At 39.5% G+C, this 139,087-nt stretch overlaps 15 protein-coding genes across 22 annotated transcripts in view; 9 read left to right on the top strand and 6 right to left on the bottom strand.

Annotated features, from left to right (window-relative positions):
* The window catches only part of sfi1 (SFI1 centrin binding protein), an 11,198-nt gene extending 5,244 nt beyond the window's left edge, over positions 1 to 5,954 (top strand). For both annotated transcript variants that reach the window (XM_069143905.1, XM_069143913.1), the window contains exons 16-30: positions 443 to 538; positions 649 to 725; positions 849 to 951; positions 1,047 to 1,143; positions 1,509 to 1,669; positions 1,770 to 1,844; positions 2,002 to 2,076; positions 2,173 to 2,349; positions 2,432 to 2,631; positions 2,717 to 2,800; positions 2,946 to 3,210; positions 3,310 to 3,406; positions 3,538 to 3,682; positions 3,822 to 3,921; positions 4,675 to 5,954. In XM_069143905.1, the coding sequence (XP_069000006.1) occupies positions 443 to 538; positions 649 to 725; positions 849 to 951; positions 1,047 to 1,143; positions 1,509 to 1,669; positions 1,770 to 1,844; positions 2,002 to 2,076; positions 2,173 to 2,349; positions 2,432 to 2,631; positions 2,717 to 2,800; positions 2,946 to 3,210; positions 3,310 to 3,406; positions 3,538 to 3,682; positions 3,822 to 3,921; positions 4,675 to 4,821 (1,899 nt within the window). In that variant the 3' untranslated portion in view covers positions 4,822 to 5,954. The remainder of the gene's footprint in view (positions 1 to 442; positions 539 to 648; positions 726 to 848; positions 952 to 1,046; positions 1,144 to 1,508; positions 1,670 to 1,769; positions 1,845 to 2,001; positions 2,077 to 2,172; positions 2,350 to 2,431; positions 2,632 to 2,716; positions 2,801 to 2,945; positions 3,211 to 3,309; positions 3,407 to 3,537; positions 3,683 to 3,821; positions 3,922 to 4,674) is intronic.
* Positions 5,955 to 6,126: 172 nt separating this feature from the next.
* Positions 6,127 to 14,161, top strand: sxph (saxiphilin; the record flags this gene model as incomplete). Its single annotated transcript, XM_069145544.1, has 16 exons — positions 6,127 to 6,312; positions 7,251 to 7,350; positions 8,404 to 8,580; positions 8,685 to 8,847; positions 8,974 to 9,038; positions 9,580 to 9,737; positions 9,847 to 10,033; positions 10,121 to 10,269; positions 10,351 to 10,441; positions 11,544 to 11,594; positions 11,691 to 11,873; positions 12,103 to 12,250; positions 12,780 to 12,862; positions 13,008 to 13,192; positions 13,791 to 13,977; positions 14,073 to 14,161. Coding segments are annotated over 16 exons (2,157 nt in total), but the record flags the coding sequence as incomplete, so codon positions are not given.
* Positions 14,132 to 18,183, top strand: sirt4 (sirtuin 4). 2 transcript variants are annotated; one of them, XM_069143931.1, is made up of 4 exons: positions 14,132 to 14,798; positions 15,092 to 15,576; positions 16,426 to 16,720; positions 16,831 to 18,183. In XM_069143931.1, exons 2-4 carry the CDS (start codon positions 15,092 to 15,094, stop codon positions 16,981 to 16,983), a joined length of 933 nt encoding a protein of 310 aa, XP_069000032.1. In that variant the 5' UTR covers positions 14,132 to 14,798; the 3' UTR covers positions 16,984 to 18,183. The 2 variants fall into 2 exon arrangements, with proteins under 2 accessions (XP_069000032.1, XP_069000024.1); XM_069143923.1 differs by lacking the exon at positions 14,132 to 14,798 and having other exon boundaries at positions 14,950 to 15,576.
* Positions 18,184 to 18,258: 75 nt separating this feature from the next.
* On the bottom strand, positions 18,259 to 19,149 carry cunh1orf74 (chromosome unknown C1orf74 homolog). Its single transcript, XM_069143944.1, has one exon. The coding sequence runs from the start codon at positions 19,128 to 19,130 to the stop codon at positions 18,348 to 18,350; it is 783 nt and encodes a 260-aa protein (XP_069000045.1). The 5' UTR covers positions 19,131 to 19,149; the 3' UTR covers positions 18,259 to 18,347.
* Positions 19,150 to 19,252: 103 nt separating this feature from the next.
* On the bottom strand, positions 19,253 to 21,052 carry tomm6 (translocase of outer mitochondrial membrane 6 homolog (yeast)). Its single transcript, XM_069143975.1, has 3 exons — positions 20,874 to 21,052; positions 19,633 to 19,765; positions 19,253 to 19,416 (listed from the first exon to the last, which is right to left on the bottom strand). Exons 1-2 carry the CDS (start codon positions 20,969 to 20,971, stop codon positions 19,669 to 19,671), a joined length of 195 nt encoding a protein of 64 aa, XP_069000076.1. The 5' UTR covers positions 20,972 to 21,052; the 3' UTR covers positions 19,253 to 19,416; positions 19,633 to 19,668.
* A 17-nt stretch (positions 21,053 to 21,069) lies between these two features.
* Positions 21,070 to 22,764, top strand: uqcc2 (ubiquinol-cytochrome c reductase complex assembly factor 2). The gene is made up of 4 exons (XM_069143962.1): positions 21,070 to 21,262; positions 21,687 to 21,761; positions 22,407 to 22,473; positions 22,584 to 22,764. Exons 1-4 carry the CDS (start codon positions 21,125 to 21,127, stop codon positions 22,691 to 22,693), a joined length of 390 nt encoding a protein of 129 aa, XP_069000063.1. The 5' UTR covers positions 21,070 to 21,124; the 3' UTR covers positions 22,694 to 22,764.
* Positions 22,581 to 25,931, bottom strand: tspo (translocator protein). The gene is made up of 4 exons (XM_069143952.1): positions 25,679 to 25,931; positions 24,388 to 24,563; positions 24,156 to 24,294; positions 22,581 to 24,036 (listed from the first exon to the last, which is right to left on the bottom strand). Exons 2-4 carry the CDS (start codon positions 24,558 to 24,560, stop codon positions 23,863 to 23,865), a joined length of 486 nt encoding a protein of 161 aa, XP_069000053.1. The 5' UTR covers positions 24,561 to 24,563; positions 25,679 to 25,931; the 3' UTR covers positions 22,581 to 23,862.
* Positions 25,932 to 32,298: 6,367 nt separating this feature from the next.
* frs3 (fibroblast growth factor receptor substrate 3) lies at positions 32,299 to 45,284 on the top strand. Of its 2 annotated transcripts, XM_069143895.1 has the most exons (8): positions 32,299 to 32,719; positions 33,721 to 33,775; positions 33,917 to 34,042; positions 34,165 to 34,253; positions 34,462 to 34,648; positions 35,259 to 35,420; positions 36,994 to 37,115; positions 37,198 to 45,284. In XM_069143895.1, exons 4-8 carry the CDS (start codon positions 34,188 to 34,190, stop codon positions 38,491 to 38,493), a joined length of 1,833 nt encoding a protein of 610 aa, XP_068999996.1. In that variant the 5' UTR covers positions 32,299 to 32,719; positions 33,721 to 33,775; positions 33,917 to 34,042; positions 34,165 to 34,187; the 3' UTR covers positions 38,494 to 45,284. The 2 variants fall into 2 exon arrangements, with proteins under 2 accessions (XP_068999996.1, XP_068999989.1); XM_069143888.1 differs by having other exon boundaries at positions 32,299 to 33,775.
* A 3,706-nt stretch (positions 45,285 to 48,990) lies between these two features.
* On the top strand, positions 48,991 to 74,618 carry LOC138194856 (sodium- and chloride-dependent GABA transporter 2-like). Its single transcript, XM_069143878.1, has 15 exons — positions 48,991 to 49,174; positions 49,524 to 49,708; positions 50,051 to 50,185; positions 57,009 to 57,149; positions 57,660 to 57,747; positions 59,283 to 59,415; positions 60,058 to 60,192; positions 60,379 to 60,482; positions 61,024 to 61,148; positions 62,891 to 63,003; positions 63,106 to 63,243; positions 63,512 to 63,614; positions 67,487 to 67,587; positions 70,478 to 70,648; positions 73,113 to 74,618. The coding sequence occupies exons 1-15, from the start codon at positions 49,167 to 49,169 to the stop codon at positions 73,260 to 73,262; spliced, it is 1,830 nt and encodes a 609-aa protein (XP_068999979.1). The 5' UTR covers positions 48,991 to 49,166; the 3' UTR covers positions 73,263 to 74,618.
* A 2,403-nt stretch (positions 74,619 to 77,021) lies between these two features.
* slc6a11a (solute carrier family 6 member 11a) lies at positions 77,022 to 92,277 on the top strand. The gene is made up of 14 exons (XM_069143868.1): positions 77,022 to 77,207; positions 83,837 to 83,971; positions 84,075 to 84,215; positions 84,500 to 84,587; positions 86,231 to 86,363; positions 87,742 to 87,876; positions 87,958 to 88,061; positions 88,527 to 88,651; positions 88,961 to 89,073; positions 89,177 to 89,314; positions 89,513 to 89,615; positions 91,035 to 91,135; positions 91,236 to 91,406; positions 91,557 to 92,277. Exons 1-14 carry the CDS (start codon positions 77,033 to 77,035, stop codon positions 91,686 to 91,688), a joined length of 1,794 nt encoding a protein of 597 aa, XP_068999969.1. The 5' UTR covers positions 77,022 to 77,032; the 3' UTR covers positions 91,689 to 92,277.
* A 1,192-nt stretch (positions 92,278 to 93,469) lies between these two features.
* On the bottom strand, positions 93,470 to 95,361 carry ppil1 (peptidylprolyl isomerase (cyclophilin)-like 1). Its single transcript, XM_069151855.1, has 4 exons — positions 95,166 to 95,361; positions 94,743 to 94,897; positions 94,202 to 94,270; positions 93,470 to 93,760 (listed from the first exon to the last, which is right to left on the bottom strand). Exons 1-4 carry the CDS (start codon positions 95,219 to 95,221, stop codon positions 93,540 to 93,542), a joined length of 501 nt encoding a protein of 166 aa, XP_069007956.1. The 5' UTR covers positions 95,222 to 95,361; the 3' UTR covers positions 93,470 to 93,539.
* A 2,116-nt stretch (positions 95,362 to 97,477) lies between these two features.
* eno1b (enolase 1b, (alpha)) lies at positions 97,478 to 107,301 on the top strand. Of its 2 annotated transcripts, none has more exons than XM_069143847.1 (12): positions 97,478 to 97,929; positions 101,048 to 101,142; positions 101,297 to 101,392; positions 102,016 to 102,074; positions 102,194 to 102,263; positions 102,590 to 102,723; positions 102,832 to 103,054; positions 104,268 to 104,465; positions 105,680 to 105,881; positions 106,241 to 106,349; positions 106,578 to 106,636; positions 106,917 to 107,301. In XM_069143847.1, the coding sequence occupies exons 1-12, from the start codon at positions 97,631 to 97,633 to the stop codon at positions 106,981 to 106,983; spliced, it is 1,611 nt and encodes a 536-aa protein (XP_068999948.1). In that variant the 5' UTR covers positions 97,478 to 97,630; the 3' UTR covers positions 106,984 to 107,301. The 2 variants fall into 2 exon arrangements, with proteins under 2 accessions (XP_068999948.1, XP_068999956.1); XM_069143855.1 differs by lacking the exon at positions 97,478 to 97,929 and adding an exon at positions 99,051 to 99,159.
* A 1,511-nt stretch (positions 107,302 to 108,812) lies between these two features.
* rereb (arginine-glutamic acid dipeptide (RE) repeats b) lies at positions 108,813 to 120,476 on the top strand. Its single transcript, XM_069143824.1, is given in 19 exon segments — positions 108,813 to 109,034; positions 110,027 to 110,075; positions 110,904 to 111,028; positions 112,282 to 112,381; positions 112,493 to 112,591; positions 113,008 to 113,088; positions 113,206 to 113,359; positions 113,494 to 113,580; positions 113,690 to 113,883; positions 114,147 to 114,308; positions 114,703 to 114,813; positions 115,047 to 115,373; positions 115,375 to 115,800; positions 115,802 to 116,175; positions 117,191 to 117,395; positions 117,487 to 118,189; positions 118,270 to 118,410; positions 118,498 to 118,672; positions 119,447 to 120,476. Coding segments are annotated over 19 exon segments (3,573 nt in total). The 5' UTR covers positions 108,813 to 109,008; the 3' UTR covers positions 119,481 to 120,476.
* A 419-nt stretch (positions 120,477 to 120,895) lies between these two features.
* perm1b (PPARGC1 and ESRR induced regulator, muscle 1b) lies at positions 120,896 to 127,823 on the bottom strand. Its single transcript, XM_069143836.1, has 4 exons — positions 127,695 to 127,823; positions 123,938 to 126,924; positions 123,736 to 123,852; positions 120,896 to 123,313 (listed from the first exon to the last, which is right to left on the bottom strand). Exons 2-4 carry the CDS (start codon positions 126,909 to 126,911, stop codon positions 123,222 to 123,224), a joined length of 3,183 nt encoding a protein of 1,060 aa, XP_068999937.1. The 5' UTR covers positions 126,912 to 126,924; positions 127,695 to 127,823; the 3' UTR covers positions 120,896 to 123,221.
* A 1,380-nt stretch (positions 127,824 to 129,203) lies between these two features.
* cunh1orf159 (chromosome unknown C1orf159 homolog) lies at positions 129,204 to 136,265 on the bottom strand. Of its 4 annotated transcripts, none has more exons than XM_069143809.1 (9): positions 136,192 to 136,265; positions 134,542 to 134,622; positions 134,363 to 134,447; positions 133,284 to 133,379; positions 133,131 to 133,187; positions 131,865 to 131,999; positions 131,627 to 131,652; positions 131,453 to 131,477; positions 129,204 to 131,119 (listed from the first exon to the last, which is right to left on the bottom strand). In XM_069143809.1, exons 2-9 carry the CDS (start codon positions 134,611 to 134,613, stop codon positions 131,022 to 131,024), a joined length of 594 nt encoding a protein of 197 aa, XP_068999910.1. In that variant the 5' UTR covers positions 134,614 to 134,622; positions 136,192 to 136,265; the 3' UTR covers positions 129,204 to 131,021. The 4 variants fall into 4 exon arrangements, with proteins under 4 accessions (XP_068999910.1, XP_068999894.1, XP_068999902.1 ...); XM_069143793.1 differs by having other exon boundaries at positions 135,882 to 136,248; XM_069143801.1 differs by having other exon boundaries at positions 136,055 to 136,248.
* Between the last annotated feature and the right edge of the window lie 2,822 nt (positions 136,266 to 139,087).

The raw sequence follows: 139,087 nt of genomic DNA, 5'->3' as shown, positions 1-139,087 counted from the left end.
ACACGATGTGGGTCCTCCTTCACAAAGACCAACATGTTCCTACAGTAGCCCAGAAGAGACAAACCAAAAACGGTCTCTGGAGAGGGCCTGACATGTTTTTAACAAGTTTCATGGCCACCGTAGATGAGAAGGGGAGGGTGAGGAGAGGAATGTTCAGTTGGTTGCAATCTGCAACCTCACTGCTAGATGCCAGTAAATCGTACACACTGCTCCTTTAATTAATAGTGTATTACAATCCTACATGTCTCATTTAATAGTTCATCATGGGAAGGTAACACAGTATACACGTATTTTTTTAGATTGGTATTTTTAAGACAATTGCAGAAGCACATGCTGACGACACAAATCATATGTACAGTTCACTGTTTAAAGTCTGTGTGTGCAAGTGTGTGTGTGTGTGTGTGTGTGTGTGTGTGTTAGTCACTCCAGTGTGTGTGATCAGTTTGTGCAGAGCCAGAGGGTGAAGAAAAGCAGGCTGCAGCAGATTCAGCATTACCATGAAGTTAAACTTCTCAAACACTCCTTAATGACCTGGAAGGTACATATGTACATGCAAAATGATCACATGATTTCATGCATTGAGGGGGGGGGGGGGGGGGTGTAAAATGACTGTTAAAGTCGTTACACTGCGGCCTGCTGTATTCACAGAAACACCACCTCCAGATGTCTCAGATCTATGAGCATGCAGAGGAACTTCACAGGCAGAAAACACTGTGTTTTCTCAGGTAATAAACACAATCGTACATGCAGTATATTCTCCCTCAAAAGCTAAAATCAGAGCTTCACTTTCTCTATTTAGAAACCATATGTGTATGTCATCATCATCAGTTTCGGTCATGTCTCTCCAGAAAGGTTTTGACTGCGTGGAGGGAGAATGCAGCACTGCTGGCAGAAGTCCGAGTCGCTGAACGTCGAGCACAGAATCACTTTCAGCACTTCTTTCAACTTAAGGTTATAAATCAGTCTTATACCTTCATCTTAAAAAGTATCAGTCATTATTGCATGTGTTTTTGCTTATTGCTTTGTTTACTCTAAAATCTCTAAAGGTGTTTCTTGTCTGGAGAGAAGCAACAACACATGCCGTGTCAAAGCGCCACCAGCAGGGGGAAGCACTCCGCAGGGCACAGATGTCTATGAATCAAGGTAAATAGACAACAGGTCAAAAAGACTCCTGGCTGCCAAGTTTGAGCTCCATTTAAATATTTCTTCTATTTAAATGTGTTCATGCGAATCTTTTATGTAACCATTAACAGAACTGCCAATCCTAAATAATAATTCAAATATTTCACTGTATTTTTAGTATTCAAGCAGGTTTTTCTCACTCTTACAGCTGTTTAATGTGATTTGATTTGGTCTCATAACCACTGCTTACTGCCAAATTTTAAAGACAAAAAAAAAAAAATATGACTATTATTTGCATAGATGTTACATCAGGATCCTACTATTGAAGTAAGTCAAGCATGCCTGAGTTGTTTTACACTTTTAAACCTCGTCTTTTCTGTCTTTAGTGCGACTGCTGCGGTATTTCAGACAGTGGAGGAAACAAACCCGGGAGGCTCGGCGGGAGAGGGTGTGCATGGAAAAAGCCAGACGGCATCATAACTCAAAACTCCTCTCTACCAACCTGAAAGCATGGAAAAGACATCACTACCAGCACCAGAAAAAAAAGGTTGTAATTTCATTATCCCTTAATTGTTATATAACTATATATACTATACTATTGACATCACACTGTAACATGAATTCTTAAATGTGTGATTATTCCACAGGTGATGAAGCGCCAAGGAATCTTGCTGTTGAGATTAAGAATGTGCCAGACATACTTTGAACAGTGGAAAATAAAGGTTTGTTGAGGTTGTTGTCGTGCTACAGAATAATGAGATGTCTACCTGATGGTTTTATTTGGCATCTAAAGTGCCTAAAACCTTCGCACAGTGCTGCATGTGGTTTGGTTCTGTGCAGTTAAACTGGCCATGACTTTGGTTTTCTTTGTGCTAACAGCTGCAGCACAGACGGAGAGAGGCTAAGCAGACGGAGCGAGCACTCTGGCACTGGTCTCTCACTCTTCAGGCCAAGGTAACACCTGCCGCCTCATTCTTCTCTCACTACTAAACTGAACCCTGCAGAAATGGTGCTTACAGGATTTAACGCGTCTCCGTGAACCTGCTGCAGGTGCTGTATGGGTGGAGGCTGTGGGTCACAGAGCAGCGCAGGAATCAAGAACAGGCAGCCAGAGCTGCAGAGGTCTACAGGGACCACCTGCTGAGGGAGGGCGTGACACGCATCCTCACATATGCCGCTCATATGAATGATCTCACAACGAGCCTCACGCAGCACAGCCAGGAACAAGTGGGTCATTGTTTTCCTCTTGTGGCTTCAGACATCCGTTTCGAGTATCATTTCGTCAAGTCTGCCTGCCTGTACCCTGCAGCGATCACAGCATCTCCAGAGAGTTGTGAAACGCTACGCCATGAGGTGGAAGCAGCGGGCGCTGCGTAAACCACGAAGAGAGCAAGAGGTCAGAGCGCAACCACCACGAAAGAGTGTGACCTTCTGTCTGACTGCACCGAACAGCGTTGCTTCGTCTGACTCAGCGGAGCAGGGGGCCGATGATGGAGGGCTTAGCGAGCTGTGAGTCTGTGCTTCAGTCTTACAGGCTCTGAAACTTCCAACACATGGAGTCTTACAGTCTTACAGAGTTTGTCATTTTCTGCAGACTTCTTACCCGAACAACTCGACGTCAGCCACGTCGCTGGAAAGAACTCTTCGAGTATCCACTTAAAGTGTCGCCACAAAGCAGGTAAAGCAGTTGTCTCTTATTCACATTTTTCATTATACCTAATCAACAAACATTACATTGGTTTTGAAATATTAGAAATGTGAGTCTTGTCTTTGATGCGCATCAGAAGGCACTGACAAATGCTTCTTTTTTTTTTTTTTTCTAGCAACCAAAATCAATCTGTTATCACCAGCACTGAAGCAGTTCCAAGGCCCTTTGAGTTCAATTGTCCTCAGATAGAGCTTCCTGCTTCGTCATACAGCCTCTGTCCTGATAAAGTCTCCGTTCCCTCAACACATCAGAGCACCCTCATATCAACCGTATCACCCTCTGAAGCTCACGTGTCCACCGTGGACTCTCCTCAGGAAACCCAAAACCGAGACCTGCTTTTACCTCCTTCTGCTTTCATGACCACCGCGACTCAGAATATGGCAATAATCACATCTTTGACTTACACGCATGTTGACAAGCATTCATTGCTATATTCAGTAACCTAATTGTCATATTGTGTGTACTCTTTCTTTTCCAAGCTGAGGAAGTCCAGCAGCTCAGGTCCTAGAGATGCTCCACATGTGCCTTTTCATCATGTTTTCACTTCCTTTAAACACCGGTCATCAACTTATCCCGGTACGGTGCCCACACCTTTCTCTTTCGTATGAGTGCTTTGTCATTGTCTATAAAAAAAAAAAAAAAAAACACTGCTGTTAAATTTGGATTGTAAAAAAACATCACAAAAACCACCGTGATACTTTTTCAAGAGGTACATCTGAGGGCCTCCAGTGGAGAAACCGAGGTACGTCATGCAGAACCTGCAGCAGCTGATCCAGCATCAGCTCTGACAGAAGAACTTCTCAGCATTCAGCTGGACATGAAGAACTTCCAGCAGAGCCGAAAGCAGCTCCGGTAAAAATCACTAAAAACACATTTTTCCCTCTTCTTTATATTATTTGACATGTCGTCTCATCGTGAGTGATGTTTGATTTTGTGTGTGTGTGTGTGTGTGTGTGTGTGTGTGTGTGTGTGCGTGTGCGTGCGCACTCAGGGCATGGCGAAAGCTGAAAGAGGTATTACAGAGCTGGCTGCAGACCAGTGGAAAGGACGAAGAAATGGAAAGAAATGCGGTTTGTCAAGAGTTGAAGGAGGTAAGGACATAAGATAATTTTGTCATCATTTATTTGAAATGTTGCAGAGAGCACGACTGCACAAGAACAGAATTGTCAGCATCTGCATGGTACACCTGAGAAATAATACTGTTTCATTCATCTTTTGAAGATACAGGCCTGATATAGTTGCTGCAGACCAAATCTCAATATTTCAACAGAGAGAATCAACATCGACTAAGGTTGATTCTGTTCAAATGTTTAAAAAAAAAATAATAATAAACCATCAATACCGACTGATTACAATATCAGTAATGCCCCCACCAGTCTGTCAGTGAGATATTTGAATTCCTTTGAAAGTGATGCGTCATATTATCATTTATGAAAATCTACAAAGTGCACAACTTCTTATAACTACTGTAAACTTTACCCAACAAATTAGAGTGAGGCAAAAAAAATCTTTTGACAATTTGTACACATTTTTACCATCTGATGACTGTAATTATCAGCTCATTTAATACATTTCTTTTATTATGTAAAGTAGAAAGGCATCTCACACAGTGTGTGAGGTCCTGATTGTGAAGCGAGTTGCCAGAAGTAACTTCTTAAGTTAGTATCACTGATGTCTTAAATTTTGCATGTATTCTTCTGCAGTCTCATTTCAACAATAAATCTCTGACTGTGAATAACTCAGCAGGGGTCGCATAAGAGGACAGTTACTTACATCACAGACGCTGCACGTTATTGTTAATAAAATGGATTCTTCGTCACAGTTGACGTTTTTGATGTTTACAGTTGGAGGAGCACATCGACAGACTGTCGACTGAGCTGGAAAAATGGAAACCGACGATGCTGCTGCACGCAAACAGAGTCCAACGTTTACAGTCTGTCCGTCGAAAAACAGAAGAGATGGAAACGGATAACTGTGTGTTAACAACGTGACAGGAAACAACGCAGGTCCTCAGACACTCACCTGCTGGTTGTTTGGACTTGTTGGTGTTTGTTTACACCTTATTACTGCATTCAAAACTTTGCCCTGAAGATGAATTAGGACAAAGCAGAAAGCTCTTTTATGAATTTTATATTTGTCTTAAATCAAAATCTTGTGGTGGCCGTGTCAAATAATGATACTGTCCGGGGTTTGAAGATTGACCCCCAAAAGGAAAGTACCAACAAACACAATCCAGGCTTCAAATTATTTTTTTGTGAATAGCTGAGTAAATTGAAATAATAAATATTTTAAACTGAAGCTTCAACCTTAAAATGAAACGCTTTCATTGCTGTCAAGTGCGCTTTGAGCTGTAAAATTACAACTCAATATCTGAATTCTGTCTGAAACTAATCTGAAAACTGAATGGAGAATTGAACGAGCAAAAGGTTCACCAGCTGATACATATTTTGCTACAAGCTTGCTTATTTATTTAGATAGAATGTTTATACCTTTATTCCAAAAAATAGATATCCTATCACCAATGTAATGCTGCTGATTCTCATGTCAAATGTGTTCAAATTGATTCGGCATATCCAAAAACATTAAAACCATGTCCCTTAAAGCAGCCTTTACTTTTGCATCTGGACTTTAAATGGGCGAAAATGTTGGATAGGGGTCGTCCTTGGGACAGATGGTGCTAAATATTTTCCATATGTGTGTAAAAAGTGACTCAACTGTTTTTAGAGGAGTTGCCCTTGCGCAATAGACTTTCTATTTCCTCGTAAGTAGCAGCGCCTCTTATAGTCTGGAAAATCTATGCCGCTAAATCAAACTAACGAAGGGGACATCTGTCTGTTGCACTCGTCTGACTGCATATGACAGATTTCTCTTGACTCTTTGAACAGCTGCAGGTCAGAATGCAGCGACTTTATACTATTTTACTGATTTTCATCTTTGTCTGCTGCATCAGGGGTAAGTGTAATTACTGAACTAGCCTTTTAAGTGTTTTATGTAGATACTGAACCTCATTGTGTTGTTGAATATTCTGAGTCTTTCTATGCTTTTGTTTATATTAGGATTTGGTTGTTGCCCCTTTTTTGGAGCTTCTGCTTTTATTGACATTATTAAAAATTATTTTGACATGATAAAAGTTGTAAAATCTTTTCAGTTCACAACATTTTTTTTTGGTTAATGAATGCACAAAGAAATGTATATAATTCCTACGTCTTCTTAAAGCACAAATATGCATGAAGTTGACCAACATCTAAAATTCTCCACTGAAAGGACTGAATTCATTTTTCCTCTGACTGACTTGTGTGGACCGTTTGAACTTGGTAGCCAAGAAGATTCGATGGTGCACAGTTTCAGATCCTGAACAGAGGAAATGTGCAGAACTAGCTAAAGCTCTGGTGGCTGTGCTGCCGCCAGCTGCTGTAGCAGCTTTTGCCAGACTCTCCTGCATACGAGCGTCCAGCACGGCGGATTGCATCGATCGGATCAAGGTGAGCGACCTTCAGAAATGATATGTCATAATTTTAGCAATTGAGGCATGAGGTTATGTCTGTGTTTTTTAATATCTTTATGAAATATCTTCTAAAGTAAAAAAAAAAAGAGCATAAATGTAAAAAACAGATGGATGTTGAAATGAAATTAAACCCTGCAGTACATGGAAGGCAATACAAGAAAAGTGAATTCATATTTTTTGATTAAACATAGACAAATGAGTACTATCCAGTGCAGCAGGGCAGCCGAGGTCAGTGGCAGTAGTGAAGCTAATGGCAACAATCAAGGAATCTGGAGGCTACAGTTAGTCTTGAGGACAACCTGTAATGCTGAGCAAGTGTACAAGGAAATATGAGGAAATATATATATATAAAAAAAAAAAGTAATTAAGATTTACTGTTTTTGTAAAGGCATCCTTCATAAAGACCAAGATGGCAGTGAAATATGTTGTGAATTGTCTGCCTTTAAAAAAATTATTCTTTTTTAATTGTAAGCAGTATCCTTATCAAAATAGCACAACCAACACCTTAACATATAAATAAAATTAAAAACACTGAATTTGATTTCGTTTTGTAAGGTATGATCCCACTGTCAGGTTTGTTTACACCTTATTACTGCATCCAAAACTTTGCCCTGAAGATGAATTAGGACAAAGCAGAAAGCTCTTTTATGAATTTTATATTTGTCTTAAATCAAAATCTTGTAGTGGCCGTGTCAAATAATGATACTGTCCGGGGTTTGAAGATTGACCCCCAAAAGGAAAGTACCAACAAACACAATCAAGGCTTCAAATTATTTTTTTTGTGAATAGCTGAGTAAATTTAAATAATAAATATTTTAAACTGAAGCTTCAACCTTAAAGTGAAACGCTTTCATTGCTGTCAAGTGCGCTTTGAGCTGTAAAATTACAACTCAATATCTGAATTCTTTGTTTCAGGCTAATCGTGCCGATACAGTGACGTTAGATGCTGGAGAGGTTTATTCTGCTGTCAAGCAGTTCGACCTTGTTGTTGTCGCTAAGGAGATATACAGTGATGGTAGGTCTCCTTGAATATATTTATTCAGTCTTGGTATCGAAAGAACATACAGTCACACATACTGTTGTCTGTTCAGGTCAGGGCTGGAGTTTCCCAGCCTGCTCTGAGCTCATGTGTTTGTGTTTAAGTAAATTGTTCTAAACCACCACAGATGTCTGTGGCAAACAATATTAGCCTGATTGGTTGTCAAACTAATTCTACTGTGTTTCTGGAGTTGTACAGTTTGTTGTTGTGAAAGAGGGCTCGATACACCGTGAGCAAAATGGGTTGAGCATTGTTCTAAGTTCCCTCTCGTAAGTGTAAAGCTATGTGGACGCCGATAATGGCTTGATGTGCTTGCAAAATACAAAGTATCTCCTAGAGTTGTACGGCGTGTTGAACAAAGGATTTGCACTAAAATTGACATCACCTCTTTTCCTTGATCTTACTACTAAGATGCAACAATACATTCACGCTTATGAACACCATCACCACCCCACTTTCAACAATAAATATACAGGAAAAAATACATATCAAATAAAATCTTTGTTAATGAGAGGTGTAGGGCTTTTTTTTAAATTTTTTTAATTAGTTTTAGAACTGCCCTCGTTTTATGTAATTCTTTATTAATTTAAGTCTGACGATCCTCCAGAAGTTGCATTAAAGTATCTCATATATTTGTCTTTTATCTTTATCTGATTTCCCTCTGGCCACATACTGTCGGTTAATTTCTCCAAAAAAAGACAGGACACCCTTTCCACACTGTAGGTGTTACCTAGAGGTTTTCCACCTCTACGTAATAACTCTCCGTTGCCTTGCAGGCTTATGCTGTCGATAACTTTTACACAGAGTTTTGCCTCAAGGGGAATCTGTATTGCAGCTACATGAGATCAGGTTGACCTTGTCCTTTCAGAACATCTGGATTTGTTTTTTTGGTATTCCGTACAGTGGCAGCATTATCACTGCATTTGGTACAATTGTTGGGACTGTTAGGATTATACTGATGAAGGTTTTACATCACGCTTGTAAAACACTTCTGCCTGTCTGAGACGGTGCAACTCTGTTGATCTACAGGAGGCTGTATTCTGGCTGTGGCTGTGGTGAGAAACAGCAGCTTGGACATACGGTCCCTGCAGGGCCTTAGGAGTTGTCACAGTGGGGTTCGATGGACGGCTGGATGGAGTCTCCCGCTCGGCTTCCTGCTGTCCCGAAACTACCTGAGTTGGTCAAAAGAGCAGCCGCTCAGTCAGGGTAATGAGACTGTCATCATGCACAAGCTTACCGGTACTCTTTCTATTTTCTCACTTCTGATCGGGTTCTTCGGTCTTCTGACTTGTTTTTCTCCTCTCTGGCAGACGTCAGTACCTTTTTCAGTGCCAGCTGTGTTCCTGGAGCTGCTGCCATGGCACCTCCTCTGTGCGCTCTGTGCCAAGGCCAGAAGTCTTACATCCGCCAGAAGAATTACCACTGCGAAACGTCTCATAATGAGCCCTTCTACAACAACCAGGGAGCTCTCAGGTCAGATTCGACAGAAGATCAACACACTCTTGTATGATAATTTAGGTTTGATATATTTAAAAAAAATTAGGATTGTTACTAAACAATTGGTGACTAATAATTTTGGCCTCTCTTGCTCTAAAAAAGATGTCTCAGGAGGGGCGTAGGGGATGTTGCATTTGTGGATCATTTAGCCCTCGAAAGTATTGAAGGTAAGGTATTGAAGGTATTGTCCAATACTATAATATCTTACTGTTTATTTATTCTATTGCAATAATAATAAAAAAAAAAGGCCAATTCTAATTTCTAAGAGACCCCTGAAAGATGCTGATCGAGTATTTGCAATGATACCTTGGCTGCAACTAATGCCCCATGTTTCTCTCTTCCAAGCCGAGTCAGCTGTTTCACATGAATGTGAAGTGCTGCAATTCAGAGAAAACTGAGAAAACTAATTTGCACCAAGCAGAGTGGTTATTGCACAGATGCAAAACTAACCCATCCTGATGGAAAAAGAAAAAGAAATCAAGCTTTGACAACGACAATTCCAATATCATGATGTCTTGTATGAAAAAAATATTAAAAGATCTGCTTTTATATAAATAACAGTGTTAAATAAGATCCAGTTTAAATTCACTCCAGTTACCATACTAGAGAAAATCCTACTGACTTTAAAGACTTACGAAATCATTAAAAGTCTTTTTTTTTTTTTAGGGTTGTAACGTCATCTTTTAAATTTTCTGTCTGTTCTGTCAGAGAGTGAGCGAGATGGGTTCAGGTTGTTGTGTACTGACGGCTCACAAGCTCCTCTTAGCCACTACAGAAACTGTAATCTGGGACGTGGTCCAGGAGGCGGCATGGTCACCAGGGCCAACTTTCGCAAAGTTGTTCGCAAATTTCTAATTACTGCGCAGGTAAAATGTTTTGCTCATTTTTTCTGCTTTGTCACACACTTTGTTTCTGTGCTTCATGGTTGTACCTGTCCTTTTCACCCCAATGAACGATTCTTTATTGATTCTTCAGATGCTTTTTGGTCAACAAGGCAGAGAGAGGCAGCGCTTCCAGCTCTTCAGCTCGTCAACTTTTGGAGAAAATGACCTTCTTTTCAAAGACATGACAGCTAAACTAGCTGTTCTGCCGGATGGCATGGACGTCAGTCAGGTGCTGGGGCTGGATTATGTTGCGCTCCTCAAAGGTCTTGGGCATGAAGGTGCTTACACCTGCCGATGTGCGGTTATCAGTTTTTACATCGAAAAACAGACAGGCTGTGATGTCATGGTGTCATTATGTGTTGCAGGAAGCTCCCTGGAGGACAGTGTTGTGCGCTGGTGCTGCATCAGCCTTGCAGAGCAGAAGAAATGTGAGCAGTGGGCTCTCAGTATAAAGTCAGATCCGCTGGTGTGTGTCAGAGCGGTCTCAATGCGCGACTGCATTGAGAAAATTAAGGTAGCCGAAGTCACCTGAATTCTTATTACACTCTGTAGAGCACTATTATACAAGCTCCAATGACCGGTGCCTTTACCACAGAGGGACGAGGTGGATGCCGTCTCGCTGGATGCAACTCACTCCTTCATCGCAGGGAAATGCGGGCTCGTCCCTGTAGTGACAGAATATTATGGTACGACTGTTCACCGTCTTCATCCGAGTCTGTGAGTTTGTCCTCACGATGTATAAACACACAACAAAAAGGCTGCTCCAACATCGCAGTAGATAGAGTTTACTGCGTTTGTTATTGACGGATGGCCTTCATTGGTCATTAAATGGATGAGCCTAATTACTTTACAAAAGTAGATTTAACCAAAGCCATTTATTAAGCAACATGCTAATATCATCTGGTTTCAGCTTCTCAAATGTGAAGATGGGATTGTGAATTGAATGTCTTTTAGTTTTATACTATTAGTTGGACAAAAACAGCAATTTGAAGGCATTTGGCAAAGCACTGTGCCAATGATGTGGTAGCCTAATTATGACTGTGGCTCATGAGCAGTTTAATTATCAGTTCATTTGATGGGATTTTCTTAGTTCATTGACTCATTGTTTTGTGTAACACTGTCAGAAACCAGTGAAACATGTCCATTTCAGTTTCCCAGAGTCCAAAGATTTATATTTTACGTGTTTATATTTTACGTTTTATTTAACAGTCCAAACCCCCCAAAATATTTCATTTATATTGAAATAAAACATAGAAAAGCAACAAATTTGCACATTTGAGAGAATTGATCCTGAGAATCTGGGATATGTTGTTTGGAAAGGGACTCGAACCGTTAATTAATTTACAAAATTGTTTAATAATTTTCTGTCGATGGATTATTCATTGAATCGTTTAAACTCTTACAGTTACTTTAACTGAAAATAGAAACCTTGGCTGTCCATGCTTTTTCAAGCATGTGCTAGTGGGGAAAGTTATTCTATCAGTCAAAGACATTTTAATTGAAGTAAAACCATTCATCAACTGAAGGTGTCTCACTTTCTGATGATGGCGTTTTTGCCTGCAGCGCCTTCAATCCAAAAATATTTTAACACCTCATTTTGTCTTTTCTGAAGGCCGAAGACCCAAAGAAATGTCCAGTTTAAATGGGTTTTCTTCTATTTGTGGGAATTTTACAAACTACATTCTCAACTGTAAAAATAACCATCACAGTTATCATTAGATTTGCTGAAGTCCTTGTCTTTATTAATACAGAATTTTGAGAAATCTGTGCTCTGTTGGACTCCCTCAGGAAAGAAATGTGTGCCTGCTGAAGAAGGATCAACACATTTAGAAACAGATGGTAAGATGAAGACTGGAAACAGCTACGTACTGCACTTGCAGCGGTTTTTCTGTGATTATTGTCATAAAACATGAAACCATCACTCTCTCTCCTCAGTGTTGCCCTCACTAGTTGGTGTAGCAGTTGCAAAGCGCTCCACCAGGAACCTATTCATCGGGAATCTCGGAGGCCGACGCTCCTGTCACGGCCACATGTACGGCCCCGCTGGCTGGCTGCTGCCATACAGACACAATTTAAGTGTAGAGCGTAACAGTAGCTCCCCCTGTGATCCAGACCAAGGTACTGGTTCCTGAAATGCACATGAAGTCCTGCTGCACTGAGCTTACTCACCAATAGTCTCTGATTATTGTACTGGCTGTCCACTCTATGCGTGAATATTATCTTCTTTGTTTGTAACCTCTGGACCTTTGCTCTCATAACTGTTAGCTGCTCGTCATTTTAAACTTAATCCACAGTTGCAAAAGCTTCACATGTGGCTTCATTCTGCACCTTTGTGTGTGTTTTTTAGAGTACAATGAGGTGTTTTGGAAAGGCTGTCTTCCTGGCTCTCGGGGGAATCTGTGCAAAGTGTGTATGGGAGGCACAGGAGAGGCTGCGACCAAACGCTGCGCTGACAACCACAATGAGCGTTACTACGGCAATATGGGGGCTTTAAGGTGCAGTGGTTTCCCTTTACAGCCACCCTAAAGCCTTCAAAAAATGCATTTAAACTTGAATTAACAGATTTATTTGGCCTCTTAGGACCTGCTATAAAACAAACACTGACATTATCATATTCTTTCAGTTAATACAGAAAAGTCAGTTACAGTTACTTCACTTACAGTTGTGTTTTTTTGGCTACGAGGCAGATATAAGTCCAACATTTACTTTCTTTTAGATCTGTTTTTGTCTCTACTAACTCCTAACAGCAGTAACTGACTCTTTAACTCCTAAGTGCTCCATTAATTTCACCAGTTTATTGACCAAATTGACACTAATAGCAACTGAGAGTTGTAGCTATTAATCAAAATTTGCTTGAAGAGCAGATTCAGCTGAATAATCTACAAATCACAGTATCAACCATTATTACCTTCACTGTATCACATTGAAGCAACATTTTACAGTTGTTTTGAGAGATATCCCTGAGGAAAAAAAAGGTGAAATAATTTGTCTGAACTGTCCCTTTAATTATTTATTCATATTCAGGTGCCTGGTTGGAGATCCCAGTGGTAAAAGCTACGGTGATGTGGCCTTCCTTGAGCAGCACAACCTCCACACCAACATCCTGAGTGAGTATTCAAGATTAAGTTTGGACATGAACACACACACACACACACACACACACACACTCACACTCACACTCACACACACTCACACACTGATGCTGGCTAACACGATTATGTTACAGTGTCCTTTTCTCATGTTGCTCTTCAGGTTTGAGTTCGACTGGCTGGGCAGAGGGGTGGATGTCGTCAGACTTTGACTTGCTGTGTGGTGACGGTCGCCGTGCCCCGCTGTCAGAGTGGGAGAGCTGTAATCTGGGCCTCATCCCACCGAACACCGTCATGACTCGGCCAGTGCTCACAGCGCGAGTGTACGACTTCCTCATGAAGTCACAGGTTAGTTTTTTTTTTTTTATTCCCGGTGGGAGTACCTACTTAATATCCTGGCAGAGTATTGGTAAAAGGCAGAAGGCAGCCATGAGTAACAGCACTGTGCATTATGAGTCTAGGACAGGTTCCTTAACTATTTAGCACCTGAAGTAAACTTTTAAAGCTGCAGCTTAAACAAACGGCATAAAAGCCGTTAAGGTCTTCCTTTGGTAAGTCTCCTGCAATTTGCAACATGTATCTCCTACATGTTTGTCATTGCTTTTAAAACAATTTTATACTGAATTAAAAGCACTTTTTTCATTCATAAAAATGTGCTTCTTTGCGTAAATGAAATTGACCAAATTTGTTCTAAAGCAAGGAATTAACTCATCAAAGAATAGGTTTTGTTTATACTATGTACCCAGTTTGGTTGACAACAAACAATGATTAAGATCCGATATCCACTTTTTACTTTTTTGCTCCCTCTGACGCATGTCAATGTAAACCAGGACGGACACAGACATCTTTAGCAGCTTTGCAGAGAGGACATGAGGAGTGTTTAGGCGGATATTTATTCTTTTAATTTTGAAAAATAACTTCTTTTTTTTTTAATATATATACATAGGAAACATTGGCAGCCAACCCAAACAGAGAGTTCAAGATGTTTGAGTCTCAGCAATATGGAGAGAGTGATCTGCTGTTTAAAGATGCAACACAGTGTTTTGTCCACACGAGCCACATGGACTACCACTCCATCCTTGGACAGGAATTTTACACCCATGTAGAAACTGTCTTCAACTGCACACACTCTGGTACGACTACAACCAACCACACCGGCAGATTTCTTTGTATGTAACGTTTATAACTAATGTAACGCTAATGTTTATTTAAATCTTCCTTACAACAGATATCTTGGAGTTTTGTAATCAGGATGTGTGCAGGATATTCTAATGGACACACAGAAGACAACTGCTGCTCAATCATTCAACTCTTCAGCCACATATTTGTTCTGTCCATATCTGATGACTGCAAACCCTCGCTGGTATCATGTTAATGCAAAAACTGTACTGCAGGACTGATCAGGAACAACAAATGCATTACTGTTGCTCTCAACCTTTGCAACATTCAAATGCAATCATAATTCAAAATGATGTGTTATGTGGAGGATTTGTGTCTTTTATTGACACAAAAAAAACTGTTGTTGTATTAATTGTAGTAGTTGATTTTGTTGATATTGCCCAGCCCTGGGATGTAGTTGTGCATTGCTTGGGGTTTATTTTATTAACATGTTAAATTGTAATTACAGACTTGCATAATTGAAAGAAATGTATATATTTGGGCTCGTCATAAAGACTCAAATTAATTATATGTTGCTACGTCGGCAAAGAAAGCAGAATATAATTGCTAAAACCATGTGACTACAACTCCCAGGCACCAGCGCGGCTGTGTTTGGTGTTACCTTAAACTAGGTACTTCCTGATGCTGTCGGTGTCAGTCTGACAGAAGTTCCCATCTTATATCGCTGTCGTGGTTTGTCATGTTGTTCAACGACCTTTTACAGCTGCTGACACTTTCTGGTGCTGCCAACTAAAGTAACTTCATAGCGTAGTTACCGCTGTAAGCCACAAATAAGGTAAAGACGCCAAACAAAGTCAGCTCGATGTTAGTGACTGGTTGAAAGGTGAACTGAAGGAAAGTAGCCCAGTGTCTGTTGGAATATCTCTGTTGTGTTTTTATATTTTCAATTCATTTATTAAACTTGTATCGACGTTAATGCTTTATATATAAAAAAACAAAAAAAACCTACAATGACAATGTTATTATGATAAGTAGGAGTGTTAAAGCATAGCTAAACAGTTAGCGTGATGTCACACCGGGCCTCGCATGGGGTGCGCTTGTTTTAATCACCGCTTTGTCCCGCTACAGATGAAACTGCCGTGGCGGGTCCTCACTCCACACACAGCACCCGCCAGGAGATCCTCCTCAGTCCATGCAGGGATATCGAAGTTTGTGCCCGCCTGCAGCACTACCGAGGCCCAGTCCCTGGAGCTGCTGCAGGACTTCGTGAGCCGAGCCCGACGCCTGTTTGTCATCGGCGGAGCAGGTCTCTCCACGGAGTCGGGCATCCCCGACTACCGCTCGGAGAGAGTTGGGCTGTACGCTCGCACAGACAGACGACCCATGCAGCATGCAGAGTTTGTCCGTTGCGCCAAGTCCCGGCAGCGCTACTGGGCCAGGAACTTCGTCGGGTGGCCGCAGTTTTCGTCCCACCAGCCGAACTTCGCGCACCGGGTCCTGCAGCGGTGGGAGGAGACAGGGAAGCTCCACTGGCTGGTCACGCAGAACGTGGATGCTCTGCACTCAAAGGCAGGACAGAGACAGCTGACGGAGCTCCACGGCTGCGCGCACAGGTGGGAGAACAAGCATCTCGACACATTCATCATTGGCCCTCGTGAGACAAAAGAGGTGTTCGTATACTTTCAATAAGCAACGGTGGCAAGATGGGTTGTGATTTGTGTGATAGGCTACGTCACAAAACGTCATAAACGTCACAGAAGCCAAAGTAAGTTCATGAAGAAAATATAAACTCAACTCTTTTGTTTCTACTCTCATTTTTCACGAGTTGAAGTCACAGATCTAAGACCTCCTTTGTGCACATAAAAGGTTCATTTCTTTTCAATTTTGGTCATAAGTTTGTTAAAATCCACGTTAGTGAGCACTTTGACAAAAAAAATAAAATAATCCATCCCTCTGCAATAAGTGGCCTTTCAGTGTGACCAGTCCGAGGCACAGTCGTGCAATAATCGTGCTGTGTAATCAGCATCTTGATGTCCCACACCTGGCGGGTCACTTACATAGATTTGAACACATTTTTGAACAACATTTGAGAAAAATAACCCTTTTGTGTGCATAAGAGAAGTGATATCTTTTATATTTTTGCTTGAGAGTGGTCAAAGTATCCAAAAAACTCATAATTTTGAAGAAGAAAAAAAATAGCCCCCTCCGAGTGTTATTCTGATTTATTATTCGATTATTCTTGCTTGTCGCGCTTACGTACACGGAGCACCTTATCAAAGCAGGATGAGGTGCTGCAGACTGTTGCATGGTAAATCATTACACAGAAGATTATGGAAGAGGTTTTCTGAATTTTATTTTGAACAAACAATTAATGGCAAGAATCTCAAACAGGGATGAATAGGAAGTATGCGTTTGTCATGACTTGATAAGACTTTTTAAGAATGAGATCCTGGCTTCCTCAGGGTGATGTGCCTCGGCTGTGGCGCCATCTCAGCGAGGGAGGCGCTGCAGAGGCGGTTTGTGTCGTTAAACCCAGACTGGAGCGCTCAGTCAGGCGCTACGGCTCCGGATGGGGATGTCTTTTTGGAGGATGAGCAGGTTCTCAATTTCAGAGTCCCTTCCTGTGAGGACTGCGGAGGGATACTGAAGCCAGAGGTCACGTTTTTTGGAGACTCTGTGACTAAAGCAACGGTTCAGTTCGTGCACGACAGACTGGCAGAGTCAGACGCTGTGCTTGTTGTGGGGTCGTCGTTACAGGTGGGGGTTTTAGAATAATGCGAGAAGCAATTCGATGAACAACACTGACTTACAAAACTATTTTTTTCTGGACCTTGCATGTAATTGTGTTCCTCTTTGTTGTTTCCTAGGTGTACTCAGGATACAGGTTTCTACTGGCGGCGGGTGACAGAAAAATGCCAGTCGCCATCTTGAACATAGGGCCCACCAGAGCAGACCACCTGGCTGAGCTGAAGGTGAGCGGCCGCTGTGGTGAAGTGCTGTCGGCCCTTCGGCTCGTCTGAGATCAAGGTTAGATCATCTGCTGGCCACGGTGCTGACAAAACTACCTCCGATACAGCAAAAATAATCTACTTCAGGGTGAAGTGATGGGGAAGGATCCTGAATCCACTACTCTTCAGGAGGATTCACTGTTTTCAAAGTAGGGCAAAAACTGACGTGTCTACACTCCCATTCTGTATGCAGTACAATGGACTGTTAGTTGGAAATCCGACATCAGATTGGTGTCCGGGGCCGATGTCTTGGCCCTGTGAAGAGACAGAAAGACACCAACTGTATTGTTGTGTCATTGCCGTTTTGGGTTGGCACACTGACGGTATCTGTGGGTCACTTTGTGGAGGTCATGAATTGAAAACTTGTATGAAAAAATATATAGTTTTTGTTCCCAGAATCACTGTTGAATATGCTGCATTGAAAGAGCTACAAGAGGCTGTAATGATGACCAGATTGAACTTTGTTTTTATGACACGCAAATGTAAGATATTTGTGAAGGCACGTGTTGCTGTTCCATAAAGATATAAAATCACATAATGGGAAAGATGCAATAGATATTTATGTTTCCACTACTTTTTTTTGTGGTGGAAATTGTACAAAATGTACTGCAGTCAGGTATGTTTTAAAGGGTGTGATCTGTGCTGTCCTGGATTTAGTAGTTTCATGTTTGCCTGTCATGCGGTACCGAGATTGTTAACAGGATAAAAACATTTTAAACGGTGCTATCTTACATGTAATTAAATTGGTATAGTTGACAAAATGCAGTACTGAAATTGGTTCTGTGAGTGAAACTTTCTGAACTGCATTTACCTTACTCTTTTTAAAAGGAGCAGTATTTGATTTTTGATTATAAAGCAGGTGTAGGTGCAATTAATACTCTGTATAAGTGTAAAAACAAACTGACACTTGTGTCAGCCGTCAACGGCCAACTGTCTTTTATGTGGAAGAAAACAAAGAGCGGTCATTCTGTCTTGTAGCTTCACAGCTACAAGACAGAAGAAATACTGTAGTTGGTCTGGGCATGCGTCAGTCAGATAAATCAGCCAATCAGAAGAAAGGGCCATGACATCAGTGCACCTTAAAGACAACACAACGGCCTGTTCTTGGTAAACAAGCTGAAGAGCAGAGACGCAAAACTACATAAAGATGAATATGGGATGTTTGATGTTTTTAAAATCTCGACATATTTTTGTTCGTATAGAGTTCCGATGAGGCTTTGGTTATGTTCTTCGTGTTATAAATGTGGGCTGAAACTTGTGTCGACCAGCATTGAATAACACGGCATATGAAGAAGTTGATTGACAGTTTATTGAAGTGATAAATAAACCTAAATATACCAGAACATTTTATTTTAAAGACAAAACTGGCACTATCATCATAAACAGACAGAGGGCAGAGTGACTATGGACTGATTGATACCGAGATCCTTCAGGACGTGCTGCTGCACAAATCTCTCTTGTAGCCGAAGCTTCCAGTTCTCCAGGTTGGACCGCGTCTCTTGGTGCAGAGCAGCGGGGACGCTGAAGGAGTACAGACGACACCTGTGACCCGCGCCGTCTGCCCGCCACGTTGCCGAAGCCGTGATCGCCATCAGCGGGGTCACGGACAGACAGTTTTCAAAGCTCTCCGTCTGATCAAACCAGTAAGTGACGGGGTATCCCAGCAAGAGACCAAACACCGTGCACAGGTTCCAGTCCTCAGATTTCTCTCCAACATAAAGAAGTTTCTCGAGTTGCTCAGACCCTCCCAGAAGAAGCAGTAAATCTCGAGCTGGGCTCTCCAGCGCTGCTCTCCGCGGGTCGGTGATGGTGGGCTTCTGCAGCGAGTGGCGGACATCGACTACGGCGACGCTGCCGTCATGAAGCACCCGCTCTAGGTTTGCGCTAACCGCAACGGGATTGACAATAAGACCGTTTCCGTTCAAATCCAGCGTGAGGAGTGATCTGGACACAAGCTGAAGAGACTGCAGCGAGCTCAAATACTGCTGCACCTGCTCTGCACAGGCGCCGTTACTGTCATACAGGAGGGCGGGCTTCAGCCCCAAATCGACAGCCGAGACTTGAGCAGCCAGGTCCAGACTCTGAGCAACGGAGAGAGATTTTTTACTGGCGGACAGACATTTACGAGCTGCGGCGACAAAGAGCTCCTGAGTGGACATAGCTGCAGAAATCACCTGGATTCAAAGTCGAATCTAAATACACGCGTTTCTGAAGCACTTCCCCGAATGGAAAGCAGCCACGTAACTAAATAAATCGGCGAGTAAAAGATAACAGGAAAAGAGACGCTAATTAAATGTAATTATTGGTTTTCAGGCCATCCACACTCGGATGAAAAAAAAAAAAGAAGCTAATTCTGGTCGACATGATAAAAAAAAACAAAAAAAAAAAAAAACTTTTCATTATTTATTCAAGTCCCTTGTTTCTTCTTTTGTTGGTCCAAGATGCCTAAAGGAGCAGAGACATAATATCAGTTCCAATATGTGCCACTTTAAAGCAAATAACTTGTAGTTTTAGGACTGGTCTGGAACTTAACTAAAAGTTCCAAGATATCTTCATGCAAAGTTTGGTCAAAAAATACTTTCTTGGTAAATAAGTTATAGTCTCAGTGATCAGAAATGCACAGCGCCTTCTTTTAACTCTAGCAAAAGACGATGATCTCACCACCATCCTGGTTCTGACTGGTGTGTTTTGGCCACATTATGTCACCGGCTGAGGAGACATCAGGTCAAAATCGGAGAGATTTCTTGCGACCCAAACACCAGCTGCAAACAAACCCAAGTTGACCAGAAGATTCCTGGAAAATAAATAAATAATAAGATTTAACAAAAATCTTTAATTCTCACAAGATTACAGCAATCAAACCAACAGCGCAAATATATTTAGGACAACTGGCAGTAAGTAAACCAAACCGTGGCGACGGTCAAATTAAACTCCTGTGGGATTCGGAGCAACAGTGACCTGCTGGTTTTCTGCTGAAATAATCTGCTGCGCCAGGCTTGCGGTGTGGGGAACTGAGCACATTGTTTGTTTTTTTAAACGCCGCATTTTTATTTTCATCCATGATTATTATTAGACGTGATTTTGCACAAGAACAAGCCGAGATACAAAAAAAAGTCCCCAACCAGAACTGACCCAGGAGTGTTGTAGTCACACCAAATGTGTTTCAAACACTTTTGCACAGGATCCACTGAAATGTGTGTTTCAAAGTTTGATGATCAAGACATGATGATGTATATTTTGGCATTTTGTTTTTTTTTGGGGGGGGGAGGAGGAGGACATTTTAGCTGACAAGTCAGTGCAGAGAGTGACACGAAATATGGAGACCAATCTGAATTGAATCAAGAAAGGTCCTGTAACAAACAGAGGACACGTCACGTGGTGTTAACTACTTGGCCATCTGTGCTCTCATTTATTTTTTTTTATTTTTTTTATATTTCTGCAACGCATTTAAACAAGTGCCCTGGTATTGGTAACAACCTGGCGATGCTCCATGTATAGTATACGGTGGTGCTGATTACATCTAATTGTAGAAAAACTATCACGGTAAGAACACACTACGATGTATAGGATGTAATGTAAACAAATACATTAATTAATAAAAAAATAAAAAAAAAGACGTTTTCGAGAGTATTGGTATTTTATTCCACTCCTTTTATTTGTTAATGTGCCAACTATTCCCTCGGCAGTCACAGTCATTATTGTTGTTTTTAAAATGTTTTTTTAATTTCAATTAAATATTGTGAAATAAAAGTGCAGCGGGTCTTTACGGCGGAGAGGCCGGAACATGTGGACGGCCGGACAAGGACAAACCTCTCCATCGACGTAGTGTACGCTCACGCTAGCTGCACGGCTAACGACCACGCAAACCCACCGGCGCGTTTAAATGATCGAGACGATCTCACCTTCTGAAGTCGTTTCTGTCTGTTGCAAACCGACAAGCCGAGCTTATCCAGTCCACCACACCGGAGGACGAGACCTTTTTGCCGTTTGATCCGCTCATTTTGACAACGTGCAAAACCGGCAGCGATGAGACACCGACAGACGGATGCGGGAAGGGGGGGGGGGAAGGATTTAAACGCAACACGCGCGGGACGGCGAGCGATAGAGCTCAAACTTCCAAGGGCGGTCTCGGTTGCCTGTTACGTGCTCCAAGATGTCTGCGACCAGGTACCGCCGCTTTCTCAAGCTGTGCGAGGAATGGCCCCGAGATGAAACGAAGAAAGCCCGGGATCTGGGAACGTTTCTGCGGCAGAGAGTCGCTTCTTCATTCCGCGAGGGTGAAAACACGCAGGTAATAGTTGAATTAGCCCCCGCAGCGCACACGGCCTTCCGTCTGCGAGCACCTGGACCCAGCTGAGAGGACAAGCGCGAGTTATTAATCCCGACATCGGCCGGCCCCCCCCTGCCGGCCCTGCATGTTCGTTGATGCCCGCGAAGTAGAAAACACGAAACTTAGAAACTAAAGTAGAAACGCGACAACTTTTAGCTCCATTTGTCACCCGTTCATCATTACTGGTGAGATGCAGGTGCAGGTTCCCGCACAGTAGGAGCAAATACATGCGGAACCAATATTTGGTTGACCTCCAGAGTTACTTTATTTTTATTTATTTTTTTACTCCGGAGAGTAAACTTTTGCTCAAAACGGATGTTGATTAAACGCATTAACCCAATAATTGCATATTGTTCTTTACATTTGAATTGCTTTTGCCCACCAGATCTCGGATCCAGAGAAATGTGACCAGATGTTTGAAAGTTTGGCTCGCATTAATGGCAACCTATACAGACAACGAGTAAGTATTTATTTACATATCTCTTGCGTGCTGCACTAATCGTGTCTGCTACATCCTCACATTGTAATGAATTAAGCCAAGTCAGCACCCCTTTTTTTTTTTTTTTTTTTCCTCTTTCTCCCACTATATGCCTCAGGTGAAAGACAACATCTCTTAGCTGATGCTCTTTGTTCACAGGAAGTGCATCAACTGACGAAAAACCTATACCTAGTTACCTTTTCTATGACGAGGATAATAAAACATGTATTTAGTACAAAGGTCTCATTCGTGTTTTATGTAAAAGCTTATCACGTTAATGTCAGCGATTCACTTTTATATTTTAAAACTATAAAGGTCGCAAACAATTCACCTGAGACCCAAAGAGACCGACAGGTGGTTTGTTTGCATCTCCGGTGTTTCTTCGTCACCGTTTTGTCACATTACCGAAATGTTGACACGTCCTGCTCTCCAGTGAGATAACATGGGAAATATGCAGAAAATGGACAGTTTGACTTTTTTAAATATTCTGTCACTCCAACATTGACACCATCAATTTTAAAATCATATTCAAATGCATCGGGGTTTTTTTTTTTGTCTGCTGCTGCAGAAAATCAGTAAAATGTACTAAGAGACTTTCAGTGCAGATGTCTCTTTGTTTTTGTTTAGTTTCCTCGTGTGAGAGACACGAGCTTCACTGGAGTCACGGTGGAAGAGTGTAAAATGCTTTTGTCAGGTATGAACTCAAAATCACTCACGCACTGTACATTTCTGACTATTTACTGAACATAACTGTTGCAGTAATCCTGTAAAATGAAGAGTAACTTCTCCTTTTTCATGTCACAGGAAGTATGCAACAGATGGATGAGGATAAAAAGGGTTTGTGGAAGACGTTAATGTCAAAATTCTCCTCCAAATCACCAGAAGACGCTCCAGAGAAAGCACCAGAAAAATAATTGTCTTCTCTTCTCTTCACTTTTTCTTTTCTTGTCACTTGTATAGAAATAAAGTTTATTGTTGTTCTCTTTATGGGCTGTTGTTATTTTTGTGAATCTATTGCAGATTTACAACGTGTGCAAATATTTAACTGTACAGCCTGCAGCTTTGTAAAATAAAAGAACTCGTAAGAGTATTTTCCCCTGTACAAGAGTTTTATATTTTGTTTGTTAATTACCATCTTTAAAAAAAAATAGTTAAATTTGATGGGAACTTTCGCTGTAGCCAAGGAACAAGTGTTTTTAATGTTTGTTCCTTTCTAACAAAGGATCTGTTAACATACAAGCTAGATGCTTTTGAAGTTTTAACCTCATGAACTCCAGAATTTACTCAAAAAATGAAAAAAAAAAAGGTGGTATAATTATCCTGTAACTAATGTTATTCTTATACAGATCCAGACACATTAAAAACACATTTAAGGAAAATGTTCTAAAATAATATTTTCACCACAATTAGTAATATATACTAGTAACTTATAATTAACATGTTTGAACTGATTTTTAAAGTTACTTTGTATTGTTTTCTATTATGGGCGATCAAACTGATTAGCGATTTATAGAGCAACTACAAAACAACGCTTTCTTCATTATAAATTCACACTTGCATTCTTCATATAAAAGAAAATTCAATTTTACTCTACTCCAAAAAAAAACAAAAGAGCAAAAAAAATTCTACGTGACAGACATTTTCATTCATTTTATTGATGTGGCAGGATCTTTACTGCTATTTTGCATCCACCGTTGATATTGATGGAACACTGGTAGCTTTCTAAGAGCTTTCTATAGGCGCATTTTTTTTTTTCTATTTGGGTAACGAAACTATGAAAAATATTTATCAGAAGCAGGTCGCTGTACGGTTGAACTCATCACACACAGAACGCCACCAACTCAGGTGCTGCAGAGGACCAGAATCTGCTGCGCAAACTCTTGACAACACTATTTTTAAATGACAATACATTTTGTATAGGTCTATGACAAGCCGATATTGTACTACCCAACCCTCCCGATATCATCTGGATAATAAAACCAAAAGCTCAACGGTAAAACTGTGCTGAAATCTCCTTCAAAAATAACTTCATGTAATGATTCAGAATTGATGTGGTTTATTGAAAGCTGGCAGGGATGTCCCCCTACTCTTCTTTTGTCTCAGGGTTGTCTCTCCATACGCAGTAGTTGAGGCAGGTGGCGAGGCACAGCCAGGACAGGTAGGGCGCCATGAGCAGGGTGGCAGTGCGGCTGATGGAATACCAAGACACCATGGTGGCTCCGACAGTCCCAGTGAGAAGCACGATGTCAATGAGTCCCTGAATTGGGCACAGAGAGCTTATGTACAGCAATGTCGAACACTAAGCCGTCACACTCCTGACACTCCCCAATTGCTGTCCTAAAAAGTAAATCATTGCATTTACGTGTGAAACTTTACCCATTTCAGCTTGTGCGCGCCAAAGAAAATAGGAGTCCAGGCCCAGTTCAGAGCTAGCTGCAGCCCATAAAGTCCCAGCGGGACCAGAGCCTCCTCAGTGAAACCTCCGAGCTCCTTCCATACCAGGAAGGAGCCGTACCTGCGCGGCAAGAATTCAAAAACAAAAAACAAAAGATCATTTCGATAAGCGGCGTGCTTCACAGACTAGTGTTCAGTCAGGATAGCCTCTTACCCCATGCCCGTGTACAGACACGTCCACACTACAGGGAACGCTGCATTTGGTGGGCGCCACGATGGTTTCTGCAGGGTCGGGTACCAGGTCTTCACGTGTTTGCGTGTGATGAAGCCGCCGTAGAACCCTCCCAGATGCGGCAGGGCGGTCATCCCAAGCATTGGCAGCCACATGTTCTGAGATAAGCGCAGGATACGTTAAAGGTCTTCCAAGCTCTGCTGGGGTTGGGCGTTAATAGACCGAAGCGTTTTCCCACACAGCTGCCTCCGTTTAGGCCGCGTTTCAAACTTTAGAAGTTTCACTTCATTTTGTTAAAAGGTGTAGTAAGGGACTTTTTTTTTTTTTTAATGGTAAAATAGGTGTTAAATGGCTCTACGTTCTGACAGCCGGCACTCATTCAAATAAACGGGATAAACAAAAGGATTAAAAACACCTCTAGGTGTAACACAATAAGTGTTTCTAATGAACTGCAAATGGAGCCTGCATATAGTTTTGACTGTTTTTTTTTTTGTTGTTGTTGTTGTTTTGTTTTCAAAGCAAGAGTTGATAAATAATAACTTCTGATTTTTATTTTTTTTTTTTGAACATCAATTGTGTGTTGCATCTAGACAGAGAGATGGTCCAGGCCGTTATACTCAGCAAAAATGAGCTTAGTGCAGTTGTATCAACAAACATTTATACCGGTTGTTAAGTAACGAGGAACTGCAGCGCAGATATGTCTATCTGAAGTGTGCCAGATACAGGCTGTTTGAAATGTTCTATGCCCTCCCCCCCCACAAGAAGATGCCTGTCTGGATACTGGGCCATTGTTTTCACCTTTCACTCATGTGAACCTGCTATTGATAATATGAAACTTTAAATGTTTCTGAAAGTTCATTTCCATGCCGACTTGAATAGGAAAAACAAAACAAATGTCTACAGACTTAACGGTGTTTAAATCCGCTCCAAAAAAAACCAAAAAAAAACCCTGTGCATCATACGCCTTAGCACAAGGTTCACGCGTCGGCCGGCCAAACCGTGCAAGGGGCAGACACGCCTGGCGGTTTATGCAATTCAAAAATTACGAAACCGCTTTCAACGCAACAGCAAAAGACGCAAAAAATATAACGCGAATGCCTGAACGCCAAATACATTCTTTGGGGAGACTTAAAAGACGTCATTGAATGCGCCCGGGTCAAATTTCCGTCAGCAACCAAAGTAAAGTTAAAGATGATTTTTTTTTTTTTTTTTTTACTGCGGTATTGAAGTTGACGGTCATGGTTTGTGAGCTGTGCCGAGTTTAAAGACTTACCGTTCACTCACTCAGCTGTCGCTCCCTCCGCGCGGTATGTAGAGTATGTACGCAGTGCTGCGGACTAACGCTGTGCACAGGCGGCCAAATCCTCAGGCACGCTGCTACGTTGATGATATAGTTTTTTTTTTTGGGGGGGGGGGGGTCGGGCGGGCAGGGCTGTCTTATCGGCGCGGTCAGTACGACCCGCTCCTGATATCCAACCCCTTCACACAGTCAAGAGAGTTTGAGTCGCGCGTTCCCGGTGTCGTGCCAAAATGGAACTGGCTGTTGTTCGCGGGAGCGCGCGTCCAGCCGGTTAAAGCGGTACGGCCGGTGTTTCGGCGACCGATGGCTGCTTTCGTTGAAATCGAATCGTAACGACGCGTAAGATGCACGTCGCTTTATATCCACGATAATAGCAAAGGTGTGTCTTTGCGAAACTGCGCGGGTTCTTTTGACTGCATTTTCACAATTGTGGACGAAGAACCGTTTGCAATGTTGCTTATTTCCGCGTGCGTTTACGTGAATATAGGCAATGCTGCTTTCCATGATTTATTGTGTGTTGGGTATGTTTCATCATGTTTGACTATTAGACTAATTGATTGTAATTCATTAAAAGAGGCCGTGTAAAATAAAGAGGTAACCTTTAACAGAATTCTCATGAGGACTGTGATTTTTTTTGATATATATACCTGCTCTGTGCCCTAGATTATGACTAATCATGTCGTTTTTTAGTCGATTTAAAGCAAAATAGGGTTAGATTATGTCAGACAGATTTTAGCCCAGCCTATTTTTTGTTTTGTTTTTTTGTACCTGCTGAAATACTTTTAAAGACCCAATATGACCAAAAACAAGATAATGCAGTTTTTCACCTGCCAAAAAGTGATTTCAGCTCCTGCCTGTTGACTGAAAGGCTGTTTCTGTCTCAAAATGCCCTGATTTCATTCATTAGAGTTATATTGGACAGAGTAGAGCTCACTCAGTCCTTTATACCTGTTTAAAATGCTTTTAGGGGCCAATCTTACCTGTAAAACACATGAGTCACATGATACATAATTATGGGCCTGGATCATTGTTATAATGCAACATAGGAATCCCTGGCTGCTGACGGTTATTTATTGCACGTTTGTAAAGTTTTTTTGTTTTTTTTTAAAGTTAAATGTCTGCATTGGATTGCCTTTTCTGGTACTTAGCTGAAATTATATAGGTGTGGCGTTTTTTTTTGCCTTTCCAGTGGCGATGCAAGCAGGGTGTTATGACACGATGGAGTGTCCCATTTTATTTTTGTTTCCTACCATTACAGATCTCATGATCTCAAACAATACAACCGCGTTGTCAGTTAAATCAGTGAGGGTGTCAGGTCTAGGTCGGACATAGGGATTGGGCCCAAACTCTCCTCTTGACGCTCCCAGGCTGCCCTGCCTCTTGAGTCAAACAGCATGACGATTGGTCCCGAGGACAATATAAAGAGTCGATCGACGCTTTGTGACTTGTTTGGTGACTCAATAAATATGTTGTATAACGCCGCAGTGTCCCAAAGGGCAAAACAAAATAGAAGCTTGCCGGTGTCTTCGCTTTCCTGCTTGGGCTGATCATTTTAACACTTCCTAGTTGCTGACTAAACACACAGCTGGTTACGTGAGGACAGCAGAGATTACAAAACTGTCAAGATAGTTACCGCCCCGCTGGTGTGAAATGGGCCGCTGGCTTTGTCAAACGTAAAAAACCTGTTTATATATAATTGCTGAAGCAAATTTCAATGGGTGACATCTGGACTTAATAGAGACTGTTTATCATTTTTTATATATTTCACCGTCTTTTCTCTTTTAAATCAATGTGAAACTTTTGTTTCACAAGCTGCTTCTGCTAAAAAAAAAGAAAAATTAGGCCTCTTCAGGGGATTTTTAATCACAATTTGATTTTTGGATTGGAGCAGGGTCCTGCCATTTCATCTCGAGGGGGTTCCTTGTCCCTGGACAGTTAAAAAAAAAACACAAAAAAAACATGTTTAAATTCAATTTTCTTGGCAAATCTTTTGATTAGTTTAATAGATACAATTTATGAACCTACAACACTTCCCTGTGTATTTATATTGCTATCCAAGTGTGCATCCACTGTTACTCTGTGCTGTACTCCAGTATAGTTTTGCCCAAAGGCCAGTATGTTTAAGAGGTGTGAAAGTTACGCACTGTAACATACCCGTTTGGGAGAGGGGGAACTAGGGGTCCATATCAGGGGTCCTATGGTACAACACAGGTTTGAACGCTAGCTGTACCACAATAGGCTGAGATGATTTTGGTGTGGCAGCCAGACCTACGGAGCCCCGGAGTGGCCATAGAGAGAATTTTTGTTGTTGTTGTTTTTTTTTTTTAATAGTGTGCACGAATTACTAAATCATCTGCATCCCTCGTATTATGGCTGTCTTTAGTTAACGGCACTGTTGTTAACCTAACCACCACAGCCAGTCTGACTAATTGATGATATATTTAGGGTAGGGAGTCACACTTTTCACTCTCTATTGTATATCTTGGGATCCATAAATCATATAGTTCTAAGTGATGTACCAAATGAAAGAGGAAAGTCTCTGGCATATTAACTGTACACATCACATTTTAAGATCTTACCGCAGAACAGAGTTATAGGCAGTCAAATAGCTAATGCGAACTTCAATTTTGCCCATATTGTGAGAAATAAACCTCTGACAAATACAAATGCAAGATTTATTTTTTTTTGAACAATAGAAAGTCTGAACTAAAACGGCTAGAAAATCATCTCAAACAACCTTTAAACAGAACCATGTCTGACTCAGGCTCAAGGTTAGAAATTAAAGTTCCAGCACACATCGGTTGTCTCGCCTGGGGGACAGTCTTTAGCGGAGCGGGTCGGTGGTTGGTGCCCGGCATCGCTGGGAAAGGGTGACATGGTGCTAATTGACACCACGGCTGGGTCACCACTGAGATGTGGCCAGGCTTTTACCGGTAGCTGCCTGTCTTGTTATCTGATCTGCTGTTAACTTTGTTTCGTACCGGGCCGGGGTACGGTAGTTAGGCAGATGTTAAAATCCTCTGTACAATCTTCTTTCCTCCTTCCTTTTATAAACACATTAACCCAATTGTATGTTAAATGTCATCAAACAATCCTTTGACTGCTGATTGGCCAATATTACTTAAATTAGCTACCCCTACTTATTGAACTTTCACTGGTATTATTGACAATGCCACACTTGGTACACTTTCCAAATAGTAGCTGATTAAACAACATCTCAAAGATTTACAACAGAGGCAGATTCTGTTTGTATTTGTACGCCCCAAAATCTCCCAAGACAACTTGCCCCATACCGCCATATTTGCTAACGCTTGCTAAATCTCTGGATAGCTTGGCACATGAAATTAGTAAAAGGTATAAAAAGATACTTATATTAGCTCCTCTACAAAATACAAATACATAATTTGTAATATTCCATACTAGATGAACAAAACGCATTTTTTTTTTACCATGGTGGTGTATGAAAAACAGTTAATTTACGCTAACTTTAGTTCACAGTATCTCTGACTGCTCCCAGGCAGGAAATTGCATCAGAATAACTAAATGCACAAAAATTGGAACTAAAAGCAGTGTGACAACAAGCCCCCGGTCTCCCTAACCAAAAAGGCTAATAGCTACTTGTATTGTTTTTGGCAGGTTGGATTTAATGTGAACATTATCACACATTGCATTAAATAGAACTCCACACGGCATCATGTTTAATATCTAAGATAAATACATTGAGTTATTAAAGGATTGCTATCATCGCAGCATGAGCTGTTTTCTCGTGGCGTTGATATTATTGACATAGACGTCGGGGTGTTTTCTCATTATTATGAAAATGTCAGGATGGAGAACCGGACATCGACGACCACCATCCTGAACAGAGGTGCACCGCAGGGCTGTGCGCTCAGCCCGGCCCTCTTCACCCTCTTCACCCAGGACTGCCCCCCCCCCCCCCCCCCCCACCTACTCCTCCAACACGGTAGTGAAGTTTGCAGACGACACCACTGTTTTGGGACTCACCTCCAACGACGACGTGACGCACTGCAGACAGGAGGTCCGACATCTGGCCGAGTGGTGCTCGGACAACAACCCGGTCCTGAACACCACCAAGATCAAAGGGGTCATCGTGTACTTCAGGAGAACCAGGAAGACTGCACCCTGTCCAATCTACCTAAGTGGGGAGGAAGTGGAAAGGGTGGACAGCATCAAATTCCTGGGACTCCACGTTACTGAAGACTTCACTTGGTCCCTGAACGCAACCCACCTGGTGAAGAAAGCCCAGCAGAGAACAGGAGGGAACCGGCCCGGGCGGTTAGAACAGCAGAGAGGATTGTGGGAGTTACCCTCCCTGACCTGGACACTGTGTATGCTGGCCACCTCCAGAAGAAGGCCAGCAACATCTGCAAAGACATCACACACCCGGGTCACTCTCTGTTTGTTCCCCTACCATCAGGAAAAAGATTCAGGACAATCCAAACCCAGACTAACAGGCTGAGGAACAGCTTTTTTGTTTTTTTTTACCCCCAAAGCCGTTGCCTCCATCACTCCCCCGCCTGTTTTTCCGCTTTATACCAATCATATCCATATCTGTCATTGATTAGTCAGCCTGGCTGTGATACAAGGGATGCAAAGGATTATTGTGGATCATATTGTTGGCAATATGCTAACTTTGAGGATGCTATCGACATTAAAGTTGGTCAACCGACACTTAAGGCAGGTGCAGTGCACTTCAGGCTGAGAGGAGAAAGTCTTGTGCTGTGCTGTCTCTGTAAATATAAACTTATCTTGTGCACACGAGTTAAAACATGTGCACTATTTACTACCTCGTGCGCACCAATGAATTAAACCGTGCGCACTAAAGGCTATCTCGTGGCCTCGATTTTGTAATTCATGCGCACGATTCATTTGTTGTTTTTTTTCTCTCTATGGCCACTCCGGTGCTCCGTACAGACCACATTACTACAACTGCATGATGATGCACACTGACTCAAAAAGCACTGCACACACAATAATTATAGAAGCATCAGCTTTAAAATGTTGAACGAATTAGCGGCAACGTGAAACTCGAGGAAGTTGAGACTTTTCTCCAAACTTTATAAACGTTCATTTATAAACTGATTTAACCCTGGTTTTTGTTTTTTTTCCCACTTTTTTCCAACTGTTTTACACTAAAAACTGAGTCGAGTGTCACTTATTTTCCCCCCCAAAAGGGGCGGGGATGTGCCAGTTTGATCAATCCTTTTCACGAAATATACCCACGCATCGAAATCAGGAGGAGGATTTAATGCCAACATTACTTAAGTTGTCTCATGAGAAAGTTGAATGTTTCCAGATATTTGGTTATACAATCTGAAATCAAGTGGACAGAAGTTTGAAGGATTTTCTTCACAAGTCTCTTCACAAGTCTGTGAATCCAAAACCAAACCAAACAATTAAAACAACAACAAAAAAAGCACCAACAACATCAAGTACTCTATTGTACAATTAGCTTTGGTGAATGTATCAGTCTAATTCGGTGCATATTCATACTGTATATACAAATGTTGTGTGGATGATAATGTAAGTGCACGTAGGTACCAAACAACAATGTCAACACTGGTATTAGATTAGTCTCAAAACCCATGTGCATAAAAACCGGGCGCATCCATGTATGAGCGCACAGAATAATATCAATGAGCAGAAAACCATCCTCGTTTGTCAGGTGTCAGGGAGCGTTTCTATTCTGAAAAGTGCTGTGATGAGCGCGAGCTCGACACCTCCAACAGGTTTGCAAACTGCTTCACTCATTCGCTCATCAAATGGACTTGTATTATTTTTTGTGTCTTTTTAATGCGAGGCATTAACAGGCGGTTTTGAATGAACATTTCTCACACTTGCAACCCAAAAAAAACCCAAAACTTTTGTAAGTTTTTGATGAACATTATTAAGTGGCTGTTCTTAATGGGAAAAGTAAATAAATAGTTTATCAGTTTAAAAACTCCACACACAACAAACAGGGAAGCAAAGCATTACAAATATTAAAAGAACTCACCTAACACTAAAGGGGTTTTGATGATGTCCGGGTGAAGGTGGTCCCCCCCCCCCAGAGTTCAAAGATGTTTTTTTTTTTGTTGTTTTTTTGCCCCTCCTCTCCGTCTGCCAGGCAAGACACACCTTCCCTCTGTGGTCCTCCAGCGTTTCTTACCTTCTTGTCGCTCCTCTCAGCCTCGTTGTCTGGCTGTGAACTCTCACCCCAGCTGCTTGGGAAATGTCATACAGGCAGAGGCCCGTGCTGCAGTAGGGGGGCGTAATAGGAGGAAGAAAAAAAAAAAAAAAAAAAAAAAAAAAAAAATAACAACATTTTTCACTGCATCTTTTATCCGCGTCTCTGCCGTGCAAGTGCCACATTCCGTTTCCAGCAGCAGCAGCAGCAGCAGCCGCCGATAACTAACCGCAGTCTCAATGCTCATTTCGCGTTAGGGCTAATATATATATATATATATTTATATATTTATATATTTATATATATATATATATATATATATATATATATATATATATATATATATATATATATATATATATATATAATATATAAATAAATATATATATAAATTCCGTGCCAGACATGTGAGTAGCAAACCATCGCTGTCGTCCTCCACTTATCCGTTGACTGCTATGTGCTCACGCTATTGTACGACAAGAACAGACGGTCATTGAACCGTGTCGTTGTGCGTTTGGTGTCAGTGGGCTGGTTTCGTGGTTTGCATGTGCTGTGGCTCAGATCTGTGCACATTGACGGGGGCAGACGGAGCCTCGCTGTCGGCTTGTTTCAGGGGCTCTTGCGTCGGCTTGGCTAATTGAGCAAAAGGCTGTGATTTTTCAGATGTGAATAGCTCAGAGGGAGGGGGAAGCCCAAGTCGAGTCAGTTTGATAAAGCGTGTACCGTAGCTTAGCTCTTTATCCCGTTCGCATTGATTTGAAGGTAACTGTGGCTTGGTGTGGCGGACGAGTCCAGCCCGGTGTCTCCAGTCAGATGTGGAGGCCCAGGTTAGAGCGCACACAATGCGTCGGTGTTGACGGGGGAAATCTGCTTGTAGGCTGTGTGACGAGCAGAAACTGAGCAGAAATCACAGGGTGATCACGAGAAACCAGGAGATAGTGTTGTTCTCCTCAGTGCAGCATTTCCTCGCAGATTTGTAAGATTGTTTTGTCTGTTTTAATAACATAATCCAGCGTGGTTTTCACTTCTGGTCTGAAGAGGCACAGCTGGAATGTTTTGACTTTTTATTCACGGTTGTAATTTCCATCAGTAACCTTACTTGGAAGTCACTGCACTAGTTTGATTACTATTATGCTCTTACAATATTTTTGTTGTATTGGGTTTTGTCTGTGTTAACCTAACTGAAAATAGAAGATACGGCACTCATAGGTCCACTCACTAGCTTTTCAAAGTTTGTATCCATTGTAGGGGTGCTCTAATCAATCTTCCCTCAACCTCCTCTTTAAGTGTATTTGATACGGAGTACTGATGCAATGCTGGCACTCTTTTATTTCCTAAATTCTAAATCTGGTTGCCAATTAAGTTCATTTTTTTATAGGTATTGTAAGGTTTGTTGTTATACTAAACACTGACTCCCACTATGCTAAAATAACACTAATAAATAAAATCCCAAATAAATTTCACAAAGAGCCTGGATCGTTAGAATAAATGTCATGGCTGTAAAGTCTGTACCGACCCTGCTACTGATGTGGTGTATTGGATCGTTGCATTACTACTTTTGACTACATCTCACAGTCTTAATCTGCTATTTATGATATTTACTCTTCTGTTCAAATAATCTACAGCTTAATTACAAACTTTAAAAAAAAAAAAAATCGTCATATTTATAGTTGCACAGTTTTGATAAGAACAAAAAAACCTAAGGAGCGGTTCCTTAGTTTTTTGATGATGATGATAAGCATTGGCTGTAAAGTTAAACTTTATTTATTTTTTGTTTTAAATGTGTAAATGTTTTTTGATGTTTTACATTTATCTTCTCTGTGTTTAGTAGAGAGATGACAGGAAATAAGTGGAAGAGGAAGAGGAAGAATGATATGCAACAGGTTCAGATTCTTACATCCTTTGTTCAGGATGCATGCTTTTTTGTTGTTGTTGCTAAAATGACTTTGACTCCTGGTTGCATGCGAGGTTTGTGGAATGAAACACGTCCTCTGCCTAACCCTGAATGTCTCTCGTGGTTTCAGGGGGGAGAGCCTTAATCTTCTCTTGAAGATGTCAGTCCTTAAAACTACCTGGCTTGTGATGCCGATGCCCAGTAGAAGATCCTGGGATTGAGACGTATATCCCTTTACACTGATGGCCTGGACTGAGTAAGAAGTTTGAGTGTGAAGTACACACTTTCAGTCTTATTTTGTCTGTGTTGCATATATTGCTTTAAGTTAATGACATTGGTAAGAGCTGTAGGTGACGGTGTTGGCATCCTCCATGTCAGGTTTCAGCTGGCCTGCTGAAGCTATGGGGAGCTGTTGGAGCTGTCTGTACAGAGACCCCATCCGAGACAACCATCTCACCAAATTTAAGGTCAGTCATCCCCAAATAATTTCAAATACAACATGTCTTCAGTTCCGTCTTGTATTTCTGTGCTTGTAATCACTTACACAACATCGTTAATACTGTTTGTTTTTCTGTGCAATTCAGCTGTAATGAACTGATGTATTTTTCAGTGTATTTCAGTTCTCTGCACTCACACCCTCCTCTCTTTATGCCGGGTTGTTTCTCCCTGTACTAGGTCACCAATGTGGACGATGAGGGCAACGAGCTGGGCTCTGGGATCATGGAGCTCACCCAGACCGAGCTCATTCTTCACACACGGAAGAGAGACGCCATCCGGTGGCCGTATCTCTGCCTGCGTCGCTACGGCTACGACTCCAATCTGTTTTCTTTTGAGAGTGGCCGCCGCTGTCAGACTGGACAGGGTGGGCAACATTTTCTATGATGATGATTAGGTTTTTTTGCAGGTGACCAATCAGAGCGCTAAGTGGGTGTAAACGAAGAGATTGACAGATTCAGAAGGCCGAAGTAATGGTCAGGTGTATAAAAGTCAGTGTACGCATCACATGGTGTAAGAGCTATGACTGGTGTCACCTGTTACGCATCTTGCCAAGTTGAGGCAAGAATTTATGGCTCTGTGACTGTAATTGGATGCTGTAATCATCCAAGAAAATGTTATCATGAAGTCTGGTCTTGGCTTAAATATTAGTCATAACTGTGTTACACATTTGCTGGTTTACTTGTTTTAATGGATGTACTTAAGCAACAAAAGATGTAAAATAGAAAATAGCCAGACAGAACAGTTCCTTTTAAAAAGAATTGGTGAAATATAAATGGAAAACTCAGTACTAAAAGTTACATTTAATTGACAATTAATTAATGTAATGAGTTATCAGCATTTACAAATCATATGTAACCATCTATCCTTTCATGAGCTGTGTTTTTTTTGTGTTTTTTTTTTAACTTGATATTTTCATTGCGTTATTGGTTGTTGATTGCACCCTGACAACGTAGTCATTTTGCTCATTTCTTTAGGAATCTTTGCATTCAAATGTTCCCGGGCGGAGGAAATCTTCAATCTGCTCCAGGAGCTGATGCAATGTAACAGCATCAACGTAGTGGAGGAGTCGATGATGATGAGTCGCAGTGGCCACACACCAGAGATGGAAATGTCTCGCACACCACAGACTCCCAACAGTGAGTCTCACACACACACACACACACACACACACACACACACACACACACACACACACACACACACACACACACACACACACACACACACACAAAGTAAAGGAGTCTGCGCAATTAAACACTTGATTTGAGTTTAATTGTCAAACTTGTATGCAGCAATACAGCAATAATTTGGCTGAATTTTGTAAGTTATTAATAGACACAGGTCAGAGTGAGTCAGCGATATAAAGGTATTTAAGTAAAACCTGGTGGAGCTTTAGAGTTAGCACGTCAGCCTGAAGACATCCACTTCAGATAGCCAGTGAAGGTTGGTCAACAAGTTCATGACTGGACTGTGAGACAATGATAACACTGAGAAATTACTTGGGACAGTCTTTTAGACATAGTACTCATGTATAAATGAATCCTAGTTTAAATGTATTAAAATCTGACACATCGTCAGAGCCTATATTTGTTTTTAATGGTTTTTTTTTTAATTCAGCGTCTGGTTTAGCTTAAGTTGCTTCTGTTTGACCACAGGTACAAAGTGACAACATGCAGGGCAACTAGTCTCATTTGTCCCAGCTACCTTTAGTCCTTTAAATAACTTGAATGACTCGGTGTGCTGTTTTAATTGTTCGATTATTATTGTTTTCCCGATGGTTGTCTTATTACGGCTGACTGCAAAAAAAGGGTTCTTCAGGGGTGTGGGGAGACCAAAACAGAGATGAATAGAGCACCTGTCGGACATGTATTCATCAGGTGGCCAGATGCATGACTCCGAATAAACAATGATGTTACTCTGCAACTGCTGGAGTGCTGCAAATAAGAAACTGTTTGCTTAACAAGCTAACCATATCAACTTGACAGTTTCCACTGCCCTCAAGTGGTAAAAAAAAAACTCCTTACTGCAGGTTTAATCAAAGAAGAGACATTCACTATTGCAGTGACATCTTTTCTCATTCAGCACTTTAAAACATAGAGCAGTCAGAAAAACGTTGTTTCCATGTAGCGATTTTGTCAGAGAAAGGGAGGACCTTGTAATTAAAGTTGCATCATTTCACCTTCATAATACACCCACATATCGTCTGGGTAAACCTTTTTTTATACATTTCAAACAAAATGCTTCTGAAAATAGATTTGACTGTCTGTGGCTAGAAAGTCAAGTGTTTGACATGGCAACAGTGTCCACGCTGGCAGGCAGGATTTCCTCCTACTGTAATTCTGCATTATTTTGTTGCCTTGGTTGATGGTAGTGGTTGCAGACAGGACTGCTCCTGGTCTTAGAAGGGTTGCTTTGGTGTGGATACATTTTTTTTTTAATTTTTTTTATTTGGTTTCATATCCTTGTGGCTGTAATTGCTGCATTTGCTCATTAAAATACAGAAAATGGGAACCTAAAATTGCGCCAAGTTTTTCTGTACACATGGTATTCCACTGTAGTGACAGGAAAAATAACTGAATTTTGTCATATAGTGTGACATTATAATTTAGTTGAAATGATTTAAGACCCATTGGGGAGAATTATCTTATCTTATCTATTATCTTATCTCTTTGCCTATGTCTTTACTTTCATCATTATAAATGTTTGCAGCTCCAGCATTTCCTGTCCAGGCTTTCCCCAATGGGTACCCTGGTTATCCAATCAGAGGTGATTCCTCCCAACCCTCTCTTGTTGATGAACATGGGCATAGCCTCATGGGTTTGGAAGACCAGGTAAGACCTATCCATGCAGTTTAGAGTTCACCTTATCTGTGCCAAGTCACAGTTTGAACTTGTTTCTGTTTTCCTCTAACAGACCCACACCTATGTGAATACTGTAAGTATGGAGGGGGATCTCTCTATGCGTCACTGTGTGCACGCTCTACCTGAAGTACGGCCCAGCACTTTCCCTGAAACAGCAAGGGGAGCCATGCCTGGCGGGGGCCAAGGAAATCCACAGTCCAACATGCGGTGCTGTCCCCTCGAGGAACATAAAGATCCTCAGGTGTTCTTGCAGCCGTCCTCACAGGAGGTCAAATTCATGCTTGGCCCCACTCCAGCACAACGCCATCTGCTGGAGAGAGAGAGAGAGCGGCATGGGCACAACCCTCACAACCTTCAGCCAGTAGAGGGTGCAGCAGGCTCGGAGACGGAAGGAGATGAGCCCTCTATGCACCTGTGCAACCCTCACTCCTATCACCATTTCCATCACCACGCGCATCGGCACGAGCACCCAGACGGCTGCCAGAGTGGCGAGCTCACCTACGAGAACATCAACGGCCTGCGGATCAGCCGGAAGCAGCGTCTGAGTCCCAGCAGTGTGTCGCAGTCTGTGGGTTCGAGTAGCAGCAGCAGCACTGGGGACAGCCACTCCCACTCCCTCCTGCATGCCCACGGCCCGTCATCCCTACCCCCGCAGGGCTACGGCTGTGAGAGGGGCATGGGTGGAGGTCATCGTCGGACAGCTCTGCTTAACTACGAGAACCTGCCCTCTCTGCCCCCGGTGTGGGAGTACAGAGCTCTGCAGCGGGATGATGAGCAGGAAGAGGAAGATGATGATCAGGATGAAGAGGAATATGAAGAAGAAGAGGAAGACTTCGATGAATATGAGTTCTCAGAAGGCCCTGGGACACCCAATGGGTACCACCAGGACAGCAGGGGCATCCACAGAGATGCCCTGCAGAACTATGTCAACACAGAGCAGGTCCAGCCTCCGCGGCTTCGACACGCCTGCCCGCCGCATCCACAGCCGTGTCAGCCTGACAGAGGGGGGGGAATATTTAGCTTTGATTTCCGCAGACGATCGAGGTCAGGGGTTGGAGGCTGTGAGCACAGCCATATGCCTCCATCGCGGCAGCTGAATTACATCCAGGTGGACCTGGAGGGAGAACCTCCCTGCCAAGCCCTCAGCAGTGGGGGTGCCCAGACCCAGCCACAGCACCAGCGCCCACCACCCAAAAAATGTGGTCCGCAGGCACCGCGGCGCAGTGAATGCTACGCAGTCATTGACATAAAGAAGACTGCTGCCATGTCCAACCTGCAGAAAGCTCTGCCCAGGGATGATGGGACTTCCAGAAAGACTCGCCACAACAGCACAGACCTGCCTCTGTAAACGGTGTTCAAACTGAAGAGGAACGATGAAGACAGATGAAGGCTTATCCTCATCTTAGCACACTGGACCCTTCACTGTCATCCATCCATTCAACTGTCGGGCTGACTAATACAGTACAGGTACCTAATTAGAAACTCACTGAAACCTATCTGTGCATATGAAAGAAAATGAGAAATCTCTGAGGAGAATTTGCCATTTTATTCTGTGTTATTTATCAGATTTTTGGTGTGAAGCGCTCTTGAGAAATCTGCAGTTTTTACTGCAAATACTGTTTGCTGGATATATGGATATTTATATGTAAGCCTAAGGTCTCATATATATATGTGTATGTATGTATGTATGTATGTATGTATGTATGTATGTATGTATATATATATATATATATATATATATATATATATATGTGTGTATATATGTGACTTTACGCTGAGCTATGACTAAACAGAGAGCAGACAGCTCTGTTTTCAGTGGAAGAAGTCATGGCCATATTGTATACGCAAATTTTAATTCTCAAAACCATCTACAATCACAAATGTTACTGTTCCCATCATTAACTTCCTTTACATCCATGCAATTTTTTTTTTTTTTACTTAAATACTATGAGCGTCAGAGATCTGACCCTCATTTCAGACGACATAGAGAAGTTGTTGGCGTAAAGGAAGGTTAATGGTTCCTCCCAGATGCTGGCCAATGTTCATACCTCATCACAAGCACTTAAGTCTAATGTTGTGGCTTAGTAAAAGAGACCATTATTTGTTACTGTATGCCTATAGAGCATTTTGCACACAATCCTATGGAATTGTATTTTATCATATTTAAGAAATCATTTCGTCCTAATCCGAGCTGAAAAATGGGATTAAATGAACCAAGCAGATTGTGATATTGGGAGAATTGTACTAAACTGAACGACGGTAAAAGTAGCACACATGGATTCAAATGAGATTTTGACTCCCAACATGCAGCAGTTGAAAAAGTAGCATATCATCATCGATCACACCTCCTGGGTATCATCCCAGACCTGCAGGAGGTTCACGCTTGTCACGTTGCACTTTTGACCCGTGGCCACTGAAACGCTCTTTGCCACTACTCCTGCGCTGCTGGAGCTCCAGGTTGTGTCCTTTTTCCTAAAACAGGGGGCCAAATATTTAATGGACATCCTTCGTCAGCAGTGTAGATCGGGTTTATTTAAATGTTCTTGATGGAGACATCGATAACCTCAAATAGTGGCATTAAGCTATAACCTCACACAAAACGTGCTGAGTCTATAATTTGTCAGTTACCAGGTATGAATGATCTGTTTAAAGGGTAATCAAGTATGTTGTAAAGTCAAGCCGTGATGATTTTTGAGAGGCTATTTATCAATCTTCTTAAGTCAGATATTTATTTATTTATTTCATATTTATTTACTCGTTCTTTTTTTTTTTTTTTTTTTAATAAAGTTGTACTAATTTTGTTTTCCATGTGATGACCAGCGTTTTGTAGTCCAGTTGGTAATATGGAGACCAAAGTTTCACCTCAAAATTATCACTGGACACTGGTGTATTACTGTTATAACTGTGCTTAATTATATTTAAAAAAAAAAAAAGAAAAAAAAGAAAGACTGTATGTATATTTTAAGTGCCAAAATTTAATTGAAAACTGTATAATAAATAAAATCAAACGTGCCATTAGGATTTTTAGAAAACTGTAGGACAGAAAGGTATAAAATGATAACAGTCGGGGGACAAAGTTTAAAAAATAATCCATCTTTATGAGGATAATACAAACTAAAATAATACAAACTGCACATTCCACCTCATCCACATTGACAGCCATTTCGGAGGGAGATGTAAGAATGATGATCTTGTAGTCTGATAATCACTGTTAGGGTGGTTTTATGCTGCTACGTGTACATACTAACAGTAGCCCATGTAAGCTACAGGTACTTGTCAAAATGAAAAATGATGTGATGTCAGATCTTTTACCATATTTGTTAATAGAAGTAGCATTGTTCTGTTCTCCTGAGGTTATTTCTGAGCGATGAAAATGTCACGTTCCATTTCAGAGAATGTTTCATTTGGCTGAACCTTCATTTCATCGAGATAGTTTTTTTTTTCTGACTGTCTGGTAGGAATAGTAATGGAAGCACAGGCCCACGAAAGCTGTCACCTTTTTGTTAAGCGCTCACATCAGGTTGATATTTTCAGCTGATTGAGGAGGGTCAGGTGTTCTGGGTTTACACGCGTGTAGGCCTTCAAACGATGATGTATTGTGGCATTTAGCTGAAGTTGACCTTTTTTTAAAAAAATTTTTTTAACATTGATCACGAGGATATGATGATTAAATACAAATGATCAATTTCTGATAAGCAGATCCAATATTTTTTATTATAATGAATTTGGTTTCAGCACTACCCGAGTCCCAAATAATCTATTGTTTTGAAAAATAATAATTGGCATTTTATGGCTTCTCTGATGTTTAGTCATTAAAATGTGATAAAGTAATGGAAAATACTATCCCAGTTTCCCACATCCCACTGTACCATCTTTAAATGTCAAGTTTTTTTTCTCCTCTGTTTGTTGTACAGACGACATTTGAAAGCCCAAAAATAGTCAGTGTACAATGATTTTCTCTGTTCAAACAAAGAAAAGCAGTAAATCCTGTCATTTGAGAAGCTGTTTCTAGCAAATGTTTGGGATTTTTGCTTTAAAAAAAAATTACAACAAATTTATCAGTTATCAAAACACACACATATATATATAAATATATTACTAATTTCTAGATCGGGGATAAAAAGGCTTTCATTCAATGGTTTTGTCAGACAGAAACCAATAATTATTTTCATTATCTATCACTCTTGCAGTCTCTGTCAAATAATCAAGCCAATAATTGAGAAAAAAATATGTTGTGTCAAAGAAACATCCCAGTTATTAAGGTGATTTCTTCAGAACCCTGTTTTCTTGAACCATCAAATTAAGACCCCCAAACATTCACTTTAATATCTCTTATATAAATGGTCTAAGCAAATTAATTGACTAATCACTTCAGTGATTTATTATTTGATAGGAACAATAATGTGAATTTGTTTAGTTATTAATCAATGTTTCCACAACAGAAGCTTGAAATAACTCCGAATCAAAGTTGCTAGTTTGTATTTTTTTCCTTTCCTTATTACAAAAAGGCCAACTTGTAGCTGACATTGTTTACTGTATTTGGAAAGATATTGCCATGATACATTGGAGGGAGGTTTACATTTTTGCAATAATAGGTGAATTCTGATTTTGTCGATCGATCTAAATTGGACCAATATGTGAAGTGTGAAATTTAAATAGTATTCCATGGTGGGCTTAATGCATTTAATCACCTGTTCTTCTGTGAATCAGCAGTCTTATTATTTCAGGTACGATGTTTACTTTTTAGCCTTCATGGAGAGAGATAAACTATGAAAGTTGAAAATAACACAAATAATGGCTGTTTTCTTGATTGTCAGTTAACTCGCATTACCAGTGCCATACAGTAGGTGACCATTGCAAATACATTTTATTGTATAACATTTTCTAAAGCAGTGGCGACGTGTTCGTACCGGAATCAGCAAGTGGTTCATGTAATTTCTCAGAATATTGTTACATGTGGTTTTCTGGTCATTTAAAGAAAAAAAAAAAATCCATGTTGAAATGTGTTAACTATCTTTGTTCTAATACAGTAACCTCAGCACCCCCTAAACCAGTCAATACACCATCATTACCACCTACTTCTTGTTTACACTGATTAATAATCAAAATAAATACATTCAATAATTGTTTTTCAAATCATTTAGCTTCAAAGCACTAATGTGATCTCATTGCACTTGAGTTCAAATGAAGTCCAGCTCGCACCTCATCAATCATTGTGAGTGACTTGGTGTTGATGCTATCTCAAGCAGGTAATTTTCATAACCTTTAGTGTTTATGCTCAAGGTGTGATTCACACAGGTGTCAATGAGGTTTTTAAGAGCTGCTTAGGGGTTTGAATAGTTTTGACAGTGTTATCTGCAGGGCAAGTAGCCACAAGTTGAGATAACTTCTGTCATTAACTTCTCCAAACTGAATTTATTGAAGGGGGTTGTTTAACAAAAGGGCTTGCTCTGTGTTTACTGTGCAAAAGGTGAGCTCGTATCTTGTCTGTTTAAATAAATTTCTCACTGTGCCTTTCATAGTCAAGCTGGAGAAACATTTTCACTGCTGTTTATAGGGACAGCTTGTTGTTACAAGAATCAGCGCCTGTTGAAGGTTTAAAGACTGAAGTTGAGAGGAGCTTTTGTCAAAGTGGTTTCACGCTTCAAGTTGTATTTCATACTTGAGATTGTGTTCTGATTTGAAAATGTGCTAACTCCTGATTGTTTTACACCGTACTGTATTTAAGATGATGTCTGTTTAAAGAAAAGTTTTTGGGTTTATTTGTATTTGCCGAGAGTTAGATGAGAAGATCAATACCGCTCTCTCGTTTGTACACTAAATAGAAGCGAGCAGCTGTTCAGCCTAGCTTGGCATAGCAGCTCGAAGAAGCCAGTCTCGCTTTTTCCAAATGATAACAAAATCTGCCTACCTCTAAAACTTACTAATAAGCACATTGGATTTGTCCCAGTACCCACTCTGGCGGTGTTAGCGCCACTGCCTACCTGTGTGCAGTCTTTACACTTGATTAGTAGCTAATGCAAATATATATTTTGTACATGGCACAAACCACCTCGGATGATTCAGTGAAACAAATCCAGTTGCAGTTGCAGTCAGTAAATAAAGCAATAACCCCCGTAAAACAGTTTTCGAATTTTGGGTTTTTTGTATTAACTGTTAATTAAATCAGAATTGGTGAGCCTCAGAGGTGTTGGTAGGCAGATTTTACTACATTTGGGAACAAAAGGACTCGCTTCTGTATCCAGTCTTCACACTAAACTAAGCTAACAGTCTGATAAATCATGAGTGTGATATCAATCTACTAATCTTACTTTTGAGATGAAGGCAAAAAGGCATATTTCCTCAAATCTGAAACTTTTCCTTTAAAGGTCCCATATTTTCAACTTTTTTTTGTTTATTTGTAGGGTTAATATTAATAAGAATTTATTTTATATAGCAAAAAACATCTCACCCTCAAGTTTCTCTCTGGAGCTGACAGGCTCTTTTGTGACTGAGTCTTTAAGATGTATTGATATCAATGACCCTCTCATCTGATTGGTTGACTCTTTTCTGAGTGACAGACACCCAGGCCAACCACAGGATTTCTTCGGTCTTGTTGCTTGCTGACTCCTCGGCGCAATGACCGCGTGGTGTTTTTGTGCATATTGGTGAACCATACTGAGGGCAGACGAATGTCAAAAGCATAAGGTTGTGACATCACAAATTTACAGACAGCACAGTTGCTGAATACGGGCTGTGTGCGTTTCTTTGTGGGCAGAGTGTATATCTCTTTCCCTGTGTTCATACAGCACCTAGACCTGCTTTACGCTTGAAAATGAAATGAAATGAAATCTGAATTTATACAATATGGGACCTTTAAGTTGTAATAACTGAATTAATCTGAATTTTAAGACATCATCTTAAAAAGCTGTTCAGCAGTGAAAAAGCCAGAATCAATGTGACTCAAAAGGTGTGAATCATGTCTAGTATGTTGTGTAGCATACATTATTAATTATGAGTAAAGATTAGTGTGTTTGTCATTAAAATGTCAGGTGATTTTGCTGATTTCCATGACGATCTGATTTCTCATCAGCTGCCATTTCTTCTCAGTGCTGAAGAATGTGGAAATAAAACTCTTTTCAGAGATTTGTTTTTGTGTACTTTTCCGGTTTCTAACAATCAATGTGCAAGATAAAAATGAAAAAAATAATAATAATACAGGAGCAAGTCGGATTTTAAGAATATAGTGAGAACAGAAAGAAAAGGCCAGCAGTTAGTGCTACACATTGTCCTCATCAGTGGTTTTCATCATCATCACTTCAGTGATTTTAAACACCATCATACAGTCTCCCTCAGAACATCATAATCTAAATAACCTATTGTAAAACCTCAGCTTCCTGTTCATATTACGAGAAAGTATCAGAAAACTGTAATATCTCATGTTATTGTGTTGTTGTTTTTTTTAATATGGTTTTCTTTTTTTCTGGTTCAAGGTAATCACCACCAGAGGGTGATGTACATGTGCAGGTCTGAGCTGTACATTTTTGTGATTGATTTGTGTATTCACATACAGGTTGGCCTATCTTTGTGACTATTATATAAATTTATGAAACGAATGAGTGCCACATATGCTTGAGCATGACAAAATCTGGGACCTACAAGGAACTGCAGGTACTCTGGCTCATCCAGTGAGACTCGGGTGACTCACTGCAGTTGTAGACTCTATTTGTGATATGAATGCACAGCTGAAGGTTTAACCATGTTTAATATTTTTGCGAAAGCGGGAGAACTTCTTTATGTTTTTTTTTTATCTCAGTTTGAAAAAGTATCCTCTGATATTTGTATGTTTCTGTGTCCATCCATGGCTTATAAATGAGTATGCAGTGATGTTCTTATCATGCTGCCATTAGAGGTGAATATACAAAGCTGATTTATTTGTTGGTCTGTCAAAAAAAACAAACATATTTGGGTCATTTTCATTCTTAAATCATTCCACACAGAGATGCGTTGTATGTTATCTGAACTCCTCTTCATCGCAAAAACAAAGTGAGCCTGACATTGGTGAATTTTATCCTGAATTTTGATCAATTATAGAGTGTGGATTTGTCCAAAATGTAAAAGTAAATGTAAATCTAATATTAAAATGAAGCTATGAAAATATCTTATTGTGCACTAAACAGTGTCTAATTTTCTTTTTCAAACATTTCATGTCTCAGAGAATCAACAAATGTATTTGAGCAAACAAAGCTTTTTCCCTCCAGGATCATGTACCTCCTCAGTTCATAGCATGTGAAATTTTTAACATTACAGCATTTACAAGATATTTTTTAAGGTATTCCTAGAATATTTTTATAAAATATACCCAAACAGGCTGCTCAACAATCAGAACAGTACAAGAACTAGACAAAAAAAAGAAAGTTTTTTTTAAAGAAAGAAACAAATGAGTCAGGTAAACACAGCTTACGTGAACGCTTTTTGGGCTGTTGATGATCAAACCTGATCACTCTTGGAGCTGAAAAGCTTTGTTTGCTCTGGTCAATCTATTATTTTCTGAGGAAACACGGACAAGACAGACATGAAATTGGTCCATTTAAATGTCTGTAATACAATACTCAAACCGTTATGGGGATGATCATTCATCCAGCAGCTGACAAACACTGCACTGTGAGGGAAGTCTGTACAGGAGACAAGTGATGTTAACTGTGTGAACACTATTCGGAGTGAAATATTGTCTGTAGCTCAACAATTTGCCTAACATACATTACTTACTATCAAAGTGGAAGTAATCATGTGTCCCTTTTTGTCTCAAACCAGACAAATGGTAATTTTATTGAAAAACTTGTTTTGCAGCTGAATATTAACTTCTTTTAAGCATGTTCTTAGTGTCTGCCTGTGTGTAAACAATTTTAATAATTTGATGTACAGAGAGCATGGTCCTTGTTAGCTCTAGAGATTTACAGCAAACTGTAAATATATGCCTTAAATAGCAGCTGTCATGTCTTGTGTTCGTATGTCTGTCTTGTTTTATGGTTAATGAATTATTGTATCAAAAGAGGAGCCTCACAAATAAAGCAGAGCTTTTATTGTTTCTACTCTACTTTGCGTCAGTAATGTTAAGTCTGGGTGGTTTTAACTTAACTAAAGCACTCTAATTCATTTTGTTGAAACAGAGCACAGGTAGAGTACACAATGCCTGTACACTACGTCATTGAACTTGTGCTACCATTTGTCATTTAAGTGTTTGGTTTCTGCCTGGCTGGCAAAGTACCTGAAATATGATCATCTGCAATTTCCAGTGCCCTCTCCTGAGTTTTGACTACAAACACATCAACTGCTTTGCTGTGTGACATGTTTTATATGGGTACAAATGTGTGAAAGGAAGTTGTGGCTTGACTGCACATCTCGAGGTTGAAGACACAAAAAATAGGTTTGGTTGCCAGCTAAAATTTAAACTGCAGTAATCCGTCAAATGTAACGTTACTGATCCCCCCCCTAAAAGCAAGTGTTGCCATCATCCACCCAAAAATTTGTGTAAAGTTTTAGCCATGCACTGAGTATGTAACCGAATATGTGATTACACTGAGCAACAATCAGCGACAAATGTTTTGAAGCAGTTGTACTATGTATTTTCCTTATTATCACTTTTGTTCAAGTCAACACTGTTTTTTTTTAATTTTTTTTTGGTACAGGAATTCCAGACCACCAAAAGTTTTATCTGTCTTCATTTTGGACTAAAATAGCAAATATCGACCCCTGCTTAAATCCCCAAACAGTTCCACGTGTGTCCACTTTTAAATGTGCTTGGGGAACTCCGGTAACCATCTAACAATTCTTATTTCCAATCTCAAAAATTAATTTACATTTCTGTAAGCATAAAATTAAGATTAAGTCAAGTGAGACGCACATTCATAACAATGAATGTTCTGTTATTAAAAAATCTAGCCTAATAAACAAAACAAGGGCGTACAGCCGTGCTTATAGAAAAATGTTAACATCAGCATGTTAACAAGAGCACAGTTACAATCAACATGCAGATGTTGATAGTGACTTTGACCTTTGACCCCTGCATTTAATCAATTAATCTTTGAGGCCAGTTGGACATTTGTGCCAAATTTGAAGAAATTCCCTGAATTTGTTCATGAGATATTGCGTTTACCAGAATGGGTCCCACTGACCTTGACCTTTGATCCCCAAAATCTAATACGTTAAGCCTTTGGACCTAATAAACATTTGTGCCAAGTTTCAAGAAGTTGCCTCAAGGTGTTCTTGAGATATTGGTTTCAGGAGAATGGGATGTACAAACAGACAACCAACTTGAAAACATATTGCGTCCAGCTGCGGTTGTCACTGGCGCAGAGGCATACAAGTGAGGCCAAGAATGTCCTGTCTTATCCGTGTCTGCTGCTGGAAAGTGACATAGCAGACAAGCACACGCCTTACCTAATATGTGCTGTATAATTGCACTTAAAAATGTATTAATAAAAAGTAGCACGTGTATCCAAAAGTAAAAGAATAGATTTTTCTCTTAAAACTGACCAAGTAAAAGTGAAAAGTAAGTGTCATTAAAATTACTCCAAAAAGTTCAATATACTGAAAAACTTGTGTTAAGCTTACGTAACTGACACTTCACAAGTTTGTCTGTGAAGCTGTATTTCTGGCTGAACAACCTGTGGTCATTGGGCAGTAGTATGTTTAAGAGCCTTCTGAGAAGCTTGTCACTAGTATATAGGAGATGGCTGTTTTTGTGTTGCTATATGACAACACTCATTCAGCTATGTTCCAACAAGTGATAATTCCCCCATTATTTCGCCTGCAGGGAAGAACTTGGATAATATGAGCTGGCTTTCAGTCTAACCTTCCTCTCAATATAGAAACTGTTCATTCCATCTAGCCAGACAAGTTTATCATCAGATTGTGTGAGTAAAACAACCATTAAGTGTTTTACATTGCTTTTCATTTGTCTACTAGCACTGCAACTATCCTGGTTTGAAGGCTGAATATATGACTCATTTGTTAAAAACCCCGAAAAAAAGCTAATTATTTTACACAATCATTTATCATTTATCGCCAAAATAATGTTTATCAATTGGCACATTTAATTTTTCCCTTTTTGACAGATTGTTTTTGTTTTTATCATTTTATTAACATATTTTTTTTAAATGTAAATGATAATTATTACTTAAAAATATGTTTAAATGCAGAAGCAAAGACTCCATAACTGAAGTCTTATTATAAAGCAGACATAAGTTTATTTTTATTGATACCACAGCTGCATATTTGAGTGTCACAATAGCAGAAGTTCATAACTATATAGAAAACAGGAGAATGAAGTAGGTACAATTTTAAAACTAAAAAGTCAGTGTAGTAAATAATTGAAGGAGAAAAAAAAAATCCGCAGCTAAAGATCATAAAGATACATTTAAAGAGGAAAAATACCAAGTAGTGTCAAAAATTATACAAAGTGGCCAAGTGTTTGAAAAAAAAGCTGCAGTTGTAGAGATATGCAGATACAGCTGCACTTGCCTGTCTTACAGAAGTAAGATGCCATAAAGTATAAATGCAAGTGCAAAAAAAAGTTATTCACACCAGATGACTGTTCGCATGCAGAACTGGTTTTTTTGGTATTGTTTTCACAGGAGTTGCGACGCCAAGCTACAAATTCCTAGTTGGCAGATAGCTGGAACCTGTTTACCACGACTGACCAAGCAGAGACGGCTCAGCTGCTTTGGTTTAGTTGCTAGCGACTGTTGTAATCTTAATGACTTAAGGTCCTCCTGTCACAGTGGAAAAATACAGAAGGGGAAGTGGCATTATCTCAGAACTTTTGTCAGAGCCAAACACTTTTTAAATTGAGACAGCGTTGTGTGCAGACCAATCCGACAGTAATTAGGTCATAGAGGAGCTACATAGCGAGTTTGTTTCTCACTTTGGTTCTGCCCATGACATGTTGTTTGCGTAGAGATCCTGCAGTACACCCAGCTGAGAGGAATACTGATCAGGGTGCTGTTGCTGGAAACAGCTCTGGGAGGAAGGGGCTTTGTAATGGCAGGGTAAGTGCTCATTGTGCTTTTTTTTTTTTTTTTTTTTTTTTTTTTTGCTCTGGACTGCGAAATGCATCGCTTTAACTCCAAAATGTGATCTCATAAGTTGCAGCTCTGTGCTAAACACTTGCCAGTAAAAAACTTTCCATTCCTGTTAATCCTGGAAGCTTTAGTTCGATGAATAAATAAATAAAGCTTATGTGCCAGTGCCAAATGATCAGCTGAGTAGTTATGTCTGTGCATAACGCAGAGCTACCAAGGTTTGACATTGTCCTATAAATGAGGAGGAGGAGGGACAGTGCATGTCAGATTTCATTGTTTCGGTAATTTATCTGCAACGTTTTCTGAACATGTCAAGGGCATTCCTCAAAGGAAACACCCTGGAGGTGGCTGGACAAGATAACAGTCTGGTGAAGAAGACTCAGCTGTTGGACCGCGGCCAGTGGGCAAACAAGTTGGAGTTCCTGCTGGCTGTGGCAGGAACCCTGGTTGGGCTGGGAAACCTCTGGAGATTTCCCTATTTATGCTATAAAAATGGCGGAGGTAAGCAGGATTCCCGCTTTAGAAAATCGCATACATTTTAGACTTTTACATCAATCAACTGCACCTAATCATAATATTATGTCAACAATTTTTCAAAATACACAAATAAAAATGATAATGAAAAGAAATTGCTCTGACTTTTCACAAAGCGTCTGTCGGTTAGAATTTTTTTTTCTCTTTGTATAACCAAATGCAACTCAAAGAATAAAGGAGATCATTGTTACGGCTAAATTTGGAACGAAACAATTTTGGTTAAATTGGCTAGAAAACCATCTTGTTAAATCTGGATTGTGTAAACTGTTGTTTGTGACATGTTTGTGGTGCTTGTCATGCTTCTCTCAGGTGCATTTCTCATTCCATACGTCCTATTTCTGCTTGTTTGTGGCCTCCCAATGTTCCTCCTGGAGACTGCCATGGGACAGTTCACATCTCAGGGATGTATCACCTGCTGGAGGCACTTCTGCCCTTTGTTTGAAGGTCAGTGTTTAAAAGGAACCGTATTATATACATTCAACAAGCAGTAGATGTAAAGATATCCCTTCATTCCCACAATTTGAATAATTATATTAATGTGTAGTATATGTACAGAAAGTAACTTGTGAAGGAAATGTGTCATTCTTTGAGAGCAAAATGTTTTAGTCATTTTTTTTTTTTTTTTTTTTTTTTTTTACCAAAATAGATGAAGATTGAAAGTGCTCATGTTCACGACATGTAACTTTCAGATAAATAAGTAACTTGGATTTACAGATACATGAATAACAAAAAAAATGCACTCAACAAAAATATAAATGCAACACTTTTATTTTTGCTCCCATTTTTCATGAGCTGAGGTAAAAGACATAAAGCATCTTTTATGCACACAAAAATATCATTTCTCTAAACTTTTGCTCATCAATTTGTTAAAATCTGTGTTCGTGAGGACTTTGTGACACCTTTGCAAAGGTAACCCAACCAATTGACAGGTGTGACACATTAAGATGCTGATTAAAAAGTATGATTATTGCACAGGTGTGCCTCGGACTGGTCAAAATAAAACTCTAAAATGTACAGTTTTATCATGAAATTTATTTTACATTATCAGCCACAATTTCCCATATGGCTACAGATATGCATGGGGGGGGATTAGCATCTGGTGTGAACACCATTTGCCTAATGCAGTGCAACAGCATCTGCTTCTGATAGAATTGATCAGGTTGTTGATTGTAGCCTGTATTGGTCCACTCCTCTTTGATGGCTGTGCAATTCTCGCTAGATATTGTTAAGAGTTAGAACACGTTTTAAATACGCTGGTCCAGAGCATTCCAAACATGCTTAGAGCTCAACGGCTGACATGTCTGGTGGTCGCAGGCCATGTTGGAACTGGGATGTTTTAAGCCTCCAGGAATTATGTACAGATCCTTGCAGCCAGGGGCAATGCATTATCATGCTTCAACATGAGGTGATGGCGGTGGATGAATGGTATGACAATGGGCCTCAAACTCTCATCACCATATCTCAAACTCTTTAAACTGTCCTTGGGTGAAATTGGGCCTAATAGTCCATCCATCATCTTCCGCTTATCTGGGGTTGGGTTGCGGTGGCAGCAGGCCAAGCAAGCTGACCCAGACTTCCCTCGCCCCCGCAACATTTTCCAGCTCATGCTGGGGGATCACGAGGCGTTCCCAGGCCAGACGGGAGATATAATCCCTCCAGCATGTCCTGGGCCTTCCCCGGGGTCTCCTGCCAGTTGGGCGTGCCCGGAAAACCTCCAGAGGGAGGCGCCCAGGAGGCATCCTGATCAGATGCCCGAACCACCTCAGCTGACTCCTTTCGACGCGAAGGAGTAGCGCCTCAACTCCAAGTTCCCTCCTGATGTCCGAACTCCTTACCCTATCCCTAAGGCTGAGCCCGGCCACCCTACGGAGGAAACTCATTTTGGCCGCTTGTAGCTGCGACCTCGTTCTTTCGGTCACGACCCAGAGTTCATGACCATAGGTGAGGGTCGGAACGTAGATCGCCCGGTAAACTGAGAGCTTCGCCTTCCGACTCAGCTCCCTCTTTTCACCAACACGGTCCAGTGCAGCGCCTGTTGTACTGCTGCAGCTGCACCGATCCGGTGGTCGGTCTCCCGCTCCATCCTCCCCTCACTCGTGAACAAGACCCCGAGATACTTAAACTCCTTTGCTTGAGGCAGGCACTCCGTCCCCACCTGGAGGGAGCAATCCACCGGTTTCCGGCAGAGAACCATGGCCTCAGATTTGGAGGTGCTAACCCTCATCCCCGCTGCTTCACACTCGGCTGCAAACCACCCCAGTCAGTGCTGGAGGTCACGGCCCGAAGAAGCCAACAGGACCACATCGTCTGCAAACAGCAGAGATGCGATCCGTAGACCCCCGAACCCGACGTGCTCCTCCCCCCAGCTGTGCCTAGATATCCTGTCCATGAAGGTCACAAACAGGATCGGCGACAAAGGACAGCCCTGGCGGAGGCCAACACCCACTGGAAACGAGTGTGACTTATTGCCGAGAATACGAACACAGCTCCTACTGCAGTTGTACAGAGCCCGGATGGCCCGTTGCAACGGGTCCGGCACCCCGTACTCCCGCAGCACCCCCCACAAAAACCCCCGGGGGACCCGGTCGAAAGCCTTCTCCAAGTCCACAAAGCACATGTAGATTGGATGGGCAAACTCCCAGGCCCCCTCCAGTAGTCTTGCCAGGGTGAAGAGCCGGTCCGCTGTTCCACGACGAGGATGGAATCCGCACTGCTCCTCTTAAATCTGAGGTTCGACAAACGGTCGGAGCCTCCTTTCCAGCACTCTGGCATAAGGTTTGCCCGGGAGGCTGAGTAGTGTGATACCCCCGATAGTTGGAGCACTCTCTCCGGTGCCAGACCTTGCCAGGTCTTTCCAGCCGACTCCCCCGCCGTCTGATCCAACTCACCACCAGGTGGTGATCAGTTGACAGCTCTGCTCCTCTCTTCACCCGAGTGTCCAATACATATGGCCGCAGATCCGATGATACAACTACAAAGTCGATCATTGATCTCCAGCCTAAGGTGGTCTGGTACCAGGTACACTTATGAGCCACCTTATGCTCGAACATGATGTTTGTTATGGCCAAACCGTGGCTGGCACAGAAGTCCAGTAACAAAACACTGCTCGGGTTCAGATCGGGCAGGCCGTTCCTCCCAATCACCCCCTGCCAGGTTTCTCCGTCATTGCCCCCATGAGCGTTGAAGCCTCCCAGGAGAACTATGGAGTCAGCAGACGGCGCCCTTTCCAGGACTCCCCCCACCACCTCCAAGAAGGCCGGATAGTCTGAGCTGCCATTTGGTGGATAAGCACAAACAACAGTCAGAGTCTTCCGCCCAGCAAACCGGAGGCGCATGGAGGTGACCCTCTCATTCTCCGGGGAGAACTCAACACATCGGCGCTCAGCCGGGGGCTCATGAGTATCCCCACTCCCGCCCGGCGCCTCTCGCCTTGGGCACCTCCAGAAAAGGATAGAGTCCAGCCCCTCTCCAGGAGCTTGGTTCCAGAGCCAGTGCTGTGCGTGGAGGTGAGTCCAACTATATCTAGCTGGTACCGCTCCACCTCCTGCACCAGCTCCGGCTCTTTCCCCGCTAGCGAGGTGACGTTCCACGACCCTAGAGCTAGTCTATGCTGCTGGCGATCGGTTCGCCCGGGCCCTTGGCCCGGCCTGCCACCCGGTATGCATTCCACCTGACCTCGATGCTTGTCCACAGGGTGGTGGGTCCACAGGGTGGCTGCTCCATGATGCTTCTTCAGGCTGAGCCCGACCGGGCCCCATGGGCGAAGGCCCGGCCACCAGACGCTCGCCGGCGAGCTCACCTCCTGGGTCTGGCTCCGGGAGGGTTCCCCGGTTTCCCTGATCCGGGCCAGGTGGCTTCAGTCCGTGGGCTGCTGTTCATCGGGGTCTGTATGAGCCGCTCTTTGTCTGGGCTCTCACCTGAGACCAGTTTGCCTTGGGAGACCCTACCAGGGGCTGATGCCCCGGACAACATAGCTCCCACGATCACTGAGCCACTCAAACCCCTCCACCACGTTAAGGTGGCAACCGGTGGGGGAGCGGAGGGCCTAATAGTGTAAAAACAATTTGTGACCAGTCCAGGGTACACCTGTGCAACAAACGTGCTGTTTAGACAGCATCTTGATATATCCCTCCAGTCAGGTATTTTAGTAAAGGTGAAGTGCTCACTAACAAAGGTTTTAACAACAGAATTTGGGAGAAAGAAAATCTTTTGTGTGCATAAAAATAGTCTTAAATCTTTTACTTTAACTCATGAAAAATGGGAGTGAAAAACCAAAGTGTTGCATTTATATTTTTGTTGACTGTACATGGCATAAAAATAAACATAATATTGTAAAAAAAAAGTAAAATAATCTATTAAATCCATGAAGACTATAAAAATAATTTGACAATTTTTGTTGTTGGAGGTCATTGAGGAGAGGTATTTGGCACATCTCACTGGCTCAGAAGAATACCCAAGTGTATTATCCACTCAAATATCAATTGACTGGTTGACTTGCGAACAAACGGGGAATTCAGTCCAAAAAAAAAGCTTCTGACAAAGCATACTTGTATGTAGTACTGAATGGACTGAATCAGCACAATTTGTCTTAAAAGACACCTGAAACCTGAGCCAAATTGTGCACACAAGTGTCTGTCTGTTGGAGTTGAACTACTCCATGTGACTGACTGTGTGACCCAGAGAAGAGTACTGACATTTAGACAAATCAAGGCATTAACTCCATCTTTTGACCATTTATGTTCCCACCAATATCCTGTATCCTATGTTGAGGCAGTTATAAAACACGGTTAGTTCTAACACGTAAAGGTGTTAATGTTGCCCTGAGGGCCAGATACTATACCTCCTGACCTGTTCCAAGTCGGCACCTTGTCATGCACACCTAATTAAATAATATGATTAATTTCACACTTTACTTCAGAGGCTCTTTTTACTTGCTCAGGAATGATGCTTTCACAAGCAGCTGGTATCATCTAAGAGGATTAAGTGCCATGTGATAGTATGTATAATGTGTAACATGGCCAAAGGCTAAGGCTGGTATCAATGTCTAATTTCCTTTATGTCAAAAACAAACATGCCTAACTGAGTTTCCCTATTTTACCCTGTATGTTGGGGCCAGTCTAAAGTAGTCCTTCATACTCGTTTTAAAGAGGTTAAATCCTTCCCTTAAACACCTGAGCAATGCAGCTTTTAGAAAACATTTATTAACACTTGTTAACAGTGTACCATCAAGTAATTGTTCATTTTGGCCTTTCCATGGAAATTGTTGACTACAAATATATGCTGTTCCAAATAAAATACTTCCCTCAGTACAGTAACAAATCGTGCTCTTACATGTCAGGACTCCTACCTGTGTAGTACTTCATTTTTGACAGGGTAGTGTTGTCTCAAATCACATGCCGCTGTTTTGCACTGACCAAAAATAACCACAGTCTTTGAATGCATCAACCGCCAACATATCTGCAGTTTTAATCATTTAACCCAGAAATTAACATGTTGTCATGCCCTCTGTTTAACACACTCAATAAACACACTGATGGTTTCTGTCCAGCAGTAGTATGGTGGTACTTAGTGAAAAATAAACACTTTTATGAGGTGTTCTGCAATCAGATGCCTAAGTTTGAAAATTCTTTAGTTTGGTGGTCCCACCCTTCCTCTACAGCAACTGTTTATGGTGAAAAGTGTCCAGTGTTCCACTCAGATTTTTTGGACCCTTTTGTACGGTGGCTCCAAGGGTCATTTTCCCCTCAAACCCAAAACATTTCACAAAACGCAAAAACATTTAATAAAATGAAAAAAACATGACACAAAATGCAAACATTTTACAGAATGCAAAAACATTTCATAAAATGTGTTTTTGTGTTGAGGGAAATGCATTTGTCTTCTTTGAAATATTTTTGTGTTTGACCTCAGGCTCACTGTAGTTTTGAGAGCATCATCCGTGTACTGCACTGCATGTTTCTGTACATCAGTGTTAACACACCTAGGCAATCAAAGTAGTGAGTGTTAGTACGTAAGTATGCCATTTGGAACACAGCAATAGAATATCACCAGAGGTACCTCCTAACAGAAAACAAACCAATCTGGATAACTAAAAAAAAACAAGAATGGTTGCCTCCAGGATGACACTGCTCTCAGTTTATTTTGTCATGTAGCAACAAGGTCACAAACACGTCACCGGTAAGTTAACCTGATCTGGGCAGGTTTGACATCTGCCAGAGTGGGAATAAACTTTACACCTTATAATAAATAATAAAATCAATTCATCCTTGAGCATGTAAACATTGGTATCTAATTTTAAGAAATCCCCTTTGTCATTCCCACCTCCGTGCTTTACCTTGGTGTCGCCTGGAGTTCTTCCCCTGACTTTCTCCACACAAACTTTCCACCATCAGATCCAAGTAGGCTGAATTAAATGCTGAAGGCTCAAAGTTGAATGTTTTTTATTTCCATTTAATCATAACACACATACAAGCTGTTGTCTTTCTCTGCATGTTTGTTTGCAAATTAATCCAAGATGTCTCATTCTCTGAGCTTTGAGCATCATTCTCCCTCTGTAGCCATACTCATTGATCTGACTTAAAATGGTCTGTGAACTCAATTGTATCTTGTTATTCTGATTTTACTCTGAGGTGATCCTTGCTGTTGTTTCTCACTTGTTTTTCTTGATTTTACTCATAAATATGCAGTCTAGTCTGCTGTTTGTGTTTCTGGGTCTAACTGTGCACCTTCTGTTCTCAGGCACAACAATTTTAATAGTAGTCAACTGTCAATTGAAGTTTTCTTGCTGATTTGATGAATAGAGTATATTTCTTTGCGCAATCAAATGATGCTTGAACTTTCTTCCTAGCCAGTGCCTTTCAACCAGTTCCAAGGTAAATGACAGTGGATTAGTGAAGTCGTTTATATTTAAGTGTGTACAGGTGCCCTCACAGAGTAAACACATGTCTAGGTTATCACATTAGACTTGTTCCACTAAGTATTATGATCTGAATTTACAGTTATATTTGTTGCCACTTTCCAGGACTATGTTTATGCTTTCTACAATGACAACCGGATATATTTATTTTCGGTGAAAATTATGCCGCTGTGCTTTATGGGTTTTTAATGGATCAAACATCAGTGTATTAAACGTTTTATGGAATAACTTCATTAATTTCATGGAAGTTTGCTGGTAATTTCATTTTGTAAACCACTTTATATGCTGCAGTGTTATTTTGTGTATACATATTAATAATCTGTAATGACTGCATCTCGTCTGTCTCCTCAGGGATTGGTTATGCCACCCAGGTAGTGATTGCATATGCTGCTGTGTCATACATCGTCATCCAGGCATGGGCCTTCTTTTACCTCTTCTCATCCTTCACTGCTGAGGTTCCTTGGGCCAGCTGCAGGAATACCTGGAACACAGGTAGACAAATGCTGTAATTACCTCTGTGCAAGGCAGATGTCTGAGTTTATGTGCTCCTAATCAGGATGTTTTGTCTAATCTCTTATAATTATTATAAAGACCCATTAAACATTTCTTTTTCCAGAATTATTAGAAAAGTGCTTGCCTTAGATAAAGTGGTTTTGTTACAGCCATGTAGCTCACAAAAGGTAAACAGTCACAAAAAAACAACACCACATCACTACTTATAAGCATCTCCCAAACCAGAACTGTTTATTCCAGCAGTCAGATGTGGTTAAGTGCCTGTGGGTTACGTGGATCGTTTTTCTTTTGCCGTGTTCCAATTTCAATTCAGGATTTTAGTCTTGGTCTTTGGACACATTTGGGGAACATTCAAATCTAATATTGGAATAAACACAGACTATTTTGTATTTGATGACTTTGAGAAACATTTATCTGCCTATTTGTTATCACATTACACTTTGATCAACTATCTCTTTTTTTTTGTTTGTTTGTTTGTTTCTTAATCAGAGTCTTGTGTTGAATTTGATCAAAGAAATGTGTCATCCAACTGGACAGCAGCTGCAAATGCAACAACGCCTGCAACAGAATTCTGGGAGTAAGTGTAATTCAGACCTGTCATAATATTTCATTTTCTAGGAGGCTAAACATTGCAGGTACGCTTTTGTTTATGTGTATGTTTGTCTTTCTTTTTCTTTATTATAAATAACTGGTCTCCTTTTACCAGCGCTGGTCCACATGTCAATGTCACAGAGCAGTCAGTCCAAGAAATTCATGAATATATTTTTGGGTCACTGGGGAGCAACATTTCCGTGTTGGTTGGCCAATAACTGCTTATTATTTCTCATTAGAAATAATAGTGTAGGGTCCTTGTTTGCACATTTGAAGGAATCTCAACAATTTTGCAAATGTAAATGTAAAATCCCTTCATCTATACCTCCTCAATGTTTAAAATTTCCGTCCACTAGTCAGTTTGTCTGGCTCTTTGGTCATAAATATTTCAGCAGCTATTAGATGGATTTACATTTTTTTTGCATTTATCCGCAGAGCATAAACGATGAATCCCACCACCTTTGGGGATTCCCTAACCTTTCCTATAGCGCCACAATTAGGTTAAAATTTTAAATTTGTAACGGACATTAGGGATGGATTCTAAATTTAAGTGTTCCCCTGACTTTTTGTGTTCTGCTACCAACAGGTCGTTGTTTTTTTAAACCTGCAGAGCGAAACTTTTGTCTCCTCCTTCAGCAAATGACAGTAATGTCAAAAACCCTGCCTGTCTCTCTGCTGTAGCCAATACTGTGGCTACTCTTGCTACAAAGAATAAACTTTGGAGAAATTGTAGATGAATAAAGTAAGAGATGTCGCAACCCCTGCAAAATGATCTTTTCTTTTCCAGAATTCGATCTATTCGGTCTAATAACATTCGGAAAATCTATATGAGCTTCGTGAGTGAATTACTTTATCACTAGTCAAGTTAGCATAGGGATAAACTGGAAGTTAGCAGTCCTGGCCGGTGGAAGTCACTGATGTGTATGCTCTGCCCATATACCTTGGCTTTTTTGCATTTATTTGGCCAGTGTGGGAAATACAGAGATTTACCTGGCGATGGTTGGTTTGATTAGCATTATGTGCGTTCAACTTGAACGTAATCGACAGCATTTATATGTTATGGTCCCTCACTATAGCTTTAATACTTTGGCTAATGGCTGAATATCTCCAAAACTAATGCCCTTCCCATCAGCCATAACCTTACTTGATATTTATTGCTAAATAGCAAACTAGACATTATCACTCTTGTCATTTCGATGGTTATGTTAAAATATGGAATATGTTAAAGAATGTATCTCTTTGACAGGTTTGTTGTTGCTCTTCGATGGATGACATCACTGATTGTTAAGTAGCATAAAGGTTTATTTTTGAGGTTTCATTTCTGTTTAGACGACTGTAGAAAAATCTCAATTACCAATGTTAACCTGACATTGAGCGGTTACTTCTGCAGGGCCAAAACCATGTGATAAGTCACACTGATGATATTCACTCTTATAATAGCCTTCTTTATTATTCTATGACCTAATGGAGATTATTCTTGAACAAAGTTCTCAGTGTTCTTGTCTCCAAACTGCTTTTCAGGAGACGAGTTCTGGGTATATCTGCAGGGATTGAGGAGATTGGTAGCCTGAGGTGGGATTTGGCCTTGTGCCTCTTACTGGCATGGGTCCTGTGCTACTTCTGTGTTTGGAAAGGCGTGAGATCCACTGGAAAGGTACAGCTATGTCTTTAAAATATAATTTATTCTGTAGAATCTGTCTTCTGAGGGCAAATTCAGTCAAAAGGTTTTGGGATGAGTATCAAAAGTATTCCCTCATTTAGTGTCTTGATCTTTTGCTCCTCCAAAATTAATCAAAAATCCAGGCTGACTTGGATATCAATTTGCTTAAATAGATCCCGCAGTACACCTGCATAGAAGCATTTCTTTTATTTATCCACTCATTTATTCAGATTTCTCCTTTGATTCGTCATTGGTCTGTATGCTGTTAAAAGGTAGAATTTCTGCTGAGGTATTTTTGTTTTAACATTTCAATGAAAACACCATAGACAATAGGCCACATGCACAAATATCTTAATGTGATGTTTGCTGTTAAAATTGTCAGAAGTTAGTGAACATCACATAAAGGCTTGGTTCAAGTTCTGATGTCACACTGATTTGAAATATGAATAGACCTGCCATTGTCATTAAAGTAGTGCTGCACCGTGACAATAAATCAGGTAGCAGTGTTTGACATGAGGTGAGATGACAATGAATTGTTTTCCTAAACATATCAAATGTTTCCTTTATGCAACATGTCCTTGTGATTTAACCGCGGTGCAATAAAAACATAAACCTGCCTTTGTTTTGTGTTGACAGGTGGTTTACTTTACAGCCACTTTTCCCTATTTGATGTTAGTAGTTCTACTGGCTCGTGGACTCACTTTACCTGGAGCTAAGGATGGCTTAGCTTTCTACCTCTATCCGGACCCCACAAGGTTGGTGGACCCTCAAGTAAGTAATAACGTCAGACAGCCATGATAATGCTACATAGAAGCCAAGAAAAGCTGCCAGCTTGGTTGCCTGCCACGTAATCCCACACCCTTTAAAATACCTGAAATTACCACGAAATCTATTTTCACTCTGGCACCAGGAAAACTGGTCAATGTTCACTAATATTTATGTGCTGAAATTTCTTAGGTTTGGATGGACGCAGGGGCACAAGTGCTTTTCTCTTTTGGGATTTGTCAGGGGAGTTTGACGGCTCTGGGCAGTTACAATCAGTACAACAATGATTGTTACAAGTAAGTGCACTCTGCTTTTTGTCCTTTTATATTCAAATACTTTACATCAAAGATTGGCCTGAGATTCTCGCAATGAATTTGTCTCTTGTTGCCTTAAACATAAAACCAAATTACAACTGCACGTTACAATTATTTTTGTGCAGTACTTTTACTAGCGACAGAAGGGAGAACTTAAGTTATACATTTTCAAAGGGGATGAGACGCAGTATAGTAAAAACTTGCATGTAGTCATGCAGATCTGTTTCAACCGGCATGATCCTTAGCAAAGCAGAATAAATGAAGACACATAATAACAGCTGTTCAATATAAAGACAGTGTGTCATTGCATATATATCTATACATTTCATACCACTCTCAATGTATAAATAGATTTCATAGTACTGTAGAAATACTGCCTAAGTTTCTCCTTGTCACTTTGGGTCTTGAACATTAGAATGGGTTTTAGGAGCTTATTTGTTTTACACAGTGGTATTAGTTTTTAAAATGGGTTTTATGCTTTGCTATTTGCTAAATACTTTGTGTTTTTTGTTTGTTGCCTCAGGGACACATTTGTCCTATGTTTGGTTAATGCTGGGTCCAGTTTCGTGGCAGGATTTGCAATCTTTTCTGTTTTGGGCTTTATGTCCTACGAACAAGGACTGCCAATATCTGAAGTGGCTGCTTCTGGTAAGAACTTCACAGCTTCACCACACTTATGTTACAGTAAATTTGTATATATATATATAACTTTCAGTTTACATGAAGAGCCTCTCCCAAAAAGTATAAAGCTTGTGGAGTCAAGAGTTTGGGTGTTGTTTATACTCACATTTTATAACTTTGACAGGCCTGATAGCTGAAAAATTTATATTTGTGTGGTTTTAATATGTATAGCCCTTTTAAATTGGTAATTTTCAACATAATTCACTGAAGGATACATTATCTATTATTTATCAGTAGACTGAACAAACAAATCCAATCTTCCAGTGGACATGCAATTGTCTACTTTTATCTTGTGTTTCTAAAATGTATATGTTGATTTAAATGATTAATACACAATATGATTTGGGGCATAGAAGATAGTTGCATCTTGCACTTTACCTCAAATACAGTAATTGTAAAAACTCCCTTCTTGGCTACTTTGAAATAGCTTGGCTCCAACCATCTATTTCTCACAGCTTCAGTTGTTGCTGTGATTATAGTCTGCAAGACTTGTTCGCATAAAGTTCGCTCAGCCATTCATCAATCAGTGACCAGATGGAGTGGCTAACTGTGATGATGTTGAACTTAAGCATTTCTAAATGTAGTTCCAACAATGGTGACGATGGTTAATCTAGATAAAACAATATGCACAGTTGTAGCAACGCTAGCAAATATCAAGGAATTAAAGCCAGAAAATTAACAATGGACCTCACTCACCAAGAGAAATTTCTTCTTAAAACTCATTTACGCCGTATTTATGAAGATTCTGGCATTCACCAATGTGTTCTTATTTGGGATTTTTTTTCTTGGGTAAGAACAAAATCTACGCACACGCAAAAGCACTCATGCATATCCAAGTGCTTAAATGTTTGTGTCAAATAATAATTTTTTTTTGCATTTCCTTCAATTCTACAGTTTGACAGTAACCAATTGCTTGTTTGTAAATTAGAATGAATTAAACTTTTACAGTGTGATTCTTTATATAGCTATTACAATGAATCTCAAGAGGGACACACATCACTAACAAAACAAAGGCGCTTCAGCTAGGTTTTACTTTTTTTATTTGTTTTTTAAATTCATTTCTTGAAGTGTTTCTGGGATTGTAACCAGTGTTAAGGCTGTCTGTTAGTGTTTGGGCTGTTCACTCCTGGATTTCCAGGACCGTCTGACATCAGACGTGGGGCAGTTGAACAGGATCTAGGTTCAAGAAGTATGGAAGTGCTGCTGCAGTAGGGTAGAGTCTATGAGCTGCTCGTTATTTTTACTCAATTGTTTTTGTGCCATTCTCATAGTACAGCGGTCACTGAATGAGCAATCCCATCACATGCATCTTTTAAAAAATTGTTTTACATCCAGTACTTACGCTATGCTATTTAATATGACAACGCTTTTACTGTTCACTTCCTGCAGCAGCACCTCCGCTTCAGAACTACTTTAGTTGTTTTTTCCAATGGAGCCTGGCCAGACGCATATATATTCACACAGTGAATTTTGGTCTGGTAACATCAGGGTAACCATTAATCCTAAATTTGAGGTAGAAGTAGTAAACATCATAATGTTATCATATATGTATTATTAAAAAAAAAAAAATGGGGGTGTCACATAGTAACTGGATTAAGGGGGCTTCACACAGTGTTTCTTTTTCTACAACCTTTATCTAAGTTGCACTTTACTCAAAAGTTTAAGTGATTGAAGTAGTATTAAAAGAATAAATATGTCTATACACACAGGACCTGGCTTGGCATTTATTGCCTATCCAAGAGCAGTAGCCATGATGCCTTTACCTCAGCTGTGGGCTATATGTTTCTTCATCATGGTCATCTTGCTGGGTGCAGACACACAGGTAAAATAAAACCGTAGCAGTGATAGATCCTCACTTTAGTTTATTATGTTGTTAGTTTTTGTTTTTTACCTAACGTATTGCATTGGGTTATGTCTCTGGCAGTTTGTGAGTCTGGAGTGCTTGATGACCTCAGTCACAGATATGTTCCCCACTGTGTTTCGACGAGCTTATCGCAGAGAATTGCTGCTGCTTTGTCTCTGCTCTGTTTGCTTCTTTCTTGGCCTTCTTCTCGTCACACAGGTGAGAGCTCTGATTGGTCTCTCCGACAATTGTTTATGTTTATGGTCTGTTCATAGATAAATAAAAGCTAACCTGAGTATTGTCCAATACTGATAACACTGATAACTACATGTTTTTTTTTTTACTTAATATCTGTCCTGTAGCATGTTAAAATGCTCTAATGTAATACTAATTAAGCACAACTGAGTTTGTACACGTGTGTGTGTGTGTGTGTGTGTTTGTGTGTTGTTTTTGTGTTGATAACTATCAGACCTCTATCTTCCTGCAGGGGGGCTTGTATTTCCTTCAACTCTTTGATCATTATGTTTGTAGTGGCAACAATCTTCTCCTTCTTTCAGTGTGTCAGTCGATAGCAATCGGATGGATATATGGTGAGTCATTATGAAATTAAGTCAAAAGTAAATTGACTCAAATTCCTTATATGTTTACACATATTTGCCTTATAAAGCTGATTCAGAATATTCTACATGAATTAAAAATGTACTTAAGACTGCTTTTATTTTTATGCATGTTTTAACTGTCTTCTACCAAATCATTGAGTGATCTCAAGCCTGGTGGTTGGTCATGTAGTTGGACTGACGTGAAATCAATCAATTGGATGACATGCTTTGTGGAGTACAGATCAGAGCTACTGAACCAAAAGATCATAAACTAAGGCCACATGAATAAACTATGTCTGTCGGGCACTGACTCAGCAGCAACTTACCAACAGCTTTACTTTCGAACACTCACCATTGAGGAGCAGCTTTCTCTTTAGGCTCAGTTCAAGAGGGCATGTTTGTAGTGTATTCATTTGAGGCTCACAGCGTAAGTAATTAACCATGTACTGTGATGTGAATATGAAAAGGGAAGCTCTAAACCAGGTCACCCCTTTGTTGGAAGGGGTGAAGTTGCTGACTATGCACTGTAATATCCGTGACTGAAATCCAGCCAGGGATCATTGCTGCCCATCTTTCCCTCATTTCCTGTCATCTCTATTATTGTTAATTTAATAAAGGCATAAATGTCAAGAAGAATTCCCTCAGTAACCAGGAGAATGTTACTATTCTTCTACAATAATTCCAAAAGGAATTTAAGGTCTCGTAATGCATGAACTAACGCAAGAAACAAATCTAACTGTTTTTGTTGCTGCAGAGAAACAGGACTGATCAATATTACGGACCAATTTTATTTCATCACAGATATCTTTATTTTCTCATAACTAACAAGAAATCACAGTACAAAATGCTCCCTTACACATTTTGTCCAACAGAAACCCCTTACAACCTTGAAATGTGCCACTCAGTACATATCCTTCATAATTTTTTCAATAGCCATATTTGAAGAACCCCTTATCAAGAGATTTTTACATCATGTGTTTATATTAAAAAACAAAAAGCCAATATTTTATATCAGGTGGTTTTTCAAAACACCTAAATATTGTTGGTGTTGGTAATAGTGTTGGCCTCAAAGTTATCAATTCATATTGCCACAGAAATGGCAGAGTTATGCTTTAAAAACAATGTTAATGTATGTGTCTATTAATTACTACACTGAATTGGGTTAAAGGTTGTATCAAGCAGCTGCAGAGTGCAGCTGTGCACAATCACTGTAAATATAAAAAAACCAACAAAAAAAACAGTCAACTTTTTAAACAAATACATTTTTTAGAGCTGATGTTGGCTGGGCTTTAAACCACCTGAATGTGAATGAATACAAAAGATCTAAGAGCTCTAGACATTCACTTTATAAAAACACACCATTCATGCTGCCCCCCCCCCCCCCCCCCCCCCCCCCCCTGTCGAGAGGGATTTAAATGCTGCCTAGCAGGGGATTTTGGTTAGGGTGAGAAAAGTTTGATATGTGAAGGGGTTGCGTTAGTGGAGACCGTTCCCACCACTCAAAACTGTTTATTTGCTTTAGTTTCGTAAGTATAATATGTAATTCTGCTGCCATTGATACTTAATAATAATAATGTTTAACTTGCCCATAATAATAATAATAATAATAATAATAATAATAATAGTAATAATAACTTTATTTATATAGCACCTTTAAAAACAGAGTTTACAAAATGCTCTACAGAGAAGCAAAGCATAGTCATACATAACGTCAATACCGGTAAACATTTAAGAAAACAGGAGGCAAAAAAGACCATACCATTAAGGTAATGAATACAAGAAAACCAAACTAATAACCAAAACGAGCAAATGGAATAGAAAACAAACAAATAAATAAATGAATAAAATAAACAAACAAAAACAGGGGAACAAAAAAACTGCATAAAAGGGCATAAAAGGACGACATCACTTAAAAGCAATTCTATAAAAATGGGTTTTAAGAAGTGATTTAAAAGAAGTTAATGATTCTGCAAGCCTTATCTCCTCAGGTAGGTCGTTCCAAAGTCGAGGGGCCCTAATGGCAAAAGCACAGTCACCCTTTGATTTAAGTCTCGACTTTGGAACGGCCAGAAGGGCCCCACCGGAGGATCTAAGGCTGCGAATTGGCTCATATGGGGCTAACATTTCAATAATGTAGCTCTGGGCCAGACCCAGGCGGCCTTAAAAGTGATCAACAAAATTTTAAAATCAATTCTAAAACCAACCAGGAGCCAGTGGAGAGAGGCCAGAACTGGAGTTATGTGATGTCATCTGTTAAGACCAGTAAGAAGCTTAACTGCTGCATTCTGGACTAGTTGGAGGCGGGAGATAGATTTTTGGTTTATGCCAGAAAGGAGGGAGTTGCAGTAGTCAAGTCGTGAGAAAATGAGTGCATGAATTACTTTTTCCAGGTCAGAGTGTGACAGTATGGTTTGATTCTGGAGATGGTTCTTAATTGAAGGAAGCAGGACTAGACCATTTTTTGATCTGTGTTTCAAAGCTTAACTGAGAGTCAAACATTACTCCCAAGTTTCTGGCAACAGGTTTTAAATAAGCAGACAGAGGACCAAGTTGACTCTTCATGAGACTGGTGTTATTGTTTGCGGAATTGAACAATATGACTTCTGATTTTGAGTTGTTGAGCTGAAGAAAGTTTTGAGCCATCCAACAGTTAATGTCAGAGAGACAATCTAAGACAGCAGCCAATAAGACAGTGGTGTTATTTTTTTAATATGCTTACGATGTATGAAAGTGATTAGTATTAAATTTAAAATTAATAAGGCCCCTTTGAGTGGTCTCAAATAGTTGTAAGGCAAAGTATAACACTTTTAATGATTCATAAGTACCACACTACATCACTGAAAGATAGCAAATGTAAAAATGAAAGTACTTAAATTAACTCGTGTAGGTCCAAGGGAAACTTACAGGAAATCAACATCAATTTAGGCTCATGTTGGGTCAGAACTTTGTCTATTCAAATATGTTTGTGATTTGGAGATAGTGCACATTTTCTTCCTTGTGATTGTAGTCTGGAAACCCTGTTTACAGTAAGATTTTCTCAGCCACTCTAAAGGGTGGACCAATCAGAGATCAATAGTGATGACGTTGAAGCCAATAATTTTCTGAAGCTTTGGAGCAGTAGTAGACTTTCAGCTAGTTTTGGCACATATGATTGTCTGTCTCAGGTCTATGATGTGTAGGATGCAATGTCTGAAGACGATTCTATATGGAACAAGGCCAGTGGCAAAGAGAATTTAGGTCTGGTAGGACCATGCTATACATTATCAACATAGCCACTAAATTTAATGTTATGAACCCGATTTAATCTCAATAAAAATGTTAAGTTTTAATATCAGGTAAACTTTTTTTTAATCTTTCACAATGAATATATCTAATGATAATGTAGTCATTTATTAATGGTAAATGTTAACACTGTGAAGGACATCATTTGTATTTAATGTAATAATTATATAATGTATTGGTTAATAATTATGTGAGTATAAAGAAGAACATTCAGTCAGTCAGGTGTGAGGAGAGTGGGCCGTCAATTAACATGATCATGGTCATGATAAACTTAAACATAATGTTTTAATGCGTAATTGTTAAAAGAAAAAAGTAACCTTATCGATGGGTCGACTGTAATAACTATGCAGAGAACCACTCTGTCTTTTCAGTATTTGGTTATTTATACATTTATTGCCGACATTTCATTCACAACTTTCTAAACATGATCCTGCTTAATATGAAAATGTGATTTGCAACATGTGATGTTGAATGGACTTTTACTGTAGGTACAAACCAATGTTTTTGGTTGTACACACTGTCTTTTTATTTCTAAAGATTATCATTTCAAACAGGCCATTCATTTTCCATATTCTCAACAGGCGCAGATCGTCTCTATGACAACATTGAAGACATGATAGGTTATCGTCCATGGCCTCTAATGAAGATTTGCTGGCTTTACGTTACCCCTGCTGTTTGTCTGGTGAGTAAATCTCTGTTTCTAAACACACAACTAGTCTGATTTATTGGTGCATGATGTAAAGAAAAGTGTATCTTTTCCGTGAGAAAGGTAAAGAACAAATTAAAGTTAAAACATTCTTTTTGGTCATTTTTGTGTGCTAACAGACTAAATTCAACACTGTCTTTACATGCGAGTCATTGAATATAAGTGACAAGTGAGGAAGAGATGCAAGTGAAAGAATTGAGGATTTAAAAAAATGTGACCTGAAAAGGTTTCCTGAGGCTTTCATTCAAGACGAACAGGCAGATTCTGTGAGGTGACGGTTTGCAGGGCTATAGGCGCATTCTTCGATGGTGCATTTCTACAGAGACAACATTACCTACTGTGAGGTAATGCCTAAAGTGTGGGAGGAAGGGATACACATAGCTGTCTATGTGTTTCTGTTTTATAATTCAGGAGACATAAGACATGTTGATATTAAACAGAAAAATGTGTTTCCTGTTTTTTACACATTTTGCAATCAATCTCTCCCTACAACCTCCTTCCTATATCAAACTACCTCTGAGGTAAAAAAAACAAAAAAAAAACAAGATCAGGGAGGTGAGATAAATCCAATGCTGTGTTCCAAATGGCATACTTACAAACTAACACAAACTAATTAAAGTGCATAAGTTCTTTCACACTGTACTGAAACATACAGTGCACTACAATTACCCAAATGATGCACTCAGAACGGTAAAAAAAATAAGTGTGAAATGCTGGATACTTTCCACACTGAACGGTTGCCATCTTGGCTACGTAGAGAAAGTGGAGGAACCACCAAAATAAAGAATTTTCAAATTAAGGCATCTGAGGAAGTTGCCGTTGTTGTAGAAAACTGCACAAACGTGTTTATTGTTTACTAAGTACCACCATACTTGCTACTGGGCAGAAGCAATAGGTGTGTTTATTGTGTGTGTTAAACGGAGGAAACGAAAACATGTTCAGTTCTGGGTAAAATATTTAAAGCTGCAGATATTTTGGCGAGTGATGCATTAACATGCTGTGGTCATTTAAGGTCAGTGCAAAACAGCAGTGTACAATTTGAGACAACACTACCTTGTCAAAATGTCAGCACTACATAAATATGAGTCTTAACATGTACGATCACTACCTGTTTGTGTAGTTAGGGAAGTACAGTGCATCCGGAAAGTATTCACAGCGCTTCACTTTTTCCACATTTTGTTATATTACAGCCTTATTCCAAAATGGATTAAATTCATTTTTCCCCTCAAAATTCTACACACAATACCTGTGCTGTGCTCGCCATCCAACCTGATGGAGCTTGAGAGGTCCTGCAAAGAAGAATGAGAGAAACTGCCCAAGAATAGGTGTGCCAAGCTTATAGCATCATACTCAAAAAGACCTGAGGCTGCAATTTCTGCCAAAGGTGCTTCAACAAAGTATTGAGCAAAGGCTTTGAATACTTATGTACGTGTTATATTTTTATTCTTTATTTTTAATAGATTTGCAAAAGTTTTAAACAAACTATTTTCACTTTGTCATTATGGGATATTGCAGGTAGAATTTTGAGGAAAAAAATGAATTTAATCCATTTTGGAATAAGGCTGTAACATAACAAAATGTGTAAAAAGTGAAGTGCTGTGAATACTTTCCGGATGCATTGTATGTCATTTGGAAGATTTGCACATTAACTCTTTATGGTTTAGGCAGCCAAATCTTAAAACAGATCATTTCTCCAACACTTTCTCCCAGACTGCCACAGCTTCTTAACCTTTCCACGTAGACAGTACTCGTGGAAACTGACCACCAGAGATAGCCACAACAGATTTTAGACAATGCTTGTGCTTCCATCAGACACGCCACAGAATATTTTAGATGCTAAAGTGTCCAGTCAATTTTTAACAGAAGCACAGAGAAGATCGGCCACGCAGGAATTCAGACACAGGGAAATCATAGAGATTACAGTCAATTTTCAAAATAAAACACCCTATGCAGGCCTTAGATCCCATATCACATCGCTACACCAACATCTACCCCCCTGGTCTTCTATGCAGGAGAAGAGATGTCTTCTCCTCCTGCTAACAGGCACTTTTTGTGAAATATAAATTAGTATTTCTTTTTAATAACTAAAACACTGTCAACTGTATTAACTATGTCTGAAGGCTAAAGCACAACAAAAGTAAACACAACTAAAATGGACAAAGTAGTACATAAAAGATTTCAAATCAGAAATGTTAAAAGCAGGACGTTTTACATTAGTCACAGTAACGATGTTAGAAAATAAAGCAGACAATGCACAGGCAATTTATTTCTTGCAGTTATGTTCTTTAAATATAACGGTCTAGAAATATAATCTCAATCCTCTTCCACTGAGCTCTTCATAAAGTGATCTAAAGACGTTTCTAAAGACCAAGACCGGCCTTTAATGCTAAAAAACGAATGAGCGTTACACCTGCATAGATTTCCTCCCATTCATCCACAAGAATATAATAAAGTGCACTGATGGCTGTTGCGCATTAAGGTTGGCTCATCATTGACATTTAAATGAATCCCAAAGGCTTTGGATTGGTTTGAGGTCAGGGCTCTACGCGCGCCAGACATTTCTTAAATGGCTAATCATTGTACATGAAGGCACTGTCACATAGAAACAGTAAAGGGATGTTTACCAAACTACCAGTTAAACTAACAGTCTGGGTGTAGGGTTGTCCTTATACATTTGGCCATTTAGTGTAAATGCAGTTTGACAAATCTGAAGTGCAGAGACCTCAGAGAACATCACTGGGCTTGTTTTGAAAGCGAATGATTTGATTAGACATTTGCCAAACGTGTCATCAGTTAATTAAATGTTGTTAATGAACAAACTTCAGTGAAAGTCTGTGAAAGTAACTTTTGTTGTTGTTGCTGTCAGGGTACTTTCATCTTTTCTGTGGTGAAATACAAGCCTCTCAGGTTCAACAAAACCTACGTCTATCCCACCTGGGCGTATGCTTTGGGCTGGTCCCTCGGACTGTTCTGCGTTCTTCTGGTTCCTCTGTGGATCATCTTTAAACTTACTCAGATGAAAGGGACAATATGGCAGGTAGGTACTCTGTAAAGAAAAAAGTATAATCAAAACACAATTAAAGTCTTTTGTGACCACAGTATTTTGATCGGTTTATATCAGTATGACAACCATTTTGATTTTAGCCATTGGCCATTTTAATGGTTTGCACTTTTCAACTTGTGTTATGACTAAAAACTGTGATTTCTCGTTTTAGTATTAACCTAGAAATTGACTGTCAGTTTCATACCTTAATTCTTGCCCATTGTAAATTTGTAGACTTTTTCTGAAGAGATTCAGAGGGGGAAAAGAAGGGCAATAGGTATAATACTGTGTGGCTGCCAGTACACTTTGACCCAATGTGTAACCTGAAACAGCTAAATACAACCAGACAATATTTGTTCCCTCACAGAAAAAACACATGAGTTCCCCATGCTTTCCACATGGAACACATGTAATCACATGTATGACACATGTTTACCACATGTGCAACATATGATAACATGGGTAAAATATGTGGACGAGTTTTTTACATGGGAATCTACATGGGCTTCAGACAGTAAAACATGAAAATGTCCCAAACCACATCTTTCCCATGGACAAAATACATGTTTAATTTGTGAACAATCCCATGTGTATGTTTTTACATGTGATTACATGAGTTTTTACACATGTGAAATTCATTTTCTGTTAGGGTTGAACTGCTTTTACTGCTTTAACTTTATTTATGTTTTACTACGCTGTAAGGGACCAGGGGATTTAACAGTACAATCCAGTCATAATGAGATTTAACAGTTACTTCTTGTTATTACTGTTCTTACTGCTTTAAGGAAACTTAAAATTAAAAAAAGAAAATTAATTAATGAAATACTGTTTTCCACAGGGAATTAATTTTACATTAGTTTTATGGTAGAGAAGAAGACAATATAGAAAACAAGTTAAGAACTACCAACTTCCTTTTTTCAATGACTGTAACATCATGTGAGGGGACTGCTCACTGCTAGAATAAAGAGTCACCACAAAGTCACACGCAATACAGATTTCAGCAGAAACCCAGCTACAACAAAGATTAGAAACTATTTAAAACTGCGTAAAGCCATTAGAAGGTGATACTCAGAGGTTTTTTTTGCCTTTTTAGAATTATGTTTCAGTTTCACACAGGGGAAAATACATTGTGAAGTGACTCAGTACGTGAGATTCTCACAAGAAATGTGTGGCTCAAAAAGAGATGTGCCAAAGCCCAAAGACGATTGCCAGTCAGACACGGAAACAGAAGCCAAAATATCCTGTTTGCCACTGTGTGCAGCACAATCATACAGGTCAGCAGACTGTGGCAGTAAAATAGTACTTTTATGTTTTTAATTGGTTAGACATTTTTGACTACCTCTCAGAACTGATAACCTGTCCTACACTTTCCCAAATAAGCATACTCTTTGCCCCACATTTGGTTTATTGGGCTGTGGTCACCCTTAACAAGTATTAGACTTTAAGTTGTAAAAGGTATGCTGGGCAAGTAGATGCAGCTGCACATGTTCCCAGGCTTGACACAATACTCAACTTGACACTGATGACCCTTAAAAATGTGAAAAGTTAGACGTTAGTAGCCAAAGCTTTTCTTTGCCAGCTCTGTTTAAACATATAAGCTCATATCTTTCCCACAATTTTGACTGACAGCTAAGTCTGACAACACACATAGTGGACATGTTATTTTTTCAGTGAACACTTTGATTTACACATTGTTCAAAAACTACTTAAAAAAAAGTATTCCACACCCAAATACATTCATGTTTTTTTGTATTACACTATCAATTTGTTTTTTTCAACTCTATTGGAACACCTAGGAACAAACACCTGCTATATGCACTCTAACAGAATTATAACATTTACATGTGCGCGGCTGAGCTAACACAGAGTTCAGCCAAAAAGCTGAACTCAGCTTTTGGCAAAAACATCATCCAGCAGTGCATTGCATTGGCCAATCAAATACTGATACATTCCTGGTGGAGTACTCAAAATGCAAATATGCTGGTGTTGCCTATAAGTGCCAGGATGGCCAAACACCCAACTATTAGAATTTGACTGATGGAAATACAGGTCAGGGAACAGAGAAAATTAGACAGCATTTTTCTGTTAACGTGAAAAGTAAGGAAAGATCAGGGGATCACCAACATTATTACAAATCATCCTGAGGGGTACATTAATATCTGCACCAAATCTCACGACAATCCATCTGATAGTTATTGAGCCATTTCTATTAAAAAACAAAACACAAATGCCAAGTTAATTGTGGCATAAGGGGAAAGGTCAAGGGATCAAGCATAGCAGATTGTAATATTCCTCCCTCAGCGTTTTCTATATTTGTTTTCCTTCATTTTTTCACATTTGTGGAGTGTGAGAACACTGACAAAGCCATCTTCATTGTTTGTATGTATTCCTCGTGACTGGTTTGTGAAACCTATAGTTTGTTTAATTTCAAAGGACTGAACTGATGCTGTGTTCACAGAACCTCAGGCAGCTTTGCCGCCCTGAAAATAAGAAGCACAGCACAGCAAAGCAACCTGAGCAGTGCCCTCTGAACCCCGACAACACTCTGTTGCCTTCTGCCAATGAATACAAGGGAAGTGGTGGGGTCGAGATGGAGATGCAAGTGTGAGAAACTAAACGTTGTTGTCATATTTTAAATGTGATGGGGTTTTTTTGTTTTGTTCTTTGTATTTTTAACTCCAGGTTTTGCAAGATAAGCAATGATGAGTAATATACTCTGATGATTTTCAGGTCAAGTCTAAAATCGTGGGTCTTTACGCTACCAGTTCAGCATAAGCATAAATGAGTGGTTTAACTGTGTGCAGATAATACAACCTGACACCAGTCATATGGATCTGACAGGGAGGTTTTTACCCCTTGATAAATGTTTGCACCACTTAGTAGGGGAATACTGCCAGTCAAATATATAGAGTTGCAAAGTGAGATTAATTTTAAGCCTCAGGGTTCCAAAATTGTATTTCTTTACTGAATATTTTAGGTGCCTCCCTGCTGAAGCACTTTCAAAGGATTAACTCTCCCATTTGAATCAATAAGAATACTATGAAATCTAGTTAACAAGTAAAACGCAAATAGACAACGATAAAACAAAAACAACTGGAGAGAAGTCCACCACAACTACCAGGGAGCATTGCGAAAAATAAATATCCAATTACTGAGCAGACAAATTCTGTTGCTTGCAGGTAGCAACATTTTTGTCCATTCACCATGTGAATGCATTCTTTAGTCTAAAACACTTTGCTTTTGGATTTTGTACACACTTTGGATTAATTCAACAAATACAAAGCAGTATATTTTTCTAGTTATAAGCATACTGACCGTTGTGATTTGATACCTCGCTTCTTCTCCATAGCAACAGCTGCTGAGGGTCCTGGGTTCTGTTGACCTAAGGCCACTGAGCAAACTGACATATCTAAAAATGATAAACGTAACGCTACATATCAATAAATAACCCTGTGTTCAAGAAGAAGATATTATCTGGAAAAAATTATGTATAAATTATAAAATGAATAATACTTCTTGAACCTGCAGCTCTGCCTACAGAAACCGTTTTGATAGATGATAGATTTAAAATGTCTGAAGTCATGCAAACACAATATTCAGATTCATTGAAATGCCATAGAAATGCTCCATGACAGCTGATTTCTAGAAAATAAACACAAAACACCTGACAACAGAGTGAAGATGCTCCACTAACGCAGCTAAAGTAGCAATACTCTTAGACATAATGTGTTTAATGCCAGTGTGAGAAATTAGAACTGCTTGTAACCATGTTGGACATGGAGCACCATTTGATTAATAATTGCACAGTTTGCAACTACACTTGCAAGCTGGTTTTCCAAGGAGAACATAGCTCGTCTGTAGCAGGATTAACAAAACATATGCACTTTGTTCTGGTAATTAAAGTGGATTTGTATGAGTGTTGTAAAACATTCAAATGCTATCCATACTCTGAGAAATCAATAAAAAAAAATCTTTCAAACTGTGTGGATCTGATTTGTGTTGTAATATCAAATTCATATAGCATTATATACAAACAGTCTAGTTTTTACTGTGTTGTCCTGGACTGGACGTTATTTTAACAGGACAATCTATAAAACGGACTTCTCTGAGTGCAGGAGGAGCATAAACAAAACTCAACAGTCTCCCCACTCTTGTGTTTTTTTCACAGAGAAATTTAAAACCTGAAAGTATATTGAAATCATAGTACCACAGCAGTAAAAAGTAAGTAAGTAGTTACGCAAGCTTAATTCTGAGATGCTTTACTTTAGTATCATATTATGCTACTTTATCCTTCTACTCCTGCACTGCATTTCAGTGGGAATTATTTTTCCTTTTACAACACTATATTGAACAGCTACACTTTCTGGAAATTTTTTTAGATTTTTCATACACGCCATGTTATCAGTTTGTAACGTGTAAAGAAAATGGGTTAAACTAATCCATTAATTCTAATGCAATGAGATAGGCTATGACAGTATATCATGAGATATCTTGAGAACGCCATAAGAAAATGTCTTTAAATTCGGCACAAACGTTTACTTGGATTCAACGATGAACTGGTTAGAATTTGATGTTTAAAGGTAAAAAGGTCACTGTGACCAGATAAAAACAGCCTTGTGGCCATAACTTAAGAATTAATATGCCACTTATGATAAAATTGCCCACAAATGTCAAACAGAATTAAATGATAAAGACAAGACAAGAACCACCCCCATGCCTCATCATTTAAACTGTTGTCATCTGGGCCGCAAAATTGCCCCCTATATTTTGCAAAAACAGATCCAGTAGGAAAGCTGAAAAGCCCATATAAGACATTAACAAACTACTGAAGCCCCTGGAAGATCAGTTTGCTCTCTGAGAAGGATCAAAGATCCTGAGGTGCCCCCTACTGTGACTTTGAAATACTGAGCTGCACAAAAATAGTCCTCAAGGTGAAGAAATGATGGAAAGGCAAAACAGTGATTTAGAAATTTGATACTTATAGGAAACACTATACTTGGACTTGGATAGGTCAGGGGGAAAGTATTGCAAGTATAAATACAATGTGGTACTTCAAAAAGAAAATAGCATGGTGATATCTGAAAAACAGAAACTTAGATTTTCATGACTGTTTATCAGCACATACCTAATTATAATTTATAAAATGCCTTATCGTCTAAGTGTTCAGTAACAAGTACAATTACTGCAGATTACATGAAAACCTGAGTGAAGGCTGACATATTTCCCAGTGGTAAATGAGTTTTGCCTCAGGCTCCCTGTCATTCACCACGAGGGGGGAACTTTTATTACACTTGAATAATTATGTATCTGTCAGTGTGGACACATTTTTTCTCTGTCACACACAAACACTCACGTGCAAAAGTGAGTCTTGGTACATCAAGATGTCCCTCGTCTCGTGCTTCGCTGTGCTGTGCAGCAAGCTTCAAATCATGTGGCAATGCTCATAAATATACCTCTAAAAATAACAAATGTTTTACCATGTCTGGCCTATAAAAAAATACTGTGTTTGAAGGCAACTTGGTCCCTGAACTGTAAGCTGGAGTTTAAAGAGGAAAGGCATGTGTAAACAATACACCTCTCAGTTCGTTTTTTGCAGGACACTTGTGGAACCGGCATGAGCTCTCAGTCAGTGGAATGTATCTCCTACATTTAACTACATAACACATACTGCACATGTACAGACTGCTAAAACATATGTCCCTGTCTTGTACTATTGGCCATGCACCACAGCACTCACCCCCACATATATTATTAATTCATTTTTTGTATGTGTGTGTGTAAAATTAAATTGTTGAAATAGGGTTGACTTGTGTGGACTCCCTCTTTTTGTTGCAAGCCTGAGCCAATTGTAACAACAGTCAGTTCACAGAAAATAGCATATCATCAGCCTTTGGAAATTCTGGGCCCCTTGACAAAAGCTTGCGTTAGGGACCTTCAGTAATAAGTATTTAATATTGCTGGCATGTTTTATTATACCACTATACATGAATGTACTGTATATCATATACACTCATACTGAGTTAAAGAAGAGGCTAATCTGTTTAATTGACTGTGTTAAAATTATTTGGGTTAAAATAAATCTACTAGTTCAGTCAATAAGTCATTTATACCTTGTGTGAGGCAAAGAGCCCTGCTTTCAGAGTCTTCAATATCGTGTCCAAAACGAAATTAGTCACACTAAACATTTCACTCTCCTGTTTTTGCTCTGTGCGCTTGTAAATTACTCTTTGACATAAATCTAGAGGTCCCCCTTGTGGCCATGGAAAAGGTCAATTAGGTAACCTCACAAAATCTGCATCATACAGTCCCCAACCAGTCAATCTACAAACTCAAGGATCTATGCCGTTCTTCCCATTTGACTATTTCTCACTCAGCAGCATGGCAGACTCTCTGTACAAGCTGTGCCATCTCCCCACAAAGACCACTTCACAAACTGTTAAGGAGCGTGGCAAATGGGGGAGCAAAAAGGAGTTCATCCTGTCTGTGGCTGGTGCTATTATTGGACTTGGCAATGTGTGGAGATTTCCATATCTTTGCTACAAGAATGGTGGGGGTAAGTTTTTCTATTTCTTTATTAATTTTGTTAATCTCCTAGTTTAGTTGTCCCACCAGTTTAACAAGAGAGCAGTATAATGTCAGATCCTGCATGCAAACTTTTTAGAACTATTCCTTTATCTACAATATAGAGTAACAAAGAAAATAATTGTCAATGGTAAGAGCATTGTTTTATTTTTGACATGATTATAAAACTTTACTCAGTCTTTTACAGTCTTTATTATGTGACTCTCAATGTTTTTTAAGGACTAGTGATCAAGAAACAAATTCACAGTGGACCAAGGGAAACTACGCCTCTTATGCTTACAAAATATACGGCAATTTATGAGCGAGTGATTGATGAATACATTGTTGAAAGTTTGTAGCAACTTGGTTTTCATCACTGTACCTGCAGGGTCTGCTGCATGTTTGATTATTAAGGACATGACAGGTTATGAAAGGCTATAAAAAATATGTACTACCGTGTTTGTGCAAAGAGCACAGCCACATGCTGAATTCCTCCAATTCTCTACAAAAAAAGTTTTAAGATGTTATTCATCAAATCTGATTGTGGTTCTGGTCACTTACATGATGAGTAAAGCGCATACAGTAGGAAAGTCAAGAGGTGACCATTTAGACAATACACCGTATTAGTATTAAAACAACAAAACTGTTTATACCAACTTTATGTCAGGTCAGGATATTCCTGGTTCCAGATTAGCTGTTAAGAAGTTTAATCCCAAAATGATGGTTGGAGGGCCATCATTAATAGTGACATAATAAAATATATATTTACATGTTTAAATCTTCACAATTTTTACAAAGTAATTATCATTTATGATATTATGAACTATGAACTCTGTCCAATTTGTCTCCTTGGCTAAATTTAAGACAATTGATATATTTTGAGAGTTTGATCACAGATGTAAGAAGTTTATTCGGTAATAGAAAAATAATTTCTTTGAAAGTTTTGAGTACAAGCTTTAGTAAAATGCTACCGTACAACAAACAAATTTGAGTATATAAAAGTTATATGAATCTTCAACACCTGGTATATAAAAAAGAAAAAACTAACTGTATCTCCTTAAATTTTTCAATATTTCTTTAGTAAAGGTCAAAACATTATACAAGTAACGACATGTTTAATATTTTTGTCAGCATAAAGGTGAGAAAGACACATAGGCACTTTAAATACATTTAAAATATTTCTGCTTGTTTGTTTTGTCTTTCTATTGTTGTTGTTTTTATGGTATTGCAATGGTGAAAACAAAGATTATTTGGTGGCTCTGGTTTTCTGTTTGTCGAGTTGCTGTGTGGTGTTAGACACACAAAAAAGGTGGTATCTTGAATGCAAACACTATTAATAATGCTTGTTCCAGTCTATGTGTGGATGATACCCACTGTTACGCATTCAAGATTTTATTAGTGACAGACAATTATTAAATAACAATTATTAAAAACACTACTGATAACTGTTGACTGTTTTTCAGTTTACAAATTAAAATAGGAATAAACACAAAAATATGGTTTTATGGTTTCAGCTTCTCAACTGTGAGGATTTGTTTGCAGCATTTCTTTTTGTAAAATCATAGTAAAATAAATATTTGAGCATTTTAGACTGTTGGTTAGCCAAAAACAATTTCAAAAAGTCACCTTGACAGGAATTTTTCACTATTTACATATGTTTTACAGACTATAAACAATTAATGATTAAAATATAATCACAAGATTAATTGTAAAATTGAAAAACTAATTTTTGTTTTAACAATTAAGCACACACCAGCATACTTTCTTACTAAATTATGTTTACATTTCTGTATTTTCACCATAAAATTAAATATGTATCATTAACTATCTACTGCACTCATAGACTGTATATAAAAGTAGACGTAGCTACCGGTCAAATCAATGAGGCCAATGTGGAAGTGCCTGAAACTGCAATATCACCAAAAAGGCTCTGGCTCCATAGACTTCCATTCAATTTCTCTCATGAAGTAAAAAGTCAATAACTTTTTTTTCCACAAGTCATTATGATGTCATTCACTGAGGTCACTCCTTTTTATTAGTTTTCTGGCAGGCCATCTGAAAAAAGTCCCTACATTAATTAGAAATTAAGCCTCAAAAAGCTCATTTTGAGGGGCAAGTCTGTTTGATTGACAGGTCTGTAGTACAGTCAGGTCTCTGCTATCAGTGGACAAGGCGTGTTCGAATAGTCCAATTTACTTAGGAAAGTACCCAAGTGATTGAAGTGACCTGGAAGTAAATAAGTGGCAGCCATATTAAGAGCTGTTTGAATTCTCAAAATGCTTAGGAAAGGAACTCCAATGCTTCCTTCCCTATCTCCTTTAGCATGGGATACACCGGACCATCCTATGTAAAAGGATAGGAGATAACGGCGTCCCACAATTCCTTGCGGCCGCAACATTTAATGCGACACATCACTTGTCCATTCAGGAGTACTATTGTTAGGTGTATTTGACACCTAACATGTGATGCTCAGATACTTAGAATTCATGTACATAAATATGAGGGCAGGAGGGTGAACATGAGCAACCACCTCCTGGAAAAAAACAACTTCATGTTACAGATGATCATTTTCTGATCACAGGAAGAACATCAGGATTTTCACACATTTCAGCACCAACAGCTTGTCTTCATAAATCTTCATAAAGATGACCAAGAGCAAAAAAATATCAGTGTGCTGCCTTTAGTTGTGGAAGGTTCACACAGATCATCCTGAAATCACAGAACACCTTTCATGTATAGTTCAGCCTCTTTCACGTTGCTCTCTCACCACTTGGTTGCTCTAATATTTAACATTTTTACAAACAGAAATGTCTATAAATACACAACTTTACTACATTTAATTTGTTGCATCCAGCTGTTTGTAGGAATCTTTCCTCTGAGTTTATTAAACAGGCCGACCTGTATCTTCATAGCTTCAACTGCAAGATCCATACTAGTGTCTCCACAGACAGAGTTGTGCGCATTTACGCACGAGGCACAACAGTGGTAATTTCATGAATTAATCTGCCCGACAGAGAGCAGATGGATCTAACTGGAGGCTAAATGACAATATGAATCAACTTTTTTTCAAGTCAGATAGGTGAGCTGTCTCACAGAGGCCCAGTTTATCAGCTGCAGGTACATTTTTTTTTATCCACAGCGTCCGTCCTCTGTCTGATCTGCTTACTAAACTCTCAGCTCATCCAAACATAGTCACGTCTGGCTCCAAAAGAGCAAGATGGTGACACCTGAAATCTGAATTGAATCTAAAGTCCCACCCGCTAATTTTTTAAGACAATAACTTGTTCCCTATAGATTGTCCAGCAAAAATATCATCTAAAACGCTCAATAATATTGACCTGTTCCCACAACAAAATAAGTTGTGTGCAAAAGACAATTACTGGTTCCCACAAGATTATAACTGGTGCACACAAGATTAAAAAAAAAACGTTATACAGACTTTAGGGACTCCATCCAAATGATTTGCCGTGAAGCACTTTACTGTATTGTTTGTATTGTATTGTTCACTGTAAAGCATTTTGTAACATTGCTGTTCAAATATAGGTTAAACTTACAATCAGAGAAAGAGACACAAAAGTTAATAAAAGTTTGGAAGCGTTGTGGTCTTCAAATGAATGCTAAGTTTAGCTTCAGTTTTGGCTATCAGAGCCGCTTAGATAGCGAGCTTATGTTTGAGACTGAAGTTAGTTTTACTTACAACTCCCGCTTGTAGCTTCAGTCCCTGAAGGACTACCTGGTGTCTCTCAGTCTTTAGAACCAGAATGTGAGCAGAGTCCATTTGAGCTAAATAAGCTCCAACCATTTTTGCTTCATATTCCTGGATATAGGTTACCTCTGTTTATGGAGCCAGAAGAGTGACTTTAAATTTTGATTTTGAAAATAAAATCTGTCGTTTAAAAGAAAAACCTGAAGGAAACATTGGCACTGTAAAGAAGCTGTAGTACTGAAAAAGTGAAAGTGGGAATGTTGAGACAAATGAAAATAATGAACTTTATGAGCACCATACATACAAAAAAAATGAGACCCAGTGTTTTACAGAAAGAAAATTACATACACAGATTCAAATAAAAACAGATATAAAGGAACATAAAAACATGTTGAAATGTCATTTGAAATTAGGAAAAATAAGTAAATTAAAGTGATAGAACAAATAAAAAGTCCATTTTAAAAGGCTTAAGGTGTAGCATAGGCTAAAGTAAAGACATGTTTTAAAAAATATATTCTATCTTCCCTAATATCCACAAGGAGTGTGTCCAATAGCTTTGGAGCACAAAAGCTGAAAACCCGATTTTCTTTCGACTGTTGCCGGGAACCCTTAATAAGCCAGCAGCAGATGATCACAATTTTCTTGCAGGCACATAGTTAACTAAAGAGTTAACCATGTAACTTGGTCCAAGCCCATTAGGTAAGGAAGGAGTAGGTAACCAGTGCCGAGCAGCTATCCCTGGACTAATGTGCTCTCTCCTCTTTGTTCTGGTTAACAGCCGAGCGGTAGAGTTTGATTTCTTTTGGAGGTGTGTAAAAAGAACATTACGGTAATCCAGTATGCTAGAAATGAAGGCATGAATCTGCTTTTCAGTGTCTGTGGGATTTCAAAATGGGTTGGGACAGAGTCATCCTCTGGATGCCTTGAGTGATGTGAAGTTTTGAGTCTGGTGAGGAGGGCTGGGGGGCAGAGATGTCTGCCTGTGTGCCGGGCAGGGAGGAGTGGTGGGAGGAGCCTTGTTTTTTGCACTGTCCTGTGTGTGCTGCGTAGGGGGGGAGAGATACAGCTCTCCTTTGCCCTCATCTTGTTTTGGTAGGGCACTCCAAGGCCATGACATAGGTTGGTGCCAAGAAGTCTGGATCCAGTGGAGTTTGGGTGTACACCATAAGGTTTAAAGCAGACCTTACAGTTAAAAAAAAAGAAGAAGAAAAAAGTAAATAAAATGTATCCCAAGGCTGAGGCATGTTAGCCATGTATTGAGGTTAAGGAGTCAGCTGAATGACACATCATAACACATTTTTTCAGCAGCAGAGTAAAATCGTTTTTTAGAGTCTTAGAGCCTGTTTTATTTCGCAGGATTTCAAAACAGCCTCAATAACCCTCAGATTTCTTGGACGTGTTGTCAGGATAACTTGTCAGATGTGTTATCCATGCACACATTTTCAGTCTTTGCCATTTTTTCATGCGGGATTATGGACCCCCGATTAAAATAGAGCTTGGTTCAGGTATGACTTTTCCAGTGTTTCTTCTGGCTCTCGATGTAGCAGTGATTTTGAGGCTTTTTGTCCTGATTCGATTTGCCTTACAGTATTGTGATAAGCCTCCTTGGTTTCCACATACTATGTTATCACAAGACCTCATTCAGAATCAAGGGATCATGCCTGTTGTGCAATGAGAGTTCCAGTGGTAGAGTGAGCATTGGAGCTCTGTTCTGCAGTGTTTGCCTCTGCGCGCCTCATCAAATAGAGCCCCGGCTGGAGTTGATGTTTTCGGTCATGCTCCAATGCGACGCCTCTAAGGTGCGTTGTTAAACAAGGCTGGTGCAACTGCAGCCTCCCCTGCTAATACAGAACAATGTCAGAATAACTCCTGGGAGCCTGCCCAACTGTTCCAGTGACATATTCAGGGGAGAGTGTCAGCCAAGTCTGGAGCAGGAGTATCAACAGAAGTTTCTGTCCTCCTGTGCTGGACTTTAGCTCTTTTAGGAAGAATATTTAGTAAACTAGCAGGTTGAAGAAAAAAAAAAAAAAAAAAAGTCCACAGCACAGCACAAGTAGAGAACTGAAGAAAACTATGTAAATTCGAAATGTTGAGAATAAAGAAATGCCTTTTTGAGAATAAAGTTGACATTTTAATATTAAAGTCAAACTACCTGCTTACTAATCAAACCACTAGCTTTAGCTAAATAAACAATGCTATGGCAATATAACCATTATAAGTTTGTAGTAAATGAAATAATCACTTCTTAAATAATTCTCCCAAACCAAATTTAAAACCTGCTGGCCGAGGAAGCAACCTGGGGTCATGGATTTAAGAAGTAACCGACAAAAACAGGTGTATTACACAAAACCTTAAACTTCTGAATTGGCTTGAATAACAAGGAAATGATTTGTCTTTTAGAATGTAAATATAATGTGTTAATAAGTAGGAGGACTTGAAGGGATTGTGGCAAAAATTGCATCTGATCAGAAGGAGAAACCACACAAACTTGGACGTGGTCTCATTGAAATAGCTCAACATTTTGTCAATATTCTTGACAATTAGACTTTATTCTCGTGTCTTGACATTTCGACTTGATTCACAACATTTTGACTTTATTCTTGACCTTTTAACTTCATTCTCAAAATGGTATTTCCACTTTATTCCAAATATTTTTTTAACTTTATTCTCAACATTTTGACTGTTTTGACTTTATTCTGACACTTTCCACATTTTTTTTTATTGTCAATATATCAACTTTTTTTTTTACTTTTCAAGTTTATTGTCAAAATTGTATTTCTTCAACATTTTGACTTCATTCTTGAAATCAAAATACAAAAAAAAACATCCCTCCCTTTTTTTTTCTTTACGTGTGCTTGATACTCCATTGTAGTGGTGTAATATGTGTCTTTACAATGCTTTATTTAAATTTTCAGGTGCATTCTTCATTCCCTACATCCTCTTCCTTGTGACCTGTGGTATTCCCCTGTTTCTACTGGAGACAGCACTGGGCCAGTACACCAGTCAGGGAGGAATCATGTGCTGGAGGAAGGTCTGCCCCTTGTTTGAAGGTGAGTATAGCTGCCAGTATTGATGGTATACTGGGCATGGTCTAGCAAGTTAAGGGAGAAATGTTGTAGGAATGCCATGCTAACCATCCCTTGTTGTTTTCAGGGATGGGATATGCCAGCCAAATGGTCCTTTTCTATGGAAGTATCAGCTACATTGTGATTTTAGCTTGGGCTTTTCTCTACCTTTTCTCTTCATTCTCTGGAGAGTTACCATGGACCACATGTAATAACACCTGGAATACAGGTGAAGTAATTATTTATCCTGAAGCGTCTCTCTGCCACACATACAACATGACCTAAATATACTGTGTAATGTGTTTTAAGTATTTAAAAACTGAAATATCATTGAAAGTATAACGTTTGCCAAGTATACCGCATTATAATGTAAGGGAAAATGTTTGCACTGTTTCATTGTATTCAGTATAATTTGTACAATTTACACAAAGAAATTCAATTTTACAATGTGGTACTGATGTAATGATGTGTCAACAGAGCATGCATGTTTAATAATACTTTGATACATTTCAGATGCTTGTGTGGTAATAAACAACTATAATGCCACTGCTAACTGGACTTCACCTGTGAATTCATCTTCGTCTGTTGTAGAGTTTTGGCAGTAAGTTATTATCCAAATAAGACTGAATTTAATGCAAATTAGTCACGGATTAATGTTTATTTCTTATGAATGGATATCAAATAAACTTGTCTAATACAGACTCGTGTTATTGATAGGAGTGAATTTTCAAACTTAAAAATCATTAAAAACAATTATTAGTAATACAATCTAAATCTGAACACACTAGTTCTGTATTTTAGTGCTGACTGGAAAATATCATTGTTCTAAAGTTAGATCATATGCCTGTTCAGAAACATGTAGTAATTACATGTGGCACTGGCAGTAATGTTATATGTCTTACATGCCCACACAGGTGTTTTGTCTTATTTTTCCAGTTTGTACATCTGCTCAGGACTGGTTGACTTTTTGCAAACTGTGTTTGCCAGGCATCTCTTGTAAAATAGTTGCACGTGTTAAACAAGGACAGCTTCCAAATTTAACAGTTTTATAATCTAGTTGGGTGGGCACACGTGCTGTAATAGGTATAGCGGACCTAGGTGAGCCTGACCAGATGTCAGATCTCCCCTGGAATAACTGAAAACAACCACAGCTCATAATGATCACAGTTTTAACATTTAGCGTTGAGTAATCAAGTCAACTGAACCGTACTATTATCTATTATCCATATCATCTTTTACATTAACCGCCCAGTCTTCATAGCCTAGGGCCTGTCCTTATTTTCAATTCACTCTATAAAAGTCTTCTTTAGTGATTTGAGACATTTAGGTCTGGATGTGTTTTGTGTTTTGGGAATGCTAGGGGAATACAGTACTGTCATATTGCAGTATTCATATTTACCAGTACCAAATGTCAATGTTATTTCTGAATTGTACTTACAACTGTGAAACTCTGGCAGAAACATGGGTACCTCACGTCAGCCAGAGTATTTAATTCAAGAAAATGAAATCAAAAATTAAAAGCATATATAGCAATAGTGTCAATGCACAGTATTTTTAACCTTCTCAGAAACAACTTAATCATAAAACCATCTTGAGTTGTCTAAAATGTGAATGCAGCAATTCAAAAACTAATTTATCTCGTGTGATGTAAAATCACTGGTCACTTTACAATTAAAGCGCTCACCCAGTCAAACACAGGTGAATTAATTTATTTTGGCTCTCAGACCTGTTGTCAGGACTACATCTCCACTTTGTCTGGTTGATATCGCAATCACCCTTTTGATATTGATAGGGTGGGACAGTTTACACATAACACAACTCTCAGCGTAGCCCCTCCCAACACTTATCTAGTCAGGCAGAAAGATAAAAAAGCACCTGTGCACCAAAGGTGTGAAGGACCTTTTTTTTGCAAATTCAAACACGTATCATTCTTAATAGTTCGATGCGCTTCAGCTTCAACAGACCTTTCATCATAGACCTCATGGCCTGTCAATCAGATATGTAATTAATGACACAAATAATATCTTCATTCCATTCAGGTGTATTCAGGGTCGGGGCAATGTATTTTCTAGTAAACACAGGATATGTTCACTTGTTGCCCAACTTCACTGCCTTCTCTGACAGAATATTGACTTTTTATTATTTATTTTTGATCCTCATTAATTACAGTGTAATTTTGATATTTTTAGTCTAAACACGTATAAAGACTTTGACACATACGCTGACAGTGCATCATCCTTACAGACGACGGGTGTTGAATATATCCACCGGCATAGAGGTCTTGGGAAGCATACAGTGGGACCTTTCTTTGTGCCTTCTTTTTGCCTGGGTCATCTGCTACTTCTGTGTCTGGAAGGGAGTGAGATCCACAGGAAAAGTAAGACTAAAATAACAAGTGTGTGTCATGTAGCCTCACATTTCATCCCTTCCTTGTTTTTTTGTATATGTTGTCGTAAGCTGCCATTTCCTCTACTGTATAATCTTTATTTGTAGGCTGTTGGACAAATGTATCTCCTCCATTAATTTGTCTAGGATTTGTATGTCCCTTACAGCATTACACCTACTAATATTTGTCTTGGATTGGAGCTTCTGCGGGTGCAAATGTTGTCATTATCAGTCACAAAGTTCTTTTTTCAAATGAATGGTTATCTGTATCCATACATTATACATCGATAAAGTTACACCTGTTATCAAGACAACATGCTGTTCATTAGTAGTGTTTGATACTAAAATTCTAAGGCAGGCGTAATACAGATTGTATTGTACAAGTCCTTTTATAATCAGTGGCTGTTTTGAAAACAAATATTATAGTTACAAGTATGATGATGATTGGGCCATAAATACTCTGAAAAAGTTTTAGAACTGGTTTGAGAAGACTTACAGTATGTGCCACTACTTGTCCTCTGTGAGCAGAGAAGAGAACCAGATCCCCTTGGTAATTTTCCTCAGGGAGCTGCTGCCAAGTTACCAAATGGCTCTCACATGTTCACATGCCTGGCTGTCTTACAGTGTATTCAAACCAACCCAAAACTCTTAACAGCTGAATTTGCTGTAAGAGAAGGTTATGAATACAAAATAGCAGCAGTTAGAGAATATATGGCAACCTTTAATGGTCTTAAAGGAACAGATAACAGCATTGTAATGTTTTATTTTTTACTTTTATGTCATCTCTTTGTATAATGTGTTGCACAACGAATAAATCCTTGGAAGGTACAATAAATTAAATTGCTGAGGTGTACTTGTGGTAACCTCAGACCTGCAGGCACATGCATACATAGCGTTGAAGACAGTATTAATAATGGATTTTTATTGCTAAGGTGTAAAAGTGGCTTCATACCAACAACATAAAGGTGATTCAGTGGATGTACACCATTGACTTAAAGTCTATGATTGTGAAAAGTGAACTGAAAATGCTCACTGGCAAACTTCTCTATAAGAAAGATGTGTTCATTGGATCCGTGTCTCTACGTGACTCACACCTCGGTCCTGTACTTTTCCCCAATGACTTAATCCAAGGAAAAGTTCATGCTTGAAGTGATATGTTTTATAATTCTGGCAGGAAGGTTGTGTAAAAAAAAAACTTCGTTAGATAATATCTTGACAGATTCCAAAGTTATCAAACCACACCGAGCTGACATAACACCATTGCATCATCACAGCATGTCCTGAGTAAACGCTCTAACATGGTTCCATTCTTTAGTTATGGTAAAGTATTCTTTATTTGTAACCAATGATTTGTGTTTCCTCTAATGCAGGCTACATACTTCACCGCTACATTCCCCTTCATCATGTTAATAGTGCTGTTTCTCAGAGGAATTACCCTTCCTGGAGCCTTCCATGGTATCAATTACTACCTGTACCCCAATCCTGCACGTCTTGCTGACCCGCAGGTATCATTCAGCCCGTTCTGTAATTTGCCATAATAGTAGCAGTGCTTTTGGAAAAATAATTTGTTTCTTATTGGTTTATAGGTCTGGATGGATGCTGGAACACAAATATTTTATTCATATGCCATATGTTTGGGATGCCTGACTACACTTGGGAGCTACAACAAGTACAACAACAACTGTTATAGGTAAGTACCTCATGAAGTGGCTGCAGTTGTATTTAGCTGTCAGTATCCAACCACCTACATCACATAAAGAACACTATAATTATTTTGATGATTACATTTGAAACATGTGCACCCATTTTCCTCCTTTACTTAATATAAGTTGAGGACAAGTCATTTTCAGATCATTGTATTGTAGCCTACTTACTATAAAAACATCCTTTTTCACAAGCTTTAAGTAAGATTTACATTATCTATAATCAGTACTATTGTTATTTATTCTCTTTTTTTAAAACTATAACAATACCTTTCTATCTTTTTTCTCTTTATTCGTATATATTCTTGCCATGAATGACTTTTGCCTCTTTTTTCTCCTTTTTCTTTCTTTTATCTTGAAGTACATTGAGGGGAACAATGTTATCAGTCCTTGCGTACATCTGTGTTTCCAAGAAAGAAATATTGACAGGATGCTTAATTTGTGATTTGCAGGGACTCCTTTTTTCTCTGCTTGTTGAACAGCGGGACCAGCCTTATATCTGGCTTTGCTATTTTCTCTATTCTGGGTTACATGTCACAAAAGCAGGGCGTCGACATTGCTACTGTGGCTGAGTCAGGTACGGATGTGCATCTGCTTGATTCAGTTCGACAAGTTTTTAGACTATTATGCATTTAGTCAGTGTTACATTATGCATTTTTGCACCATACAATAAAAAATACAACAAAAAATGTTAAAGCAACTTTATATTTTCAACAGTATATTTTTTGTTTTGTCTCATGATTATTCTTCCTGAAATCTTTAAATTAGCAACAAGCACACCTGATAACATATTAGTTCAGACACCGCTGACTTTGCCAGCAGGAAGTTGCAAAATTAAGACACTGTGGCAGCCAAAGATGACTTACTTGTAGGTTTCACTTTGCAGGTCCTGGCCTTGTCTTCATAGTCTACCCACAAGCTGTGACCCTGCTGCCATGGCCTCAAGCCTGGTCTGTGTGCTTCTTCACCATGATCATCTTGTTAGGAATCGACGGTCAGGTCAGCTGCAACCTTTGTTATGACTCCTAAAAACATGCAATGCAGTGTTCATTCTCTTGGATAACTCGACTCAACACTAACCTATTTTTGTGTCATTTTCCAGTTTGTTGGTCTAGAAAGCATCATGACCTCTTTAACAGACATCTACCCTTCCCAGATCCAAAAAGGATACCGCAGAGAGCTTTGTCTGCTGCTGATTTGTGCTCTTTGCTATCTTTTTGGCCTTTTTTTGGTGTCACAGGTGAGCTGTGAGAAGTACTTTCACTATCGGTCAGTGAAGCATCAGGTTAAAGCTATTTGTGGTCCGACCAGTCAATATCCATTACCTGTATATAAACTGTGAACATTTCTTTTATCTTTTTTGGAGGTGTTTACTTAGCATAAAATTAAAGGTGATATCAAGATATTAAGACCAATGCATGGACTGTTGTAATTTCAGGCTGGCGCATACATTCTGCAGATCTTTGATCATTATGTATGCAGTGGTCCTACTCTCCTTTTGATGGCAATCTTGCAGTCAGTTATTATTGGATGGATTTATGGTAAGATACAGTTGTGAGCGGGATAACTGTCTTTGGTTTATATATGTTACATTGACATCACACTGATTGCACAACTTTATAAAAAAAAAAAAGTTATGGTATATATTGAATATAGATGTATTTAAGATTTAATTGTGGCAGCTCAGAAAAATCTCGGAAAGCCACAGTGTTGCATCTGTCAAAATAAAACAACAACTTCAGACTGTTAAAAACTAAGATTAAAAATCTAAGCTAGACCAGAGGCACTGTACCAATAAATGTGTAAAGTAGGGGTCGCAAAAATTGTATTAGTTACATTGTCTCTGTAGGAAAAAACAAAGTACCATCAGAGAAAATTTCCATAGCAAGTCCACAACAGCAATGTAAACTGACATACATCGTCCCTAAGAAAAAGTACTTGAATTTCAGCCTCATGGTTGTACGCCTCCTCCAACCAATCCAGTCTCTCTAGAGTCAGTTTTGTAGTGAAGGCTTTGAAGGAATTTAGCCAATAAATCTGACTCTGATAGAATATAAAGTTGTAGCCATGAAAGAAGACAATAGTTCAAATATGGATGTTACAATCCAACCAAATGTGAAATATGGTCACAATAATCCCTTCTGTTCCTGAGTTATGGCATTGAATAATGGCCAGAAAAGTGTTTTTGCAGAACATTATGATGTCACAGAGAAGTTGACCTTTGACCTTTTGGATATATAATGTCATCACTTTATCATTTTATCCTATTAAAAATTTGTCTGAAATTTTAACATAATTACCTGGAGAATTCTTGAGTTAGGCCCTGTGAAGGACTGGTGACCTGTGCAGGGTGTAACCTGTCTTTGCCCAAAGTCATGTGGGAAGTCACCCCCCCCCCCCCATAACCCCATGCAGGATAAAGCGTGTATAAGTTATAGCCACATACGTGTTTTATCAAGTCACAGTAGTCTTGACATTTCACCACCAAACTCTAATCAGTACATCTTTTGAGTCCAAGTGTACCTTTGTGCCAAACTTAATGAAATTCCTTCAAGGCGTTCTTGAGATATTGCGTTGATGAGATGGGACGAACATGATGTACAAACCCAAAGCATAAGGTCTCTGGCCAAGCTTATTGCCAGTACCGAGGCATAAAATCCTTTGTTAGCCCAACAAAAACCCTATTAGCCTCAGACAGCAATGAGCTTGGTTTGCACAAAACTGAATTATATAATAATAGCATATTATATTATAATAGCAATTATAAATGGAGTTCCCATGGTCCATTTAAAAAACAAGGGTATTTGGAGAACAAAAGAAAGATGCAATGCAATGAAAGATTCTGGCTCCTTAACAACTTGTCTCCATTTTACATTCAGGCCAAAATTACATGATGTTTTTCTTGGAAGAATTTAAAGTTACCTGTTTGGTTGTAGTATCACAATGTGTCTCTGTCCTAGGTGCTGAACGTTTCTCTGACAACATCGAGGACATGATTGGGTACAAACCTCTATCACTGATCAAGTACTGCTGGCTGTATACCACCCCTCTTATTTGCAGTGTAGGTGTCTAACGCAGCCCATTATATTTATATTAATAATCTTATCATTTTGATCCCATGGTAGTTGATATTTATGATTATTTTTTTTTCCCCTTTAAAGGGAACACTTGTGTTTTTAATCCTGAGATACACCCCTCTGAGATTCAACAACTCCTATGTGTATCCTTGGTGGGCTTACTGGATTGGCTGGTTTCTGGCCATGTCATCTCTTGCTATGATCCCACTCACCATGATCTACAAACTGGCCAAAGAAAAAGGGACTCTCTGGCAGGTCAGTGTTGTTGTTAGTGGTGTGGTTAGTGGATATTGTAGAATTTAATGAACCATTTGAATTTATAAAGTCTATTGAAGCTATTTTTTTGTTGTTTCCTGTGTGCTGCTGCAGGGGATATTCTTTGACAATATCAATATCTTTCCCTAGCGTCTCAAGACAAGCTCCCAGCCTGCAGATGACCTTCCAGTGAAGGCAAAGGGAATGGCGGGCATCAGTGCTTCACTACATGTCAGTGATGTTGGAAAAGACAGACATATTCAGCAAAACGCTAATGTTTAAAGAAAAGTTTCCGTTTTTTATTTGAATAGTAGAGAACAGGTTGTTTGACATCCATCTCTCTCTCTGTAGACAGACAGGCAGATAGCTTTTGTTTTTTGTAGACATATTGTAGACAAACAACCTGTTCTCTACAAGGTGAGATGACAAATCTGAGGTATCAAATGTCAAAAATAGGGATTTTAATCATTTAATCATTCAATTTAATCATATTGAAGTTTGTTACAGAGACTGAATGCTCAATACCACACTGAGTTGCAGCCTATTTTCTATGTTTTTATTTGAAATACCTCAAAACCTAAAAGACAACAAGGGTGTTTCTTCATGTTTGAGCCCATCCACCTCTAAACTTTAGCCTTACTACTGTCTTAATATAGGCAGGGATCAGGCCTGCTCTGTTTTAGATTGACAGATTGACTTTTTTTGTTTAATTAATGTGCATATTAGTTTGAAATATACAGTCAATCACAGGGAACACCGCCTCAATAAGAGTTCAATTCTCAAACACTAAACTAATCTGCTTCATCAGGATTATGTGGGCCAGGTTTGATCAGATTTAATGGACAGTGTTCACCATAAGCAACCCCCCCCCCACCCCCTCCCACCCCCGCCTGGAGTCAGCTTTTGGTTAGCTTAGCTTAGCATAAAGACTGTAAACAGGGGGAAACAGCTAGTCTGGTTTGGATGGAGCTCTGTTAGTTGTTTCCCACCGTTCCCATTTTTAGTAGCACTCCTCGTTCTTTTCCACTGTTTTCCCCCAGTCTCCTGTTTTTCTAACTGAATAAGCCTGAGCAGCGACGAGTCTTTTATTACAATAGACCAAGTCATTCGTGTGAATTAGTCTGTGAAAATATCCAAAGCTCCAGACACTTTGGCATCAACACTATCATCAACATTATCTGTAGGACAATCATTAATTTTCTCAGACACGCATCTCTCAAAGTTGATTTTCTTACTGTTCTGATTTAAATTGATACTGTAAATAACTAAAACAAGCAAATACATAAGTGCCATTTTTATTGCCTTTCATTATTAAGAGATAACTGCTTTTACCTGACTAGTAGTTTATACATTCAGAGAATTTTTTTTACATATTCTACAATTTATAAGCCAAATATATATACCTCCTGCTGGCTGTCAAAAATGTGTTAAGATAATGGCTGCTTGAATTTTTAATATACATCCTATAATGCCTTAAAGACATTTACTTTTTTTTAGGTTAAGTATATAGCATTTTCTAGGATTACTATATTGATAAAGGCTTTTTATTTAACTTTTGTCTTTAAATATGACTTTGAATTTATATAATAAAATACTTTCTGGGATGATACAACCTGCTCAGTTTCATTGTGTTCACATACGTGTAAAGTCAGTGAAGTGATATGCATGTTATTTCTGACAAACACACCGACATTTAATCAGGCCTGCTGTCCACAGGACTTACTTTTTGAGTTTTCATTCACCTTCAGACATGCATTGCTGACTATTTGAAGGAATTGAATTACCTTTTTTTTTGTTCCTTACATTACTTTTGCCTATTCAAACTCTTTTTGTGGTTTCACTTTTGTTTCTTCCGCAACTTCTGACATTATCTTTAGCAGCAGACCTAAAGCACTACACTACAAAATGATCAATCCTTTGACATTCATCTCTTTATTCTGCTTGATGGTGATAGTTCAATTTGAATATTTTCATGTCCTGCATATTAACCACCCCAACCATTTAATTATAATAACCGAGATTCACAAAAGTAAGCTGTGATGTACTACAGGAATAAATAAAACTTCTTGACATTTACACATTCAGCAGACATTTATTTAAAAAAACGGTGAAAAAAAACAAAACTCTATTTGTTTAATTGGGTAGATTAGCTCTGACAATTTTGATATCATCAACCGGACGATCTTGACCACTTGTCTCCACCATCCCAATCCGGTTCAGCACTCCCATCCCCTGGTATACTCTTCCAAAAATAGTGTGCTTTCCATCTAACCACTGAGTGGGTCCCAGGGTGAGGAAGAACTGACTTCCATTGGTGTCCGGTCCTGCATTGGCCATTGCTAGAATACCCGCACCTGAAAGAGGCACAAATGAAACAAGAGAATTAAAGTTTTGTGACTTTCTGTCACAAGTTTCTCACCATCAGCTATTATATATATATTAGTCAACACAATGTTGGTCTATTTTAATCAGATTTGAAATCAAGAATTGTTTGGAAGTAAATCCACAAGAAATGTACTTTAACAAAACGTATGCATACAACAATTTTCATAAATTTGTGAACAAATTTTTTTAAATAAAGTGTAAATCTGAGTAAAAATATACATTAGTTTAGGGGACAGACTGCGCAAAAACAACTTCCTTTTTGTAAAAACAACATTAAAGACTCGATATTGAGACACATACTTGCAAGTTCATGGTATACTCTGTAAAATTTGTTTCCAAATCTACATTATTTTCCTCTGCATTTGTTGTTTGCTATTTAACTGGGATTTTTTTTTTCTCACTGTGATTACCTGTGAATTTCAAGTCAGCGTTCAGTTCATCTTCAAACTGTTTACCATATATCGAGGCACCACCTCGACCTGAAACGAAAACAAAGATCACAAACAGCAGATTTAGGAAAGGGGGGGGAAAAAAGAGCACAACAAAATGAAACTACAAACATGTCGAATTATTTGAAGAGAGTGTTACAGTGGTATTTAAACACATTGCACACCAAAAAAAAGGGACGTTTTGAACCATGTGATTAATAACTCGCCAAACAGCAGATGTGTAAGCTGTCCGATGTGGTGCAAGACATGTTGGGGTTTAATTTGGTAAAAAAAAATAAATGAAAGGTTTTTACATAGATTATATTGAGAGGGAATAATGGGAGGGAAAAAAGAAACTGCATTCACATTCGGATCAAAATCTTATGCCAAATGTTAAAGAAAATCGTATGAAGGAACGGTCCTCATCAGCAGCACACTGTTATAATCCCAGAGCTGCTGTGACGTGCAGAAAACTGGCTATATAATACTTTCGATATAGACAAAGTATGTGGATACTATTCACCTGTTCCTGTCGGATCTCCACCCTGAACCATGAAGTCTTTGATTACACGGTGGAACTTTGTGTTGTTGTAGTAGCCTCTTCTGGACAGCTCTGCAAAGTTCTTGCAGGTTTTTGGTGCATGTTTCCAGTACAGCTCCACCACAACTGTCCCCATCCTGCAACGCATGGCTGTTATCATTAGCCTCCGAGAGGTGTACAGGTTCTGCTACACTAGATTTTTTTTTTTTTTAGTAAAATTGTTCCAGGTGGATTTTTTTTTTAAAATTTTAATTAATGTGGCTCGGAACAAGGTTTAGACAAAACAAAAAAAAACAAAAAAAAAACAAAAGTGTTTTTAATAAATTCGTAAACCAAGGAAGAAAACCACCTTCACGTTACTGAGAGCAAGCCAAGTTAGCATCAGGTTTTTTAGTAGGAACTTACGTCGTCTCCAAAGCCACTGTGGACGGCTGCCATGTGTCTGCGGGTATCCCTGACATTATCCCTCAAAACAGTAACCCTCTACACACGTTGAACAAATTTGTTTCGATCAAATATGACGTTATTTATGGGCTTTAGCACGTTCATTCAACTCATTTCTAAACGGAGTTTCTTCTTCTGCTGGTTTCGTTCACTTCCGCTTCATGTCGGAGGACGTCAGCAGGCTTGCTGCCCTCTGCTGGCCACACTGACATATTGGCAGTAAGGTGGAGACGATTGTGTAAAATGTTATGAAATTACATCAGTGGGGTTGTGTAAGGGGTAAGGTGTAAGTGCAATGCCCTGTAGCTGTAAAGGAACTCAAGGCGTTCCTCTATACAGCCTGTTATTATTCCCGTTACGACACAATCTATTTTACTGTTGATTTTTTTTTTTTTTTATACTCTCTTACTTTTTACCTCCTTTTGCCTTTTTATTACAGGTAAACAAATGATAGAAGCCAAGATCTGTATTTAATAAAGTGTGTCAGATTGTTGAAAATCACTGTTTGTTGGAGCTGTTAACAGCAACATACTGCTTTTTATAAGATGTCAGACATCAAACAGGTTGGAACCCACTAGTTTAAACTTTAACTATGTGTTGTGTTTTAAAAGCTTAACTTCATCTAAAAAGTAACTAAAGCTGTCAAATAAATGTAGTGGAGTACGAAATATCTCCCTCTGAAATGTTGTGGAGTATACAGTAACATGAAATGGAAATACTCAAATTAAGCACAAGTACCTCAAAATTGTATGCAAGAATAGTACTTGAGTAAAATTGTGCAGTTACTTCCACCACTGGAAGGAGCCGTTTAACTGTTATTTAAGAATGTTTAAAAGAAGTTGAATCAATTCTGTAATTAATGTTTTGTTCAGGGTAAAATGCATTATTGTCAATTGTGAATGGATTATTATATCATTCACCTGCTCTATTTCACCACATTTCTCATCTATCTCCGCAACTTTTAAATAAAGGTATAAAAAAAAAAAATTAAAAAAAAAAAAAAAAAAAAAAATCTTGTGAGGGCAATCACTACAGTATTTATAATTAGATAATTATGTTCTGACAAGAGAAAACCGTTCATGAAGAGTGTGAAGTAGAAAAGCGTTAGAAATTGATTCATATAATTTCCAGGGGTGATGACAGGTTATAATTGTCTGAGATCTGTCAACGATGGGCGGTAACTGACAACAGCACTACCAACAATGTTTCAGTAAAACTGGATATAAAAGCCTGAGGCAATAGCATCAAGGCTGTGGTGTGCAACTATGTCATTAAGGAAAATAATGAACAAATCTAACTGACAATAAACTGTAGTTTTGTTTTTGTTTGAACAAAGTGGAGGAACATCAGTGAGAACAAAAAAAATTGGATCTGCCAGTCAAGGCAAGTTAGTGTGACTGAGGGACATTTCGACGCATAAGAAGGTATTTAAATGGTGCTTTTAAAGAATGACAAATTGCATCATAATAAAAGCATGGAGGAAAAAAAACAATGATCTCAGTCACCCTAAATGTTCGCCAAGACTCGAAGAGAAGTTGATCACATTAAATGAGACTCAAACAGCAGCCATTATCGGCCTTGAATGTAAAAAGACAACAGACTTGGGGATCTTTAACCTTCAACTGGAATTGACTTGGTTTTTGCTGGGGTTTATACTGTGACTTTAGTTTCACCTTCACTCAATGTTGTTTGTACTTTGACTTGAGTTTATCTTGAATAGTGTCAAACTTAATTAGCACTATGTGATAGAACTGAACAGGAAATATTCATGTTAATAAAGTTGTGATTTAAATTTTTTTTTTTTTAATCAAAAACAAATCTGAGCTGAAATTGAATTTTCTTAGTCATTCCGCAACCCAGAAATAGGCCTATAATTTTTTTTTAAATTAGAGTAAGAAAAATATATGAGAACCATTGGATTTCTTCAATTCTTGTTTAATATCCTATCATGCATGTCTCCCCAGGTAAAAAAGAAGAAGGGGGTTGGGGCTTATATTGTAATTGGGAAGTGAGCAGAGATTTAAATAAAGTAAGTTCACTTTGTTCCTCTATCATACGTGGGCTAGACGCTCCTCTGGTGTCGTTCACATTAAAAACTGTGGGGACAGCAACACGGTATCACAGCTTGTAGTGTGCTGGTGTGGAAGTCCAAAGAAGAAGAGAGAGTCTTCTTCTTCTTCTTCTTCGTCACAGACACAGAGAGGATCGGAGAAGTTGGATGGTGAAAACTACACAACAAAACAGTCGGAGGAACCTGTCAGATAATCCTGTCATGAAGGCACGTCTGTCAGGTGGAGGTCGAAAAAGAGAAGTTTCCAAAATGGGGAAACACCAGTGATCTGAAGAAAACCGTGGCGGGTCGGCGCAGCTGTGTTGTGACTGGACCAGAGTGGAGAGACTCTGATTTGGTAGAGAGGGATGACGGCATGGAGATGATAGCCAAGGTATTGACAGAAAAGGGGGAGAAAAGAGGTCATAATTTTGTCGCGAGCAGCACGAAGAAAACTCTGAGACTCTATTGTGGCACTTTTAGAGAAAGTCCTGTGTCTGCTCTTCAGGTGGAGGTGGGTGAGACTCAAGCTCTTAACTTTGAACTGTTGGGCCAATCTGCAAGGACATTCTGGAGACAAGCCTCCAACCAACAAAGGTGCTTCTGCCATGTTGGGAAAGTGAAAGGGCCAAACAGGACTACTTTGCATGGAGCAGTAAAACAAATTTGCAAGAGGTATGACATTAAATCAGATAACATTCACTTCTACAGTACCGCCATCAGCTACACCACCTTGGCTATTTCCCTCGGTGTCGGTCGATCATTTTGTTTTGGACAAGACCCAAGCACTTAAAGATATTGATAATATTGCAGGAGTGGTGGAGGATAGACTACAGACAACATATCAATCATTTACCCCCAGCATACACAGATGGATCTAAAGATCCTAATACAGGTAGAACCGGTTTTGTGGTCACCAAACCATCCTTGCAATATGAAGTCAAAAGGAGAACATCAGACCGTCTGTCTGTTTATACAGTTGAGATGTTGGCCATTTTAACAGCACTGCACTGGGTAGAGGAGGTTCGGATCAAAAAGGTCATCATCTGTTCAGATTCCAGTTCAGCATTATTGTCATTACAATCATTCACATCTCACAGCAGGCAGGATTTAATCAATGAAATATACGAAACACTTTTCTGACTTAAAACATTTGGGTATTTTTGTATCACTCGTGGGTGCCGGCACATAAAGAGGTAAAAGGAAACGAAAGAGCACATAAATTAGCAAAGCAAGCTTTGGAATGTCAGCATAAGACAGACATTTTATTCAGCAAAGCAGAAGCTGAATCAATAATGAAAAGAAACATTATTAAGGAATGGCAGAACAGTTGGGACTCAGGAGACACGGGAAGACATCTTTATGCTATTCAGAAAGAAGTTGGCAAAGGGAGGACATCCAGAAGAAGCACCACAGAATAAAACATATCAACCAGGCTGAGGACTGGACACACAAGGCTGAACAAAACAATGCAACTAATAAATAAACACCCAACGGGACTATGTGAGTACTGCAAAATAGCAGAATCTGTAGAGCATATCATTTGTCATTGCCAGAAATTCACACTCGAGCGAGACAGGTTGAAGCTGGCAGTTAAGGAAATAAATCTAAAAGATGCATTAACCTTGGGGGCAGGAAATGTACTACAATACTTGAAAGAAACAGGATTGAGTAAACGTATTTAGGTCACCGAATTGATACAACTCCTTTTTTTTTTTTTTTTGTAAAGGGATAGTTTACTCTGGTCCACACTCCAATCCAGTAGGTGGCGGTAATGCACCTTTCGCTGGATGCCATCTGCCATAAAACTTGAAAGAAGAAGAAGCACACGTCGGTACTTATGCTCCAGCTCTTCAACTTCTACTCAAAGGCGCTACGTCCGATTTATTTGCGGTTGACATCCAGGTAGAGTCACTTATACGACCTGTCTCAACCTTTTATGATGGATATCTGTTTTTAAGTTTGACGAGCTAATGTTCCCAGACAAGTCAGGGCTTATGCTGCTCGCTGCCACGATCAGCAACAACATCCTGTGTACAACTGCGGTCAAAGTGAGCCGTCATCTGTTAAAACGAGGTGCAGCCAGCCGCCCCTGGGATTTTAGGTGCGCCTCTAAATGCTGTATTATGGTACCGCATTTGGCGAAATCGGGGTGTTTTTTTTTCGTCTTTTCCCCGCTCCGGGCACCTGTACCGTAATACCACACAGAGTCGCGCATCTGAAATCCCAGCTGCCGTGACCGTGTTTTAGCAGATAACGGGTCTAAGTCTCTGCAACATAAGACGTTTTCTTCTTTGAAAAAGGACAGATAATTTTTTTTTGTATCTTTCCACTGTTTGACTTCCAGCAAATGTTTATATTTATAATTTGCAATGACAAAATTTGAAATCTCTCAATCTTAACTTGTGTCTTTTTTTTTTTTTTTGGCTGAACCGACCACAATATTAAATGCGAGTTTCTAAAAAGGTGACTGACTGATACAGTTAATCAGGGGCTGATTTTGATCAAGGGAAATTACTTTGAGTACTTGCATGTGAAGGTTATAGCTTCCTTTGCTGCTGCACATCACCGTACTCTGATGCATTTGTGCCCAACAGGAGCAGTCTCTAAACTTTTGGTCTTGTTATTGATTATTTATTTATTTTTAAGGTCAAGAATTAATTCACGAGTTAATGAATAACCATATAAGCCATGTTTAGTGTACATTACATGTGTGAAATGCAAGTGTGCAAGTGACTTAGGAAAGTAATATTGAAATTATTTACATATTTATTTATCTCTACAAAAGAAATGCCAAACAGTCCCTGCACTGACACTAACCAGCTATTTATAGAAATTATTTTGTCATGTTTTTGATTTCATAATGGGATTTTGGGGCATTGTGTTACAACAATGTCGCTCTAGTATACTGTACAGGCTTTTAGTTTTGGCATTTTAATGGCTCATTTTTATATCAGATGTATCAGTCTAACATAACCCCAAGTCAAGGCTCTGTTTATAACTTTCAACACAAAAATAGACAATAGAAATGCTCAGACAGTGTAAATCTGACTTGTGTTTGTTATGTATGGGAGAATGAATGACCCAAACATTCATTGATTCATGATCAACATAGCAGCAGCACACACCAACAAGAATACTGTACAGCTCACAGTTGAGTATTATTATTATTGTTATTATTATTATTATTGTTATTATTTCCTGCCATGGTGTTAGATAAAGCTTCTGCATCAACCTGGCCTTCAATCAGGTCTTTATATCCTGTCTGAAGTGCACCTGAGTTTGCAGGAAGTCCTTCTGTTGGTTATCTTGTTTGCTTATATGTTTATCTGGTAACTAAAGAGAAGTGATTTATTAGGGATATTGTGTAATGTGGCTACTGACAGAGACTTCTAGGTAGCATCATGACTATGCTAAAACTTAGATTCCTAAACTTGTCACTGCAACAACACAAACTAGCTGTTACTGCAAGCTTAACCTTGCTTTGACAGATGCAGCAACTTCAGTATCCCGAATAGTCATGTGATTAATCAGATGAGCAAACCTAATCCAATTAGGATAGCAGCATTCCTGTTAGCACCTCTAAGCTTGCAGCTAGGTCAGGATATTTTTGCGAGTAAGCTCCAAGGAGGAAAGAGAGTAAAAGAGGTATGCTAGACAGAAGAATATACTTTTAGATAGCTTTAACTGTGTTCTTGAATTATTCTTTTGTCTGAAACCAGAGTTGACTACAGTGCAGGTTTGTCCAGAAGATCCCCAGATAGTAACAAGTTCAGCTCTGTCTCATTTCAAGGTCCAGCACCATGTCTATTGTCAAGATCCACGCCAGAGAGATCTTTGATTCTCGTGGAAACCCCACCGTCGAGGTTGACCTTTACACTGACAAAGGTAGGCCTAAACGTACGCCCATAAAATGTGTTCAAATGGTAGATTTTGGAAATGGTAATATTTTTAATTGACACACAAAAATTAAACCATCATGTTTTATGAGTGTGTTTATTCATTAGTATGACTTGTTGCTGCACTCGTGCTCATTTCTCAGGTTTGTTTCGGGCTGCTGTACCGAGCGGTGCATCCACTGGAATCTATGAAGCCTTGGAGCTCAGGGACAACGACAAGTCTCGCTACCTTGGGAAAGGTCGGACATATTTTTGTGTTCCACTTTAGTGGGAAAGAATTTGTGAAATGTGTGGTTTTGTTTTTATATTTGCCACCAAACATCATCAAGCTTTATTATCATCACAGTTTAAAGCATAATTAAGTTTTAAGGAAAATACTTTCTTGTATTTTCTGTGTCATCTTTACTCTCCATTCTCTCTCCTGTCCTTTTTACCAGATATGAAGTAAGTTCCCATTGCCTGGCCTTCTTGGTTAAAAACTTGAATTTGACAATTGACCAATTAATTAACCAACCATAGCAACTGATTATTGAATGCATTTAGCAATCAGTCACATATGATGTGCATGGTTAATTCACTTTAAAGCATGCTGTCACTCTATATTCAGCCTGTGGATTGGCTTATCTCTAAAGCAAAACTGTGCTGACATGTTGAATGAGGGTAATGAAGAAGATGTGAAACCAATAATAAACAAATAATCATTGTATGCTGTTGTATGCTTCAAGTATTTCTGTGCAAACGTATACAATTAAGAATGAAAAGCTGCATGTGTTACTAACTGTTTGGCTTTAATATTTGACTTTGCCAGACTTGCCCATACAGTAATGTTGTGAAATAATAATCATAAATCTTTCCCTTACAGGAGTCTCACAGGCTGTAGACAACATTAACTCATCTATTGCACCGGCACTTGTTGGCCAAGTAAGACAATAATTCTGTTTATCTGTGTGTTTTTGGTTTCCAAATATTATGCTATATCTAGTTTTAGAAGGATTACTTTCTTTGCTGTAATGCTGATGTGAATCATCCTGTCTCCTCAGGATGTATCTGTGGTTGAGCAGGAGAAAATTGACCAGATGATGATTGACCTGGATGGCACAGAGAACAAATGTAAGTGATACTAACTAAACTAATTTATCTGTTAATTCATGACAACCATATTTATTACACTAGAGTCTTCTTGACTATCTTTTCAGTGACATATTTCTGGTGACCTTCAGTTAACTCTTTCAGAGCTGAAGCGCCTGCTCACTTTGGCTCTTCTATAAAAATCATTGTCGTGCTGCTTTATGAAGCATCTCCGAAGAGATTTGAAGCATGTACTTGGATCTGAGAATCTTTTGTATTTTATCGTGTTCCTTCTGCTGCTTCATTAATAATGAATCACTAATGAATACAGAAAGTGAAACATGATTATTTTTCTTTACTACAAACAGCCAAATTTGGTGCAAACGCCATTCTGGGAGTGTCTCTGGCTGTTTGCAAAGCTGGCGCAGCAGAGAAAGGAGTCCCCTTGTATCGCCATATTGCCGACCTTGCAGGCAACCCAGAGGTCATCTTGCCTGTACCGGTAAGACTTTGTGTGTCAAATAACATTCATAAATGTATAGGTTGCCTTTTTCCATTGAGTTTATTGTAAAGCCACAGGTCTCATTTCTCCCCTTTCCACCATAACCAGGCCTTCAATGTGATCAACGGCGGCTCTCATGCAGGCAACAAGCTTGCCATGCAGGAGTTCATGATCCTGCCCATTGGTGCGAGCACCTTTAAAGAAGCCATGCGCATTGGAGCCGAGGTCTACCACAATCTCAAAAACGTCATCAAGAAGAAATATGGACAGGATGCCACTAATGTAGGTGACGAAGGTGGCTTTGCTCCAAACATCCTGGAGAATAAGGAAGGTAAAGCTGTCCTTAAGTCTTAAAACCTAAAAAAAACCCACAGAAAAAACTGGCAGGTTGCTGATAAAGATATTTACTGTGTTCTAAATGACATACTTCCGTTAGTACACTATCAAATAGTGCTCTTAAATGTTGGGACTCTTACTTGTGTAGTACAGGAACTTTGCAGAATATGAAGCCAAGCCAAAATCCTACAGCCGTGTTTCTAAGGTACAGACCTCACCTGGCTTCTAAAGCAGTTCACTTACACAAGTGACTGTACAATACCTCAAACAATCCTCGTACAAGTCCTCTATACAAGATGTTACACAAGGTAGTTTGAAGTGTATTCTACAACATCTGCTTTTACATAAACATCTTCATTACCAAAGAGAAAATAATTACCATATGAATAAATGATAAACTATTTACTTGCAACTGAGTTTACTGTCACGTAAACATTTCAGCCACAGATGTAGCAACTTCTGCCAAATTTGCACACGTTTGTTGTTCATTCTGTGTTTGAACAGTGTTCAGTGAAACTACTTTTCTCACAATTAAAAAAAGAAATGTATTTGCAGCCTGTATAGAATACTCGCAACATCATCCTAATAATACTCTGCTTATTGTGCAACTGCAAAAGAAACTCCAGATTCTTAAAGGAAAATAACATATTTGTCAAAAGTGACCATAAAAATGATCACTAGTATAATGTCATGTAATTGAATACAGTGACCTTCCATGTAGTCAACCTTACCAAAAATGAGACTTTAATTGTATTACACTGCAAGGTGTTTGCAGGATACAATGTTCTGTCCACCTCATTTACACACAGCTTCCAAAACAATGCAACTAAAAACATGAAAACATGTTACAGGCTCAAGAATCACAAGACTGTTGAAACATTATTCTTTTTCTGACGGTGTTAACAGTTAAAAATAGTTTTTTTTTTTTTTTTTTTAAAGGTAATTACTATTCACAGGACTGTGGTATTACTCATTTTGTAGTCGCTCAACATACTGTAGACATGATATTCATCCATGTACCCCTGGTGAATAGTTTTTTTCTCACGCTCGTTGCAATATTATAGCAAACATCATGTTAAGTAACAGCCGGCAACCTAAATCGTAGAAGAATAATGTTCCTGTTAATTTATGTAAACAAGATAATTCATGAGATCTTGTCTTTTTTTTTTTTTTTTCTAATTGTTCGTACTTGATGTCAAACCCTGCAGCTCTGGAGTTACTGAAGGAGGCCATTGGCAAAGCAGGGTACACGGATGAGGTTGTGATCGGCATGGACGTGGCTGCGTCAGAGTTCTACAGGGAGGGAAAATACGACCTGGACTTCAAGTCGCCCGATGACCCGAGCCGTTACATCACTCCCGACGAGCTGGCTGATCTGTACAAGAGCTTTGTGAAGGATTATCCAGGTAACCTCCCAACACTTTCTCTTTTTGCACGAAGAGAGCAGGAAACGCAACAAACTTGTAGTTTCAGTGCCAATATAGTCCCGTGAAGGGGGCACTTCTCTCCGCTTTAATCTGTTCATTCTCTAGAAAGGACCAAACAACTTTATTGCGAGCTACTGTCAACACTGGTTTACCACATCAAATGCTGGTTTCATCTTTGGAAAGCTGTCAAGAACTCAAATAATCATCCTTCATCTCTTTTTCTTTTTGAAATTAATTATTTTCAAACCGATAAGAGAAATCACATCACATCTTGAACTTCAGCTCAGGTTTTAAATGGATATGAAATGGAAAAGATACAAGAGCAAAAATCAATTGGTTGGAAGTCATCTCATTTTTGAAGCAAATAAAAATCTTATCAAAGCACATGCCAAAATGCAGATTACACAAATTTACCCTTTGACTTGTACAACGACAACTCTGTCAATAAGAATTGTGAATTCCAACAGAAGCTTCAATGACCTTCATCCCAACAATCGTCTTTGTTTGTACTAAAAAACAAAAGTATCAACAAAAAAGGTTTAGTGTTTTTTGTGTTGTTGTTGTTATTATTATGGGAAGGTTGTGGCATAGTTACAGTGGTATCTTTTATATTGCTGAATATAAGCCTGTCACAAATATGACATTATCGCCTATTTGTGATTATTTGAGCTGATAAGCAAAAATGTTTAAATACCACCACACTTGTTTCCATTCATCCGCATAAAAACAACTCAATGAAACTAGAATAACTGCATCGTCAAAATCCTTCACGGTTTATCGATGAACTTCCTGGCTCTTCTCATTATATTTGTTCTCACCACGGTTTGGCTACGCAGTGAAGGATTTCACAGACTTCTCAGGTCAATTTATTTTACCTGAATATAAGCAGGTTAAAATAATCTGGCAAAGCTTTTGGCTTGTTTCTCAATATTTGATTGTGTCACTATTCATTTTTCTCGCTATGTTGGACTTCATTGTAGAGAGATCGCTGTGTTCTTAGATCTTAACATTTTAATCCTGGAAGTGAAAATTATCTTAACTATTAGTAGTGCACCAGGATAATTCTTTATTTGTTATATTAAGTGCTGCAATTAGTTAATTGAGGAGCTGCCTGTTTGGGTTTGAAGTGTTTCTTGATGGAGCTCGATAAATATTTTAGTCGAAGTCAAATTTATTGTCTTGTCTGTTCACAGTGGTGTCCATCGAGGATCCATTTGACCAAGACGACTGGGAAGCCTGGAGCAACTTCACTGACAGCACAGACATCCAGGTTGTAGGAGACGATCTGACAGTGACAAACCCTAATCGCATCAGCAAGGCTGTGGAGGAGAAAGCCTGCAACTGTCTTCTGCTTAAAGTCAATCAGATTGGCACAGTCACTGAGTCAATGAGAGCGTAAGCCAACATTTTAAACTCATTATAATTATTTGTATGTAGGTCAGATAGATATTACAATGTATAATATGACCTGATTTGTTCAGAGATGACATTAAATAGATCAAGTTGATTAAAACAATTTTTTTTTTTTTAAATCAACTATTCAGAGCTGAGTGGATGAGATTGAGAGAGTAGACCTCACATTTCAGACAGAGAAATGTCCTGAATGTGAAGACCAAAACAAAATAGCCTCTCAGCAAACATCGACACGATGCCGGACTGATCGAATACAATAACATTTCTAAACCTGAATTATCAGGATTATCTGATTATACAGAAGTTGGTGACCTTTCGGCGAAATCTCTTGTCCCCTGCAGGTGTAAGATGGCCCAGGAGAGTGGCTGGGGCGTGATGGTCAGCCATCGCTCTGGTGAAACTGAAGACACCTTCATAGCAGATTTGGTGGTCGGGTTATGCACGGGACAGGTAAAGTTTAGCGTGACTTTTGAGAACAAAATAAATTGCACATTCATGCCTAAAAACCTTGGATAAATGTCCACGGTTGATTTTCAAAGTGGGGACAATATTTCCACTTTGAAACGTTCTAAAACATGCAGCACAAATAACTAGATGCAGTATCATATCTGTCAATTATAATGACAAGACTCAACTGAAACGAAGCAAAAGTATACACTGTTTTTCATACACTCTCAGATCAAGACCGGGGCTCCCTGCCGCTCTGAGCGTTTGGCCAAATACAACCAGATTCTCAGGTAAGTCTCAGTCCTGTACAAACTGAGGAGTTGGTGGGTGTTCTTTTTTTAAAAAATTATTTTATATTATATGTGACCTTGAAGGTATCGTTGTCTTTTTTTGAGAAATAAGTCTACCTCTATTATTGAGTAGGTTAAAACAAACTATCTTAAATGATATTGTTTCCTGTTTAAAATGCTAAAACTGAATTGTAACTTTGCCAATTTAACATTAAATGCAGTGAAAAGACTTGCTACTGAATTTGAGAGCGAAAACTAACCTTAAATCTTTTTTCACTAGAATTGAAGAGGAGTTGGGAGACAAGGCTCAGTTTGCTGGGAAAAACTTCAGAAACCCACTCGAATAAATAAGTGAAGGACCTACTTCACATACAATTGATTCATACTGTACACACAAATACACAACACCATACTGGATAATTAAAAAAAAAAAAAAACGAGCAATAATAATAAAAATAGAGCTACTCGCCTACTACTGAATTTTTGAAAGCAAACTGGAATTGGGACACTTTACAATCAAGTCTTCTAGTCTGTTTAATTTTTTCATATGGACTAAAATAATAGATCTGATTATAACTTGAATAATGTTAATATAGAGCACTTTAAAACTATCTACAACAGCTGCACTTGGAGATACCATTAATAAAGTTTTATTAGTAACAAAATGGATTGTGATTATTTTTTCATGTATGAGTTTTCTCTCACTGTGGTGATAGATTTTTTTTTAATTATGTGATGTAAACAAGGCTAGCTGCTTTTCAGACCTGTGGATTACACCCCACGGTTTTTTTTTTGTGTGCAACTTAATGAAATATAATTGAGTCCAATAAAAATTGCAATTCAGGCTGCAAAGTTTTCAGAATGACCTGCAGACTGTATATAAATAATTTAAAAAAAGATACGTATTACAGTCTGCAGATGTGCAATACAGATATTTATCAATGTTCATTGTAAAAGTAACTCTCACTATTTAAGCTATTGTGTTATTTCAGTCCTAAACTGTTCATTTTGATGACTGGAATCCCATTTGTTATTCACAGCCTCACATAGATGCTTGTGAGGATCCTTTTCTGACACAGACTATGCATTTACTCTAACTTAAATTATAATAACTAAATGTCAAACCTTAATATACATGTAATTCTAACATGAATCTTAAAACTGGAGAGAGAGGTGGCCTAAACGTCAAATATTCAAACTGGTCCTCATAAAGACAGATGTACAAATTCACACAAGCAGACACCTCATACATCATTTTAAAGACCTCTGCTACTTAGCAAAACCATTCAGGAGATTCAGACTTGTTATATAATTTCTGTCCTGATGAACTGTGAGTTCAGGAGTGTACATTAATTACTTCTTAAAACTCCAGGACACGCATACACATACATACACACGCACAGTAAAAACACCAGAAGTCCTTTGCCCGTTATTAAAATCTTTGATTTCACAGTACAACCTGTGTGTGCCCAGAAAGTCTCATGTTTAGTGGGTAACAGCATTTAACAACCAAACAGACTTACCAAAGAGGTAATGGGGTCACCGATTTGAACAGGGACAGTTTTATTATTCTCTCAGGCAAAATTAATGAATTCGTATTTTAGAATTAGTTCATCACCTCTTTATCTTTATCAACAAGTTTAGTTGTTTTGTTACACCTTTATTTTAATTGGATAATTTATTTAAGCCTAAATAACAGAGAATTATTATTATTATTATTATTGTTATCACCATCATTATTTTTCTTCTTCTTGTCTTCTTGTTATGCATCCTCTTCTAATAAAAACGGTTCATATTATTTAACTGTTAATAGGTGGCGATACAGGTAGTATTATACTTGGGCTATTAAATAATAACCTTAAAATCATTGGGGTTGTAAATACGAAAAAAAAAAATATATATATGTTGTGTTGCCACAACAGTCCAACATTAAGTCCCGACCAATATTTGTAGTCGTGTCGGTCGCGGTCAGCGTGGTGTCTTACATCATAATGTTTAATAACCGCAGCAGCAGACACCAGTATGGTCCGTGTTTGTTTGATTCATGGCCGCCTGCAGCAGCAGCAGCAGCAGCGGCAGCAGCTGATGATGAAGCGTCTGCGATCCGCGGCACATGCTCAGTTTTGTACACCCAGACAACTTTGAAAGGCTGAGCTGTGGCTGCTGAGGTCATCGCACTGGGAAGGAGGAGAAAAAAAAAAAAAAAAAAAAAAAAAAAAAAAGGAAAAAAAGAAAAACAACCACGGAGCGAGTCCCTCCACTACACCGCCTCCATTTTGAATAGCCATGTAATCGGGGCTTCGCATAGTTTGCGTGTGTATCGCCCGCTGCGCTGCGTAGTGTCAACAAGCCACAGACACACATCCCTCGACATGGACGACCTGTTCAGTCCGCGGAGGTAAAAACTTGCATCAGCTCGCCCTGCACATTGATGTCGCCTTTCGCGGTTTAGTTAGTCGTAAAACGCGGTCGTGGTGTTTTACTTTGAAAGACGTTTTTAGAAAAAAAAAAAAAAAAAAAAAAAAAAAAATAGTCGGAAGAGTCAGTGGTCACGAAGTTCGTCTGTGGCTAACAAGCTAGCCAAATAACACAAGCTAGCTTGCTCCTTGCTGGTTTTTTTTTTTTCCTTCTTCTTCGGGTCGCCTCGTGATGTAAGATGTGTTTTTGTTTTTTTTAAATAACGATGTTAAACAACAGCAAACCTTTTATGTGTCGTTAACAATGGAGGTCGCGTTAACGAGCTGGTACGGTATCGTCGGGGGTGTGCGTGCGTTCACACGGGTCGATGCTAATGTATGTCAACACGGACCTTCATAAATTGATTGCATACTTTAACTGAGGGTTAAACTAGCAGCTGACGCTGCTGTCAACCTGTTTAAGATCTCCGAGGCGGCGGCGGCAGCAGCAGCAGCACACACTGTTCCCGTAATGGTGACCGTAATAAAAAAAAAAAAAAAGAAGAAGAAGAAGAAAAAAAAAAAAATCAGCAGCAGCCCGTGCGTGATTGATTGGCAGTGTGTTTTGCGGTAGCTGAAGCGTCGGGTTTCATTCATGTAACGTTAGGAGACGTCGCAGGTCACAGCTGAGATTGGCTGACAAAAGAGGCGGAGGGGCGGGATGTTGCTCTGCTGCTGAAATCACTGTGCAGCCGGTGGGAGGGAAGCTGCTCTGACAACTCCTATTGATCATCCCGTCTGTCTGCACACTGTGCTGCCTTAATTACCCGGTAATTACCTGCTAATGTAAAGCAGACTGACTTTAACTGCACTGTTGAATTGAGTTGCTTTGGCTTGACTTTTGGTAGCTTACAACACTATGGCTGCTGAAATATTATGCTGGGATTTAGAGAAAAAAACGTTTTGTTTGTTTGTTTGTTTGTTTTCATTTCAGGAGCCTGAACAGCACCCAGGGCGAGATAAGAGTGGGGCCCAGTCATCAGGTACAGTTTGGTGTCGCTGAAATGTGCTGCAGTAGGAATGGTTGTTTTTGACTCATTGGTCATGGCTATAATGAAACGGATCAGGGGCCCCCAACTTCCCAAAAGCGCCATAAGATTGATTTGATTTGATCGATGGATCGTTTTAGTGTAATCTTTGATGATGAAAACGCTCATATTCGCTGATTCCAACTTCTCAAATGTGAAGATTTTCTTGGTCCTTGAGTACTCCGTGATAATAAAATGAATATGGACGGTTGCTTGGTTCAAAACAAGATGTATACGGCTGCCCCTGGTCAACAGTTTTCACCATTTTCTGGCATTTTAAAGACCGAACAGCTAATCGATTAATCGAGAAAGTAATTGACAGATTAGTCTGTAATGGAAATAGGTGTTAGCTGTGGCCTTAGTCGATGGGATACCTGTTTTTGACCTATTGGCCTTGGCTGTAGTGAAACTGATCAGGACATAATTTCCCAAAAGCTTCATAAGCATAAGATGGTTGTAGAATTTGTCAGTAGTCAAAAGGTGTTGTCCAAAGGAAGAGCTCAAGTTCATTGGCCTCTACTTTTGGCAGCTAAGTGTGTTTTTGCAAAGTACATGTCATTTCAGTGTCTTCTTTAAAATCTTATGGTATGTAATAGGTCCCAGAAACGGTTTCATCATAATGAAATCCTTTGTCCATTAACCACTTCTATATAAATTCTATTTCAGTTTCTTCTTAAAATGTAAATCAATGTCCTGTAAAGGTGTCTTGAAAATCTTGTGATTGTTGGGCACACAGTTGCTGTGCTTAAAAGCGTTTTCGTCTCTCCTTTGATTTGTTGGCAGGCCAAGCTTCCAGAGTTGCAGCCTCGGTCTGCACCTGCATTACAGACTCAGAGGGACAGTGAGGAGCTCATGTGGACGCCGGGGGTCAATGACTGCGACCTTCTAATGTACCTGAGAGCTGCCAGGTCAGTATGTGCACTTTATGGCCCAAAGGCGCTGTTGCTTTGGTAAACTTTGTCAGTCTTGTAAGGTAGATTAAAGCCAGCACCTTTGCAGGTCAACATAAACACAATAAAATATGTTTTTACGAATTTTTCCTTAAACTATGATAATTAATAGCCCTTTGTCCTCACTAAGCAGCAAACATACAGATGCTATTTAATTATTTTGACCAAATATTTCCCTAATTATATAACCTGTTTTTGGTCACTGGAGGGCTGTAACTGTAAAGAAATATGTTGCTGCTATAAATACGTATTCTTATAAGAAGGGTAAAACACAAAAACAACCAGTATTTGTAGGAAGCAGTACTTAGAGAAGTGGCACAAATGGGGAAGTACATGCAAAAGGAAACCAGTCTTGGTCTGGCCATGTGAATGCCAGTGTGGTGAAACTACATTTTTAGCTGTTTGTGGTACATTTAGGTCAGTTGAAGCATAATTCATGTCTTGGGTAAGGCTGCACAATTCTGGTTAAAACGAGAACCTTTGAATTATTGCTTAGAAGTGAGATTATAATTGTCACTCACAATGTTTTTTCAGCATAATGTTTTATTTTGAAAACAATCAATTTCAGTGTCTTGACATTTCATATTAATCACAACTTTTGAACAAGTATTTTCTGGGCGTTTGCCTTTTGCCGGTGCCTCTCACTGGGTTTGTTTTCCCCGCTGCCAGTGTTTGCTGCTTGGCATCGTGTGTTGTAACGTCATTCTGTCTTTTGTTAAGGGAGAAAGTGGGAGTGTTTGTTTTGATGCAGCCAATGTCCCTTATTGAAATGCAGCAGAATCATTGTCACTTAGAAGTCGAAATCGCGTTTTTATTGCAATTAATCGTAAAGGCCTAGTCTTGTATTTGAGTTTCTTGCGCCAGACTGCATTTGACTTTATAAATAAAAGGGTGATTTAATGCAATCTTTATCCACACTGGATTTAGTGCACCGTGCTGACCTCATGGAAGAGCGCTCGCTTGCTGTTTTTATTCAGTATTACAAACACATCTTCCTTTGTCAGTATCTGTCAGTTAAAAAAAATGCAGGATAAGTTACTCCAGTTATACAAATGTCGCGTTTGCTTGCTCTTAAGCAGCCTAGGTATTGTCAGGTTTCTTTATTTTCTTTGTATCACTTCCGAATCACTCTGAAAATGAAACTAGGAAAGTGTATTTGCTCCTTCATTATTAATTTCATCTAATAACATGAATATGCTTTGTCTTTCAAGGAGCATGGCGGCGTTTGCAGGGATGTGCGACGGTGGATCCACAGAGGATGGATGTTTAGCAGCCTCCCGCGACGACACCACACTCAATGCTCTCAACATGGTGCAGAGCAGGACTTAATTTTTTTTATCATTATTTTCCTGTATATTCAAAGAGCAAAAATAATGTATAGCAAATGCATAAACATCCTCTTTTTATTTTCTTCAATTTTAGCTCCATGCAAGTCATTATGATGCAGCAAAAGCTCTCCAACGTCTGGTTAAGAAGCCCCTTCCGAAGCTCATTGAAAAATGCTGGTCGGAAGACGACGTGGTACGACGCCTTTTGTTTCGTTTACGCTGCATTGAGGGCCAGTTACTCCTTAACTGTGTTTGTGCAAGCAGATAAATCCCTTAATGGTCATAACTGAAAGCTTTTAAAGCATTTAATATATATTTACCCTATTTAATAATGCAGCCATTGTAGATTTAATTTTCTTGAATCACAGTTAACAGTTTACCTGCCTTCTGAAACTGCTCTTCTGGTAGCTTTTAGTACGCTTCAAACCTGTAGTAGCTTTAAGCCTTTGAACGGCTACATTAGTTTTAAACAGCAAATCACTTTAATTTAATGCCTCGGGTATAACAATTATGTCAGTTACATGTTGTTACATGCCACCATATAATACCATTAACTGTCCTGCTTGAATATCACTTAATTTATCTGCTTCTCACTTGTTTTTCTTACAGAAACGCTTCATCAAAGGCCTGAGACAGTATGGAAAGAATTTCTTCCGCATTCGGAAAGACTTTCTGCCCAGCAAAAAAACTGTAATTGCTTGTTTTGTTTTTTCTTAGAACAATTTATAATGGATGCAATGATTCAATGCAACTTTTTCTTAGTTTCTTAGTCTTAATAGCACTAAAAGTCTGTGTTCTTATCGTTAGGGGGAGCTGATCACTTTCTATTACCACTGGAAGAAAACTCCGGAGGCTGCGGGGACGAGAGCCTATCGACAGCAACGCCGGCAGCCGTCGTCTCGCAAAGCAAAGACACGATCCGTGGCGGCTCCTGTGAACACCCCATCTCGAAATTATTCAGGTGGACACCTCTTATTCTTTCTCAGAAATGTGTTGCCATGTCTGCTGAATAAATGAACGATTGTGTGATCGGGACATATGGCAGGGCTATAAGCAGGACTTTGTCTTAGTCTAAGCTGATATTTTCTTTTGCAGCGGAGGCGAGTTCTGCCAGCGAGGATGATCTCGATAGTGAAGACAGTGAACAAGAAATTAAGAGCTGCAGCCACTGTGGTACAACAAGTGAGTGTTAGACTTAATATGTCATTCATCAGATTAAGCAGTACTTTATAAGATCTCTGTAAAAGCTTTGAACGTGAGACCAAAACTTATGGCATTTTCCTTTTAACAGGTTCTAAAGATTGGCACCAGGGCAGAAGAGACAACCCTTTGTTGTGCACAAGTTGTCGCACGTATGAAAACAAGCACGGTTGTCTGCCGCCAGCTCCAAAATCTGGGAGCGTTCCGTTCATGTTTAAACCTGTTAAAGCAGAGGAGGAGGTGAACAGCAAGCATGGCATGAGGACACGGCGTAGCAGAGCACCTGTAAGCCTAAGGCTGCAAGATCAGTCACAGGAACATCTTTGTTACCAGTGACAAACATTTACAAGAGAATGTCTCTGCAAGTGGAATTTTACAGTAAAATATGATATAATATACAAGAGAAATTAGATTTTACAGCCTAATGGATTCTGACAAAATGTTGCTTCACCTTTTAGTGGTTTGTTCAAATATAGGAAACATGTCTTCCCTGTTTTGTTTTTTTTGGGTTTTAACACAATTAACTTTTTCTTTTTTTTTCTTTAAAGCAGTTGTCTACTTTGAGAAGTGGTCACAGGAGACTCACAGGCTCCCCAGCCGGTGAGGATCAGCAGTCCAGTAACCAGCCCTCTCCGAGTGGAACAATCTCCATTTCTCTGAGATCGTCTTCCACTGATAATAAGAACGACTCCACCAAGAAAACAAACAAGGTCAACATAATCTTCACATTATATACACGTTGAACTAGTAGGTATTATCTTGTCACACCTACATAGCTTGCATTGTTTGAAGATCATTGAAGGTGGGTTTGGTTGTAGCTGGTTGTGTAATGGAATGTCGAGACCCGACTGGAGAGTCTGACAGTGTGGCTGCACACGAATGCTCACAAATACCTTTAACTATTGGGCAAACAATGTTGTGATATGTATACAGTTTTGTGGGTTGGATTCTGCTATGTGTCTGAAGAGTGATAATCCGTTTGTCTCTTATGTTGTGTACTGAAATAGAGCTAATTTATCTGGAATTATAGCTGACTGATTCTGCTGCTGTTATGTATGCATCATTGTCTTATGTCAATATTTAACACCACTGCTGTTTCTGCAGAAGATAAAAGAGGAGGTAACATTACCAAAGACAACCAAACGTCTACGGGAGAGTCCTGCCCAGGAGCCTGATGAGCCTGAAAAAGTCACACCTAAAAGGCCAAAGACACAGGTGAGAGAGCAGCAGTGTAGGATCTGCAAAATACTACTTAAAGAAATAGGGCTAATAAAATAAGTTATTTTTTTTGGTTTGATCGTGTGTTGGAGCAATATAACCTCTTTGGAACTCATTAAACATAATGGGCACTGATAAAATAAAGACAAATTATTATATTATAAATGAATGTATGAAAACAGGAATTGATTCTTAAGTCAAACATGAACCAGGTTTGTTTGGTTACCCAGGACCCACAGGGCTCCCGGTCAGAGGGAGAGGCCGAGGTGGAGGAGGAAAGCTCTTCAGAAAGCCGCAGCGCTCAGGACGACGGCAGCAGCGACACCAAAGACATTGATCAGGACAACCGCAGCTCCTCTCCCAGTATTCCCAGCCCTCAGCAGGGCAACGAGAGCGACTCCGACTCATCTGCTCAGCCTAACGGCGTCCCATCAGAACCCGTTGCTCCTGCTGCGGTGTTGGCTGACACGCCGGCCCCGCAGGCCCTCCCCTCTCAGGGCCCTACAGCAGCGCCGCAGCCGCTGCAGAGCATGGCCTCTGCTGATCCAGCCCAGAGCCCCCCCCCCTCCCTCTCCAGACCCCCCTCAGCCAGCTGCCACAGGGAGCTCAAACAGCCGAGCAGTGCCCGCCTCTCACTCTCTTCCTGGTCCACCTCCTCCACCATTAGCAGTGGGTCAAGACTCTGCTCTCTCTCCAGCCTTTCAGGTCCCACCTGCTCTTAACTCTGCGCAGCCCCTGCAGCCACATGGCCCGTCACCTCAGACCCCCCAGCGACCCCCACCCTTCTTTAGGGAGGGGCAGCTCCCCCAGCCTCCTCTTTCCGGACCCCAAATTAAGCCTCCTCCCACCACCCCTATTCCACCGTCACACAAACAGCTGCCACACCAGTCTGCTTCACCTTTCCCTCAGATGCCCTCCAATCTGCCCCCTCCTCCTGCTCTAAAGCCCCTTAATTCTCTGCCCAACCAGCATCCTCCAGGTGCCCCCCCCCCCTCCTCTTCAGCTCATGCCACATCCTTTGCCAGTGCAGTCACTGCAAACCCAGCTCCCTGTGATCTCTCAGGTGCAGACCCACGCAGGAAAAAGTATGACTCCTCTTCAGCCACCTGCTGCAGGTTCACACCCTCTCGCCTCCATACCATCTTCTGCTATTGGCCCTGTCCCGAGCCTGCAGCCGTCCTTCCCACCTCTTCCTCTGAGACCGTCGCCCAGCAGCACTGCGGGGGCACCACCAGTTCAGATTAAAGAAGAGCCGCTGGATGAGATGGAAGAGGCTGAGAGCCCACCGTCCCCACCTCGAAGCCCCTCACCGGAGCCCACCATCATCAACATGGCAAGCCATGCCAGCCAGTCTGCCCGGTATGTGTAAAGTCATTATTAGAATAATCACAAAAAGAATCGATGTTTACACACCTTTTGAAAATTGTCAGATTTTGACCTTCCTATAATTTGATGACGGAAGCTACAATACAGTGTTTGAATACAGATGATGTCACATAGTCACTGTGAAACAAGTGACACTTTTCATATAAAAGTAATCTAGTGACTCCACGACTGGTCCACAACCCAGTCTGAACAGTGTTGGCCATCAGGCTGCAAAGAGGTTATTTTAACAACTTATCTTAAAGCCTGGCTCGATTCAGACAAGTATTTGCATATTTATAAATTATGGGTTTTATAATTCGAGACAAAAATGCAGAAAATCCATATCAGACAGGATATTATGTCTTGAGGGGACTTTATTTAAACTAGACCTTCGCACACCTCTCAGCCCAACAACCAGTCCGCAAGATCATTCATTACAAAAGGAATCCTGGATCGAAACAATTATTTGGCCGTGAAATGATCCAAAATGGCCATTAAAAGTGTCAAAGTACGTAATATCTACATCAGGTATGATTGAAGCTAAAGCTTTCGTAGCGCTTTGCAGCAGGATATTTGGATAGTAATTTAAATATTATATTTAGTTAATTTCTAAATAAATGAGTGGTTTATATAATTGAGGTAAACTGCCAACTTGTTTAAAATCGGTCTGGTTTGAATAATATTGTTGCCACATGGACTTTTTTTTTACAAAGCCAATTTGTGCAGGAATGTCACTATAACCAACAGGACTTTGACTGAACTGAAGAAATAAGACTCCGGCTGAAAAAGTATCTTAATGGCTTCATATTAAAGAACAAACAAAAATGTAAATAATTGTAAAGGAAATATAAATGCTAAATATCAGAACTGGGCAGTATTTGATACATCTACAAGTCAGTATGTTTCATGTCTTAAATATAAAACTCCTCCGACCTTTGAATGAATCATGATTTAATTTTGTGGGAAGAAAGCTCATGGTCATGAAATACACATCTGCAATTTCTTTCAGGTTTATCAAACACTTGGATCGCGGCTACAATTCATGTGCAAGGACAGACCTTTTCTTTACTCCACTGTCGTCCTCCAAGCTGGCCAAGAAAAGGGAGGAAGCTGGGGAAAAGTCCAGAAGAGAGGCTGAGCTCAGTGCTCGGCAGGAACGTGAAAGGGAGAAAGACAGAGAGAGAGAGCGAGAAAGGGAAGCAGACAGAAACGCTGTGAGTACACTAGTCCTTTGTATTCCTTTTTTTTTTTTGCAAAAACGTTCTGCCATGGATCAGTTATCTCACACAGTCTGTTTGCTTGCAGAGAGCCTCCAGCTCCTCCCACGACAGTCGTATGGGTGAAGCGCAGATGACGGCTCAAGGCCACGGCCGTCCTTCCTTTGAACAGCCGCCAACCACCGTAGCAGCAGTGCCCCCTTACATTGGACCAGACACACCGGCCCTGCGCACCCTGAGCGAATACGCCCGACCCCATGTCATGTCCCCCACCAACCGCAACCATCCCTTCTACGTATCCCTGAGCCCCGGTGACCCCTTGCTGGCCTACCACATGCCCGGCCTGTACAGCACTGAGCCCAGCCTCAGGGAGCGCGAGCTGAGGAACCTCCGCGAGAGGGAGCTCCGCGAGAGGATGAAGCCTGGCTTCGAGGTCAAACATCCAGACCTGGAAACCTTACACCCCTCGGCCAACCCCATGGAGCACTTTGCCAGACATGGGGCGCTGGGTCTCCCCCACATACCCGGCCCTCCCCACCCCTTCGTACCCTTCCATCATGGGCTGAACCACCTGGAGAGGGAGAGGATGGTGTTGGCAGGACCTCAGCTGCGCCCAGAGCTGAGTTACGCTGAGCGGCTCACGGCTGAGCGGCTTCACGCTGAGAGGATGGCTTCCGTGTCAACCGACCCTGCCGCCAGGCTGCAGATGCTCAATGTGACGCCGCATCATCACCAACACTCTCACATTCACTCCCACCTACACCTGCACCAACAAGACCCCCTCAGTCAAGGTAAAGTAAATGAGTCGGCAGTAATTCACCTGGAGGTGTGACCCATGACCCATGACTGTATGCCTTACTTCCTCCTACAGGTTCCGGTCCACATCCTCTCGTGGACCCCCTGGCAACAGGACCACGTCTGGCTCGATTCCCCTTCCCTTCCGGCCCAATCCCCAACCATTTACTCAGCGATCTTCCTCATGATCACGAGATGCTGCGCCACCCGCTCTTTGGTTTGTAATCTCACCTCATAACGCACACACTGACCTCACCTTTTGGATTGCAACTACCTCAACTTGATCTGTTTGTGCTTTCCACAGGAGGTGCATATCCACGAGAGCTGCAGGGCCCCATTCCTCAGATGTCTGCCGCTCACCAGCTCCAGGCCATGCATGCTCAGTCTGCAGAGCTGCAGAGGATGGCAATGGAGCAGCAGTGGCTGCATGGGCATCACCTGCATGGAGGTCCTCTACCAAGTCAGGAAGATTATTACAGGTGATGTAGTTGGATGTATTCAATGAGAAATAAGAACAATATAGGTAATAAAAACAAATCTTTATTAATATGAAATGTTGTTTGATCATGTTACCAGTACTCTGACAATAATCACAGGTTCTCCAAGAGTTGTTGCTGAATATTGATAGCACAATCTTCAAATAGAAACAATAAAAGACACACACTTTAGTCAACATATTAAAAGAAATAACTTGTTTTATAAGGAAACCCGGTCTACTTAATTTCTCTCATATTCACTCTAATTAGTCAGGTTTCCTTCCAAACATAGTGTGTGTTTCAACCAAGGTAACAGAAAATCCACAAAAGAAAATGCGTATTAATGCGCATTTCCACAAATGGTTCATCAATAGAAACAGTTGGTAGCGCTGATCCAAGTCACCCCACAAATGGCAGAAAATACATGGAAAGAGGGAATTTCTGTTTGTTTCAGGTATTATTTTCAGGAAAGTTACAGTTTCCTCCATTTCTGTCTGCCCTATTTTGTCATGCCCTTTAAAAAGGTAGATGGCAACACAAAACTGGCTCTTACTTTCAGTTCAAAGTAGCTGACTGTACTCTCGCCTGTGTTTGTAGGGGACAAGAGAAATTATATGTTCTTTTTTAAGTGATAAAATGATCACATTATCTTGTATTTGCTGTTGCACACAATGGAGCCGAACGGCGCACGTGCAGTCACCATTGGCCAGTTAAACTGGTGTAAAATGTTACACAAACAGCTGTACAAAGTTTTTACTTGTTTTTGTTTTTTTGTAGCCGTTTGAAGAAAGAAGGTGACAAGCCATCTTGAGTCCCAGGTGGTGCATGCTCTGAAACACTCATACTCAATACTGTGTACTTTTAAAACTGTAAGAGAATATTTTGTGTCACTTTTTTTTCTTCCTCGTTTTAATATATTTTAGAGAAATATTTGTGGATCTTTATGTGCATTCCTTGTTCAGCACCTAATGGGACCGTCAAAGTCCATCTGAGATTTTCATATCGCGAAAGAATTTATACTAGTTTTATTCAGAAACTAATGAATGATCTCACCCATTGATGTGAGATTTAAAGTGGCAAGTTTTCTCTAACCTACCGTTAAACTGTTTCGTACCGAGTCCTATGAATTTGCTAAAACATAGCTCTTATAAAGGATATGAAAACAGACTGACTTTGGTGTTAACTGTAAATCTCCCCATAATTTCTAGAAGATTTCCTTGTACAGAATGACATTTAAATCAGTGTGTGAATGATTGTAATGACCTAGCATGACTCAGTCTTCAGTTCTCACCAAATTAGAGTAGCAAGTTGCATTGTGGTGTTTAGCCTTTGAAAGCATTGTAGAGTTTGGGTTTACTCTAAAATCTGCTACATATTTGTTTAAATCCTAAAGTTTTATATATCAAGATATCTTTTCACAGTATAACCGAAGCTTTTATCCACTCATTTTTTAGGCTGTAAATACTACATGTTCACAATATTCTATGAATGAGTACTATTGATATATCAGTAGATGTGAACATCTGACCCTTGATTTAGCACGACAGCAGTAAATCATAAGCTAAAACAGTATATAGTGTTATAAGGTAATTATTAATTGGGCTATGATCTTCCTAACCTAAGGGAACTTTTATTAGAAAAGTGTATTTACATTGTTTTTGATGAAAATAACCCAATTGGAAAGAAACTAAATCTTGAACATTTTAATGGAGTTTTTAAAAGAACTGCCTAAATTCAGTATTTATGTGACATAATATGAAAGTGTATCCATGGCATATTTATTTCAATAAATATTTCTGCAATGATACCTTATTCTCTTTGTGCTCACTGTAGCTCTTCACTCTTTCAAGCGAAATAAACCGCTGCTTTAAACACTCTCTGCTGAAAACCAATGCAGCCTAATACAACCGTTCCGGAATAAATCCTAAATTCATGAAGTTTATAGAGCTCAGTTTTTGTTCAGAGCTGAATAACAAACACAACTTTACTACATCCTCATAATTACCCTACAGTGGCATAAATAACTTTCTAAAACGGTTCAAATAACTGGACATCAAAACCTTCATGAAGCAGTCCCTCCAGGAGATCATGACTTTGCAATAATGAATGCATATTCAACCAATCTTCTCAGTAGTCGCACGAACTTTCACTTTTGCAAAATTGCCGCAATTCCTAAGCATTAACGGTAATCAATAGAAGGTGAAGGCATTACAGCACAAAGTAAGCTTTTTCAAACAAAACTTTAGCTTTATTAACAAATATAACTCCTCATTTACAGTCAGCCAGCATCTCCAACCTCTCCTCTCCTCTCATCTTCAAAACAAACCACGTGTGTCCCGGTTGACTGAAAAAACCCGGGAAATCTGGTTTTATCATTAGGATTAGGTTTCAGTTAAATAGTTTTATACACTCCTACATTTTCAAAGATTTAACTTTGTTTTTGTGTATACAATATGTGTTGAAATAATGTTATTTAAAAAGCATTTTTAAGTATTTATTATACAGAAAATGGAAGCTACATGTTCCATGTTATACTCACCAACTGTTTCATAAAACTACGTCACCTTTATTATTTTTTTGTAACTTTGAGCCTATGGTTCTATAAGTTCAGAAACAAGAGTATTGGAAATGATTACATCACTATTTCATTATTAGATAATTTTTTTTTTTTTTTTAAATGCTATTTTCTTCAATTTGCAATTTTTGCCAAGTCCTGCAATTTTACTGCAAAAAAAACTTAGCAAATTCCATTGCAATTTTGGAGCAAAGTATTTACAAAATTAAACATCGTTAATTGCAAAATTAATTACAAAATTCGGAGTGAAATGTTAAAGGGACTCGTTAAGGAAGGATTAATTAAAAAAAAAACTAAGAGCAGACAGCATTCGTTTTGGCTAGCTGTGGCTACAAACTGGCCATTGAGTGTCTGAGAATATACCTGCACTTTTTCTTCTGGCACTGCTGTTTCCAGCACTCATCAACTTGGGCAGACGTGAGTCAAATCGTTATGGTTTTATTGCATTAATTCACTTAAAGCACAATATCGGTCACGTGGGAAATCATACGAAGCCACAGTCTTGTTTGACATGAAATAAGTGTTCTGATAACAATCATTGGCTTGTAGATCTTTACAGTCATTAAACATTGATACGGGCAAAAACAGATACATTCTTCCACTTAAAAGCATTAAAAGCATTTGAGATCAAATAGAAATGTCAATTTGGATGTTTTATAAACAGTCAATGCTACAAATTAGAAAATCCTGCAGCTTTAATTGTGTTCCATCAAAGACGATGCTGCACTGCCACTTTGACTAAACAGCATTTTAGTTTGGTTCCCAAACTGGTGGTCGGGACCCCCACAAGAGGTCCTGAGATTAATTTGAGGGGCTATGAGTCGATAACTGATGTAGGAAGCAAAAATAAAATAAAAAGTATTATCAACTAAATCATCTTTACTCCCCACTAGTCGCTAATCTTTGCTCTTCACTGTCCTGTTGAACACTTGTACAGTTTTACCCCTGCAGGCTGGATGGAATCGTTCAAATGAAATGGTGTAAGACTGGAAAATCACTCTGAACTACTCACAGCTCAGGCAGCTCAAGATGCGGGGTCTCAAGCAAAAACATCTTTTAGTCGAAGCGTAATCTTTTCCTACAACTTACCGCACATACAGACAAGACCAATATCTACAGCACAACTTGCTCTGAGGCTTCTCTCATCACCTTCATCTCGTTTCCATCATCTACACAGTCATCCCACATACACTTCGGCATCGGTTCAAACACTACAAGCTGCTATTACAGTTTAACTCAATTGCAGCTCAATGACGTACGAAACCCTGTTTTAAGGCACAATGCGACTCTCGCAAAACAGCTGGTGTGCACTACACAAAAATAGCTTGTGTGCGTGGTCCTCATATCAATCATTTTTGTCTTAAAATACACGCAAAGTGCCAGAAGTGATACACCAAAGTTTTTAAAACTTTAAAAAAAAGGTTTATAGGATGAGGCTGGCGAAAAGTCTATATTAACAAATCCTGAATGTATTAGTCTGTCTCGCGATAGTTTCTCTTGCGGCTCTGTTGCGCTCAACCTTATTCCAGTTTGTGCCAACTGCACACATAAATATTTCATGTGTCTTCATTATACATGCCGCCTTCTTTTTTTTTTTTTTTTTTTTACAAAGAACAATTCACTTTAACAACTAGACACTAGGTTTTAGTAAATGTTAGTTAAACAGGATTCAATAGTGGCTCTGTCTGGGATTTGGTGCACCATACTTGCTTACATGACCGTTCCTACAGAATTCATTGTAACGATGGAGCATCATGAATCATAGTTCAATAGTGTGACCTCATGATATGTTATTAATCTGTATGGAGCTCTATGGCACAGAGGAATGAACTATATGATACCTAAAATTGTACCAGCAGTAGATGCATTGTATATATACTATATATAGTACATATACAATGCATAGTATATACAGCACATACAATTTTATGAATGGACCCGAGTGAAAATGTCTGGAAATTATTTTGTGTGTCAATGTCAGGGCTCATCTTGAGGAGGAGGATTCTTCTTCTTCACATACTGCCGCAGGTACTGGATAGCCGATAGGGCACTCACATTTGCTAGCAGAGCTGAACAGGATTTCAATAAATATGACTTTGAATTAGACTTTAAGTCACCACAGTTGACTCTTCAGGTTCGATACTTAAAGCCCCTGAAAACATGCGTAGGTAAAGTCTTTTGCTGTAATTTTTACAAAATATTCTAGGCAAAAAAAAATACAAAAAAGTTAAAATCGCTTACATTTTCAGTTCATTTTCATTATTATTTATGAGGGACAAAGAAAAGAGAAAGCACCCTTTTATGAAAATCATTCCAAACTTTGTTTTTAACTGGCTTAGAAAAAGGTGTTCCTGTACGATCACATTGCTCACAGTAGAAAGCTGATAGAGAAAAGATGTTTTCAGGGCCTTTGATGTTGTATTTTATACAACAGATTTCAGTCAGATTGTCAGAAAAACAAGATAAATATGTAGATGGAAAAAGTTCATACCTGCTTTCCAGGCATCAGCAGTCTCTGGATCTGAGGACTTTAATACCCAGGAGGCAAAGGCAATGCAGACCAAACACATATCTGACTGCTTCAGTGTGGAGAAGATGCCCTCTCGTTCTGTAAGGAGACATCGCGATGCATGAAAAGGACGTATTAATACATTGCAGTTTGGTCTCCTGATGTTGTGAGAGCTCATACTGACTTGTTGGCTGTATAATCTCCAAAATCCTCTGCTGCTCTTCGAGCTCTCTGAAGAACTGGGAGGAAGCTGGGCAGACTCGTGCCTCACTGAGCACCATTACTGCTGGATCCTCCTTCCTGATCGAGATTGTCTCCGCCTCGACTGGGAACGTCCAGGCGCCAGACCTTCTGCACCAGATGCTCCCTTTGTCGGAGAAGAGAATCTTTCTCATTGACAGCAAACTGTTCCAACTGCGAAATCCTGCAACAACAGCTGCTGTGGGTCCGCGCTGGCCGGCCTGGAGAAAAGAATTAGACACGATTCTGATCGGAGAGAAGTCCTCCACTGCCTCAGAGTTTGAACTCAAGAAAACATAGTCCGGTTTTGGGAATGCGAGCTCTCTGATGGTAGGATGAGAGCAAGAGAAAATAGGGATGGGCCTCTGCTCACTGCACTGAAGAGAAAAGGATGACGTTTCATCCCAAAAGGTATCAAATGTGTAGTCAAAGACAGGAGCCACCGAGAAATCATCTGGATCATAGACAGTGACACACCGGGATTCAGCGTTTGCTTTATCCTCCGTGAAAAAGTATTCAAACACCTCCGGGACCGGCAAAGATATTTGGCAATGTGCATCCAGTAAGTCTGTGTTGGACAGAAAAGACGCAGGAACTAATGTCCCCAAGGTGTCACTCACTTTCAAAACCGTGGTGTCCTCCAGAGACGGACTGAGAAACCGACCACTTTCGTCATCACTACGTAAAGGCGGTAAAGATAAAGCCTCTGTGTTGAGACATTGTACGTTGTTCAGAGTTTTGCTTTTTGTCATCCGTGTAGGCCACGTGAGTTCGCTCAAGGTCAAAGTGTGGGACTCTTGATCATCAAAACATTGTCCTGCAAAGTCCTCTGGTGGCACAGGCGTCTCCTTCCCTTCAGAGCTTGTGGACTCCTCCTCATGCGATGTGAAAGCAGAGTCACCCATCCCGTGTTGGTTTTTGCTGTGAGGATCAGGACTGGGGTTCCTACTGGTGCCAATGAACTGCCAGTATTCTTCTTCAACATCGGAGGTGGAAAACTCACAGCTGGAGCGATCCGGCTTGGATTCATCGGGCTGTGTGAAGTAGTCTGAGTCTGCGGTGTCGGATGTATCCATTAGAGCGCTGTCAAACAAACCGCACTCTGCGGTGTCGACCGGACGGCTGGGATTTGTTGGGGAATCTTCCACAATTGGCCTCACTGTTTCTTGGACTCCCCTGGGCGGTGAGCTTCCACCCATCCTGAGCTGCAGAATGTCATTTATGGTCAGTTTTTCCATTTCATCCCAGAAAGCAGAAATGGCGTACACAGGTGGAGTGTGGCCCACAGCGTGGGCATATGTTTCGGGGCTTTCGGCCGCAGAGCAAGGTGTTACCGTTAAATCGGGGACAGGACCGAGCTCATCTCCCAGAGAGCAACCAGATGCTGGAGGATTAATGTTATGTTTTTGGGGTTCAGGTGTGTCTGAGGGCATGCAGGGCATCGTGCTGTGCGTGTCATTATCGCACGTGGAGTTGTCATCTGGCTTTTCTGTAGCTCTTGTCAGGAAAGTGTCAGCACTGGTGCTTTCGTATCCTTCACAGTTATTAGCCGCCTCATTGCTGGAGAGAGTACTATCACGAGAACGCATGCGTCTGTCTCTTTTACAGTCAGCATCAGTATTCTCACTCAGCTCAAACAGATGGCTGTCAGATGTCAGAGGCAGTGAGCGGTGCAACTGTTGGTTTTCCATGAGTTGGTCTTTAGGAGGATGCTGAGGCCCCTCCACTGATTCAACTGCTGACAAATAGCTTTCTGAATCATGACTGTGAACGGAGAGGAACTCGGCACTGTCGTCAAGCCCGTCGGACTCCACACTCTCCGACTTTGAAGGTGTAAACGTGTCTCGTGCTGTGGATGCTGAGCCTCCTGGGTCATGTTTGTTTCTTGGCTCAGTGATATTTTCTTCGGATAAACGAGCGATTGCCAGTTTCTCTGACGAATCATCTTCTTCACCAGATGTTAGAGACATTTGTGATGAATCTGAAATGATTCTTTGAAGCCCTTTGGATTTTTTGACAAAGCTGTGGTTTGATTGTGTATCTCCTCCTCCCTCAGATTCATATTTATCTTCATTTATTTCTGACTGTAGTTCATATTCCAGCGGGTTTTCTTGTCCGAGACTGCACCTCCGACTTCCCTTAAAAAGTTTTTTTTGTCTTCGTTTTTTTTTCACGGAGGCGGCACGGAGCCGCTGTCGTTCACGACTGTCATCCACTGTCACGAACCAGCGCTCCTTCTCTGCTCTCGGGGCAACACTGCTTACATCCTCGAATACAGCCCTCTCTGTTGTGTGTGGATCCTTCACATTCAATCCTGTTTGGCTACAAGAAAGTGGGTCAGGTTTCCTGGTGGGTTTGAGGTCGCTACCTGTTCGTCCTTCTTCACCTTTTGTCAGCTCTCTTGATTCCTCTGAACTCTGAACATTTAGTGGCTCAGTTCTTAGCAAGTTTGTAACACTGTCACTTGTCTCCTGTGTAATTTCTTCTGCAGTCTTCATGTGCACCTTTTCAGTGTTGTTGGTATATCCTGCAGGACGATCAGGACGTATGTCCAACCGTGTCTCTTTGTCCACTTCAGCTTTTTTTGTGACATCACCTACTTGTATTTTTGTACCAACTGGGTTTGGCTGCACTAGCTTTTTACAACCTCTGCAGCTCTCTCCTTCAATAGTCCATCCTTCAGTTTTGCTTTCAGCTCCAACCCTGTTTAAATCGGGGCTCTGTTGTGTCTCCTGCTGGCCAGCCCTGAAGGCCAGACTTGAGTTTCCTGCATCCTCTGAATCGCTGAGGCTGCAGTCGTCAGGGCAGGCGAACGAGGGCCGCAGCAGATCGCACTCCTCACTCTCCTCGTAGAAGCTGGTCCAGTCATATTCTGAAATGCGAATGCTGTGATCTAAATCATCCATTCTGATACTCATTGTGCTCTTCAGTCTGGAAAAAGAAGAGAATATATACATTTAGACAGGTGTTGCTGTCCTGATTATAACAAAAGTGACCTTATGTGATGTAACAGTCGATGCTTGGTATCCTTGGTGAGTTATTTGGGACGTCAACACACTAGAGCTAAATATAGAGCGGGGGCATTCGTCTCAAGCTTGATGTTGCTTGTAATCACCTGTCATTAGGAAACTTGTGCAGAAAGCAAACCCTCATTAGTTCAAAAGTTTGAGTGAGATCTCAGAGCGGCAAAGCAACAGCAGAGGACCTCGGTCACAAGCTCCAACAGACCCTAAAATACTCCACAGCCCTGCGCTTAGAAAACAGGTCATGTGATCTGTTATGAGAAAATCAGCTGTCCAATGTCAAGAGTAGGCTACAACATATCAGCTTAACAAACATACTCCCTAGCTTGCTTTTCTTTTAGTAAACATAGTCAAGTTGCAGAATATACAGCGATAGCCTATAATGACATACACATTCAAATCATTGTAAATAGCAAAATAATTCCTTAAAGTGTTGCTTATATCATAAATTTGTTCAACATATTTTCTGCAATATTATTTAAGCTCCAGGATAAAATGTCATTAGGACAAATTTTTCATCCTCAGCATAACAGACGTTCTTATTTAAGTCTTTCAACTGCTGTATGTCAAAGTCATCAAAGGTCTTGTGCTAATAACACTAATTACAAACCCAACATGAAGCGTGCAGCCGCAGTACATTCCTGTTGATGTCTTCCAGTGAAGCAAACACGAGCCTACCTGTTGCAGAGGGGCAAATCAGCCAGTTTGAAGGTGTCGGTACTTTTTCCTGCTGGAACATTTCAGCTATGATGTTAATTTGTCCTTGTATATGTCAGACTGGGTCCTTGCACACAGCTGTTATAAATAGAGTACTATGTCCTGTCACATGTAGCTTCTGGTGCAAACGTCCTTCCCTCCAGTACCAGAGGTGTGGCATTTCAGTTCCCAAAATACAAATCCTAATAATAATAATAACAATAGGGATTTTGCACCTTCGGTGCTCGGGCCCTAATAATTGATCCCATTATTAGACTAAAATATGACAAGAACACAGGACAGTGAAATATTTTCTACCATTATAAATATTTTACAGATGTATTCATTAAAAAATATTAAAGACCATTCCCCCCCCCGCCCCCCCAATTTGGTTCATAGAGCTACTTGGAGATTGAATTTACTTTGGGGCTCCTTTGATATTGATGCCATTTTAATCCTTAAATTTAAGCTTTTAAAGACCCATGTATTATCTACTCTCCCATAGAAAGCAGCTTTCTTTTAAATAAAAATGTAATTGCGGTGTATTATTTGAGCTAGTGTAATTTTACAAAACTTATACATCTGTTTTGTAACAATGCAGCTCCTATCAGTGTTTCAATACACAGGATAACATCAATATCATGCTACCATTGAAATCTGGAAAAACAATTTTTTAAATAAGAAATGAGCTAAAAGATAACTATCTGAGAAAACAAGACTGCATTTATACTTTTATCCAACAACACAAATATACAGCTGTAAAACCAGAACATTGTAAGGATGATGTTAACTGGGGCTTAAATTTAATTATTCATTATGCCATTATGTTATTTAGAACTTTTTGGGCTGTTTTATTTCAGAAAATGAATGAATTAATTTGTGTTGTTTTATTTGACAGTTTCATTTTGTTTCATTAATTACCTCTGCAAAGGAGGTTATGTTTTCGGTGCAGTTTGTTTGTTTGTGAGCGGGATTGTGGAAAAAGTGCAGACTAACTTTGATTTGATTAACTTTGCGGAAGGGTGTAGTATGGACGAAGGAGGAATCCATTAAATTGGTGCAGATCTCAGTTACAGGGCAGACCCATGAATTGTTTTTCTCTTTCTTTAGCCTACATTTTAAAATCCAGTGGATAGCAGAAGAGTTACTGAGAAAACATAGGGCGTTGTTTAAATACACTGACTTCATATCACAGTCCACATTTACAGTAATCTTCACGGATAAAGATGTACTTTCTCAAGCAGTCATTGTGGAGCTCTCAGGGACAGAACAGGAACTATTGCAAGATTGCCACAGTTGTAAATGCTGTATATCCAGACATACTCTATAAAGTGGTTGTGGTTACAGATTTTAATACCATAGAAGAATTCACTGTTGGCCTTGTTGGAGGTTTGCACTCTCCAAATACCCTTTGTTTTGTTAATCCGTACTGGTTGTAATGTTGGGGATTTTATGGATAAATGGATTGAACCATATTAATGATTCCCTTAATGACCGTAGAACGTACAAGTTTAATTATTACACCGTAGAATGGCTATACATTTGTCACTAATAGTGGACTTTTTTTGTTGTTGTGATTCATCTGTAGTTTAAGCGTTACAGAAAAAAAAAAAAAAAAACCTGCCTGCATAATTATATAAATGGAAAGGTGCTTTATTTCTGCAAACAATACATACATCTTCTGAACTTTCTTCATGGCACTGAAACTAGAGTATATACATCATTACAAAAGCAATACATCATTTGTATAAAACAATATGTACATGTATTCAGCTTAGGCTTGTCTGTACAGCAGTAAACACAAGAAGCAAAAGGGAATATTCATGGAATGATTGCTGCCTTTTTGACTTTCTTACAGTTGTAGTTTTTTTAAGATTAAAAAAAGGAATAAAATACCATGTAGCAAATAAAAATACACTAAAGGCCACTGGATACAATTAAAATACCCAATAATTCTTCACAGATATGTCATGATTAAATGCTTCCAGGTTGCATTTAAAGCTTGTAATGGCACAGTAATGGCCCACAGTAAAAGCCATTTTCTTCAGACATTTGGCAAAGTTAATAGTAGTCAAGTAATGTTCATAATGCAACTATATTGTTGCCATCTACACAGCAAGAAAAACCTCAATCACACCTGATGGCAACAAGTTATTTAGGGTATTTCTGTTAAAAACATTAAGGTCCACCATTAGCTGATCCTCAGATAGATAAAGTGCACGAGGATTCAGTAATTTTAGGTTTTGAGAGAGAAATCTGTTGGAATTTATACTTTATGAAACAAAATTAGTACTTTAAATGGTTTAGAATGATCACAGAAGTTTCTATGAAAAAAAAAAAAAAAAGATTTCTTTGCAAATTCCCCATTTCCTCGACTAACTCGGTCTGCACGTGGAATGCAATAAATGATGGATTGATGTATGATTTGTTGGACGTGTGAAATACATTCAACTCAGGCTGATCACAAAAATAATAAATACACCAGTATCAATAAAAATACAAAATGCAAACAAACAATCATACGGTGCCTACGGGAACTCTCCCTTAAACGTCCACCAGAGGAACACTAATGCTTTTAGACACATAACGTTATTATGTTGGCCTGATTCTAAGCTGTAAAACTCAGTGCACAGTTACAAATAAATAGCACACGTGTAAAAACATCCTGATTAGGAAATAAAATGTCCATCAGGGCTGTCACTTTGTCCTTTAAAAAAAAAAAAAAAAAAAATCATGTTTGCTTTAGAAGAACAGTTTGACACTTTGGGAAATAAACTAACCGACCTCTGGTTGTCGCTTCATATTTACCATACGGATGTGAAAGTCGTATCGATCTTCTCATCGAAATCTATCAAACTATTTTTTTTAATAGAAAGGCCCTCGTATTAATGAAACCCTTTCTTGAAATTTTGCACAATGCTAAACAGCAGATAAAAACTGCTTATCAACAGTGTTTCCACCTAAAAACTAAGGAGTTCTGAGTGATTCCACTTCATCACAAAAAATGAAAATAAAAAAAATACAAACCTGAACGCTGAAAGTATTTTCCTGGGGACATTAGTGCATTTTTAAAGAATTAACTGATCACAGATAATTTGGAGCGCCAGGTTAGTTAATGGGGTCTTTTTCAATATCAAACTCTGATTAAATACAGAAAAAAGTAACAACCCTAGTGAGATGAATTCAGCAGAAGCAGCTTCAGTTACATTTGGCCGCCCTTATAAAGACTCGGCTGGTCTTCCTTCACATGATGAGAAAATCGTTCCTGAGCTTTCTCTCCTACCTGCACCAGAGCTCCCACCGCTCCTCCTACACATTATACTCTTCAGTGGTGGATGATGTCGGGATGGTGGCACTGTTCAATGTTGCAGAGGGCCGCTCCCTTCTGACATATCTCGGCTTCCTCACTTCAAAAGGACAACAGACATACAAAAAAAAAAAAAAAAAAATCACACAATCATCTGTGACGAGTAACAAGAGGCATTACATTACATTTTTACGTTTAGCATGTTTCACCCGTAGAGCTTCTTTGCGCTGAAAACAGCTGTTAAGCCAAAATGAGCTTTTTCTACTTACAAGCCTTTCATTGCGGCAACAGTGCTTACCTCACAGCTAAAACGCACCTCACCTACAAGGCCAAATGCTGCAGGCATTGCTCAATAGCTTCACATAATACTACAACCGGTTCTGCAAGGTCAGCGACACAGTTTCAAAACAAGTCAACTGTGTAGTCGACTTACCTGAAGAGGAGGGGATCATGACAGCCTAGAAGGGAAAACAACAAAGTTGAATGAGTTTTTAATATATTCATAAATACAATCTTTGCAGAGTTGACATCAAAAAGGTTTAAAGTCTCCACACAAAGCTCCAAATGTTATTTGATTTGCTATGAACAAACAATAAAGCTGACTTACTGTCTCACTTGGTTGGAATATGAAGGCTGTAAAAGTAAGAATCCATGTTACATTTGTATTTGACACAAACATAATTTCACCGAATCAAAGCAACATAGCATTTTCCATCTGACCCTTCCTTTCTTTATTATAAAGGGAATTTAATAGCAAAATAAAAGCACCTTCTTGAAATCCACAGCAGCAGTGGAGCGTCACTATATTTCTATATACTATACTATATTTGCTGTGCGGTGCTCACCCTTGTTGCGGCGGTAGAAGATGCTTGGGAGCCGGTTAGAACGTTTGAGGTAGAAAAAGGAGGCAACAGAGAGAATCAGGAACAGGCTGATCAACAGCGTTCCCAGAAGAAGGGAGGCTGCCACTCCTGGGCCTCCTGCATCAGACACGCAGCACAAAACGGGACATGATTGAGAAATAATGGCAAACATCTGCAGACATTTACCAAAACATCATACAGCTTTGTTACTACAAATGGACAGAGAAAGTAATCTTGTCTCCTCTCGACTTCAAGCTTCTTTAAATAAATGATGACTATACAAAGAGCAACTCAAATGTTCCGAGACTGCTCCCGTTGTGCACGAACAGAGCACAGCACAAGGACGTGCACAAAGCAGGGGGTAGCCTCATCTTCTATGAGTCAGTGGTCAACGTTAAATTGCACCCGAGTTACAGGTGTTTTTGCGACCACTGGTCTGTGCACATTTGCAATTTCATCATGGACCTGAAACTTGAGCAGAGAACGCACAACAAGGTTTGTGTCAAACTCTGAATATCGGCAGGGGGATCCTTTGAATGCTTCAGAAAGCCTCCTGCAATAAAGCAGTATTGCAGTATGGCGCAGCAGGTCAGGAGTGCAACCAGGTGGATTTTCTTTTGACATTCGCAGAGTTGCGCATCGTGAATTCCTCCCCCAGGGCCGGACTGTCAACGCAGACTTTTACTGCGACGTTCTGAGTTGTCTGAGAGAAAACATTCAATTCAAATGACCTGAACTGTGGCACGAGGGCACTTTGGTTCTCCAACATGACAACACGCCTACTCACAGCGACTTGAAAACAACACGATCGTTCCTCCCCACTCCACCTACTCACCAGATTCGACTCCCTTCTTTCAGTTCCCCAAAAATATGGAAAAAAACCAGTGTGATGTGCTCGAGCTTCAGGTTGATGTTGGCATCGCAAATGCACAAGTACCAGTGGTCACGAAACGCGTTTAACTCTCAGGTGCTGATGTGGCTCAAGCAACGTAACGCGAGGTACCAACTCGGCGATAGCTTCCCCCTGCTCTGTGCACGTCACTGTGCTGCACTCAGTGTCAGGAGCAGTTTCTTAATTATTTTTTGATCACCCCTCGCATTACACCCTAAAAAGCGAAACGTTCAAAACATTTGGTAAAAAGGAGGGTTTTTCTCTACTAAATCAGACTTGTGGACACATTTAAGAAAAACAAGGAATAAATGCTGTATATAGTGAACATAGTTTGTAGTTATTCTAGACCTTCTTACCAATTTTAGGAATGACAGTAGTCACAGTTGTATGATTTTTACGCTCCACTGTGTAGTCTGGAGAGCACAAAACAGGGTCAAGTTAAAAAAAAATGCGATTCAACATTTAGATTTTTAACTAGTTAAAAACAGTAAATAGTTGAACATCCTTACTATAGGTGCAGACTGTTATGTTCTCTATATCCACAGCTGCTGAGTCACAGAATATGCAGACAGTGTTGCTGTTCTCAAGGACACGCAAGAAGCATCCTAAAGAATTCAAGAGAACAACAAATTTCACATTTGCCATTTTTAACCTTTGATATCATTGTAAGAACAAAATGCTCATTCAATCCTGCAATAATTACTACTACAAGGTAGAAGAGATATGGATGAAATGATGCTGTTTTTACATTTTGTTCCCCAAAATAAACTATAAAAGACATGACAGGGCATGATGTTACATAAAATAAATCCTTTATTTTTCCTTCTGGCTGCCCACCTCTGAGCCTATTGTGGGTTTCTTCCTGTTAAAAGGAAGTTTTTCCTCCCCGCTGTCACCACATGCTGCTTATTGCTCTCTGTAATATTGCAAGGTCTCAACCTGACAAAGTTCCCTGAGATGACTTATGTTGTGATTTGGCACTATATAGATCAAATCAAATTGAACTTAACTAAATGTAACTTGACAGTTACCCTCTTTGTACCAATGCAAACCGAGTTCTGGTTCTGGACGGATGCTTGTGCCAAGATGAAGTTGGTTTAACTTGGAAACAAAAAACAACAACAATTTGCTGTTTCACAGGCTAAAGAGCCATTTCATTACACCACTGTGTATGCCAATACAGCCCCAGCAACACTAGCACTAACTCCAAGCATAACAACAACGATTATACTGAGTTTGTTTTCGATCACAGTGCATGATTGTCTCCTCCACAGGCTTTATTAGATTTATCATCCATGCTGAAGCTGTGGTTATTTTATTCAATGGTCATGGGAGTCCTGCCCCCCAGCTTCTGGCTCTAGACCAGCTAAGTGTTGGGGACACTATCCTGTCCAAGAGCCAGTTCCTTTTGCTGTCAAAACAAGAAATATTGCTTTTAGATCCAAATCAGCCCTAAAACTGCCTCGGTGGAAAACGGGCGTGTGAAGTCGGGAGGCTCTGCTCTGTGCGTTATGGGCACAACATCCTTTCACACTGATAAACTATTGCTGATAAGTCAGAGTTAAGTCTTTAAAAACCTCCACGTTACCTGGTTCACAGTGAGTGTCATTTGAGCATGAATTGTTCACTCTCGGTTTCTCGCCACAGCACTCCAGTGAGTTCTGATGTAGGGCCTGTAAACAAAAGCGGCATGCATAGATTAACAAAACGGTGTAACCCGAACGAAGCACTCGCTGGCCCTTCAGCGAGGTAACATCCATTTTCTACCTTAGTTACAGGAGTCTCTGGTCTTATTAGAATCACAGTGGCAGCCAAGACCAAAAGGAAGGACAGAGCCATGTTCGAACCCTTGGAGATGAAAGAGACTTGAATTAGATATGCATCAATTTCTTTGACTGTTCACAGAGTAGGACACATAACCCCTCTAATCCCACAGGAAAAAAAAAAAAAGAATGATCAAATGAAACACGAGCTTTCAATATCCAGAATGCTGAGACTTCTATCATATACAACAAGAGTTATACACACTTTAAAATCAAGATAACAAGAAATCTTTAAATACATTTCAGGACAGTATTTGCCTTCGAGGGCTTGGTGTTTATTTTGAAAACAAAACTAAAAATAATTAGGGCTTGTATTGTCCTTGTGGTGACGTAATAATGAAAGTTAGCATCATAATGCTCATATTAGACAAATTAATTTAACATTATTTTCTTATTTCTTGTGTTTGCAAAACAATTATTATATTTATATCCCTTAAATTGCGTCAAAGACGTACTGTTTGGGTATTTGTAACACATCTTAAAGATTGTATTGTTGTCTGTGTAAAAGAACATATCCCGAATCTAGTGTCCATTTACAAGTTTTGCCGCAACAATTAGTCTATCCTACATTTGTGGTCAACAAAAAACTAATTGGATAATTGATTGATTGTTTTGAGCCATTTTTTGTTGAACGATTTCTAACATCACTTATTCCAGTTTAGTCAATATGAATAATTTCTGGTTCCTTTAGTCCTCATTGATAATGAACTGAATATCTTTTGGTCGGGACAAAACGACATATTTTAAGCTGCATCATCGGCTTTGGGAAACAATGGTGGACATTTATCCCTATTTTCTAACACGTTGACATTAATGCGAGGAAATAATTCACAGATTAATCAATAATGAAAATCATCGTTGTTTCCAGCACCACTCCCCACATCAGAAAACAGTTTTAGGGGAACGTGTCTCTTCCAAACACAAAGCCGATTAACTACCTTCATTTAAAATCACAATACGATTGACTGAGGTTACATTTAGAAAAGAAGAAGAAAAAAAAAAGAAAAAAAGAAGAAGAGCAGCCAGAAGCAGGATTGCACTTCATAAAATAGCGTATACTGTGTTGTGACACCAAAATCACCCACAATCAGTTTAAATACTAACAAACAGCTCGTTTCTTCAACTCTTGCATTTTAAACGCAAAGAAATAACCAAAGGGAGTAAAGCAACATATCCAATGCATTAAAAAAAAATAAAATAAATAAATAAATAAATACCATGCAACGAGCTAACGTGACTTGAGTGATCGGCTAGCTAGCACCTGTCACTAAGAAGAAGTTGTACCGTGATGGCGGGTGGCAGTCAGTCAGGGCTAAAACACCGATGTCAGCGTTGGAGAGGAAGATCTGCTCATCTGTTTTAAGTCTGTTTCAGATTATCGAACAATGTTCACAGAATCAGGAGCCCGCTTGCTATACGATCATTGATGTGGAGACACAAAAACAAAGTGAACTCACCAGCCTCCCCTCCCCCCCCCAAAAAAAAACCACACACACCAGGCTTTGGCCTGGACCAGACTCCTGTAGGTGTGGTTTAACAGCCGACCGCCGCACTGTCACTTATATATTTGCGGGTAGGTTTGTCATCAACACACCTCAGCGGTTCAGCCTCAGAGAGGTAATCCTGCAGCCGGTAGCTCATCACAGCTACTTGCTTTCATGTGGCGCGCGCGCACTTCCGGCTAGGCTTTTCAAAATAAATGTCAGAAAAGAGCGCAGGCTGCTTCTGTGATTCATTTTTTTTTTTTTTTAAAGAAAAATGGTTCAATGAATGAAAGAACGAATGAGTGAACAACAACAACAACAACAACAACAAAAATCTCCTATCCCTTTGTAATATTTAAATGTACACGTTACATTAAGATATATAAGTATTGGGTGTTGTGGTTTGCATTTTCTTTCGTTCAGAAATGTTCAGGAGATTCTGCACATCTGAAATGTTTTTGATGAAACGTATAAAATAAAATAAAATAGCAAATATTAAACGCCAGTGTACTTCTGAAGTTAATGTAAGTACAATATGAATTTCTAAATTTAACACAAGCTATATATTTTTTTTTTTGCCGGCTTGGCTCTATCGTTCACGACAATAATACACCCAATCTATTGTATATAGACTATATGAAAAATAATAGCACGTTAATGGTACCTTTTTATACCGTGGACATTTGAGCTTTTCACAGCGGTCACAATAACATATCGATGCACTGATTGATGCACTGATTGCAGCCACGAATTCAGTTTACAGTCAGTAAATGTTACACTTAGTCAGGTGCACCCTGGATATAACGGACCGCTTCATGATTGTCTTGATTTGTCAATTCTGTTGCTTTTAAACCTCAAACTCCTGCGGCACCTGAGGATTTGCTTTAGACGCGAACAGTCTTTGATCGATGTTTCGTTCCGGCCCTTATTACGTCGGATAGTCACTTTTCCGACGGCCCGTGAATGCAGCGTAGCCTCGTTCTGACAGCTCGAACGGCGGGAAATTTAAAAGCTCATGAGCCTGCAGAGTTCCTCCTGTCGCCCCTTCGTTATGTCTGTGTAAGCTGTGAGTTACTTTAATAACACAAAACTAGAAAACTTAAGTTGACTAGCCTGTTGTAAGTGTTTAGTTACCTTTTCTAGCAGTAAATTGTTAGCTAATGAAGCCTTAATACTTTCTAACTCCAACCAGCCTCCAACGCCTCTGTCAGCTATCGTATTGATGCTGTTATGATAATTTATAGCTAAATTAAACTGTGCCTAACTTTTTCTTTTCACATACAGGCAACCAAAAGCGATGAATCACATCAGGAATATGAAGGAAATGCTGGGCATCCCAACCGGAAGCAGGTGATTCGCTTAATAATGACACTTCTACCTAATGTCTTTCGCCTACCGCGCATACATGAGGCTGCTGTTGTTATTTTCAAATCTGAAAATAGTTAGGTTAAACGTGGTCTCGCTATCATTATCATTCAGATCTTGTGGGGACAAGACCATGAGCAGAAATGTGGCGACCAGCGGCTACTCGACTTTAACCGACTCTCAGCTCTTGTTTGGGTCTCAGTTCTGGCCTGAGAATTCACAGGGGACCTCTCAGTCATCCAGGAACTCACAACAAAGTTCACAAGAGGTGAGATTTTCCATCTTTATCTTATTAGTGTTGTTGATGAAGCACTAATAATAACTCAGTGATAAACATAAACAATTTAACCCCCCCCAAAATTGCCTTATATGCGTATAAGTTGCACTCAGGTTCCTGGCGACCTCAGTAACAGGGCTGCTGATAAACTTAATGTTCTACCAATGTTTGTACTCTAAATTAGGATACTCCATATCCACAAGCGGTGGTGGTGAAAAGGGTTAGCTAAGTACATTTTCTCAAGTACTTAAATACAACTGAGGAACTTTATCCGAGTATTTTGATTGCATACTTCCACTACATTTAAAAAAATAGTGTACTTTCTACTCGTCTACATTCATTAAACAGTTTTAGTTATAATATAATTTAATATAATATGTATACTATAACAAGCTTTTAAAAATTCAACGTATTGTTAAAGAAGCCAGTGGTTTCCAACCATTTTTGCTTCTGACATTTTGCAATAATCTGTATGGAGTCTGGGTCACATTTCAGATGTCTGAGTTGTTAACCGCTCCAACAAACAGTGATTTTTTTTTTCCCTCCATAATTCTCACGCGGTTTAATTTCAATAAATGTTCAAATGATCCGATATTTGAGCAAAAATCAAAGATAATTGAAAAAGTCCAAATCATTTGAAGAACCCTCAGATTTATCTACAGTCTCCGTCTATAAAACTGGACCTAAAGTAGTTCAAACTAGCTCCACCTGTAGCTACAACAATAACATGCTGCTTACGTATTGATGCTTCAGTATTACTAATCTAATGAAATCATATATAATATGTAATACATCAATCAAAGAGAACAAACCAGTACTTTTCCTTTAAATCTTTAACTACATTTTGCTGCCAAAACTCATGTATTTCTACTTCAGAGGAATTTCTACGCAGGACTTTTACTTGTAATGGAACATTTTTACATTGCTTTATTGGTATATCAATTTAAGTAAGGGATCTAAATCTGTCTTCCACAACTTTCCATAACATTGTGCAGGACTGAATAGAGAAAATTTAACCACCATACCATTTCAACTACAACACATAACATGTTTGCAGCAAATATACTGTATACCATGAGATATTTTTTGTATGTCTGTTAAACTGAGGTGTCTATCCCTGAAATATCCGTAGTTGTATTCTTTGTGTGTAATATTGCAAACTTGCGAGAAGGTGCTTCATGGCGAAATTGGATTATTAGTGTTTGTATAAAAAGTAGGCGTTTTAGTGTTAATAATGATGAGACACAATATTGTTTATGTCCGGGAAACCAATATGTGTTTAGTCAGGAAAAAGTCATTGTAACTAGGATCACGAGTGCATACAATTTTATTTATAATATTTTATGTAAATAAAAGGATTATGT

The sequence above is a fragment of the Embiotoca jacksoni genome, unplaced genomic scaffold (assembly GCF_022577435.1).
Source record: "Embiotoca jacksoni isolate LCO1_2020_lvr unplaced genomic scaffold, fEmbJac1.0.p SCAF_1, whole genome shotgun sequence".
Lineage (NCBI taxonomy): Eukaryota > Metazoa > Chordata > Actinopteri > Embiotocidae > Embiotoca > Embiotoca jacksoni.
This window is presented reverse-complemented; position numbering and strand designations above follow the sequence as displayed.

Coding starts and splice junctions, on each gene's coding strand:
- sirt4 (XM_069143923.1), top strand. CDS start 15,050: ATGGGGTGCGCTTGTTTTAATCACCGCTTTGTCCCGCTACAGATGAAA. Junction 15,577..16,425: donor CTCCACGGCTGCGCGCACAG/GTGGGAGAACAA, acceptor TGGCTTCCTCAG/GGTGATGTGCCTCGGCTGTG. Junction 16,721..16,830: donor TTGTGGGGTCGTCGTTACAG/GTGGGGGTTTTA, acceptor GTTGTTTCCTAG/GTGTACTCAGGATACAGGTT.
- cunh1orf74 (XM_069143944.1), bottom strand. CDS start 19,130: ATGTCCACTCAGGAGCTCTTTGTCGCCGCAGCTCGTAAATGTCTGTCC.
- tomm6 (XM_069143975.1), bottom strand. CDS start 20,971: ATGAGCGGATCAAACGGCAAAAAGGTCTCGTCCTCCGGTGTGGTGGAC. Junction 19,766..20,873: donor GACAGAAACGACTTCAGAAG/GTGAGATCGTCT, acceptor TTTATTTTCCAG/GAATCTTCTGGTCAACTTGG.
- uqcc2 (XM_069143962.1), top strand. CDS start 21,125: ATGTCTGCGACCAGGTACCGCCGCTTTCTCAAGCTGTGCGAGGAATGG. Junction 21,263..21,686: donor GCGAGGGTGAAAACACGCAG/GTAATAGTTGAA, acceptor TTTGCCCACCAG/ATCTCGGATCCAGAGAAATG. Junction 22,474..22,583: donor GTGTAAAATGCTTTTGTCAG/GTATGAACTCAA, acceptor TTCATGTCACAG/GAAGTATGCAACAGATGGAT.
- tspo (XM_069143952.1), bottom strand. CDS start 24,560: ATGTGGCTGCCAATGCTTGGGATGACCGCCCTGCCGCATCTGGGAGGG. Junction 24,295..24,387: donor TGTCTGTACACGGGCATGGG/GTAAGAGGCTAT, acceptor CTTGCCGCGCAG/GTACGGCTCCTTCCTGGTAT. Junction 24,037..24,155: donor GCGCGCACAAGCTGAAATGG/GTAAAGTTTCAC, acceptor TGCCCAATTCAG/GGACTCATTGACATCGTGCT.
- frs3 (XM_069143895.1), top strand. CDS start 34,188: ATGGGGAGCTGTTGGAGCTGTCTGTACAGAGACCCCATCCGAGACAAC. Junction 34,254..34,461: donor ACCATCTCACCAAATTTAAG/GTCAGTCATCCC, acceptor TCCCTGTACTAG/GTCACCAATGTGGACGATGA. Junction 37,116..37,197: donor TCATGGGTTTGGAAGACCAG/GTAAGACCTATC, acceptor TTCCTCTAACAG/ACCCACACCTATGTGAATAC.
- LOC138194856 (XM_069143878.1), top strand. Junction 63,244..63,511: donor GCCTTCTTCTCGTCACACAG/GTGAGAGCTCTG, acceptor ATCTTCCTGCAG/GGGGGCTTGTATTTCCTTCA. Junction 70,649..73,112: donor TGAAAGGGACAATATGGCAG/GTAGGTACTCTG, acceptor CTGTGTTCACAG/AACCTCAGGCAGCTTTGCCG.
- slc6a11a (XM_069143868.1), top strand. CDS start 77,033: ATGGCAGACTCTCTGTACAAGCTGTGCCATCTCCCCACAAAGACCACT. Junction 89,616..91,034: donor TATTATTGGATGGATTTATG/GTAAGATACAGT, acceptor TCTCTGTCCTAG/GTGCTGAACGTTTCTCTGAC. Junction 91,136..91,235: donor CCACCCCTCTTATTTGCAGT/GTAGGTGTCTAA, acceptor TCCCCTTTAAAG/GGAACACTTGTGTTTTTAAT.
- ppil1 (XM_069151855.1), bottom strand. CDS start 95,221: ATGTCAGGGATACCCGCAGACACATGGCAGCCGTCCACAGTGGCTTTG. Junction 94,271..94,742: donor TGGAGATCCGACAGGAACAG/GTGAATAGTATC, acceptor TTTTCGTTTCAG/GTCGAGGTGGTGCCTCGATA. Junction 93,761..94,201: donor CGCTGACTTGAAATTCACAG/GTAATCACAGTG, acceptor TGCCTCTTTCAG/GTGCGGGTATTCTAGCAATG.
- eno1b (XM_069143847.1), top strand. CDS start 97,631: ATGGAGATGATAGCCAAGGTATTGACAGAAAAGGGGGAGAAAAGAGGT. Junction 101,393..102,015: donor GTCTCGCTACCTTGGGAAAG/GTCGGACATATT, acceptor TTTCCCTTACAG/GAGTCTCACAGGCTGTAGAC. Junction 106,350..106,577: donor TCGGGTTATGCACGGGACAG/GTAAAGTTTAGC, acceptor ATACACTCTCAG/ATCAAGACCGGGGCTCCCTG.
- perm1b (XM_069143836.1), bottom strand. CDS start 126,911: ATGAGTATCAGAATGGATGATTTAGATCACAGCATTCGCATTTCAGAA. Junction 123,853..123,937: donor GGAGATTATACAGCCAACAA/GTCAGTATGAGC, acceptor GTCTCCTTACAG/AACGAGAGGGCATCTTCTCC. Junction 123,314..123,735: donor TGCTGATGCCTGGAAAGCAG/GTATGAACTTTT, acceptor AATCCTGTTCAG/CTCTGCTAGCAAATGTGAGT.
- cunh1orf159 (XM_069143784.1), bottom strand. Junction 134,448..134,541: donor CAGAGACTCCTGTAACTAAG/GTAGAAAATGGA, acceptor TTTTGTTTACAG/GCCCTACATCAGAACTCACT. Junction 133,380..134,362: donor TGACACTCACTGTGAACCAG/GTAACGTGGAGG, acceptor TGAATTCTTTAG/GATGCTTCTTGCGTGTCCTT.